The sequence below is a fragment of the Ambystoma mexicanum genome, chromosome 12 (genome assembly GCF_040938575.1).
Source record: "Ambystoma mexicanum isolate Mex_15411 chromosome 12, UKY_AmexF1_1, whole genome shotgun sequence".
Taxonomy (NCBI): Eukaryota; Metazoa; Chordata; class Amphibia; order Caudata; family Ambystomatidae; genus Ambystoma; species Ambystoma mexicanum.
Genome location: NC_090936.1, coordinates 916909572 through 917053750, shown reverse-complemented (window position 1 = coordinate 917053750; position 144179 = coordinate 916909572).

The following is a 144179-nucleotide window of genomic DNA, read 5'->3' as shown; positions in this document are numbered from 1 at the left end:
GTGAAAGGAAAGCATGCAGAAAAGGAAGAAGAATGATAAGCAGAAGTGAAGGAAAAATATATAGGGTGATGATGGCAGCAAAAAGGGGGACAGAGTTTTGTTTCTTGCAGGCTGCACTGGAGACTGAAAATCCCACACATGCGCTACTGTGGGGAAGAGACAGACTTTCACACAGATGCTGATCAGGAGACAGTGTGACTCTCGGCATATCATAGCCAGATCGTACTCCCGGGCAGATAATGGATCCTGGTATTGCCAGGGGGTGCGGGCAGGGTCTCACACCAGAGACGCATAGACAGGGTAGGGCCTGTGCAAGCAAGGCCCACCCAACATCTATAAAAGCCCACCCAGCAGCACTGTTTGGGCATTTACAGATGGTAATGTCACTGCGGTGGGCCCAACTACATTATCTTCAGGCCCCACTTGCTAGGGAATTCTTGACAACGGTGGGCTACGCTGAAAGGCTAGTGCTGTCCATCCCGCACTTGCGAGGCACATATAGAGAAAAGAAATTAAAGATTTTGCAGTAGCATCAGTACAAATAATCCATACACTTTTACGAGGAGCATTTAAGCCTCAGAAGAAGAGCACATAGCTCGAAACACGTGTCAGGCTGATACCAAAACAATGAATCCGCTATATAATAAATCAGCGGCGAATTACGCACTTTCAATTTTGAGTTTTGTTGCGCAGTGTGAATGTACCTCTGAGTTTGTATAGTATTCAACAGTGGTGTATAGTGCAGTATACCCACAATCACACTCACCTGCTGCATTTCCTCTTTGGATTAATTTTCATTGTTCATGAGCGCGTGGGTGTCAAGTCTTTCTGTGCTCTTCTAATTGATCTCCATTATTTTCAGGCCCCACTTGCTAGGGAATCCTGGCAATGCTCTGCTCACACACAGGAGAGGTGAAAGCATGGATGGTGTGAGAGAAGGCATGTGCCAGAGGTTGTTAAATCGCTCATTAACATTTGCCCTATCAGTGCTCTTCCATATAATAAAAATGACACCAATGCTCAACGGACTATAATTACAATGCTTTATTTTCACAGTTCCCTTATTCTGTTACATGTATTGACGGCACATAGCTGATCTCATCACATTCTGGCTACTCCTGATTTCCCCTCAAAATGCCCCTCCTTCCTGTCACTCCCCCACTTTTTTACATTCTGGGAATGCTGTCCCCTTTCAAAATCATTTAGGGAACTTTGCATAGTACAGTGGGTTCCCAAAAGGTCTATTTCAGTGACGAAAGAATGACAGATGGAGTGTGAACCTTTAATGAGACAGTAGACAGTTTTAAATGACCCATCCACTCCCTGTGGTGTGGGGGGCCCACCACCACATGCCGTGGGAGGGAGCCCCCTCAGACTTAAACAAATAAATAGCTTCTTTTTGAAGTCACTCTGCCTTCTTAAAGAAATGATTTCTGTTACAGAATAACGGAAATAATTTCTGTATTTCTTTATTTTTTTTATTGGACATTTGTATGGTGCCTATACACAAGTGTTTCCAGGCACCACAAGACAAGATGGGGGAGGGGAACATAGAAGAGAATAGAACAACAAAAACGGTTATATTGGCCTTGTGGAAATCCTACCTTGAAAGAGCAAGACAAGATGGTAAGTGCAGGGGTGGGGGTAGAGTGAGAAGTGCAGGAGTGGGGTGCCCAAGTGAGGGGGAGCAAGTGCTTGGGGGCCAAGAGGCAAGTGCCAGGGGAAAAAGGGAGTAGGATCGGAGGGTAAGTACAGTGGACAGGGTGGACCAGGTTATGGCTAGTTCAGGGAAAGGAGTCCGTAGGCAAGTGCTGGCAAGAGATGCGGAAGGCACTGGTATGGACATGGTCTGGCCCCTGTATGACTCTGAAGGGACCAGGCCCCCATCGCAGTGGCAGAGAGAAAGTTAGCAAAGGAGGGGGAGAAGGAAGGAAGAGGAGAAAAGGAAAGTCTTGAGAAGTTTCCAGAACTTAAGAAGATCTGGCTCAAGTCAGAATGTCGGCAGGGAGGCGTTTCCAGGGGGAGGAACCAGATGAGGAAAGGGATCTAGCTCCCATTCACTATTTGGAGAAACGTTTGACCCGCAGAGAGTTGGAGCCAAAGGACTCTGGTAGGGATTTATTTATGGAGAGAATGCTGGATGTAGAGAAGTCCCAGGCCCCAGACAGCCATGTGGATGATGCAAAGGGTCTTGAATTTGATCCTTGTGGTCACTGGGAGCCAGTGGAGAGATTTTAGGGCTGGAGGGATGTGGTCCCTGGGCTTGAGGCCAAGGATTAATTTTACACTCATATTCTAGATTAGTTGAAGGGGACGAAGGGAGGAAAGAGGCAGATTGAGGAAGAGGCTGTTGCAGTAGTCCAGCCTACAGAGAACCAGGGCTCTGGAGATGTTGAGCATCTGGGGGAAGGTGAGGAAATGTAGAATGCCCCCAAGGAGGTGGAGCCAAAAGTTGGACTTCTTAGCGAGGTTCCATGATGTGTGGAGGGAAAGAGAGAGAGGAGTCAAAGATGACCCCATGTTTTTTTGCCTCAAAAGTGGGTGAAGGGAGAGGACCCAAGGAGTCTGGCCATTAAAGCAGAATGACTACAAAAAGAAATTATTTATTTTTGAAGTCTGAGTGCTGCCTCCACCCCATGGCATGGAAGCATCTGGGCTAGAGGCCTCCATGCCATGGGGTTGGGGAGCGCTATGACTTAGTCACTCTGCCTTCATAAAGAAATTATTTCTGTTACATAAATTATTTCTTTATGAAGTCACAGTGACTTAAAAAATAAACCATTTTTTATATGTAATAGGGCTCCCCTCCACCCGATGACATGGTGGCCTCTAGATCGTCTGCAGATGACAGGAACAAGCATGCCTGTCTGCTGCAGGGAGCTAAAGGCCTCCTTCCCTGGACCAACAAATTAAATGTAAGAACATTTATTTTCTTTAAATGTGGGTGCATGCATGTAAGTGTGTGTGTATAGGTATATAATCTAATGTGCGTGATTGAGTGAGTGGATGATGTATGGGTGGCTGTCTGGGTGTGCCTGTGTGAGTGTATGGTGAAAGGGTACACACTCAATTGTATGGGTGGCTGGCTCTGCGTGTGTGTGTGTATGTTGAATGGTGTGTGTGTGCCTGTGTTCAGGGTACAGCAAAACCTACATTTCCGAGGGGCGGGGGTCGAACCCTTCAAATGTTGGTAGAGCTGCTAACTTCAGAGGTGGTGGGAGAGGGGCAAACGTATTTGTGTGGGAGCATCTAAATTCTAATGAGACTATTCTAGTACAGTTTCAATGTTACAAGGAGTCAACTCTCTTCTTTAAGTCTGAAAGCATCCACTTAAGGACTGCTGTGAGAATGAGCAGTCTCCTGTCCCCTCTCTACCCTTCCAATCACTCCCCTGGCATGAAAGTACTAAACCCACATCACGATTTCAATTCCCTACAAAATTATGCATTTGAATGCATGTACTAACTATGAAATGCTTTACGTTAGTAATTGCCAGGCCTTTGTTAACAGTGACATCCAGGCGCCTTTTAACATCTGTGTCCTGCTCTGTCCGGCAATGGCTCTGTAGGTCAGCCAGGTCGAGTCAACATAGCCCTACATTTTGGCAGAGGGGGGACTGAAGCCCAGTTAGCCCAATGGTGATAGGGTACTGCTTGCATTTAATGGCTTGATTACTTATTGGTAATCTTCATTACTCCTAGCCCCGTTCTTCCTAGTCCCAGTACTTGTGTATGAGACACATTTCATCATAGACAAGTACTGAGATGAGGTAGAGGGACATGGAGGTAATGCCTGGCTTAGCTACTTGTAAACTCTATTGCTCATAGTCCCACTCTTCCTCTTCCCAGTACTTACCTATGAGGCAAGGTGCCTTATAGGTAAGCACTGGGACAAGGACGAGGGAATTGGAGGTCATTCTTCGACAAGGAGCTGATTTTGGGGGTTGAGGCAGGGTGTGGGAGGGAGAGGGGATGCATGGAGTCGTGGGGCATGGCAAGGATTGTGTAATAAATCATAATGCTCATCCATGTCCAGACCAAGCAGGCATGATATGTGGTATTAGTGGCTAGAGAGGCATTTTGGTGGATCCAGTCTAGTCATTCATTAGTATGCCCTGACTTTTTTTGACTGGGCATCTCTGATAAAGCAGTCCTGGTAAGTGTAATAACCTGGCCAGACTGGCATTTGGGTGCTGCCAGTTAAGTCATTTCTTACTGTGACATTGTATATTTTTCTGGGCATCTGTGATAAAAATAAAAAAAAAACATGATAAGTATTTTTGCTATGACATTTTGGTGCAACCAATCTAGGTTTGTCTAAATGTGGCCTGGCATGTTTTACTGCAATATGTTATTATGTGCCTAGACTGGTCTCCATTGTGCATCCATTTGGACATGTTTTCATTGTGGCATGGCATTTTTAATAGCAAAGCATTGCATTAATTAAAGCATTAATGCTCCTGTGCACTGTTGGTGACTTGCATGTATTGGATTTTTGGATTGCTGTTACCCTATAAAACAATTGCAAACTGGCTTTTTAACCAATTTTTCTCAGAAAGTGTGCTGTATAAGGCATTAAAACACATATTTATGTCTTTCTCCTAGTGCAGTGTGCGGCGTACCTCGCAGAAGCATATTCATGCATATTGCACAAGCATGGTAATGTAGGCTGGCCCGGAGTGTGGCGGCCCTATGATTTGATGACAAGCTGGGTGGGGGTTGCCCCCTCAGCATGGCGCGCAGGGGGGGGCAAATATATGCTATGCCACTGCTCCATGAGTGTAGGGAGAAAGGGAAGCAGGGTGATGGAGTAGCATAGAGTGCTAGGAAACAGGTTCTTCAGAAAGGAGCAGTGCTTTGAGGTTGTATGTAAATAGTGGCAGAGTTGGAGAAGCATGGTGCAAGAGAGGAAGAGCATTAAAGAGTAGGGGAATGAGTGGGGAGAGAGCGAAAATGAGAGGGAGCACAGGAGGCTCAAGTAGTGGCAAGGAGGTGACCTGAGGATGATTGTAATGAGATAGGTGTACAGTAGGGAGTGATATGAGCAGGTAGGCAAGGTGGGGCAAGTGTACAGATAGTTTTGAAGATGATGGGAAGATGTTTTTACTTAGCTCTTTGTTTCATAGATAGCCACCCGACAGGCACAGGATGTAGAGGAAAAGCGAGAAAGGTTGAAAAGTGTGAGGACCGTGAAATTGAGGACACTGTCCAGAGGTGCAAAGGTATAGTTGGAAAGGCTGTAGAGGATTCTGGGCCAGAGGTCACATGTAGAAAGGACTTAGGAGGAGATTAGATGTTTAACAGTATTAAAAGGGAGAAGATGACAGATCTTTCTCATATTGAGGAGGTTGAGTCTGGCTACTGTGGCAGATTTCGAGTTGAAGAGCGAGAAGTTGTGAGATGGTTGAAGATGACACCAAGGTTACGAGCAGAAGCAGACTAAGGAAGGTCATCAGGATAGAAGAGAAGAAGAGGGGCAGGGGAAGAGATAGTCTCTTTGGCTGGGAAGTTGAGAAATTCAGTCTTAGTGGAGTTGAGTATGAGCGAGTGAGAAGTCATGCAATATTTGATGGTAGAGAGACAGTTTGACATTTTTGACAACAGCTCCACGGATAAGGCAGGAAAAGAGAAGAACATGTGAGTGCTGTCAACAAAGAGTTGAAAGGAGAAACCGCAAGAGGAGATCAGGATGCAAAGAGCTGAAGTATAGAGATTGAAGAGAAGTGGACCAAGGACATGCCCTTTGGGAATTCTAACAATAAGGGGGTGGGTGGGGAGGTAAGGCTGTTCCAAGACACTTGAAAGTGTCTAGGTGCAAGGTGTGAAGCAAACCAAGCAAGGGCCTTATCCTGATGCTAAGGAGAGATAATGTAGAGAAAACGTCAGAATGGTCGACATTATTGAAGGCAGCAGAGAGGTCGAGAATAATAAGAATAGATTAACGGTTTGCATGACGTGCAGAAGAAATTAAGTTGTTGACATTGAGGAGAGCTGTCTCTGTAGAATGCAGAGGTCTGGAGATGGATTGAAGAGGGTCACAGAGGTTGTAAGCATAAAGGAACGCAGTGAGTCGATTGAATACTTATCACTCTAGGATTTTGGAATAGTGTGGTAGAAGAGAGACAGGATGAAAGTTGGCAGGACCGTTAGGATCGAGACCAAGTTTCTTAAAGAGAGGGATGACCGTAGCTGGTTTATAGGATGAGGGAAAAGTAGCATTATCAAGAGAGGAGTTGAAGAGGGAAGTAATATGTAGTGCAGAACTGGGAGCTATGTGCTATGTGCTGCACAGTGGGTCAGTGGGGGCACAGGAAGGGCTATCCATGCAGAGTAAGGCAAGAATCTCATCAGGGATGATGGGTGCAAAGGAAGTCATAGTTGAGGGACAGTAGGGTAGAAGTGGTAGAGAAAAGTGAGCTTGAGGGGATAGAGCGTAAGTAGTGAGAGCACTGCACATTTTTAGAAGCAAAGTAGAGATCAAGATCATTTGTAGAAGGAGTGCAGGAGATGGAGAAGGGTTTAGGAGGTGAAAATAAGGAGTTGCGAGATTTTTAGAGGTAACTGAGTTGGGAAGTTGGATGTGAAATGAGAGAGAGATAGAGGTCACATTTGGCAGATTCAAGAGCAGAGGAGTTGTTTTGAAGAGCAGTAAGACAGAGTTGGAGATCTGAGGAGTGTCTTCCTGTTTTCAAGTGCAAAGTTTCTTCTGCATTGTTGTTTTCAGGATGCGGATGTCAGGTGAAATCCAAGGCTGCGGGAGAGAGGATTTAGGAGTAAATGTGGAAAGAGGGTAGTGAAAGGAGAAGGGAGCAGAGAGAGCAGTGTTGAAGTTAGTGAATGCTTCTTCAGTAAATTGGAAATGTGAGCTCAGCATAGAAGGGGAGATAGATTGGTGTAGGTCAGAGAGGTACTGAGGGAGTTTGGAGGAGTGAAACATGGGCTCCGTTACATGAGTATTAGATGAGTAGAGTGAGGACGAAATATGAGTGGAGATTGGGGCAAAGGTAATGGAGTGATCAGAGGGAGAAGGAGCTGTGGAGAAATTAGCGACAGAGAGTTGAAAGTAGACGAGAATAAGGTTGAGGCAGTTTCTGTTTCCATTTAAATGGGTGGGCCAAGAGTAGACAGAAGAGAGTGAGTTCATAAGGAGAAGAGAGTTAAAGTCAGTGGATAGAGCAGGAGAGAAAGATGGGAGATTAAAGTCACCAATGACAATGAGGGTGGTAATTGGAATCGAGAGAGTCAATAAGGTGGGAGAAGTGGTAGAAGAAATGACCTACAATACTGGGTGTCAGAGAGAGAGAGCTGCTATGAATCCCGCAGGGGCAATGATTGTGAAGATAGTGTATTTGAAAGAGGGAGAATTAGCATGAGATATTGAAGTACGAGAGTTGGGAAGTTTGGAAGATGGAAACAGTCCTATACCACCACCCTGCCAGTGAGGAGGGGAAGTGGGTGAAGGTGTAGGCAGGGTCATGAAGGACAGCAACGGTTGCTGAATCAGAGGGAGAGATCTATGTATCAAATCGGATTCTGCTCTGCAGATGTAAAAGGATGAATAGGGGTGAAATGGCCCACTCAGCCCTCACACTTCTACAAATCAAAACCCAATACAACCATAAAGGTAAACAGGGACAGTTAGGAGGTATACCTCCTTCGCCTTTTGTGGTAACGAGGGGTGAGGGAAGATTATGATCTTAAGAGGGGCGCAAATGTGATCCAGTAGTGACACAACACAGTAGCACAGTTGAAAATAAACAGAATGTCCAATCAAAACTCTATAAAAATATACATCATCTGCCAAAGAATGACATAGAAACACTGTACAAAAACACAGAGAGGAAGTAACAGACTGAAGAAAGTTGTCCTCTGATCATGAGTACAGGCGCGGTAGGAAAATACCAACTGTGAAAGGATATTTCTCAGGTGAAAGAAGGTGCAGAGGTGCACTAAACAGTCTCTTGAACCCAGTTGGACCAACTGCCAGCTCGCGTTCACCTGTACCTGTTTTCGGTTCTTTTTGGGTTGACTGACGTTGCAACCGCGGTCGAACGTTGATGTTAGCAGATCGGGTATGTTGGATCATGTGGGCCTGAGCAGCAAGAGGGCGTTGAGCAGTGGTGAATGCAGTCACTCTGTGTGGTCAAACAGGGTCCCAAGATCTCTTTGCAGTTCGGCCAGGCCGAGTCAGGCTTCTAGCCCCTGGAAGGGGTCGATGCATGATGCTCCAACGGTTCTAGTTGGTGGGTTGAAACCCCTGGTTAGAATCAGCGTGGTTGGGGTTCTGGAGTCGTGCTGTTGATTCGACCCAGCAAGTGACGGGTGTAGCTAAGACTCAATGCAGCGTTGAGCCGATTGAAGTGCAAGCAATAGATGAGATTGGTTGAAAAACACAAAAGCCAGCGCCAGCATCCTGCCTCTCGTTCAAGGTGTGGTGAACATGGATGTTTGGTGCAGCAGAAAAGGCAGCCTTGGCTGGTCTGGTCATGTGGCTGCTGTGAGGACCATTCCGAAGGACTCGAGGGCAGGATGGTTCTTTTCAGTTTCTGCTCTCCCAGTTTTAGGATATTCCAGTGCAGAGAGGTAGGCCCTGATCCACAGCAAAGTTTCACCCTCAATGTGCCCTGGAGTGGCAAGTAGGCAGATCTTTCTTCTGCCTTGGCCAGCTCCTTCTTCACCTCAAGCTGAGGCCTTTGGTACGTGCAACTTTCCCAAAGAAGGTCCAGTGAGTTCTTCTCAGGTGTTTCTAGAGTGAGTATTTTGGTTGTCTTGAGAGGATCTGAAGAAGGGGAGGGAGACCCCTTCTTTTAAATGTCCCAAGGCGATGGCCTAAAGCTAACCTTAGTGGTCCAACCCCTGTTTTTGAACAGACTGGACTTTGCCCTTCTGATGTCACACCCACCGTTCTTTGCTCTAGCGGAAGTGGAGAGAACAGGAAAGAGAAAGAGAGACATAGAGAAACAAAATGGTACAAGTCTCTTGCCTTTGACCAGATCACTTCTGCCTACTCTAATACTGCCGACTTCCCTTCCAACTAAGAACAAAGGCTCTTCAAGATACAGCACACTGGTGTGAGGCTACTTCTTTTCAACAGGTGTTCTCCTTTGATGCCCATAACAGCAGCCTTATGTGCGGCTGTCTCTGGAAGAGTGTGTTAAATGACCTCACAAAGAGACCGATCCTCCAGGTTTCTGTCCTGCCATTTGGCAGTCTCCACCCAGCTGACCAGAGTACACATCACCTTCCAGAGCAAAGCTGACTCACAGGAGCTGAAACAGGTACGATATCAATTGGGATGTGGCTGCCATGATCATAAGTAGTGCCATTCACTATTCCTAAACTCAGGCCTAGCTTTATATTAGAATTTACCCTGCCACCAGCATGGGATCTTATGATCACTGTAGTTTTGGGAAAGGGTTGCATATCCTAACAGATGCTATATATGTATTCAACATAAAACTGTGTTCCCTCCATTTTGCTTTCATAGTTCTTGGGTTGTCTCAAAGTGCTGGAGATGTAGAGGAGAGAAGGACAGGGATGCATGGAAACAGGGGAAGAAGGGAACATTTGATTTAAGATGGCATATTTGCTATGAAGGAAAAATGCTGTGCTTACTTCTTGCCATTATTTCCACAATGAGTGAATATAACCTTTTGGCTCTTAAAGTTTATTGAGGCATTTTTTAGATTCTGAAAACAAAATCGATTTATGGTGAATTGAAGCAGCACATGGATTTTTGCGCACACTCAGGGCTTCATATAATGTGTGATTACAGAATGTTCAAACCATTTGTGTGGAGAGCATAAGATTTTTTCCTTCAAGGCAAATGTACCATTATGGTATTTTCAATGAAACTAGAAAGCGTGCATCATGGTCTGTCTAAAAAATATAATTTGCCTCGAAAATGCAGCAAAATTGTCTTGAGTCAATTCATAAAAATATCCCACGTCAGAAATTGTAATCAGCCTGTGTGGTCTTACGCATTAAACGGCTATTTCCTTCTGATTAGCATCAGTTACTCTACTTAGCAATTTTCAATCAGAGCAGTGGGAGAAGGTGAAATAGTGGCTATTTATGTGAAGGATTGCATTGAGGCAACAGAGTTACAGAAAGTGCAGGGTGAAGCAGAGGTTCCATGGGTAAACTCAGCAATAGGTAACCCGAAGGCCATGCACATGGGTGGGGTGCGGATGCAGTAGATTTATAACACTTAGTGCCTGATTCACAGAAGCATTTTATATTGGCACGATCCCATAAGGAAACGCTCTGTGCATCAGTCCTTGGAGCGCATCTATCTCTGTATCGAGACTGACATGTTGCATATGTTTATTGAAATAGCTCTTTGTGTTAGCTGTGCTTTGCATGGCTACTGTTCTATAGAGGAGACTGGGTCAAATTACCGCAGACGCCTTTCCCATATCCTTGTAGTCATGACTGCGGTATATAGTAAAATGACTGGACCTTTATCGAGGGCAGACCGATGTGGGGAAACAGATGGGCATTATTGAATTTAATAAAAATAAATTTAAAAAACAGAGTGGGGGTTGCAGGCGGATATGCTCAGGATGGTGGTCAGTCATAATGTAGAATGCAATAATGTCGAAAGTCAAAATGTCGAACATTTATTTTTAGAAAACAATAATGTCGAAAACCAATAATGTCGAATTTTTTCTAAATTTTTTCGAATTTTCGAAATAAATAAATATATATATGATTAAAATGTGTTGAGTATGAGGGGTGAGAAGGTGGTGCGGGGGTGGGGGTGTGGCCGGGGGGTGTTGGGTGAGGGGGGTTGGGGGGGACCCCCCCTAGTAAATGATACTCTTTTTGTTTATGTATTTATTGATAGTGCTAATTGACATTTTTTTCTCAACATTTTTTTTTCTAAAAATTGACTCTTTTCATTATATGTATAGGTTTTCGACATTATTGTTTTCTACATTTTTTTTTCGACATTTTTGTAAGTCGACATTTTTTTTCTACATTATGACTATAAACCGCTCAGGATACCCAAGTACAATCAATAGATAATATTGCACATAGAAAAAGGCACAACTGAATTGATTTGTAATTCTTATATAGCGCTAGTCGCCTGTAGGCCTCAAAGTACACAAAAAACAGAGACAGAACATACGACAGGAAGCCAAGAGAAGAGACGGGTGATCCATCAGAAGCAGCAAAAGTGTAAGAGAGGTAGTTAGTCTGGGTCAAGATTAAACAAATGGGTCTTGAGTCTTTTCTTAAATTCCAGACAGGACTTAGAATGCCTAAGTTCCGAAGGAAGTTTGTTCCAGTTTGGTACCAGGGGTACCTGTACATCAAAGGAGAAGCCGCCAAAGGTTTTCAAGTTGTACCTTGGTTGACTAAGTATAAGTGGGTCATAAGATCTCAGATTATGACCCGCAGGAATGGTGGTGAGGCGCTTAAGAAGGCATTGGCGAGCTTTGTTGTAAACGCATTTGTAGGTCAGAGATAGTAGCTTGTGTATGACGCGTTGTTTAACAGGGAGCCAGTGCAGGGACGTCATTTGGGGGTCGCCAGAGGTCGCAAGTGCGACCTCTGAGGTCTTCCATGCGACCTCTGTGGTCTCCCTTGCGACCTCTAAAAAAAATGTTAAAAAGTTTTTGTTTTCTTTTGCAATGCAATGCAATGCAATGAAAGCTCCTGGGCTGTGGCCAGCACCATGTGGCTCTTTAATTCTGGAGTGGCTAGCTTTTTTGTTCAGGCCCCTTAAAAAAAGAAGAAAAATATTAACATGAAGGCCACAAGTCTAACACTTTCAGCACTGAACCTAAATAAGAAAGAATAGGAATGGCAAAAAATATGTCTTTCTGGAATTCTATACAGTAATTGCTAGACTCAATAAAGGTTTATTTCAGGCACACTTCAGTGGGTGAGTCACTGATTTAGTCTGTTCTCAAACGCCTCAACTCAGTCTTTCATACTTCTTAGGTCGATAAAGGGGTACCAAAACAGGTTGGGTGATATTGGGTGTATATTTCTTCTCTGTAAAGCGCTTAAGCGTAAGTGCTATATGATAACATATCATTATCATTTGGTCATGGACGTCTGCTTGCATTCACAGTAATTTGTTAATATGGGCCTATACACACTGATCTTAACGATACATATGGCAATCCATTCAGGTATGAAATGCACATCAAATTATAGTGATATTGTAACCATATTTTTCGTAGTGTACAATGCTATGTGATGCCACTTCCTTTATTGTCAACCGGTGAAAGGTTGTGTTCCATCGCTTCCCGCGATATCACTTCAGGGTGGGGTCAAATGACATCACTTCCTGTGATGTCATCAGGTGTCAAGGGTTGTGTGATGTCACTTCCGCTACCCCTGGCATTTTGGTGAAATGACGTCCCTGAGCCAGTGTAAACTGCACCTGGCTTCAGTGATGTGTTCTCTGCAGGATAACCCATACACGGCTCTAACAGCGCCATTACGGGCTACCTGCAGTGTCAGAAGATTCGTCTTGGATTTCCCTACCAGCAGGTTATTGCAGTAATCAAGGCTTGAGTTGATTAGAGCAGTGGCGATAAGGGACCTGCTTTTGAGTGAGATGTATGGGCGGATGTGATTCAATAACTTTGCGACATAACCACAAGAGGTCCGAATGTTGGCGACATGAGATTTCATTGACATTTCTGCGTCCAGGGTCACTCCTAATGTTTTTACTTTGCTGGATACCTGAATTTGATTTCTAGCTATTAAGAAGGATTTCTACTCCGGGGACAGTTTGTGTAGTCTTTGTCCCGATGCTACTATCAGGAGTTCTGTTTTTTCAGGGTTAAGAGCAAGGGATAATGACGGAGAGTGGATTCCCCACTAAAGCGAGGAAAAGGTATGGTACCAGAGCTTGGGTGTGTGTGAGGACATGGCTTACTAAAACAAGAGAAAAAAATTAAGTAGACATTTTAGGATGAGATGAACAGATTGTAGGAAGGGGAGAGGAAATGGTACCTGGCAAAGAGGTTTGAAAGAAATGCATTTTTTTTACACAAAGCCAACAGAAGTCTGTCAAGAACGGGGATGGTGCCTTTTAAGGTGTTTGATGACTTCTAATTTTGTAAGCAGGACGGTTACCGTGCAGTGTATTGGCATAATGAAGGGGAGAATCGAGAAAAAAGCCAACAACTGCAGAGTGATGTGCTCCAGGGTTTAAGGGAAGGAGATTACCCCCCTCCCTCCTTCCCCCCTGGCTTCTGGAAGGGTTGTTTCCCTGTAACGATGTTCTCAGTTTACATATGAAACCGTGATTAATTTATCAAACAAATATTAATAATATTAAAAAAGTGGGTGACCTGAGGCGGTCCCACGGCTCCCTGGAAAGATGCCTAATATGCCTAATCACTTGGAACTGATGAGGTAACCTTGAAGCTATTCCCACAATCTAATTAAAAATGAACATCTCTTCTTAATTAATGGCTAACGGAAATGGACAGAATACATTACCCTTAACTTTGGATATGTTTATCATGGAAAGGATGTTAGGTTATGTAAAAGAAGTTAATAAAGGGCAAGAATATGCGCTAAAATGGCACCATCATTCGCAGTTGCTTAGCACTGGCTTATAAGGGAGGTCCTATGTTTGGTGCAAAGAAGTAAAGCAGTTATTCAGAAAGCTAGATATTGTCAATCTCGCGGTGGCAGTGGCTGCAGTGGCAGTGGCTGCAGTGGTAAGTGGCAGTGGTACGTGGCAGTGGTAAGCAATTTCACAAGATTTAAGCTTTGGTGGAGAAGGGCATAGCTCCCCACCAGTGGTGTGTCCAGACTCCTTTGACTTGGGTGACTCAAGTGGGGCACTGACTTCGGCTGGGGTGGCATAGTTTAGGATAATGTGGTCGCACCTGGGGTGGCCAATCTGATTCCAGGGGTAGCATATGCCACCCCAGGCCAGTTCCTGGACACACTGCTGCTCTCCACCTCTTGAATTGAGAGCTGGGGAAAAATGTAAGCTGTTAGTTGATTGTGGGTTGCAGTTTCTTGGATCTACGTGATCCGACCGCGGATGATTTGCCCCCGGCAGGAAAGTTTGCATGAGAAAGGCGCGAACCACCAAAAGTTTGCACCTTTCTAATGTGAACACACATACATACCTATACCCCCAACACGCCCCCCACCAACACCCTCAACACACACCCACCCCCAACATAAACAAACCCCACTTACCTTTTTCTTCACGCTGAGTCCCTGCAGTGCCAATTCCCTTTCACTTCCGTGATCGGGAACCAGCGCCGCAGCATCCTTTTTTTTTTTCTTTTACAGGGGCTGCAGGGGTGTCCCCGCAACACCCCGCTCACCATACCACACAGTATAGTGAGCAGGGTGTTGCGGGGGACACACCCACAGCCCCTGTTTTCTTTTTTTTACAATGCTACCACCAAAGGTTCGAACATTTGGTGTTCGAACCTTTGGTGGTAGCATTTTTAGAACTTTTGGTTCATGCGAACCTTTGGATGCGGGAAAAACGTCCATTACCAGTTGCTTAGCCAGGAATTTGAAGCCTATGTTGTTGAATGCTTGGTAGGATAATCTGAGCCATGAAAGCACCTGGAGACCATGGAAATGGCAGTGGTGCGCAGTATTAATCAACTTAACATTACATAACCTCTAAAAAGACAAGGTACTCATAAGGAGATTGAGGTCACGAGGGAAGGAAGGCAACAATGTGAAGCAGGTCAGACAAGGCCAAAGAAACAATAGTTCTAATTAATGATATTTCAAGTTGAGGTCAGAGATTTTTAAGGCAATCAGAAGAACTGAAGGGCACTATTATTGAGTTCAACCATAGTTTGCATGACCACTTATTTTTGCGGTACGACAAGGTTTAGACGATAATACTCAATTGAATTCCTAGAACATTTGATACTGAAGATCCTGAAGCTAAAATCTCTGATTGCAGGCTATAGACCACCAGGGGGAGGTGCAACACAAAAAAGAGTGACCGAAAAAGAAGACACACAACTGTGGAACGTGCTTTTCCCTTCTGCAATATGAACTGAGCGTGGGAGTAAAGTTGAGTTGGGCAGATGGGAGATCGGATAGGAGGGAAATAGAGCATATGTAAGGGGCCATGGACCGTGAAAACATAGCGTGAAGGAAAGCAGATCGCTGCCTTACAGGGGGAGGCCTTCGGCTGGCAGCCCTCTGCAACATCATTGTTTTGCAGACAAGCTGCAGCACCAGCCCCAAAATGGCATCAGGTCTCAAGAACCCTTTGCCCATGTTAACAGGCATTATTCGCAGCAACATACATGTCACCCCTCCTCTGGATCAAAAACAGCTCAATCGCTTCTCGTTGACAAAAGCAATGGCCTTGGAAACGAAAGGTTCCCTGCTCAACACCTGGAGCACAGGATGCATCCGCTTTAGAGCCAGGTTATAGATGAACACTCACAGCAACATTAAATACTGTATTATATCTGAGAGTGTGTCATGCAGTGCGTTCAAGTGGAGGTACTCTGGGGGCAGGCTTATCCACACGCTGACATTCAAAACGAGAACAGGAGGATTTCCAGGACTTCTGAAGGTTTAGATCTTACTTGGGAGTGAGAGATGGGAGAGTGTGTGAATGGCAAGAACCAGGAGTTTCAGAAATAATTTTCTAAATCATTAAACAGTTTCAATCAATGTCTTGTCTCCAGGCATAAGAGGGGAAAAAGTATTCCAGTTTTCTACATTTCTAAGACTGTGTTGAATGTTCCTAGGATTGGCCTGTTTTGGATTAATTTATCAGGTGTAGCTTTGCACGTACATCATGATTTGATTTCCTCAGTTAGGAGATCCAAAGAGAACACATGGGGCTTCATGATGGAAACTTTGCACTGAAGCAACCGCAACATTGACCTGGTACAAAAATGCATTGAATAAATGTGTTTTTTGCCTAATAGTCTTTTGTGCCCTAATGCTAAAATGTTGCAAAATCCCACTTGTGACTGTGCAAGGTTTCTGTAATATGCCTGTGTAGGATTGTCATCTGGCAACCGTGTAGAAGACCTGGCTTTTTTATGTGTGTTTGGCAGAATTACATGCAGTACCCTTTGGGAACATTACACACAATTAAGACTACAAGTGTAAGCACAATCTCACCTTTGGTACACGCCTGTACTACACAGTTATGTGGTAGCAGTGGCTGAGCAGCCAGACTTATCTCAAGAGGGGATGTGAGCAGTACAAGTTGTTACACAAAGGACTTGCAATCACAGTAGTTCAAACAAACACTTACTCAAATATATTTTTTTTTACCAAGAAACCTTATTTACACAATTAGTTAGAAAACATTCCACTAGAAATAAGCAGCTCAATATCACACACCAATACACTAGGTACTAAACCAATAAGTTTCTGAATAAGTTAGGCTCCCCTGAAGTGGGAGCAAAATGGCACTTCAGTAACTTTCAAAAAGGGTAGAAATTCAAAGGTTATAAGAATCAAAGCACAGTTACTTTCATAGGCAGGGCAAATAGTTTCAGTTGGTTCATAGACATAATTTCGAATACAAAATATTCGAAAGTCAAAAAGTCGAAAAAAAAACGTCGAAAAAAAAATGTCGAATTTTTTTTTAATGACGTTTTTTGTCGAAATGGGGGGGTTCCCCCCATCCCCCTTTTTTTTATTTTTACCTATTTTTTTCACAGAAACTAGAGCCCAAAAAAAAATATCGAAAAAAAAAACAATTCGACATTTTTTTTTTTGACATTTTTGATTCGACTTTTTTGACTTTCGAAATTATGTTTTCGAAATTATGACTGGACACCTTTCAGTTCACTACAAGAGGCAATTTAATTCAATAGGCCTGGGCCAAAGTCAATGGTTCAGTGTCTTGGATAGGATAGCACAGTTCTGGTAGTAAACGGTAAAATCTTTGGCAATGTTCTTAAAAGTATTTTGCACAAAAAAGAGTTATAGGTCGGTTTAGAAGTGAATAAGACTCCAAAGTTGGGAAAGTTTCACAAACTTTCACCGCGGCAAAGACGATTTCTCTCCCGCATTTGAACAGTACTTTTAGTATGAAGAAAAGTTGTAGCTGAGGCAGTTGTTAATGGCAGTTCCTGCAGATCTCGCTGTTCCTGAGCCTCAGTCGTGGGGACAAGCGAAAGGACACCGGGAGGTTCCTTCACTGCACAGGGAAGAAGCCACAAGCTTGGCAAAATGTCGGTTTAAGGTGTGAGTGTCTTAAAGTCCACAATCTGGTATCCTTCTCACTGGCTATTTGGTTTTCAACAGCACTCTGAAGAAAATTCAACCAGTATGGAGATGGTTTCCAGGTGGCTTGCAAGTTGGTTGTTCCCACAAGCTCAAGGGAAGAAGTCATCCTTGAAGGGCTTCCGTGTCGAGGGAGTTTCAGGCAATTCAGACCTGCAGCAGGGCTTCACCGGGCAAACCAATGGTCCAGGAGTTGCAGCAGTCATCTTCCTTCAGCTCGTCATCGGTTCTTTCGTTCCAGTGGTCAACTCTGCCTTCCAAGTCCCAGAGACCTGCTTTTAAACAGTTTTTTCCCATTCATTCCAGCCTAGCTGTCACTCACCCAGCAGGGTGGCTGTCCTTGACAGACAGTCAGACAGGCAATCATGCCAGAGTGCATTCAGGTCTCCTATGAGACTAAGCACAGGGAGTTTCGGGCATCTCCCTCACATCATGTCCACCCCAGACACTTAGGCGCCAGAGGGGGGCTTCAGCAGAGAAGCCCGCCAAAGGCCAATGAACAAAGGGACCAAACCTGGTTTTGCCCACAAAGACACACACTAGAAGGACCTTTCCAAAATGAAATGCTGAAAAAAAGTCAATAGCAACCTGTTTTTACAGAGAGGGCTCAGACGCCATCTTGAAAAACATGGCTCCGGTGGATTTCAGCTACCCGAGCGTTTAAACGGGTCGTGGTCGGGGAAATCATGGTAATACCACTGCCACCAGCCATTCTGAGAGGAAAGGGTAGCTTTTGAGGGCTACATGAGTTTTCTAGGCATAGGGAACACTAAGTATTCCTTCCAGCACTTTGCTGTAAGTCAGGGTGTGCTGGGTCTAGCAATTTAAAAAGACTAGCAAAATCAATTTAACTTTACATTCACTGGGAGACAGTAGTCAGTCCCAGAGAGGGTATTTAAACCTTGGGAAATCTAATTTACGCGTGTAAAACTCCCTGCGCACCCCTCGGAATACGCGTACCCCGCTTGCGCTAGCTAGCGATATCGTGTGTGAAAGTCCATGCGCACCCCCGGAATACACGTAGGCCAGCGAAATCGCGTGTGAAAGTCCACCTGCACCCCTCGGAATATACGTACCCTGCTCGCGCTAGCAAAATCGCGTGTGAAAGACCACGCGCATCCCCGGAATAAACGTACACCAGCAAAATCGCATGTGAAAGTCCACGTGCACCCCTTGGAATACGCGTACCCTGCTCACGCTAGCAAAATTGCATGTGAAATTCCACGCGCACCCCCCAGACTATGCATACCCCGCTCGCGATAGCAAAATCACGTATGAAAGTCAACGTGCACCCCTGGAATACACGTACGCCAGCGAAATTGCATGTGAAAGTTCATGTGCACCCCTCAGAATATGCGTACCCCGCTCGCGCTAGCAAAATCACGTGTGAAAGTCCATGCTCATCCCTCGGAATAGGCATAACTCGCTCGTGGTAGCGAAATCACGTGTGAAAGTCAACGCGCACCCCCGGAATACACGTAGGCCAGTGAAATCATGTGTGAAATTCCATGCGCACCCTTCGGACTACGCGTACCCTGCTTGCGCTAACGAAAATGCATGTGAAGGTCCACGCGCACACCCGGAATACACGTACGCCAGCAAAATCGCGTGTGAAAGTCCACGCGCACACCTGGGAGCACACATACCCTGCTGTGTCAGGTAAAATGCATGCCAAATGTCCACCCTGTGGTGTGGTCTGCCTGCGGGGCATGCCCAGGGGTGATGGGCTGCATGCAGGGCATGCCCAGGGATGGTGATGGGCTGCCTGCAGGCCATGGACATTTTGGTGATGGGCTGCCTGCGTGGCATGCCCAGGGGTGATGGGCCGCCTGTGGCCCATGGACTGGGGTGATGGGCTGCCTGTGGCCCATGGACTGGGGTGATGGGCTGCCTTTGGGCCATGACAGGGGAGATGGGATCCCTGCGGGCCATGGTGAGAGTGGATGGGCTGCCTGCGTGTATTCCGAGGGGTGCGCGTGGACTTTCAAAAGTGATTTTGCTGGCCTACGTGTATTCCGGGGGTGCGCGTGGACTTTCACACGCAATTTCGCTAGCGCGAGCTGGCCTACGTGTAGTCCGTGGGTGTGCGTGGACTTTCACATGTGATTTCGCTGGCCTACTTGTATTCTGGGGGTGTGCATGGACTTTCACACATGATTTGGCAGTGTGTGCCCTCCTGGGTGTGCCCCCCTTCCCCATACCCCGCAGGCAGCCCATCACCCCAGACCATGTCCCACAGGCAGCCCATCACCCCAGACCATACCCCACAGGCAGGCCTCATGGCAACATGCACTCAGAAGCACCGACACATGTCCCCCACCCACCCCCATTGACAGGCACCTGCCAGCAAGCCCCGACTCATGTCCCCCCACACCCCCCACCCACCCCCATCGACGAGCACCTGCCAGCAGGCCCCGACTCATGTCCCTCCACACCCCCGACCCACCCCCATTGACAGGCACCTGCCAGCAGGCCCAGACTCATGTCCCCCCATGCCCTCCACCCACCCCAATTGACGGGCACCTGCCAGCAGGCCCCGACTCATGTCCCCCCACACCCATCACCCACCCCCATTGACGGGCACATGCCAGCAGGCCTGACACATGGCCCACCAAACAACATGTCCCAAAAAAACAGACCCATGGCCCTAATGCCAACCCAAATCCCCCTTGCCCCCAGTACAAGCATGCAACCATCCACTGCACCCACTCCCAAATTACCCATGCCATGACAGTCTTAAAAGAACCACCATGCCCATGCATAAATGCACAACAGAGCCAAACAGTGGCAACACATGACTGAGGCAATGGTCATTGAGACATGCACAAAAACAATGATAGTACACAACAGCAATAATAAAGTTAGAATAAATGTATTAAAAACATAATGAAATAACATAAAGAAAATCAAACTTGAAAATTAATAAACAATGACAGACATTACCAAAGAAAATAGAAAATCCAATGAAAACCAAAAATCCACGGCATGAAAAAAGAAAAGTGGTCCATCGCCAATGTCAACATGAAAAATAAATTATCCGAAAAAACAAAAAACATTGATCCATGGAAAATGTCAAAAAAGAAAGTATGTACAAGTCTTCAACTATATACAATCCAAGTCCAAAGGGTCCATGATCCCAAAAACAAATGAAACCTACCAAAAAGTCCTATGAATAAAAAACTATATAGATGAAGTGGAGCAAAGTCCATTAACTCCAAATAAAAGAAAACACAAAGGAAACCTAACACTAAAGAACTATGTACAAAGGCAGCGGGCAAGTCCAACGGCTCACTTGTTGATGTTCCAGACCAGGGCATCATCGAACTCCACGTCGATGTCCCAGAGGCGGGCCTCTTCCCTGGCCTTGAGATCTCACAGGGATGCAGTCATGGCATCCTCCAACTCCCTGCGAAATGCCTCGAGGCACTCAGCCCGCCTCAATGCCCTGCGCACAGAGTTCTCTGCACTAACCATAGTGAGCCGTGCCTCCTCTGCCCGCCGCTGCTCCGCATCTATTCGCTGGCCCAACCGCTGCTACACGGAAGACACTCCCAATCCAGGGTCTTCCTCCCCTCCGGCCGATTCCTGCCCCTGTGATGTTGAAGGCCCCAAGCCATCATCGCTCCCACCCTGAGCCTGCTGCTGCCGTGCTTGTGCCCTGCTTGTCGATGCCTGCACATCCTCCTCTTGCTGGGGTCCAGTTGTAGGGGTGGCCATCCCTGCTGGACCTCCGACTCCCGACTGTGGCAGGGATGTGTCCTCCACCAGCCTGGCCGCTGGGTCAGGGGCAGCTCCACAGGGTGCCCAGGTGATACTTGGGCAGGAAATTGGCACGGAGGATGACTGGCGCATAGGGGGTTCAGTTGAGGAGGGGTTCGCTAGAAGATCCAGCACATGGAGGAACCCAGTGCTGGTGACCTGTCCTAGTAGGGTGACGTGGTGAATGAGGTATTCAAAATGACATGCATTGTCCACAAGAGAACTCTGCAGGTCATTCCGAATACCCCGTTGAAGCATCGCCACACCAGCTAGGACAGGCTCAATCCGGTCACGGATTGCCACATCCGCAGGGAGAGGAATGCCAGTTGTTGTTCGTGCATCCCCTCCCTGAAAACAGGTCCGGACGAAGGCATCCCTGCTGGTGCGGGATGATGCAGTCACAGGATCAGGGACAGGGTTACACACAGGCACCTCTGTGGCGGCCTGTGCTGCCTCCTGTCTCTGCCCCTGGACTGCACCACAAGCACCAGTGGAATGCCCACCTCCAGGCCCTGTGCGTGGGCCTTCCATGGCCTCCCACTCAACCAAACTCCCACCAACCATGATGACTCCGTGCCATCTTCCTCCATAGGCCCCTGTGGGGGCTCAGCTGCCCCTAGTGCTGCCAAGGAGTCCACCTCCAACCTCCGCCTCTTGGACCCTCCCCCCCAAAGCTGCAGCCATGGATGTGGCACCAGACTCCTCACTACCGGAAGAGATGACAACGTGGGAGGAGAGCTGGGCCTTGCATCTCCGGCTGGCGGTGGGATCCCTGCCTCCGTGCTCTGTCTCCACCCTCTTCATCAGTCGACGCTGCAGACAGGGAGAGACAGAACACAGGCATCAGGGCACTGTACAATGGTCAGATACACACATGACAGTTGCACATGAGTGGCAGTGTCAAACTTCACAGATGGCATCACACCCCCCCAACACACATATCATTTGAACCCACACATATGCACAAATTGACAGAAATCATGCAGCAGGCAGCAGCATCCATACACACACCAGCATAAACACCTGAAGGTTGGCATGATGTCACAAGCAACATGGGGAGTTTCGAACACATGCACACACGCCAACAGACAAACATGCATCTATACATCTCCACTACCTGTCACAGTGCAATCATCAGCAACTATGTCACATCTGCCAATTGGGTTCCTACATGTCCATGTCACATGCATCCATGTTGTATCACTGTTGCACACGTGCTACCCACACACGCACATGTATGCCTTGCACATACATGAAGGTGGAACCAGCATCCATGTGTCACACCCCAACCATGCCATAGTACACACAGAAATACCAACATGTGTGCATCTCCACATGCAGTTGTGCATCATGCTTTGGAACACATACACCATCGATGTGCATCACTCATGACAGGACTCACATGCAGCACGGTCATGTCCCTGCACATACACATCCATACATGGACCTTTTCAGACATATGTCCAAGCTGCACACTCCTGGCACACCTCAACATGCACTGCGTCCAACAAGTACGCATGGACACTTACCGCTCGACTCCGGACCTGTCTCCCTCTCGAGGACCTGGCGGTGAAGCGCTGGGTCAATGCGTTCCAGGACCCTCATGTTGTTGGTGGTAAGGTGGACCTGGCGCCTCACTGCATCGCTGCTTCCAAGATGTACTCGGCCTTCCTTGAGGGCCCTGGACCTGAAGTCCTCCCAGCGCTTACGGACATGTTGTATGTTGTGGGTTGCCACCCCCACTGCGTTGATGGCAACTACGATGTCCAGCCAGATCCTCTCCCGTCCATCCTTGTTGGCGCGTCTTCTTCCATAGAGGGCATCATAATGCACCAGGACTTGCTCCACCAGGATGCCAAGCTCTCCTGCTGTGAAGCTGGCAGCCCTCTGCCTCTCTGGCTGGGGGTCGCCAGTGGTGTCTGATGCTGTTTCCCCCTACATGGCAACCCCCGAGGCAGGTGTGGGTGGGCATCTGGGTCCTGGTGCTGGTCTGTGGGAGCGATGGAACTTCAGTCGGGAGTCTTCTGTTCCAGCAGGGGTGGTCACAGCAACTGGACCCCTGCAGATGGCTGACGTGCAAGCACCAAATTGCAGGGCACGTGGCCAGCAGGCAGGCAGGCAGCAGCAGATGGCAGGTGGGAGTCTGTTCGGGGCTCTGGGGGACAGGAAAATGGCCTTCTAGACAGGAGCGTGGTCTTCCGTGTGTTGTCGCGTGGCCAGCATGATAGAGTGATTTGGCATGTGAAAAAATAGCACGTCAGCGTGTAATTCGAGGAAAGGCCATTAGTGCATAAGCGTGTCTGTGACGTAACACACGCAGGCATTTCCCTCAGCACGGTGCATCTGCACGTGCCAAAAAATCACATGCGCATGTGAATGCGTGTAATTGGAGGAAAGGGCCTTAGCGCGTAAGCGCATCTGTGACGTAACACGCGTGGGCATTTCCCTCAGCATGGGTACATCCGCACGTGCCAAAAAATCACGTGCGTGTGTGAATGCGTGTAATTGGAGGAAAGGGCTTTAGCGCGTAAGTCACATTACGCACGCAGGAGTTGCCTTCAGCACGGGTTAAATGTGAGCGTGGGCCAGCAGAGCACTGTACGTGCTGTTTATGGAGACCAACGCATGCATTTACTCTGCTGGAATCACACGCGATCACTTCACAGCGTCTGAAGTTCGTACCTCTTCTTTTTGAGGGGTGTTGCCTACGCGCACAAGCGCGTGTGTGTGTTTTTTTTCCACGCAGTGAGTCGCGTACGCTATTTTTACCACTGTGGTTCCCCCTGTGCATCGCGTACCGTTTTCGAGATCATAGTAGCTCGCATGTTCCACGCGTATGTGTTTTTTGTGTTCCTGGGTGCCACACCGTACTGCTGGAGGTAAAATCCACACACGTGGGCTACTGGGGTCGCGTGCACTTTTTTTTTTTACTTTCCTGTTCTTATATTTTGTACATTTATAAATTTATCTTTTTTCTTTTTTTCTTTTTCTTTTTGGGGGTGCCTGAGCGTTTCGTGACCCGTCATTTTTCCGCAGGGGTCACAGACAACCTTGCAGGGCCACTGGGGTACCTATTCCATCAAGTATCCTGCCCCCTTCTAGCCATTTGCCCAGGACAATTGTTGAGTGAACCTCCCATAGCCTATTTTCCATTGGTGCCATGGTTGGGAGGCCACCAAAGGCTAAGGGTGGCAAAGCTGGGCATCATCCCAGGGCTGGACGTGGTCGGGCACGTGGGCGCGGACACCAGGGAGGACGGGGAGTCCAGTTTGGCCAGGGTGGCTACAGGGGGGGGAAGAGGCAGGGGTGTCCCTCTGGGATGAGATGCCCAGCCACGTGCTAGTGCAGACATGCCACCACCCCTGTGGCTCATGGTGAGGCAGCTGTTGCATCACAACCTGGCGCCCATATCACCCAACAGCAATTTACATCTGCTGTCACGGGCCCATCGGTGGTGGTTGCTGCAGGTGCAGCTGTGGGCACCTCCACCCGGGCTCTGGGTTAGGCAGCGCATGTTGCGTTGTGTGACGAGGACTCCCATGATGATTTCCATCTTGTCCGGAGGTTGAGGTCATGTGTGTCCACTGTAGCTGTGACTGTTGCTCACGTATCTGCAGCAGTTATGACATCTGCTGCTCCAAGCAGCTGGGTGGTGGTAACTGCATGTGCAGATGCAGCCAACACCTCCCCGGCAGTGAGTCAGACCTAAGCCAGACCTTCTGTCCTCATACCAACACCCACTGCCTTGGTCCAGTCCACCAGCGCCACTGCCCCTACTTATCAGGGCCACATTGCCCACTCAGGGTCAGTACCACCGCCCAAAAGGAGGAAGCATGCCTCTGCAAAACATGTTGGGACCCCATACATGGCTCCCGCCTCCAGCAGGTCAAGGAAGAAGCTTTTCTGCAAGCAGGAACTGGACTTCCTTTTGGAATACGTGTCAGAACACCAACGCGATTTGCTTGTGGGCCCACAGTGCCATACAACCCATCACCAACATTGGGTCCAATGGCAGCATGTTGCAGATGGTGTGACATCCATGAGATTCCAGATGCACACAGCTCAGAACTGCTACAAGCACTGGAATTACCTTAGACGCAGTGCTAAGCAAAAGCGTGCCTCCAATTACTCCATGTATCTGGTGACTGGTGGTGAGCCTCCATCAGAGGAGGATGAACTAACTCAGCCTGAGGAGATCGCTTCAGAGTTCATCCCGGAAGAACAAATCCATGGAGTGGGAGAGAGGATGGATTATGATGCATCATCTGTTGAGTATTGATGCGTGTAACTCAATTACATGTGTGTTTTACATGTGTGACCCGCTAGCTACAATTTGGCTCTTTCCTACCTTTAATCTCCCTCATCACCGGTGTTGTTCACCAGGGGTCTGACCTCTCGGCCTCAATTTATGAAGAGCACCTGGAAGCTCTTGGCTACTGCATTATCAGTTTCTTGTACGACTTCCAGTGCTATGCTGATGACAACTAACTCATTTCCTGGCTGCCCTTAGCCACCTCTTATCCCTCCCTTATTTCTGATAGCCTCATTGCCATTTGCTTTTGGTGTACTACCAATGGTCTCTGTCTGAATGCCAGCAAGACTGACATCCTCCTCATCGATACACCCTCACCATCCTTTGCCCTCAATCTCTGACCGGCCCCACTTGGCCCTCCTCCTGCCTCCACCTGCAAGGCCAACAACCTCAGGGTCACTTTTGACTCAACACATTCCTTTTACACACACATTTGTGACGTATCTTGAGATGGATTAACTTCTTGTGTCACCTCCTCAAGGGTACTCTGCCTTTCTTATCATTCACTTACATGCTCACAGTCTCTGAAGCTCTAGTTTACTCAAGGTTGGAGTACTGTGACAGTCTATTTCAATATTCGAACTGCCTCCACACTCCGCCCTCCACCACTAATCCAGTACAGGACTGCAAGACTTGTCCTTGGTCTCAAGCCCTGGGATCATATCTTTCCTGCTCTGTAATCCCTGCATTGGCTACCAGTGGATGCAAGGATGATACTTCATACCCTCTGCATTGTGCACAAGGATTTTTTGGGACTGAGTAGAAAATACCTTCAACAATCCCTCTACCAATTCCTCCCCTCTTGAGTCCTTTGCTCCTCTACCTCACACTCCCTCAAGGTTGGTCATTAATTGAATAAATAAGGTAGGAGAAGATATGTGTTTATGGCTGGGAGCTCCCTTTGGAACAGCCAACTGGCCACGTTGAAACTTAAGGAAAAATATCTCTGCTCCTGGAAGCACCTCAACACATTCCTACTTGCTCTTGCATTAGCCCCTCTTCTCCCCAGCTAAAATGTTTCCTCTGTTGGCACTGTGCCCCTCCACACATTCTGTCCATCGGGCCAGGTACCTGCTCACCCTGCCTCCCTGCTGCACTGCCGAAAGGCCTCTCATATCAATGGGTCCAGTGCATGTACCCATACAGTCCAGCACTCTTCGTCTGCACTCATCAGATTAGCCCTGCCCAAATCATCTTGCACTTGCCACTTGCTGGCTGCACTACCACTTTTTGAATGGCTATTGTATCATTGGACTTCATTTTCCCTCTTGGGTCTCCTCTGTTTGGCACGTTCCCCTTCTCCCCTTCCTGGGTCTTCAACCCTTTATCCCTTTATCCCTTCTCCATGCACTTGCATGTTCTCAATGTCCCTGTGCCCAGTATGACAGTTGTTTTGAATTCCTTTTCGGCCTTGTCTCCCTTGTTCCCCTCCCTTTGTTTGCACTCTGAGCCACTTGTGTACAAGTGCAATCTTGATGAGATGTCATATCATGTCATACATATCCGTTGTCCTTGGTGCAGTGTGTCTCACTCTGACTGTGCTGATGGCAGTGGCTCCCCATGCACATATGTTCACAATCATGTTCCATGTGCATTCCATGTATGCCCCTAGTGTCATCTCATTTGGACAGCCATGTCATGCTCACTGTAGGTCTGTGTGTCATCACACACGACTTTAGGCTGTCCACATCTGTATCATGCACATGGCTCCCCCTGTTACAGGCCGACTGCCTCTTTTCAACTGGTGTTGTCTTCTACATGCATGGATGTACTATGGATGGTTCCTCACCTCTCCTCCATCATGTCCACTTCTCATCGGCTGTAGTGATGAAATGCAATAGACACACGCCTACACAGGCAATGCACAGTTTTGTGTGAAACATGTCATTGCCATGCAGTGCCTCCCTACTATTGCCCAGAGGATGGGTGTTTCACGGAAACCATGCTACCTTTTGCATGCCATTTGCACATGATGGTTGCAATTGCCATTACACTGTTAACATGTTTGAATATTGTCATCACTACGTACATGTTGATGTTGTGAGTTGAGGGGCTGTACATGCACTGCACCGCACACATCCACTCCTGTGCCAAGTTAAGCCCATCAACATGCAAACACAATGCTGCTGTGTGATGTTGACCTGACATCTATGTACCCATGTCCCTCCTTTCACTGTATGGAAAGGCACTAGCGTAGGTGCCTCCTGTGACACATGTACTGTGCATAGTTGATGGTAGTTGGTTGCTGAACATGAACATTCATGTTACATGTATCATGGTGTGTTTGTTTAGACTTCTAGCTGTATCTATTTGTGTGTTCACACATGCTTATGCTAGGTGCCATCTCTTTGTTCCATCTCTCATTTTAGCATTGGATATATGCCTGCTAGAGGTTGTGTGTGATGCAGGTGGTGTGCAACATGCAATACATGTGTTGCCTTCACATTTTGCACACATCTTTTTCTGCTCTTGGGATGGCCTTGCATTGCAATGCCACTGGATGCATGTTGGGGTTTGAGTTGCCTGTGACATGGCAGTTTCATTATTTGGCTGTCAATGTTGTGAACTGTATGTGTGTGGTATGTGGTACTGACATGCGTGTCCTTGTTTCGATTGTTTCTGTTGCAGGTGATGACGCACTGGCGGCAGAGGATGCAGATGTCATCCCAGGCACGGTGGTCAGTTCACATGACCAACCAGGCACCAGTGGTGGTTGTGGGGTGGCAGCCCATGAGAACCCACAGGTACTCCAGGCCATCGTGTCCAGAGCTGACTCTGAGTCAGGCTCTGATGTAACCTCTGACCACTATGTTGAGCCGGATCTGCATCATGACGTGTCGCCGCCGGTAAGTGATCCTGTGTTGGATGATCTTCTGTCCGCGACACCTGCAGTAGGGGGCATGGCAGGGTCGGAATGTCCGCCTTTGGTGGTTACGGGTGCACGGTCACACTCAACACCAGTTGGCCATGTTCCTGGAGCATCAGGTCAACGGAGGGATGCAGTCCTGCAGCCGCGGGCGGCACCAACCCAGCAAGGACCACAGCTCCTTGGGCCCAGGAGGTGTGGTGTCCGGCAACACGGTGGCCGTGTGCCACCGGGGTCAACTGAGTTGGAGCGTTCCATTATTGCCATAGCACAGCGACAGGGGGGAGCAGTTGAGTTGATTGCTCAAGGTATGGAAAGTGTGGCCCATTCCATCCTCCTCTCTGCAAGGCAAATGGTGCTCCAGCAGCAGGCTACGCAGTCCACGTGCCACTCACTCAGGCTGGGCATGGCGGCGTCTGACAGGGAGTGACGGGCTGAAATGGTGGCTCTGCATCAATCACTTAATGCTCAAGCAGAGGCACTCCGTGAGGCCATGAGGGTGGAACAGCAAGCCCTCGATCAACTCTGGCTGACCTCATGAAGGATGAGAGTAGGCAGACAGAAGACATGATGGTACAGCTTGAAAGAACCATCTCAGCTGAACTCCATGCAAACCGGGAGTCGCTCCGTTTGTCATGTACGGCCATGCAGGCAGAACTCCGTCTCACACGTCAGCCCTTGCAGGAGGAAACACGTGTGACACGTGAGGTAATGCATGCTGACCTCAGTCTCATTGCCAACCAGGCTCTGGCTTACCAGACCCACATGCTTGCTGCCATTGAGGGGCAAGCCGTGGCTAGGCGTGGTGAGTCAACTGCCCCATGTCCACCTTCTGATTTCCATCCAGAGGGTGACAATGACAACCTATCTCCCACATAGGTCGGGCCGTGCAGGCGCTGAGCCCAGTGTTTTTTTTTAAATCTCAATATCTACACATGTGGGTGTTGAGGTGCACCCTGTCCCCCCCCCTCCTGGGTGCCCCCCAATCCCTGGGTCATATATGGCCATTTTTGATTTTTTTTCCTGCATTTTTTTTATTTTTTTTCCAGCAGTTTTTTTATGCAAATATTTTTGATTTTTCATCCAAATTGTATGGTTTTGGGTATGTTTTTTTATTTTCATTTTTCAGTAGTTTTTTTATTTTTACTTTATTTTGTTGTCCAATGATTTATCTTTTTTTGTTTTTCATTAATTATTTTTAATTGTTTATATTTTTTTCAATTGTTTTTTATTTCAATTGATTATTTGATTTTTTTTGTATTTTCTGCAGATTTTTTTTTTCAATTTTCTTTTGTCTATTGTGCATACGTGTGACAATGTGGTGCTTTGTGGCATCGGAAGGCATCCACTGTGTGTTCCAGCTGGGCCCATTCAGGCTTGTCTTGTGTATGTGTTTTGCTTGGGGTCCTGACACATATGCTACTCCTGCTTACCCTTTCCATGGGCTAGCTAGGATGGCTCGGTGTAACAGCATATCTCACATGGGCATTGGGCTTCCGTCATTTCTGTGGCCAGCCTGCAGTTCTACTTGTGTGTACATCCCTAGTGGGTATTCGGATGTTTTCTCCAATGCATGTCTGCACTTCACTTTGGTGAGTGTTATGCTGACTCTGCATTTCATCATGGTGCTTGAGATGTTTGTTATGTATTGACTGTCCATGTTAATGCACTTCCTGCTGTAGGTGGTACCATGCACCCTTTGGCTGTGTACGACACATTGATGGTCGGAGGGGTCCATGTGCTGAAAATGTTGAATTGGACAGTTTCCCACCAGTGATTTTGATATGCCACATGAAAGCTGCACGCTGAGTTACCCATGTCACCACGCATTTCAACAACCACCCATTTCTTGCTAGCACAACTTTGGCCATTTTGCAGCCCTGGCTGGTGTTTTGATGTGCCATTTGAGGTATGACTGCATTCTTCATGATTTGATTGTCCTGTTTGTGTCCTGGACCTGCTCCCCCTCCTACGGGATGCACTTGGCCCTTGCGACAATCTGGCAAACCAGGATGCTTGAGCCTGCCACCACTACCAAAAGCCCACAAAGGAGGCCCTGTCTAGACCTGTCCACATGCCTTCTGAGTCACTTGATTGTCCCCCTGTCTCCCCTGTCCGTGTCCCTCTATCTCCCCCCCTTCATCATCAAATCCCCTACTCTTCTGCAAAGTCTGGTTTTCCTCTGCCCCCTGTGTGTGCTTTCTTTCGCCATCTTCCCCATTATGCATTTTGAGCTTGGCACCCTCCTCCCTTCTCTCCGCCCTCTCCCTCTCCGCCATCCTTTACCCTCCTCCTTGTACTCTGGCTGTCATTTTCCACCACTACCCCAATTGCCATCAGCCATGGTGATACGTAGGCGCTTGTTCTTTGCAGACATTCACCCTTCTGCCACTGTCCTTCCACAACCCACCTTCAACTTTTTTAGTATAATTGTGTAAGTTACTTTTATCATTAGTCCCTCCCACCACTGATTACAGGTTGGCTGTTCCCCATTCCCTTCTGTCTTTCTTCTACCCCTCCCCAGCACTATCTTGATTCTTTGTCGACCTACCACAGTTTGTCACTTGTTTTGTTACTCTCCTCACCTCTTCCCTCCTTTTCCCTCACTTAATTCCTTATGTGACTCCTGCACTGTGACTATTGCCGTCGGGGCAGAGGAATGTTGATGCTAGTTTGTCATCCAACATTCCCTCCCTAGACTGTCCCTTATTGTTCCAGGCACTTGTAATATGTACTTTGATTTTACAGTTCATTATCACATTGTGGACTGTTTGAAGGACACGTAGGAATGCACTGTTCTTCTCCCTTGTTCACTCCCTCATTGATGCGCTTTGATGAACTTTGTGTGTAGGTCGTATTATGAATTTCTATGATTCAGTAATGGGTCACTGTCTGCCATTGTCAATGTCGGGTACTCTGTACATGATATGTTCTACTGGTCAATGGCTGATGCAGTGTTGTGCTTTATTTTGAAGTGTCAGGGGATGGGTGTCATTTAACACACAGGGGGGCCCTTGTGTGCTATGTTAACATGTGCTGTGTACAGGACACTGGCACTCACTTAATTTCACATGCATGTATTCAATGCATGTCCCTACTGACAAATAAACTTAGGCAACTACCCACCCAACTACATTGACACAATGCACACGCGTGCACCCAGATTGCCTTCTCAAGCATGCTATGTCACGACAATCCATGTTCACTTCTGAGTCATTGATCGTGTACATGAATGACAGGGTACTATTTGGTTGAAAGACATTTTTTCAAATGATGCTGAAGGGTTTTCACCAATGCAATGCACACTCACTGTGCTGTCCAGTGAGCAGTGTTTGATATGCCAATGTGCAATTGTACAATGTGCATGGCAACAGGTATTCTGACTTTTGTTGGTTGCACCACTGGTGGCATGCATTTGTGCCACCGTTTTCATGGTGTGAGGTTTTGTCAGTCATTTCTTCAGATTCCATGTCAGGTATAATTGTCTGGTGCCTATTTATATTTCTCACGTGGCACTTCATGAATATTGTATCATGTGTTGTGCATATGGTTTGATGTTTTGCCATTGCATACCATGGTATGGTGTGCCAGATGGGGTTCAGGGGTGTTGGGGGGGGGGGGTTTGGGTGGCATACCAGTACTTTCATGCCCTGTTTAGCAAGGTGGGGAAGCACCTTGCATGTGTTCCCTTTGGTCACATGGGATTGGTTGTGTTTAATTAGCTAGGGATGCACACAATGTGGCACTTCCGTGTACACATTCTCAGGGTGGTAAGGTTGTGACAGTTAACTGTCCCTTTCTCATCATCGATTGTGACCTGGTATGTGCCAGGCAAGGCCAAGCACTCTGCAGGGGTTAGAGTTTAGGTGAAAAATGTGGCCACAAGCTGGGTACGGGCTGCCTTGCCACATGCCCTTTCCCCTCCCATGCGCAGTGGCCATGCGTGTGGTTGGGGATGTGGGGGCACCACCATGTCCACCCGTACGCCACGCCATGTTGCAATGTTGTGCAGGACACATGCTGCCACAATGATCCTGCACACTACTGGGGGTGCATATAGTGGCTGCCCGCCAGAGCGGTCAAGGGAGCGGAAGCGTGACTTGAACACTCTGAATGTGCGCTCCACTATGGCCCTGGTTGCAATATGGGCTGCGTTGTATGTTACCTGGGGTGATGTGGTGGGGTTCCGTATGGGTGCCACCATGTAGGTGCTCAGAGGGTAGGCACTGTCCCCTGGTAAGGTGATAATGGTTGTCATTAGTTGGGCTTGTGTATTTGTCTGTGTGTGACATGAATGCATGTGCACAGGCATTTGTACTCACCTAGGAGCCATGTGTCGCCATGCTTCCCAGCTTCCAGGGCCCGGCTCAGGACAGACATTCTGAATATAAAACTATCATGGGTGGACCCAGGATAGTTTGCATAGACAGAGGTGATGATTCCCTTGGCATCGCATACCACCTGCACATTGATGGAATGCCAGTGCTTGCGGTTGAGGTAGATGTGCTCAGTCGCCCTAGGTGGACGTAGGGCCACATGGGTGCAATCTATGGAACCGAGCACTTTGCGGAAGTGTGCCACCCTGTAGAAGTCCAGGACCACGGAATGCCTTTCTGCAAGTGTTCTCGGATGTATATGTGCCTGCGGACTGAGGGGCGCGCAGTGATGATTGCCAACACCTGGTGTAGGCAACGTGACTGTGTGGGCTGTGAGACACCCCCCACTACGGCAGTTGTCCGCTGAAATGACGCAGTGGCCAAAAAATGCAGTACATTGAGCACCTTCTCCAAGGGTCTCAATGCTTGGGAGCACAGGGTGGGTGATGTGAGTTCATCCTCCCACTCCCTGACCGGCTCTAGGATGATATGAGGTGGAAACCTATACCTGCCATAGACCTGGTCATCACACATCCCGAAAAGGCTGGTCCTGGGCAAAAAATGTGGGACCTGGCTATTCTCCTCCTCCTGCGGTGTCCCACGATCACTGCTGCGAGGAACGGGACAGCCATCGTAGCTGTATATGCTTTTTTGTTGTTTGCGCGCACTTTTATGCTGCACAGGGGCGCTTCCGCCTGCTTTCGTGTGATGGACGTAATTGTGCGTGTGCATGTGTTTTGACGTGTGCAGGTTTTCCCTATTCGATTCCATGAATACGTGTAGTTCGCGTGTGTGTGGGCGTTCCGTGTACTTCCCAGCAGTACTTTCCCAGTTACACCCTTATTTTCACACGTTGTTCCCCATTCCGCGTGTTCCGCCCCTTGATCTGCGCCCTTTTTGATGTGTGCGCTGATGTTGTGCGCTTTCACTGTGCGCGTCGCACATGGCGTTCGGGATGTGGATGTGACGCGTGCGCCGGTGTGCGCCACACGTGGATTTGGCACACATCCTGGGAAATATACGCGCAGGGCCTTACATGAATCGCACGCGTGCGATTCATACGCGTGCACTGGCTTTTTCACGCTTGCGCCAGCTTGTGCCAGTAATTTCGGCACACATTTATTCCATGAATTACCCCCTATAACTCCTTGCTCCAAGTCCAAATCAGCACCCGATATGAATGGCACAAACACCAGCACACATGCATTCACTTGCTCATTCAAACAGACAATTGCACGGCATTCAATCTCTCATTCCCATGTGCACCCCTACACAATAAACTTGCTTATTCACATGCTCTTCCAACCATACATCATACACTCGCTAGTTCACACAAGCACACATACACACATAACACCATACACGTTTATACATACAAAATACAATTCAATTTCTGCTCTTACCTTCATCCCCTGTTTGGATTCAGTTACTTACAGCAACACCCCCTCCGATGACAAGGTCCCACTGGCTTCCTTCTGGCTTTACCGAAAAAAATCAATCGAAAAAACGAATTGAAATGTATTTATTTTTAATTTTGTTAATCCGGGGGTCCCTCCCCAAGCCCCAATTTCGCTATGTTATTAACCCCACCAGACCCCCTCCCAACCACTTTTAACCCATTACCCAACCCCTATATACATTTCAATGAGTTTTTTTGATGGATTTTCTTTAGGTAAAAATTCCATCGAAATAACTGTGGGCAAAAGGACATCGTACTGATTTTTTCCTTTCAGTCACGTGCCTTTCCTCACTACCTAAAACGGTTCTTCTTTCATCGAGAGATGCTATCCACGTTGTTGCCTGACCTTGAGATACACTTTAATTGAGTTTCATCTAAATAAGTACTTTACCCTGAGAATTCATTTCTGTAGTGGAAAGGTAATTCATTTTACCGGTATTCTTAGATGTTGGCATGATGCCTTAAAACATGTAATTTAGTCAAAGCATGTCGTTCTGCCTTCCATTACAGACTTCACTGGCAGGTCGTGTAACATGAATCAAGCAAAACAGATTCATTGATGTTTCCAAGAAAATTAATTGAATACACAAACGCATTGCAGAATTCCATGACAACTTTATTTATAGAAACTAAAAACCCATTTTATAACTTCTAGAAGCTAATTACTGATGCAGGCACCCTCTTACTCTCGAGTAGGCCATGTTATCGTTGCTCCTTAAAGGGCTTGCTTTGCAAACAAAAGCCATTCATGTTAAATCGGATAAAAACAATGAGGTTAAAGCAAATACATTTTGGAATTCATGAGCATAGCACACGTCTGAAATGATCTGCGCAATTTTGGCAATTGTTATGAATAAAAGTTGAACGGCCACGCTGTTGCAGCTGGACTAATCACCCAGTTGCACTAACTATTCATAAGTAAAGGGTTTCCATTGTAAGTTTAATGTTTCTAACATGCTGGTTATTTTACAGTGATTGAATCGGCAAACTGATAGCGCGCTTACAAACCTAGCCAAAACCAATAGTTTGGGGTTTTGTATTGGTATTGTATAATTCATGCATCTATGTGCTGTTGATGTCTGTTGGTGCTTATGCAGTGTGTGGGAATAAGCACAGTGTGAGGGTGCGCATGCATTTTGTGGATGTATGTGCAGTTTAAGTGTGCATGGGCAAGTTTGTATGGTGTGTGTATATGTGCAGAATTAGTATTTGTATATTATGTATGTGTGAGTTAGTATGTGCAGTGTGCAGGTCTTTACATAGTGTGCTGGTATACACACAGTGTGTGGGTGTATTCATAGTATGTCTGGGTGTCTGGGGGTAATGTGGGGTGTACCAACATTTTAAGGGTCTCTGCATTGTATGAGTGTATGTTTAGTAGATGGGGATTTATACATTGTGTGGGTATTCCTTTCTCAAGCGTTACTAACGCATATTTGCTTTTATAAAGGTATAGGGCCGCATTACACGGTAGGCGGTGGACCAAGGTGCTAATAGCAAAATGGGAATTACCGCCCTATTCCAAGGTTGGCGGGGCGGTAATTCCCGCTTCCACCATTGCCCTTCCCCATTCCCATTTTTGCCCCATAGGGCGGTAAGAGTTAGCGGTCACCGGTACCATTACCGGTGACCGTTAACCCTTACCGCCTTCCGTGTAATGAGGCCCATAGTCTTATCACATTTTGCAATGACGTAAAAACAAGGTGTACTGTAACATTCAGCTTTTAAATGATATTTGAAAGATCCCTGTATAGTAGCCAAACAGCCACAATACATGGGTGACTCCTTCAGTCATGCCTACCCTTTTAGGAATCAGAACCTTTCATGCCCCAAAGTGTAGCCCCAAAATTAAAAGGGGAAAGCAAAGGTAAAACTTACAAAATGCAAATAGCTGCTGGCTGGATGATATTTGTATATATCACGGGGGATGACATATATATTGATGGCATCAGTGGTTTCATGGATGATGTCATTTGTGATATCATCTTTGATGTACTGAGCTGTTGCTCTGCAACCATAATGTCCCTTTAACAATGTTTTTTCAGTGAATTTCACACGTTTTTATTAAGGCAACCTAACAATAACATCCTTTTGACAAAGATTTTTCACTGAATTTCAACGGTATTTATAAATGAAGATTCATATTGTTTCAGCATTCGATGTTCGTCATTAATAATTCCACTTTTAACATATATGGAAGAACTATAACCAGTTTAACAAATCTTTTTTCAGTGCATACTGATGTGTGTCACTTTGAGCAGAATATGTTTGTAAAGAAAATTGTATTTTATCATTTTAAGCGCAGGACTAGCGTGAGAGCCGTAGAGTGCCATACAGTGTGTGGGTAACCAGCATTTGGGTTGGCATCTTTGAACAGAAGCGCAGTACTGTGAGGTCTGTGTGTCAGTATATGTGTCCATTGGAATTAGTCCTTGGTCTTTGGTCATGTGTTTTTGAAAGAGCTATGTTTTGAGAAATTTGCAACATTTGAGAATTGTGTGGGCATTCCGAGCCGACACCGGGATTTAGTTCCAGAGGGTGGGTGCATGACAAGAGAAGGATTATTTGCGGGTCCTCTCTTTGCAACTGAGGTACGCTTGTGTAATACTCGTGGCTACTTTTTAGATGATTCATGCTTGGAGTGGGAGCCAATGTAGTTTGTGTAGGTTGGGGTAATTCTGTCAAATTTCCATGCTCCCATAATAAGACATGCTGCAGCGTGGTGGGCTGCTTTTAGGGGAGCTAAGTGAGCAGCTGAGAGCTCTGTCAGTAGAGCCTTCCCCTCATTGGTGTGTGAGACCACAAGGGCCTGCACTACGGTAGGAGGTCCTGCAGCGGGAAGAAGGGTTTGCTTTATTGAAGGTTAGAGATTCTGGGGCAGGCTATTTGGGTCCTCTTGGCTATGTGTTTCTGGAATGACAGACTGCTGCCAATGGTGAAGCCTAAGGATTTTGCTGCTTCTGAGAGTTTTGGATCAAATCCTCCTAGGCGCATATCATTGAATCATTGTTGGACAAGTTGATTTTTAGAGGGTGGACCGCTGAGGACAAATTCAGTCTTGGATGGGTTTAGTTTGAGGTAGGCAGTCGACATCCAGGACATGGAGACAAATGATGCACTATTTACTCTCATGTACAACGGAGTATCGCCTGCGCATTGGTGAAAGGCTATATTGTCATGTTTGAGGAGAGTGCCCAGAGGCACCATATAAAGGTTAAAAAGGATTGGTGAGATGATGGAGCCTTGGGGGACTCTGCAGGAAACCTGGAGTTGGTCAGAATGCAACAAGTTCATCTGGACAGCATGGTGTCTGCCTGAGAGGTAGGAGGTCAACCAATTCAGTTCTATGCCAGAGAATCCCATCCTGTCAGCAAGGAGGGAGAGAAGGATGCAGTGGTTGACAGTGTTGAATGCAGCTGAGGGGTCAAGGAGGATGAGGAGGCATGAGCTGCCCTTATCCTTGATTTGGAGAGCAACATCCACCACCTGGATGGTGGCTGTCTCGATGCTACACTTTGGGCAGAACCCTGACTGATAATCATTTAGGAGGTGGAGTTGTTTGATTGTGGCAAGTAGTTGTTCTATTCTGGCGACTACTTTTTCCAAGATTTTGCCATTAAGCAGGGGGTTCGTAATGGGCCTGTAGTTGGCCAGGTCGTCTGGATGTAGGGTTGTTTTTTCAAATGAGGTTGTATGAGACCAGTCTTGAGGGTGTCTGGGAATGATTCTTCTGCAAGGCCAGCATTGATGATGCTGAGGAGCTTTTTGAGTGCCGGGCCTGTCAATTGTTTAATGATGGAGACCATAATTATATCATCAGAGAAAGAAGTAGGTTTGAGTGAGGCAATAATTTTAAGGAGATCTGTGGGAAACAGAGTAGAGAATTTGGTCCAGAGGGGCAGTGTGCAAGCCGGGGTACAGGGGATGCTAATGCTGTAAGGGGTTGATTCAATGGTCTCTTGGATTTTGTCTATTTTTTTAATGAAAAAAGTGTTGATTCAGTCAAAAAAATGTTGAGTTGCCAGTAGGTTTGGTACAATACTTTACTACTTCAAAGAGGACTTTGCTCCTGTTAGAGGCTACCACAATGGTTGTGGAATAGTAAGCAGAATCCTATGGTTTATGCACAGAGATTTGAGGTTGGTGATGTCTCCTGAGTTATGGATTTTGCACCACCGTTTCTCTACGGCTCTCTACGGCTCTGACTGAGCATTTGTTGGAGGCTAACTTGGGGGTGTACCATGGGGCAGAAGGTTTGGTCTTAGTCGAGCTGGATTTTATGGGGGGTATGAGTGTCCAACAGTTTCATATCAGTGTTGCTGAATAATTCTGGGAGGCCCGATGCATTCCCTCTGGTGGGGAAGTCTGCAAAGTTTGCTTCTAGCTCATTGACCGAGAAGGGTTTGAAGGAGCGGCATTGAATGAGAGGTTGTTTAGCCTGTCCTTTGTGAGCCATAGTTGAGTGTGTGACTGATAATGGGATGGCGGCATGGTCAGACCAGTCAAGTGGGATAGGGTCTGCACAGGATATGCAGGGGGATGATGCGAAGACTATGTCTAGGGTGTTGCCTTTGTTGTGAGTGGTGGAAAGCACAATTTGCTTAAGGTCCATGGAAGCGGTCAGTGTGAAAAGGGTGCTTCGAGTGTGGTCATCAGCCTGTGACTCTGGGACATTAAAATCCCAGAGAAAGACATTATTTGAATCTGATTATTTGGCAGAGGACAGTAAGCTGTGGATGTCTGCAATGAAGGAGTCACTTCTGTTAGGTGTAGAGTTGTTGTTTTCACACAAGAACTGCACCACAAGTGATTGGTTTGATTTCAAAATTAATGCTTTATGCTTCAAAAAAGGTTGTGTCGACATGTGTTTCGGCTTCACAAGAGCCTTTTTCAAATCAGGGCTTATATTTCATTCACATATGTCCAATTAATATTAATTCTGTCTCTATCTTATTAATTGGAGAAAGCATAATATGTGAATGAACTTCTTTAGGGTGTGTGCCAGCCTTATTTGGAGAATCAAGTGTGACTGCCCGCTCCTCATATATTCCCTCTCCTACATTAAATGATTTGTCACTGGGACTCTTTTTTCAGGTCCTTGCCTTTTATTTCATATATAAACGACTTCACAGATTTGACATCTTCAATAACATGTTATGTTATGTTATATATTCTTATAAAGCACACAGTCATCAAGGGCATCATGGTCCTGAGGAATTACCTGATTAGGGGCTGCCTAGAACAGATGGGTTTTCAAAAGGTGACGAAATGTAAATTGGTCATACGTAGCTCGAAGAGAAAAAGGGTGAGAGTTCCATAATTTGACTGCTACAAGAGAAAAGGAGCAGCCACATAGAGTATCGGGGAACCACAAGAAGGCGAGCATCAGACGAACGGTGGGGGTGGCTTAGAACATATTGCAGAAACTTCTCCTGTAGGTACTCCACTCCCAGCCCATAGTATGCCCAGTGAACTATACACAGATATTTGAAAGTAATCTGCTTTTGAACTGGCAGCCAGTGAAGTGACCAGAGAACTGGAGCGATATGCGAGCTGTAAGGAGTTGCAGTAGCGACTGGAGCCGCACAATTTTGCAATACCTGTAGGCGGTGCAAATGTAGAGGGGTTCACCCAAAAAGATGGAATTTCAATAGTCTAGGTGGCTCAGAATAGAAGAGACTACTTAGGCATGAAGATGAGCCGGAAGGAAATACAGAACCTTTCTCAGAGCCCTAAATTGATATAAGCCCGCTTTGCAGATGAAACTATCCTGGGCTGAGGTGGACAAAGAATTGGCGAACATGAATCAAAGATTCTTCACCTGAGCAACAGGAGAGGGGACGGCGCCCAGTTCTGCAGGCCAACAGGCAGATGACCAGAAGGAAGAGGGGGAAAGAGAGCCAGAAACGGGGCCGAGGGGCAGGACCCACCACCAACACCTATGTCTTGTCTACATTCAACTTAAGACAATTGCTTCCCATCCAGCTACCCACCACCGCCAAGCAACCCCTAAGCTGAGATGCTGTGTTCGGCTGTGCCAAGTCATGCCAGATGATGACTTGGGTGTTGTGAGCATAGGAGTAGCAATGGAAGCCGCGGGAGCATATGAGCAGCAAAAGAGGCTGGATGTTCATTTTGAATAGAGCAGGAGACAAGGCGAAGCCCTACCGGACACCACAAGCACTTGTATGAGGTTGTGACAGAAAAGAGGAGAGAGCAAGAATCTGTGTCCTATCTGTCACGAAGGAAGAGAACCAGGAGAGAACCTGCGGATGAGGCCAGCCCAGGAGAGGCGGTGGATCAGCATAGACTGATCAACTGTATCAAAAGCTGCAGCAAGTTCTAATAAAACCAGTCCACCTACTGCCCTCCGGTCAACCAATCATGTCAAATCATCAAACGCTCTCCGTGCCTCTGTGAAAACAGAATCAAAATATCGAGGCTGAGTACCCCAAAAGGAAATACACCGAACACGGGTTACAAAGGAACATACAAAGTACTTTACTTTATACTGAATGCAGTTCTAAGAACAGAGCAGAATCGGATAGCTATCGGCCCTCAGTGCAACACAACGAATTCCAGCGTGGTTCAGTGTGTTCAGTGAGAGACGCTGTACATTAGAATGCATTGGTTTTTATACTCTTTGTGAGCACGATGTCCAGCCCCACTTCGGGTTAATATTCCACTAATACAGCACCGATCAAGGGTACATGCGAAGTCTTGCACATCCGCATATAACTGTTTTGTTTTTAATACATATATCAACAAGTCTATACGGCAACTGTGTATTCTGGGATTTTCCATGCAGGTCTTCTCAAACATTAATACAATGTAGTTAAACAAGTGTTCTACGTTCAGTATTGGAATACATTGTCCTTAACGTATGCTTGTGGATTAGTTTCATTGCACGGGTAATCCTTTACACACAGGTCAACGAAGGACAAGGTCTCAGTTACGACCTCAACAAGTGGCCTGGAGGCAAGTTACATATTAGCTACGTACAGAGGTCAAGACCGCCATGTTGTATTTAGAAATGACATTGTCCACCATTTTAACTCACAGGGTCACTTTACAAAGTGAACCTAAAATGGCGGATTGACCTAAAATGGCGGCTTACATTGATTCTAAGGTCAGGACCTTGCAACACGGATTCCTTCGCAAGCGCCTTACAAGCAGCTTGGCGTAGGCCAATATACATATATTTATTGCTATAGGAGGCACAATATAATTTCTCATTTGACAAACCCTCCTTTTGGCCAATGCCAAGTGCTAAAACTACTTTGGATCTACTTGCAAATAACTTCATGCATCATCGTCCATGCACCCTGAATCGCTGTCAGAAATATCTATTGCCATTAGGTAATTCGCTAAAATTTCGTTCAACACGTATTCTTTGGAAGTTTTATCTGGGGCATACACTTTATGTCCTATCGAACCTAACGCTTGTGCGCAACATCCCCCCACCATCAAACATATACCAGGTAGACACTGAATACAGCAACAAAGAAACAACAGGATTCCCAAAATAATCAGCAAGACCGAAACGACTTTCCAACCCCAAGATCGCAAGAAGTCCCAGAACCAAGCGCTGAGATCCCAGTTTCCCTCGGGAACGTGCACTTCTGAACTAAGGACATGCAGATTCTGTATTGCCTTGAAGATAGTTGGGGAGGAATCTGTCACAAAAACACAGCAAGCAGACCCCACTAATTTACACACTCCACCATGTTCAGCCAGAATGACATCTAATGCTATCAGGTTTTGAAGTGCTACTAGTCTTATAGAGTATGTCCGTGGTCCGGTTGATGGTTCTCTCCAGTACGCTCGCTAGTCTTCTGATATCTTGGGAATTCGCTATCTGCCCCCAAAATGGCACAACTGATTTTGCTATATCCCCCAAGATTTGTGCTGGGGTGTAACCATTCTTGTCCTGCCGTGGATGAGCCTTTGAAACTTCTTTTGTACTAGCTATAAACACCCCAGGTAACAGGATCCCTAAATAACAGGTTCCCTGCCAATCCCTGGGCAACCATAGGAATGCTACATTACCGCAGACAAAGTAGACAGGTTCGCCTACATACAGAGGTCTGTTTTCCCCAGTCAAATTTGCAATGTTGGCACAGCCTAGAAAATCTCCCATTGACTGGGTTCCATTCCTCTTTATGCAAAAAGAAACTGAATCGGGGCTATGATTAACAGTGTAAGAAGGAGGCATGGCATCCTTATTGCCTATCGGACCCATTTTAAAGGAAATCAAAGATTGGAAAGGACGAGACAGTCTATCAGAAGGCCTAATATAAGCAACATTAGGTTTACTCCTGTTTGCGAAAAGCAAGCATCCCAGGGGAGTCAAAACACGTTTCTCAAAACTATTCAAATTGGTGACATCAAAGTTCCCTGAGATGCTATCGTTCCAACGGCCAAAGAACAGTGCTCTAAGAGAAGCATAACAAGCAGTTGTCAGAGTTAAAGGATGAATATACCAACCCAGCCCCTTATCCCTGTGTTGCGGTAAATGTGAGCAGACCCAACAGTTAGACTTATTAAAAATGGCATGCATAGCATTCATAATAAGTAGTAGAGTATTATTGTGGTACCTTTGTCTATGCTGAGAGTCCCTAGGGGACAGAGTATGAAAATGTACAAAGGGAGTAGGAACAGGAGGTATACTTTCAGTAGGTTACAAAAATTCCAAAGAATGAGTTTCCTCAAGGTACCACAACCCTAAGGCAGCGACTATTAAAAACCCAAATATCATTATAAAAACACAGCAATACGTTTTTGGGGCCCAGGCATTTTTTCCATTGTCCCAGTTGGTCACCCCCTCATTTACAAGTCCCATAAGAGCGGTAGCGGTGGCAGGCATTGTAGTCTTCAAATGGAAACCCCCAATGTTCGTTGCTGGCGACCTCCCGGCTGCGCGATTTCTTAGTCCTTCCACAACCCTAGCCAACAGAATCCCCTTTCTCAAATTTGGGCAAAAACAAGCCCTCGATGATCCTTTTCTTCTTTGAATGCACAGCCGAACCGTGCCGTAGGTCTATCAGATGCACAGCAAAACCGTGCGGTAAATCTATTTTCTTGGACGCAAATTGTACCTTACTTTTCCCGGCACTGATTGATCCGGAAACAATATGTTGTTACTTCCCGTTGGAAGCAACGTGTCAGAGACAAGTGAAGATGCCGAATTTGAAACAGCAGTTTCCGGATGCAAAACTTTTGGAGAGTGTGGAGACAAAATGGCGGCTTCCCCAAGCCTCACAGGCTCAGAGAGATTCTCTGACACACTCTCGGCGCTATTTACTGCTTTGGGATCATTGGTTGCAGCAATAGCGAGGGGTTCTGTTTCTTCTGTAACGTGTGGCACTGGGTGAGGAAGTTTCTTGACGTGGGACGAGTGGATCCAGTTCTTTCTTCCAGAGACCCGTACCGCTGTTTGTTTGACCAACAGGACATGGAACGGGCCACGCCAGCAAGGCGCAAGGCAGGAAGAGCGCTCAAATGCCTTGATGAGCACCCAACTTCCAGGCCATATAATGTGGCCCGGGCCCTCGTATCGCACAGGTAAAGCTTCTCGTACCTGGTGATAAATCAAATACAGGTTTTTAGTCAACTGGCTGCAATAATCTGAAAGTAATACATTTTCAACATTTCTCAATTAATTGCATTTAGGAAGGTTCCAGATATTGGCAGGTCTCCACATTACCACCTCAAATGGAGAGAGCCCAGTCTTAGTTTGAGAGGTTGTACGCATGGATAATAACACGATCGGTAAGGCGTCGGGCCATTTTAGTTTGGTGCCGGCACACGTCTTAGCAAACTTGTTCTTGATGATACTGTTGTGTCTTTCTACTAGTCCGGCACTCTAAGCATGTCTGGCCGAATGGAACCGTTTGTCAATTTGTAATGCCGCACATATATGCAGAATTACAGCAGCAACAAAATGTGGACCATTGTCCGACCAGATAACTCTTAGTAGCCCGAACCATGGGAAGTATTCCTTTAACATGGTTTTTGCAGTAGTCATGGCTGTAGCATCTTTAACAGGGAAAGCCTCAACCCATTTACTAAAAGCGCAGATGACCACCAGTACATATTTTTTATTGTCACATTGTTCCATTTCAATAAAGTCAAAGTGGATAACTTCAAAGGGGACAGAGGGTGGCCCAAAACTTCCCCTTGGAGTTACTGTCCCCTTTCCCACATTGTGTTGTAGGCAAATCATGCAATCCTGGACGTAGCGCTGGGCAATTTTCGAAATGTTGTCATTTGCCCAAACTTTCTCTAACATGTTTGTCATCTTCTGGGCGCATACATGCGTAGGACCATGGGCCATAATCACCATCATCATTATATACGCGTCAGGGAATAGCCATTTCCCTTCCGCTATGTCCACCCAACACCCGTCATCATCAAGTTTCCCCAAGCCTTCAGCCTACCTTTTGGATTCTTCTAATGTGGCATCAGCTTGGATATCCCGTACAGACCCAACACCCTCATCCATTGCATAAGCATTTACAGTCTCCCTTGAAACATACACCTCCGTAAGGGGATCGGTAGCAGTTTGCCTAGATATCTGACCAGCGAAAGCATTCCCTTTCCCTATGTCATCTGTAATCTTTCGATGTGCTGCACATTTCATAACTGCTAACTGAGTAGGGAGCGCAAGTGCTGAGAGTATTTGTACTATTAGGGAGCCATGTTGGATTTTAGTGCCATGTGAAGTTAGGACTGTCAGCATATATATTTACTGCAAGCCCTTCGGAAAGTTCACAAGCTCGGGTCAATGCTATAATCTCTGCGGCCTGTGCAGAATTATGCATGATTCTCTTAGTTTCCACAACCGTGCTTAATGTGGTGATTGCATAAGCAGCTGTGGATGTACCATCCGGAAGTTTGAAGCAAGAGCCATCACAGAACAGCTCTCCTTGCGGATTATCCAAAGGAGTGTCTTTCAAATCAATTCTACCCTTTGTCTCTTGTTTGGTAGTATACAGACAGTCATGTGACTCTTCATTGCCGCAAGTAGTATCTTGAGGGAAAGTTAGGAGTTCGGCCGGATTAAGAACACAACACCTCTTAATTTGAATGTGAGGACCAAACAAGATCAATTCATATCTTGTCAACCGTGCAGAAGTGAGGTGTTGCGTTTGGGTTCGGTTCAGTAGAACATCTACAGAGTGAGACACCATCAGGGTTAGATCATGTCCTAGGACCATTCCCTCACTCTGTTTTACAGACGCAGCAGCAGCAGCAACAGCTCGCAAACATCTTGGCAAAGCGCATGCTACAGGATCAAGGGCGGAAGAAAAGTAACCGCATGGTCTATTCTTCCCTCCATGTTCCTGTGTTAATACAGCCAAAGCACACCCATCACATTCATGCACAAACAACACAAAGGCCTTTTCATAGTTTGGTGTGCCCAAAACTGGTGCAGAGCATAATGCAGTCTTAAGCAAGTCAGGCGATTGCTGGTGTTCCGCGTTCCACGGCAATGGCGAAGAAATGCCCTTCTTTGTCAAAGCCAACATCGGTTTGATTACTAGTGAAAAAATTGGGATCCACAACCTACAGTAAGAAGCCATACCTATCAAGGCTCTAACTTCCTTCTGTGTATTTGGGACAGACATGCCAGAAATGTGTTTTATTCTTTCAGCTGTCAATCTTCTTCCCTCCTTTGACAGGAGATAGCCTAAATAGGCGACCTCCTGGCAACAATATTGAAATTTTTTAAGCAAAGCTTTGTGACCATGTTTAGCTAGATGGATAAGCAATAACACAGTGCCCTCCTTAGAGGCTCTCTCAGAGTCAGCAGCTAAAAGCAAGTCATCAACATATTGAAGCAATGTACAAGTAGAGGGCAATTCAAGGGTATCAAGCTGTTCTTTCAAAGCCCTACTATAGATGCTAGGACTCTGTGTTTACCCTTGAGGTGCACAAGTAAATGTGAACGAGCGTCCCCCTAAGGTGAACGCGAACAAGTATCTACTATCCTTGTGTATAGGAATACTATAGAAAGCATTCTTTAGATCCACCACACTAAAGTAAGTAGCTGTAGCTGGAATAATGGTTAACATTGTCGTCACATCAGGCACAATTGGAAATTGTGGAGCGACAACTTTATTAATGGCACGTAGATCAATTATGAAATGGAATGGAATTGAATTATCGCCTTTCTTGTAGACGGGTAAAATCGGACTATTACACAAACTTCCTGAAATGTCTTCAATCACCCCGCAATGCACAAAATCGGAAACAATGCATTTCAAAGCTTGCTCGCCCTCAACTGAAATCTTATACTGGGGAATGCGTGGCAGCTCAATTCCATGTTTCAAAACTATCTTAACAGGCTCAATCTGTAAAACACCAACATCATTGTCATCAACAGCCCATAAGCACTCTGGTACATCAATGAATTCTGGCGGCAAAGTTCTAGTCAAGAATTGCGAGACAGAAAATTGCTGTGGTGAAATCGTCAAGCGCACTCCATCAGAAGAACAATAAATCACTGCATTTAATTATTTTAACAGGTTCAACCCCAGTAGGTTCTCTCCACAATTCGAAGTCAACAGAAATGGGCAGTGGTCCATAAAGGGACCCAAAGAAATAGGTCCCAGCGAAGAAACCAGACAAACAACTGGTGTGCCAGAAAACCCTACAGAAACATGGGTTTGCCCTCAAAGTGGAATGTTTGGAACCCGTGAATGATCAATGGAACACTTCTGTGCTCCAGTATCTATCAAAAACTGATGTTTCCTATTTCCCACTACCATTCAACGTAGGGACCTTTCTGATTGACGGGAATAGGTGTAGGTTCCAAACCCTGCTTCGGACAATACTAACAAAACAGAATATCATCAAAAGGAAGCTCTTCAGATAAATATGCAGCAGAAGGATGATCAAATATGTTCCTGGTGTCCACACTCGAAATTTGATTATCCTGTGAAAAAGGTTGCTGAGGATCCTGTGTAAACTGACCTCTACCAGGGCCCCCTACACCCGGGCGACCTCTGGATCGTCTACCCATATTCCCGAATGTGTTATTCGACCTTTGTCGAAGGACGGGGCATTGTGCACGCCAATGACCCTCTTGACGACAATAGGCACACTGGTTAATGTTCACAGGACCCAAGGGCACATTCCCTTGCTGGACATACTGACCTCTAGTCTGAGAACTTCCCCCTCTGGGGCCTCTAACAATTTGCTGTAATAGCACTTTAGTCTTCAAATCACCTTTTCGTTTTTCAACTCTATCTTTTTCATTATTGACACGATTCTCGTAGTACTGAGCCATGTGCAGTACTTCTGATTGGGACTTCGCCTGCCAAGTGCTCTCAGAAGACATAATCTGTGACTGGATGTCAGGCAGCAATCCATGCACAAATTTGTCCACAAATAACCTTTTCCCAGACTCTGTGCCTAGGTCTTGTCCACTGAAATCCGAGAATACCTGTTTGAACCGACTAAAGAACTCAGTGGCACCCTCAGACTTCCCTTGGACAAAGGCCATAAGTTTGTCCCAAATAATTCTTTTCTCTGGAATTATGGTTTTCAATTTTGCAACTATTCTATCAGGCAAAGTTAATATCACCTGAGGCGGTCTTTCACCAGCTGGTCTTTCTCCATCGAGTCTAGTTATATTCACCCATGTATCTCCCAACCCTGGCATGTCGTCTATAGTTCTAACTTGTTTCCACAAATCTACGGGCAGGAGTACAGGGAATAACAAATCGATATCGCCTAAGGTGAACACTGAGGATTGCAAGACGGACTCTATTTCTTTATAGAATCCTGTCGGATTTTTCCTAATATCAGGAATAGATTGCCTAATAGTATTCACTTCCTGTCTTGAGAACGGGACGTGAACGAACTGCGATACATAATGGGCAGGAATGTTCACAGCAACTATACCCTGTGCAGCATCGGCTGCAACCTCAACCTTCGGGACCAATGTCGGAGGAACCTCTCTCATAGGCAACTGGGAAGTAGGTGACTCCGAACACTTACTAAGCAACAGAGCCAAGTCGAGCGCTAAAGCAGTCGAAGAAGTGTCAAGTGAAAAAGCTCTCTTATAAATATTCAATAACTCTGTGGGACAACTAATCTTTCTTTTTACACAATCATCCTGTAGGTACTCTATCATTACCTGTATCTCCTTCCTCTGCATTTCTGGCGTATACTGACTATATGTGTCATATACTTCAACTGGAGTTATCGACATATCCGAAATCCATCTAAGTGCGTCCTTCGTACAAATTCGTGCTTCCTCAGATGTCAATTTACGACAAGGAAGGAACTGTTTCTGTACATACATACTTTCCCCCTCGTCATCCTCATTCTGCAACTTTTCTAACTCCTTTCTATACCCAAATAACCTCTCGACATGCTCATTTACTTTCTCCACAGTGTCTCTAGAAAACGCTAAAGTATTTAGATCCCTTAACCCTTGCGGGAGATCTGTATTATTTAATTTTCCCCACATTACATATAATTGAATCCCTAAACCTTCAATAAAAACATTCTTCTCAGTAAAATTATCCATATTACAAAGTGTGGCAAAAACATTAGCTTGATCATCCTTCTCCATACATTGCTTAGCCCATGCAATCAAATCACGTTTCTTCTCTGGTGGTACAGTATTGCGAGTGACAACCTTTGACCCTGCACCTCGATCGACTACAAGCAGCTCAGGATCACTTGGAAGAGAGGGAGCAGGCAAATTCAATGGAGGTACTGTAACTGGTGCGAAAAGAAGAGGTGGAGGAGCCGGAGGAAGGGGAACATTAGGAGGAGCAGGAACAACGGGAACAACAGCAGGTAGAGCAGGAATAGCAAGAGGAAGAAGCAAAGCAGCAGGAAGAGGGACATACGGAGGTGGCGCAGAGGCACCAGGCCTTCGTTCATTTAACAATTTGTCTATGAATTCATCGAAAGCATGGAGGTCTTTGGAAGGATAGATTTTCTGAATTCCAAGTGAGAAAGCCCTATCCATATTCCTAGTCGATTCAGAATGTTTATCTTGGTCATACAATAATGCCTTTTCGGCGTTCGTCTTATGACGGCACGCATGTTTTTCTCTACTTTTTAGTTGCTGCAACGCTTCTTTTTTCCAATTCTGCAAAACATCTAATGCTGCAAGTCTAGCCTTTTTCTTTAATAGAATTGACTCTAAATACTCAATACGAGGGATTTCAAAACTACCATTGATTGGCCACTGAAGTTCGGAGGCATGTCTGGTTTGTCTGTGCCAAATGTCATTAAATACTATACTTCCAATGCCATGCTTACAGTACATAGTACATGCCACCAAACCCTCCTGTGGTGCGGGACGGCTAAATTCCAAAGATTGTCTATCGCTGCAGAACAACGCCCTGAAGCAGGTAGACAAATTCCCAGGCATATCAAATTATTGGTGTTACCTGGTCAATAATTGTGTCTGCAGATACAATGTGCCAAATTCAAATTATCAGGGTTGAATTAAGAGTCAGGTCACGACTCACCTGAACAAACCTAAGGAGATCCGATCGGATTTAAAAGAATCTTACCTAACTAATCTTACCTCGTGTACCGTGATTTCGGCAAATCTGCCCGCCTCGATAAGTGGACCCTCGTCAAGATGCCGTCTCGGACCACAAGCTAATCGTCCAGGGATCGGTTTGTGCAGCGCTGCAGAGGTGACGCGTCTCGTTCAGTGGGGCCCTCTTTTGTCACACCGTCCGATCCCGGTCCGAGAGCCTGCGTCAACCTTCAATAATCCGGCATCAATCTTGAGGGTCCCTATTCGGGCGCCAACTGTGAAAACAGAATCAAAATATCGAGGCTGAGTACCCCAAAAGGAAATACACCGAACACGGGTTACAAAGGAACATACAAAGTACTTTATTTTATACTGAATCTAGTTACTAAGAACAGAGCAGATTCGGATAGTTATCGGCCCTGAGTGCAACACAACGAACTCCAGCGTGGTTCAGTGTGTTCAGTGAGAGACGCTGTACATTAGAATGCATTGGTTTTTATACTCTTTGTGAGCATGATGTCCAGCCCCACTTCGGAATAATATTCCACTAATACATCACCGATCTAGGGTCCATGACAAGTCGTGCACATCCGCATATAACTGGTTTGCTTTTAATACATATATCAACAAGCCTATACGGCAACTGTGTATTCTGGGATTTTCCATGCAGGTTTTCTCAAACATTAATACAATGTAGTTAAACAAGTGTTCTACGTTCAGTATTTGAATACATTGTTCTTAACGTATGCTTGTTGATTAGTTTCATTGCATGAGTAATCCTTTACACACAGGTCAACAAAGGACAAGGTCTCAGTTCACGACCTCAAGAAGTGGCCTGGAGGCAAGTTACATATTAGCTACGTACAGAGGTCAAGACAGCCATGTTGTATTTTGGAATGACATCGTCCACCATTTTAACTCACAGGGTGACTTTACAAAGCGAACCTAAAATGGCGGATTGACCTAAAATGGCGGCTTACATTGATTCTAAGGTCAGGACCTTGCAACACGGATTCCTTTGCAAGCGACTTACAAGCAGCTTGGCGTAGGCCAATAAACATATATTTATTGCGATAGGAGGCACAATATAATTTCTCATTTGACACCTCGACCAGGCTGAAATCCTGATTGGAAAGAATCTAGAAACTTAGAGTTTTCAAAAAAGAGGTGAGTAAAACCATAAATTCCAAGAGCTTCAAGGGGAAGGGAAGGAGAGAGATAGGGAGAAAGTTAGTAGGCACACTCAGGTCAAGAAAGATTTTTTCTAGAAGAGGAATGATACCGGACTGCTTTAGCTCTGCAGGAATGAGGCCAGATGAGCAAGATAAATAAACTACCTGAGACACCCAAGACGCAATTTGAGGTATAATATCCTGGACAATCCTCAAGGGAATAACATCCAAACGGGAGACTGATTTAAGGTGCTTAGTAGCCCTTACAATATTATCCAGTGACAAGGATGGAAAAACAGACCAGGATTCCTTCTGCACCTTAGTCAAAGCCGATAAATCGAGGCTATAAGTATGAAACCTTGTAGAGACAATTAGGTTGTGAATGTCACTGACCTTCCTAATAAAAAAATCGGACGAAGAATCACATAATGCTTGCGTGGGTGCACTGCCAGCAGATGTGTCTGTTCTCGACGAAAGGGACTGCACCAAAGAGAAAAGCTCCTTAAGCTGGTTAAGCACACATTCCACCTTCTGTGTATAAAAAACAAATTTGCCAGAAGAATTTCCTGGTGGGTAACTATTTGAGCTACTCTTGAATGAAGCTGGTCTTAGCTCATCGTTAAACCAGGGTTCGAAGGGATGACAAGCGGTCACAAACTTCTATTAGAATTGCAGGAACAGAGAAGGTAGGACTGGGTATGTCAGAGTGCACACGACTGACTGCACCTAACTGGATACAAAGGAGTAATAATATACAGTACTTAAGACTGACATTTGGATCTGTCAATCTATTTCTAATCCGAAACAGTTGGTTCATTGACATATATCACGACTATGTTAGGCACCAAATTATCCTGTATGGTTTATACTCTGGGGGTGGGTCCTGCTGTCATGTTTGTGACAGTAAGGTGTAAGCTGTAAAACAAAATGGTTTGCTCCAGTTGGTGCAATTTAGCTTTTGATCTGCATAGGATAGCGGGATTGATATGGGGATCTGAAATCACCACTGGAAGCACTGTTTAGTGCATTACCACTGACGGAAGATTTAGCGTCATGTTTTATGTATCTTCTGTTGCTTTTCCAAAAAAGTGAGGAGGAAGGAACAGGACAGTTATGGGAATCCACTCTCACGTGTTTGTGACATCCCAATTCTGTTAATGGATGAGTGGAAAAACCTCTGCCATGTGGCCAAGTGTCCTGCAATAGTGTATTTGGAATTCCCCAACAAAAAAAGCTTTTAAATGTCACTCTGCGTCTCAGCCTTTTTCATCGGTTTGTGAACATGCCTTACATCACCATTCTGCAATACAAAGAACATTACAACTGGATTTAGGCCCAGTGACTTAGGAGGAGTTAGGACCCAACCAAGCACTATGCTCTCAGTAAAACCCCAGCTGTGGAATAGTTTGTGCTTTGGCCCTAATTATGATAACATCATGTGTGCTCTTGGTTTTAAACACAGTATGAGTGGCCCAAGTGGCCCCACACAATGCTCTACTAGAATAAAGCTGTGTCCATTATCCCTTCAAAGATTACTATGGGTATTTTGTCATACTTGGCAATGCCCCTTGCATGCACTTTCAACAAATATTTTGGTGTCAGGTTTCCCAAGAGTACCCACGGACCAAACATCCAGCCATCAGAGGATTGAGGCTAGCCTTAGGGGAGGACTGCCTGAACTGGTACGAGGGATAAGGATGCCATCAAGAGTGTCAGTACTGGGAAAAGAAATAAACAAATAAGAAGAGTGTCTAGTATCAAACCACTAACCCACACCAAATATCTATAAACCCTCTATATCTGGCACTAGTATGTATATTCCACAAATATGTTTTCAGTAGATCCTGGGCCTACAGTTGGCAGACGAGAGGGAGGAAAGGCGCACAATCAGTACAACAGGGGCTAATGGGATACAGGGGCAAAGCAGGCAGAAAACAGTCGCAAGAAGAACTGTAGAAAGAATAGGGCAGGTCTGGGACAAGTGTGGGGCTAAGTAGACCAGGATAACAAAAAAAACAATGGGAGAATCAGTACACCATCCGTATGATAGGTCATTGGGTTTGGTATGCTGAGAACAGATACCAGGACACCAGAGAAATTGGAAACACAGCCATTAAAAGGAATGCAGAGTATCAGTAACCAGGAGGATTTATGTCTGAGTAACATATCAAGGGACAGCACTGGAGCAATAGAAGGACATACCTGTTGTCAAGTGGTGTTAGGAAGAATTTTCAAGAATGTGCTAATTTCCCTTAACTTTTGAGACCCCAAGCAACTTTGCTGGATTTCTAGGATTTAAATTTTTACCTGGAAAGAGTGTGAGCCTTTTTTCCCACTCTTTCATGTATTTGGATGTGTGTTTTACTTTTGTGTTCTGTGGATATGGAGTTTTTAGGCAAAATCCATAGGCATCATCTTTTTCTTGTGTTTCGCACAGCACCTTCAGTGCAGTGGCACAGGAATGTCTTTCAGACTTCCCAAGGTTTAAATACCTTCTCTGAGACTGACTACCGTCTCCCAGTGCATGTAAAGTTAAATTGACTTTGCTCGTCTTTTTAAATTCATAGACCCAGCACAAACTATCTTCCTATAGAGTGCTGGAGGGGTTGACTAGCATCATCTATGTCTAAACACTCATGTAACAATCAAATGTTACCCTTTCCTCTTGAAATAGCTGGTGGCAGTGGTTTTAGAACAAACTACCATGATTTTTCCCGACCGCGAACACCGGTAGCTAAAAATTGGGTCAGCCATGTTTTTCAATATGGCGTCCCAAGACCCCTCTGTAAAAGGAAGCTCTTCAGATAAATATGCAGCAGAAGGATGATCAAATATGTTCCTGGTGTCCACACTCGGAATTTGATTATCCTGTGAAAAAGGTTGCTGAGGATCCTGTGTAAACTGACCTCTACCAGGGCCCCCTACACCCGGGCGACCTCTGGATCGTCTACCCATATTCCCGAATGGGTTATTCGACCTTTATCGAAGGACGGGGCATTGTGCACGCCAATGACCCTCTTGACGACAATAGGCACACTGGTTAATGTTCACAGGACCCAAGGGCACATTCCCTTGCTGGACATACTGACCTCTAGTCTGAGAACTTCCCCCTCTGGGGCCTCTAACAATTTGCTGTAATAGCACTTTAGTCTTCAAATCACCTTTTCGTTTTTCAACTCTATCTTTTTCATTATTGACACGATTCTCGTAGTACTGAGCCATGTGCAGTACTTCTGATTGGGACTTCGCCTGCCAAGTGCTCTCAGAAGACATAATCTGTGACTGGATGTCAGGCAGCAATCCATGCACAAATGTGTCCACAAATATCCTTTTTCCCAGACTCTGTGCCTAGGTCTTGTCCACTGAAATCCGAGAATACCTGTTTGAACCGACTAAAGAACTCGGTGGCACCCTCAGACTTCCCTTGGACACAGGCCATAAGTTTGTCCCAAATAATTCTTTTCTCTGGAATTATGGTTTTCAATTTTACAACTATTCTATCAGGCAAAGTTAATATCACCTGAGGCGGTCTTTCACCAGCTGGTCTTTCTCCATCGAGTCTAGTTATATTCACCCATGTATCTCCCAACCCTGGCATGTCGTCTATAGTTCTAACTTGTTTCCACAAATCTACGGGCAGAAGTACAGGGAATAACAAATCGATATCGCCTAAGGTGAACACTGAGGATTGCAAGACGGACTCTATTTCTTTATAGAATCCTGTCGGATTTTTCCTAATATCAGGAATAGATTGCCTAATAGTATTCACTTCCTGTCTTGAGAACGGGAGGTGAACGAACTGCGATACATAATGGGCAGGAATGTTCACAGCAACTATACCCTGTGCAGCATCGGCTGCAACCTCAACCTTCGGGACCAATGTCGGAGGAACCTCTCTCATAGGCAACTGGGAAGTAGGTGACTCCGAACACTTACTAAGCAACAGAGCCAAGTCGAGCGCTAAAGCAGTCGAAGAAGTGTAAAGTGAAAAAGCTCTCTTATAAATATTCAATAACTCTGTGGGACAACTAATCTTTCTTTTTACACAATCATCCTGTAGGTACTCTATCATTACCTGTATCTCCTTCCTCTGCATTTCTGGCGTATACTGACTATATGTGTCATATACTTCAACTGGAGTTATCGACATATCCGAAATCCATCTAAGTGCGTCCTTCGTACAAATTCGTGCTTCCTCAGATGTCAATTTACGACAAGGAAGGAACTGTTTCTGTACATACATACTTTCCCCCTCGTCATCCTCATTCTGCAACTTTTCTAACTCCTTTCTATACCCAAATAACCTCTCGACATGCTCATTTACTTTCTCCACAGTGTCTCTAGAAAACGCTAAAGTATTTAGATCCCTTAACCCTTGCGGGAGATCTGTATTATTTAATTTTCCCCACATTACATATAATTGAATCCCTAAACCTTCAATAAAAACATTCTTCTCAGTAAAATTATCCATATTACAAAGTGTGGCAAAAACATTAGCTTGATCATCCTTCTCCATACATTGCTTAGCCCATGCAATCAAATCACGTTTCTTCTCTGGTGGTACAGTATTGCGAGTGACAACCTTTGACCCTGCACCTCGATCGACTACAAGCAGCTCAGGATCACTTGGAAGAGAGGGAGCAGGCAAATTCAATGGAGGTACTGTAACTGGTGCGAAAAGAAGAGGTGGAGGAGCCGGAGGAAGGGGAACATTAGGAGGAGCAGGAACAACGGGAACAACAGCAGGTAGAGCAGGAATAGCAAGAGGAAGAAGCAAAGCAGCAGGAAGAGGGACATACGGAGGTGGCGCAGAGGCACCAGGCCTTCGTTCATTTAACAATTTGTCTATGAATTCATCGAAAGCATGGAGGTCTTTGGAAGGATAGATTTTCTGAATTCCAAGTGAGAAAGCCCTATCCATATTCCTAGTCGATTCAGAATGTTTATCTTGGTCATACAATAATGCCTTTTCGGCGTTCGTTTTATGACGGCACGCATGTTTTTCTCTACTTTTTAGTTGCTGCAATGCTTCTTTTTTCCAATTCTGCAAAACATCTAATGCTGCAAGTCTAGCCTTTTTCTTTAATAGAATTGACTCTAAATACTCAATACGAGGGATTTCAAAACTACCATTGATTGGCCACTGAAGTTCGGAGGCATGTCTGGTTTGTCTGTGCCAAATGTCATTAAATACTATACTTCCAATGCCATGCTTACAGTACATAGTACATGCCACCAAACCCTCCTGTGGTGCGGGACGGCTAAATTCCAAAGATTGTCTATCGCTGCAGAACAACGCCCTGAAGCAGGTAGACAAATTCCCAGGCATATCAAATTATTGGTGTTACCTGGTCAATAATTGTGTCTGCAGATACAATGCGCCAAATTCAAATTATCAGGGTTGAATTAAGAGTCAGGTCACGACTCACCTGAACAAACCTAAGGAGATCCGATCGGATTTAAAAGAATCTTACCTAACTAATCTTACCTCGTGTACCGTGATTTCGGCAAATCTGCCCGCCTCGATAAGTGGACCCTCGTCAAGATGCCGTCTCGGACCACAAGCTAATCATCCAGGGATCGGTTTGTGCAGCGCTGCAGAGGTGACGCGTCTCGTTCAGTGGGGCCCTCTTTTGTCACACCGTCCGATCCCGGTCCGAGAGCCTGCGTCAACCTTCAATAATCCGGCATCAATCTTGAGGGTCCCTATTCGGGCGCCAACTGTGAAAACAGAATCAAAATATCGAGGCTGAGTACCCCAAAAGGAAATACACCGAACACGGGTTACAAAGGAACATACAAAGTACTTTATTTTATACTGAATCTAGTTACTAAGAACAGAGCAGATTCGGATAGCTATCGGCCCTGAGTGCAACACAACGAACTCCAGCGTGGTTCAGTGTGTTCAGTGAGAGACGCTGTACATTAGAATGCATTGGTTTTTATACTCTTTGTGAGCATGATGTCCAGCCCCACTTCGGAATAATATTCCACTAATACATCACCGATCTAGGGTCCATGACAAGTCGTGCACATCCGCATATAACTGGTTTGCTTTCAATACATATATCAACAAGCCTATACGGCAACTGTGTATTCTGGGATTTTCCATGCAGGTTTTCTCAAACATTAATACAATGTAGTTAAACAAGTGTTCTACGTTCAGTATTTGAATACATTGTTCTTAACGTATGCTTGTTGATTAGTTTCATTGCATGAGTAATCCTTTACACACAGGTCAACAAAGGACAAGGTCTCAGTTCACGACCTCAAGAAGTGGCCTGGAGGCAAGTTACATATTAGCTACGTACAGAGGTCAAGACAGCCATGTTGTATTTTGGAATGACATCGTCCACCATTTTAACTCACAGGGTGACTTTACAAAGCGAACCTAAAATGGCGGATTGACCTAAAATGGCGGCTTACATTGATTCTAAGGTCAGGACCTTGCAACACGGATTCCTTTGCAAGCGACTTACAAGCAGCTTGGCGTAGGCCAATAAACATATATTTATTGCGATAGGAGGCACAATATAATTTCTCATTTGACACCTCGACCAGGCTGAAATCCTGATTGGAAAGAATCTAGAAACTTAGAGTTTTCAAAAAAGAGGTGAGTAAAACCATAAATTCCAAGAGCTTCAAGGGGAAGGGAAGGAGAGAGATAGGGAGAAAGTTAGTAGGCACACTCAGGTCAAGAAAGATTTTTTCTAGAAGAGGAATGATACCGGACTGCTTTAGCTCTGCAGGAATGAGGCCAGATGAGCAAGATAAATAAACTACCTGAGACACCCAAGACGCAATTTGAGGTATAATATCCTGGACAATCCTCAAGGGAATAACATCCAAACGGGAGACTGATTTAAGGTGCTTAGTAGCCCTTACAATATTATCCAGTGACAAGGATGGAAAAACAGACCAGGATTCCTTCTGCACCTTAGTCAAAGCCGATAAATCGAGGCTATAAGTATGAAACCTTGTAGAGACAATTAGGTTGTGAATGTCACTGACCTTCCTAATAAAAAAATCGGACGAAGAATCACATAATGCTTGCGTGGGTGCACTGCCAGCAGATGTGTCTGTTCTCGACGAAAGGGACTGCACCAAAGAGAAAAGCTCCTTAAGCTGGTTAAGCACACATTCCACCTTCTGTGTATAAAAAACAAATTTGCCAGAAGAATTTCCTGGTGGGTAACTATTTGAGCTACTCTTGAATGAAGCTGGTCTTAGCTCATCGTTAAACCAGGGTTCGAAGGGATGACAAGCGGTCACAAACTTCTATTAGAATTGCAGGAACAGAGAAGGTAGGACTGGGTATGTCAGAGTGCACACGACTGACTGCACCTAACTGGATACAAAGGAGTAATAATATACAGTACTTAAGACTGACATTTGGATCTGTCAATCTATTTCTAATCCGAAACAGTTGGTTCATTGACATATATCACGACTATGTTAGGCACCAAATTATCCTGTATGGTTTATACTCTGGGGGTGGGTCCTGCTGTCATGTTTGTGACAGTAAGGTGTAAGCTGTAAAACAAAATGGTTTGCTCCAGTTGGTGCAATTTAGCTTTTGATCTGCATAGGATAGCGGGATTGATATGGGGATCTGAAATCACCACTGGAAGCACTGTTTAGTGCATTACCACTGACAGAAGATTTAGCGTCATGTTTTATGTATCTTCTGTTGCTTTTCCAAAAAAGTGAGGAGGAAGGAACAGGACAGTTATGGGAATCCACTCTCACGTGTTTGTGACATCCCAATTCTGTTAATGGATGAGTGGAAAAACCTCTGCCATGTGGCCAATTGGCCTGCAATAGTGAATTTGGAATTCCCCAACAAAAAAAGCTTTTAAATGTCACTCTGCGTCTCAGCCTTTTTCATCGGTTTGTGAACATGCCTTACATCACCATTCTGCAATACAAAGAACATTACAACTGGATTTAGGCCCAGTGACTTAGGAGGAGTTAGGACCCAACCAAGCACTATGCTCTCAGTAAAACCCCAGCTGTGGAATAGTTTGTGCTTTGGCCCTAATTATGATAACATCATGTGTGCTCTTGGTTTTAAACACAGTATGAGTGGCCCAAGTGGCCCCACACAATGCTCTACTAGAATAAAGCTGTGTCCATTATCCCTTCAAAGATTACTATGGGTATTTTGTCATACTTGGCAATGCCCCTTGCATGCACTTTCAACAAATATTTTGGTGTCAGGTTTCCCAAGAGTACCCACGGACCAAACATCCAGCCATCAGAGGATTGAGGCTAGCCTTAGGGGAGGACTGCCTGAACTGGTACGAGGGATAAGGATGCCATCAAGAGTGTCAGTACTGGGAAAAGAAATAAACAAATAAGAAGAGTGTCTAGTATCAAACCACTAACCCACACCAAATATCTATAAACCCTCTATATCTGGCACTAGTATGTATATTCCACAAATATGTTTTCAGTAGATCCTGGGCCTACAGTTGGCAGACGAGAGGGAGGAAAGGCGCACAATCAGTACAACAGGGGCTAATGGGATACAGGGGCAAAGCAGGCAGAAAACAGTCGCAAGAAGAACTGTAGAAAGAATAGGGCAGGTCTGGGACAAGTGTGGGGCTAAGTAGACCAGGATAACAAAAAAAAACAATGGGAGAATCAGTACACCATCCGTATGATAGGTCATTGGGTTTGGTATGCTGAGAACAGATACCAGGACACCAGAGAAATTGGAAACACAGCCATTAAAAGGAATGCAGAGTATCAGTAACCAGGAGGATTTATGTCTGAGTAACATATCAAGGGACAGCACTGGAGCAATAGAAGGACATACCTGTTGTCAAGTGGTGTTAGGAAGAATTTTCAAGAATGTGCTAATTTCCCTTAACTTTTGAGACCCCAAGCAACTTTGCTGGATTTCTAGGATTTAAATTTTTACCTGGAAAGAGTGTGAGCCTTTTTTCCCACTCTTTCATGTATTTGGATGTGTGTTTTACTTTTGTGTTCTGTGGATATGGAGTTTTTAGGCAAAATCCATAGGCATCATCTTTTTCTTGTGTGTCGCACAGCACCTTCAGTGCAGTGGCACAGGAATGTCTTTCAGACTTCCCAAGGTTTAAATACCTTCTCTGAGACTGACTACCGTCTCCCAGTGCATGTAAAGTTAAATTGACTTTGCTCGTCTTTTTAAATTCATAGACCCAGCACAAACTATCTTCCTATAGAGTGCTGGAGGGGTTGACTAGCATCATCTATGTCTAAACACTCATGTAACAATCAAATGTTACCCTTTCCTCTTGAAATAGCTGGTGGCAGTGGTTTTAGAACAAACTACCATGATTTTTCCCGACCGCGAACACCGGTAGCTAAAAATTGGGTCAGCCATGTTTTTCAATATGGCGTCCCAAGACCCCTCTGTAAAAACAGACTACGGAAATCTTTTTTTGCCATTTCTTTTAGGAAAGGTCCTTCTTGTGTTTAACTCTGCACACCAAACCAGGTTTGGCCCCTTTGTTCGATGCCCTTTGGCGGGCTTCAGTGCTGAATCCCTCCTCTGGCGCCTGAGTGTCTGCGGTGGACAGGATGTGAGGGAGGTGCCCGAAACTCCCTGTGCTTAGTCTCCTAGGAGATCTGAATGCACTCTGGTGTGATTGGCTGGCTGGCTGTCTGGCAAGGACAGCCACCCTGCTGGCTGAGTGGCAGCTGGGCTGGAATGAATGAGAGCAAACTGTTTAAAAGCAGGTCTATGGGACTTGTAAGGCAGAGTCGAACACAGGAATGAAAAAAACGAAGACGAGTTGAAGAAAGACGACTGCTGCAACTCCTGGACTGTTGGTTTGCTCAGTAAAACCCTGCTGCAGGTTTGAATTGCCTGAAACTCCCTCAACAGAGAAGCCCCTTCAAGGACGACTTCTTCCCTTGATCTGGTGGGAACAACCGACTCGCAAGCCACCTGGACACCGTCTCCATACTGGTCGAATTTTCTTCAGATTGCTGTTGAAAACCAGATAGCCAGTGAGAAGGATAGCAGTTTGTGGACTTTAAGGCACTCACACCTTAAATCCGATATTTGGCCAAGCTTGTGGCTTCTTCCCTGGGCAGTGCAGGAACCTCCCGACGTCTTACTTCTTGTCACCACGAATGAAGCTCAGGAACAGCAAGATCTGCAGGAACTGCCAGGGACAACTGCCTCAGCTACAGCTCATCCATAAGGTACTGTGCAAATGCGGTGTGGAAATCCTTTCTGCCGTGGTGAAAGTTTGTGAAACTTTCCCAACTTTGGAGACTTGTTCGCTCCTAAACCGACATATACATCTTTTGCTGGCAAATTACTTCTGAGAACATTGGCAAAGACTTAACCATTTACTACAAGAACTGTGCTATCCTATCCAAGACATGGAACCATTGACTTTGGCCCAGGCCTATTGAATTGCCTCTTCTAGTGAACTGAAACTATTTGCCGTGCCTCTGAAAGTAAGTCTCAAGAGGGGTGAGGATGACTGAAAGACCTCAATGAGCACACAAAGCAAGGACACTTACAAATTACTCCAGACAGGGGTTATATTAAAAATATAGACACATTTATTACAAGGCCTTTGTAACCTCGACCATAGCAAAGAATCACAATAAAATGAAAGTAAACCAACACATCACAATCAATACAATATATATACAAGACCGAGGGGTCTAAGGAGTTATGAGCACGTAATATGTAGACCACCTAGATGGGGAGGAAAACGGGCAGTGCAAGTAATCATTAGACCCAGTTCGACAGCAGAAATACACCTAACTAGGAGGAAGTCCGAGCCCTACGAAGAGAGGAGCCTTATGCTCAAAAGTAGCTGCACGCGCTGGTGCCAATGGATAAAGTAGGGTCTCTTCAAGGGTCTCAGGCAGTTCAGGAAGGTGAATGAAGCGATGCAAAACAAGTCCCCACTACTCAAGCAAGGCCTCCACTTGTGGGCAGAGGCAGGGTGAGAGTGCGGAATAGAGTCGCTATTTCGCAACTGCGGTAGAAAAGAAACGGGCTCCTGCACGAGGGGCCACCGGTTGGGGTATGGACTACTCACCGGTCCCCGACGCAGGCAGACCCAGACTTCTCCAGTTCAGTTCACGTTGCTGGCAGGTTCAGCTGCGATTATCAGGACGTCTCGACACCGTGTAGATTCTGTGTAGCAGTATGCAGGGTCGAGGGTGTCCCAAATGCAGCGGACGTGCACAGGTTGTTGCCGCAGCAGGGCAACACGGCAACTGCGTTTACTCTGGTCCGGGCGCACTTGTCTCACTTCAGACCTGGGAATGCCAAGTGTACGAAATTCGGTGTGAGGGTGCCGTGGACGCAGATCAAGCAGTAGACCAAGTTTCGAGGGCTTCCCCAAATCAGCGGCGGTGACAGAGCAAAGCATTTTATGTAAGCTGGTCTGCCCACTGGTTGGCCCAGATACACTTCTGAAGAGGCTTACTTGCAGGGTTTGATGAAGATGCCGGGAATAGTTGATCCCATTATTCCAATGGGTCAAAGCGCCTTCGCAGACCTTCTAGGACGATCAGATGCAAAGGGGTCTCGCAGGACTACAGCGTTTCAGGGTGTCAAACCTTCAGCGGGTCACCAGCGGTTCCTCGACTCAGCTTCTTGTTGCAGGATACTTGGCTCCTTATCCCTTGTTCAGTGTGAACTCAGGAGATCGACATGGTAGTGGTGTTTTCAGCCTCCTCTTATCCAAAGTTCCCTTTGCACCAAAATGGAGAGGACCAATGGGAGATCTGCTCACAAACACTCACACCATACGTGGACCTATCACAGACCACAGTGGTCTCAGGCATTCAGGACACTCCAGACTCTCTGGCACCCAGGATGTGTATTGGGAACAGACATCCCAGCCCACATCATGGAGGCACGCACAAGGCATGCAGAAGCCTGCGTACGCGTTGGGTTTCGTGGGAAAGTGCATGACCAAATAAGGACGGACCCGGGTCGGCTCGACCTGGGAAGGTGATGGGGCAAGACAGTCAGAGGACAGGACAAAGAACCTCGTGGCATGGCATTTTGGAGCCAGGCCACTCATTTGTGCCAAACGAGGTAAGCGCGGATAACATGGCGAAAAAGGGTTCAAAACACAAGAGAAACGATAGCTGCCACCAGTCCTGTCCATGACACACTTGCTCAGTTCATAATAAGTCCAGCAAGAGTTTCTAGGGCCTTTCGAATGACTAGAGACCCAAGAGCGTGGTAAAGTAAGTTACAGTGCACTCTTGTTTCATGTTGCACAAAAGCTGCAACATGAGGAAAGGATTAAGGGAAACAAAGTCTCCCAGTACTGACTGTCTTAAGGGCATGTCAGTTTCCCCATAAGAATTGAGCGAAAGCCCAGAGGAGTGCAGCGGAAGGCTGCGCTTCTCTGGCAAAGTCTAGATCAGGGTGTAAAACAGCAGCAAAAAGTTTGGGGTTGCCACATGGAGGGAACATTACATATAATATAAAATCTTTCCTAACACTTGCCCCTCCCAGACTAAGGACAGGGGGAACTAATCCACCCCTGGATGAGTTTCTTGTTCAGGTCGGTTAAACATTCTGGACAACCCATCAGCATTGCTATGTTGGACACCTGGCCTATGCTCAATAGTGAAGTCAAAGCCTTGTAGACTTATGGACCACCTAAGCAACTTTGGATTCTCTCCCTTCATGTTCATCAGCCACTTTAAGGGCTTATGGTCAGTTTGCATAGTGAAGTGGGTCCCATAGAGGTAGGGCCTAAGCTTCCGTAGGGCCCACACAACAGAGAAACATTCTTTCTCTACTGAGGACCATCTGAGCTCTCTGTCCTTAAACTGGCGACTAATGAAACCAATAGGGTGTTCCTTACCCTTCTCATCTACTTGTGATAGTACAGCTCCTATCCCAGTGTCAGAGGCATCTGTCTGCACAATAAAAGGTCTTTGGTAATCAGGGGCCCTGAGACAGGGGCCTGGCACAAGGAGTCTTTTAAGCAATTGAAGGCCTTCTCACACTCTCCAGTCCAAGTTACCTTCTTGGGTTTCTTCGGAGTGGTGAGAGCTGTCAGAGGGGCAGCTATGGTGCCATAGTCTGCCATGACATTTCGGTAATACCCCGTGAGTCTAAAGAAGGCTCTCACTTGGGTCTGTGTAGTGGGGGTAGGCCAGTCTTGTACTGCTTGTACTTTACAGGGTAGTGGCTATATCCTCCCTCCACCTACTTCATGTCCAAGGTAGACCACCGAGCCTTGCCCAATCTGGCATTTACTGGCCTTTATGGTCAAGTGGGCTTTCTGAAGAGACTGTAACACAATCCCAAGGTGTTTCACGTGGTCTTCCCAGGTGGCATGAAAACTGCTATATCGTCCAGATATGCAAGGCAGAATTCATCCAACCAATTCAACACATGATTCACAAGCCTCTGGAAAGTGCTAGGTGCATTCTTCAACCCAAAAGGCATTACCCTGAAATGGTAAAGACCTTCTGGAGTTGAGAATGTCTCCTCGGCATGTTCTGCAAGGGCTATTTGCCAATAGCCTGCAGTGAGGGCAAACGTGCTGAGGTACTTGGAGGCACCCAAGGTATCCACCAGCTCATCTGTTCGAGGCAAGGGGTGTGCATCTGTCCTGGTGACAATATTCAGAGCCCTGTAATCCACGCAGAACCTCAATTCAGAAGTGCCTGCTTTTGGAACCAAAACCACAGGGCTGGACCAAGGACTACTGGAGGGTTCAATCACCCCAAGATCTAACATTTTGTTGACCTCTGTCTTAATGTAAGACCGTACTTTGTCAGACATCCTGTATCTCCTACATTTGGTAGGTACACTGTCTCCTGTGTCTATGTTGTGTTTGCACCAAGGTGTCAAACCAGGGGACTGTGAAAACAGGGGGGAAAACTGCCTAAGCAAACTTTTCACCTCCGCCTGTTGATCAGAAGTCAGGTGAAGGGCCACTCGGACACCCTCAAAGGAGCTATCTGAAGGATTGCTTTGAAACAGGTCAGGGAGAGGTTCAGACTCCTCTTCCTCAACATCTGAAGCCAATAGCAGTGCTCCGATTTCAACTCTTGAGATGAAAGCCTTCAGCCTATTTACATGGAACACTTTTGGAGCTTGTCCAGGCCTTCCAATGTCCACTAAATAGTTGACCTCACCCAGGGGCTCCACCACTGTGTAAGGGCCTGACTATTAATCCTGTAAAGCTCTAGGCCTTATGAGATTCATGATCAGGACTTGCTGACCAGGTGTGAAGTTGATGAGGGAAGCTTTCTGGTCATACCAATGTTTCACCAGGGCTTGTCCTGCCTTCAACTTACCACTAGCCAGACCCATCAGGAGTACCATCCTTTTTCTGAGCCCTAACACATAGTCTACTACGTTGGTAGTAATAGGCGGAGAGGGCATCTCCCAACCCTCCTTGACTATGGCTAAGGGTCCCCGCACAGGGTGACCAAACAGAAGTTCGAAGGGGCTGAAGCCAACACCCTCCTGTGGTACCTCTCTGTAGGCAAACAGTAAGCATGGTAAAAGAAGATCCCATTTTCTTCTTTGAGTTTCTTCCAGAGCCCCAATCATACTTTTTAAGGTCCAGTTAAACCGTTCCACCAGACCATTGGTCAGGGGGTGGTATGCACAAGAAAACTTGTAGGTGACCCCTCATTCTTTCCACATAGCCCGCATATACTTCGACATAAAGTTGCTGCCTCTGTCAGACACAACTTCTTTAGGGAAGCCAACCCTAGTAAAGATGCCGAGTAAAGCGCTTGCGACTGTATTGGCAGTCACCGTTTTCAATGGGATGGCCTTAGAATATCTGGTGGCATGGTCAACCAATACCAGGATAAACCTATTGCCTGAGGATGTTTGGGGGTCAAGGGGACCAACTATGTCGATAACTACCCTCTCGAATGGTATTCCCACAACTGGGAGTGGTACCAATGGAGCTTGGATTGTTGAACCACTCTTACCAACTAACTGGCAGGAGGCACAACTCCTGAGTGACTTTCTACTTGCACCCCCATCTTGGGCCAGTAGAAGTGCATGGATAACCTTTGCTTGGTCCTCTTAATACCAAGGTGACCAGCAAGGGGCACTTCATGTGCCAGCTGCAGGAGGAAGAGTCTTACAGCAAGGGGGACCACCAACCTTCTATGGTCTCCTTCTGTAGACTCTGTGGGCTCACTATACAAGACTACACCTTCCCAATAAATCTGATGCTTCCCAGGAGGTTCACCCTCAAGCTGGGAGCAGGCCTGTCAGCTTAGGCCTTCCAGATATGGGCACTCACGTTGGCCTTTACTGAATTCTTCACTGTCAGGACCACCTTCTACTAACAAATCGTTTAGTTCAGGATGGTCATTGGGGTCAAATACCTCAGGCATCACCACCTCCTCGTTAGTTCCGGGTGATTGACCAACTACCTCCACCGCAGTGGTAGGCGAGTTAGGGGGAATATTTTCTTTCCTTCTTTTTGGTTTTCTGACTCCTTTAGCCTTGGGTTTCCCCTTTGGCTGGGCTAGGACATTGGTCTTGGCCAGTGCTGCCCTCGTTTGAAACCTTGTGCAGGGTCTGTCAGTAGTATCTCCCAAAAGCCCTAAAGCTCTGAGATCATTGCCCAACAAGACCTTTCCTGGGACACTCCTCTGAATGCTCACTGGAATCCTGACTGCTGTACCATTGATAGTAAGATTTACAGGTATTACTGGGAACATGAGAGGTGGGCTGTCAGCCAACTTAGTGGGCATCAGAGTAGCTCTGGCAACTTCCTCTGGGTCTACCAAGGTAGAATCCACTACAGTTTGACTGCACCCTCTATCCCTAAGAGTTGGAGTATCTACTCCATCGATCAGCACACTGTCTTTAAAGTAGTGCTTGGTGTTATCTGGAATCCTAGCGTACACCTCTGCGACTTTAGGCTCCCAGGAACCCAGGGAAACTAAAACTACCTCAGCTTCTATCCCACTGGGGAAGGAGTCTGAGGAGAAGGATGCTCCGGTAATCTCTTCTTCCTCATAGGAGGAGAAGGCCAGATTAGCAGAGTGGACCCCCAAGGATTTGACCTTAAATCTGGGTTCCCCTTCACGTGGTCAGTTGCTCCACAAGCAAAACAAGATCCATTGGGTCTGTCAGTGCCTTAAGTGGCACTACAAATCGAGCCGGGGCCCATCGAGGGGGCGTGGCCTAACAACGGGGTCTTGATGGGCCGTTAGGCCACGCCCCCTTGACGAGCCCCGGCTCAATGGGCTACTGGCACCCCTGCCAGGCAGCCTTTTGTAGAGATTAGCACCCTCTCCCCTATGGGGAGAGGGTGCTGATCTCTGCATTTATTTTGTATAGGCTTGCCTGGCAGGGGACAGCGCCTCGCCTATTCAGCCTTAATGGTGGTGCTGCCCCTCGCCAGCTGGGGAGGGGCAGCGTCACCATTAAGGCTGAAAGGGTGAGGCCACTGGAAGCAGAGGCCTTTTTCCTAAAGACTGAAACTCCCGCGAATCCGCGGGAGCTTCATTATTTAGAAAGCAAGGCCTCTGCTTCCAGCGGCCTCACGTTTCTCCATAATGGTGGCGCCGGCCCACGTGCATCCCTTGATTAAAGGGATGCCTCGCAGGTGCGGCGCCACCATTATAGCTGAAAGGCATTTTTTTCTGAAGCCTGAAGCTCTCGCACACGAGCGAGAGCTTCAGGCTGTAGAAAAAAATGCCTTTTCGTGTAGTGGCCGGGGCTGCCCGGGGAGATTAGTGGGCCCCGGCAGGGCCCCGCCTCAAAACGAAATTTCGGAGCCTGCCGGGGCCCAGCCCCGGCAGGCCCCGGCCCACTTAAAGCCCTGGGGTCTGTTTACATAGGGAGGCTTATTATAACCAGAGTTCGGTTTCAGAGGCTGACCTCCACTATCCTGTGAGTTCTCTTGTGTCTTACCCTTATTTTTCTTTTTGTGGCCTTTTTGGAAGAAGATTTATCAGTTTCCCCACACTCCTTATCTTTGGACTTTTTCCCTTCCTCCTGCTTACCAGGATGAGTCTTGTCCTTATGGGACACTCGATGGGACACCCATAAATCTGCTGCAATGGCAAGCTTCTTAGGATCTATCTCCTTTGAATCTGCCAAATGCTGCTTAAGCTCAGGGGAAGAAGATGCAAAAATATGTTCCAGCATGACAAGACTTATCATACCTTCAAAGGTAGAAACCTTATAACCTTCGGCCCAGCCAGTCAAGTTTTTTAAGGATTCAGTTACATTAGATACCCAAGTACTGCCTTCTTTTTTCTTATACTCTCTGAATCTTTTTAAGTATTGGGCAGGGGTCTTTCCAAACTTTAAAAGGAGAGTCTGCTTCAACATTGCAAAATCTGCTCTCTCAGCTTTCGACATTTCCATAATGGCACTGCAGCCAGAATGGGGCAGTCTGCTAAGTAACCAGACAATTTTATCAGCATATTCAACTTGTTGAACTTCACATGCATACTCATATGTATTCAGCCAGTCCATAATGTCATTCTTTTCCACATATTCACTGAGCAGATCTTTTGGAAACCTTGGATGAGAGGAGGCCCCAGACCCATGTCCAGGACCCTTGGATCCATTGGCAACTTGAAGTTTGTCCAGTTCCAACTGGTGATCCCTGTCTTTCTGGTTTTCTGCCTGTTCGATTTTTAGTTTGGCCATATTGAAATCAAGCTCCTTCTACCTAAACAGCAGCTCTTGCTTCTTGAATTCAAGCATGGCCTCCCCATCAGCAGTATTGTGACTAGGTGCTGCTTTTCTGACTCTCCACCAAGCCATCAATAAGCCATCATTAAGACATGCTTATGCTTGCATTGAATGCCAGAAAGTGTAGTGTATTTTAAATAATCAAACAATGTGTTTTAAATGTAAGCAATTTGTAGACCATTTAAGTCATAACAATGTACATTAACACAATAAAAATATGGGGCCGCAGCAGAAAAGTTCAAAGGGTTTGTCTGTTTCTCTACACTGACAGTGCTCTAGCTTTGAAGCATGAACAAGCACACACCAACCAACATAACATCCATGATTCCATGTATGAATGGACTTTGATTCTTAATAAAGTGTCCACAATTCAACTGATAAGCAGATTCAGACAGGGGTTTTTCATTTACTAAAAATAAGTCAAAATCTAAACATACGGGCTTCTTAAGAGGGTGACTCAGTCCTAGTTAAGAAATGTATAATTACCTTTTTTTAGTTGAATACTTTTTCTTACTTGTATAACGTATACAAATGCACAGGGCTCCATTTGCTATTGCTAAATCCCCAGCCAACCTCACCTGATTCCTCAATTTCCCCTAACCTTTCTCTCTCTTCTATACGTTTTTTTATTTATTTTCCCCTGAATAAGCCCTAACATGTCTGAACTTCCCCAAAGTTCCTGTTGTGATTGATTTCCCTTTGTATGTCCTGTAGCTTGTTAGCATGTGGGATTGCAACGTGTGATGTCATGTGCGGCATGTCAGCAGAAGAATTGGAATGTTTGTGTGTGAATGGAGTTCCACCCAAGGCTGTTGAAAGATGTAGCCTAGGGGGTAGGAGCCAGTGGGTTCCTGTGTCTGTACTTCCTAATGTCCTAATGTACCTGATAAGACCTGATGAACTGAGCTACCTGAATAAAATAACCTGATGAATATGGCTGCTTGACAGAGTATCCTTTGAGCGTAATTCCTGAGATCCTGTCATACCATTTTGGCGACGAGGCCTGGTCTTGCTGAGGACCCTGGAGAAGGACCCTGGAGTGGACAGGTACCTGTGTTGAGACTCTGGGCAAGGAGAGAGGAGAGACTGCTGTGGAGGGTGCAGAGCAGGAGGAAGTTGAGAGACTGCGATGAAGGAGAGGGAACCCACTGCCCCCATGATGAGTCCCACCACCCAGAGAGGATTAAAGGAGGCTGCCATGGTATACATCCAGGGCGAAGTGAGGAGACTATCCTGATGGGCACCCAGAGAATTAAAGGAGATTTCCTGGGTGAAGTAAAGGGGATTTCCCTGGTGGACACCCAGGGCAGGGCATGTCAGCAGAGACTGATAAGGTGCCATGTGCATAGTTGGTAAAGGTGCCAAGGTGTGATTAAGATGCGTGGGACTGCTCCTGTTAGCACCCAGTGCCAGCAGAGACTCCAGATATAGGGCCTCATTACGAGCCAGGCAGTAAGGGGTTAACAGCGCCATAAAAGGTGGCGGCGCCGTTAACCCCTTACCTCCTAATTACGAGGTCCCTTTGCCGGTCCCGACCTTAACGGCTGGTTTTTACCAGTCGTTAAGTATTGGACCCGCAAAGGGACCTTGGAGGTATTTACGGTACCGCAATTTGCGGTACCGTAACTACCGCCTTCCCCATTTCCATTGAGCCCTAGGGAGGCAAAAATGGGAATGGGGAAGGGCCAATGGTGAATGCGGAATTACCGCCCCGCCAACCTTGGAATGGGGCGGTAATTCCACCATTCACCATGGCGCAATCGGTAAAATACCAGCGGCAATCATGGTGCTACTAGCGCCATGGTTACCGCCTGGGCCGTAATGACCCCCATAGTTTTGAATGAGTAGCTTGATAGGGTCTAACTTGCCATGAAGGTCCCAGCATGTGTTAGGCATCTAGAGTGACTGAGGTCATGAAGAGGTAGCCACAGCGAGTAAAGTGCGCAAAGACATTATAACGGTATACGGGCTGGTAAAGGATATGGATTGCCTAGAGCTCTGTCTGCTCCTCTGGATTCTGGTGTGGCCCAATGTTGTGGGTGACACGCGATTCGCAGTGCAGCTGAGGTAACGGTTGGGGCCGCAGAGCTCTGTGCGGCTCTGTCTCCTTTGCTGTAATGGTGAAGTCAGATGGACAGCTGGGGGATTCAGCGATAGTTTGGAACGCCGATGCTGACCACAGAGTGAGGTCACAGTTGCTAGAAGTGTTCGGGCAGTGCCGAGAGCAACGTGAAGATTCAAGTGAAGATTGGAAGAAAGCACCCACTAACGTCCTACGGTGTCATCAGGAAGTGAGCTTTGTTTTTCATTAAGCTTGACGGCAGGCCGTTAAGAGGTAACGGTTTCCAGATTAAGGTGGTTCGGGTGTCATGTTCAGATGGCACTATATTTGTAGAGCGTCACCATGAGGCGGCTCGGAGCGAGGACTGCCAGAGGGATGATCACAGGAAAAATAGGAGAGACAGTTGTGCTGGAGGTGCACAATGTGAGTGGCCTGAGGACTGTAGCAGTTTATCGTAGAGGTCAGCTAACTGTCTGGACTTTGCTATATGGAATGTCGTCCGAGTGTAAAGTGCATTATACAGGGCACAAAGGTGTTTTCGTATCCAGATGGTGTCCTGTCATTTTTTAAAGGTGGCGTGGATATTATTAAGGGTTTTCAAGTGTGACATTGTGTTTCATAATGAGGAAAGTGGCGGTTAGTATGCAGCGTCATTATTATGATTACACATTAAGGTAGAGTTTGGGCCAAGTGATGTTGGAAATGTTATAGATAACTATTTTGTAGATTTTTAAGAGCAGCTAGTGTGATGTTACTGGTGTGAGTGTACGTTTTTGTTGCTCCAAGGTGTGAAGATGACGGTTCCTGTTGTGAGCATGATAGCCACAGGGTGGGTGATGTGTAACATTAGGTTACATCATTAGTGAGCATGATTGCCACAGAGTGGGTGATGTGTAACATTAGGTTGCCTCATTATTAGAAATAACCTTTTGAGACCTTGCAGCCCTGTGGCTTACATGACTTTGGACATAGAATGGCATTGTGATGTGTATGTTTCAATTTTGAGGGGATTCTGGGTAAGAGTTAGTCTAACATCTTGGAGGATTTGCAGGAAGTTAAGTTGCACTCTGGAAATGTGCAACATGGGGGGTCATTACGAGTTTGGAGGTAGCCATGGCTCTATTAGCGCCATGGCTGCCTCCAAACCCGGGTCCGGGTCTGGTGTCACTGAATGGGGACTTACCGGGACATTCCAACCTAGGCGGACCCGCTAAGTCCCCATTCAGTAAGCCATTCCCCATTCCCATTTGAGCCCCCATAGGGCTCAATGGGAATGGGGAAGGCGCTAATAACAGGCCCGCAAATTACAGGCCCGTTATTAGCTCCAAGGTCCCTTATCGGGTCCCGCAAAGAACAGCTGGTCCAACCAACCGTTCCTGCTGGGACCCACTAAGGGACCTCAGAATATGGCAGTAGGGGCTTAACGGCACCGCCATCCTTAATGGTGCCGTTAAGCCCCTACCAACATACTCGTAATGACCCCCATGGACTCTTAGTTTTGATGTTTTCAACTAAGTAGTGTTGATCTTGTTTGAGGTTTGCAGCGAGTTTTAGGTGGGCCAATTCCTACATGGACTTTTAGAACAGTATATGTTAGTACTGTGTTTTACTGTTGTGTAATGGGGAGTTGAATTGTCCATACATTATGATGATGTATGATTTTACTGTCCAACTATGGATGTGGTGTGGGTAGGGCCTTGCCCACACCTCACAGTTCAATACGACTATGTGTTATGTTGTTGCACTGTGTGAGTGAAAGTATCCAGTTTAAGCGACTGCAGAGCTTGGTTGGATGGTGAGAGACTCTGGTGCAGGGTCTGTGGGTATGCATGATGTGTGTGCCACCACGGGAGTTGATGTGTGTAGAGACCAGTGGTGGGCTGGTCAAGTGACTCTGTCTCAGAGTGCGTGGTGCATGGAGTGTATGCAGCCACGGGAGTTTAGTGTGTAGTGACCGTTGGTGACAGGTCAAGAGACTCTGCTGCAGAGTGTGGTGATGCATGGTGAGCATGCAGCCTTAGGAGTTTTATGTGTTTAGTGACCGGTAGTGGCTGGTCAAGAATGCTCTGGTTCAGGTTCCAGCATCCAGTGGTGCAGTTGGCTATTGGATGAGGGTTTCCTCAGCAGTGGTGTTTCTGTAGGTGGAGTTTGTGTGGAGTTGTCAGGATGTGTGTCACGCATGCAGTGAGTGTGTGCCAGTACTCCACTTATGAGTTGTCAGGATCTGTTTGTCATGCATACAGTTGGTATGTGCCAGTACTCCACCTAGTATTTGCTTTGTTGTCAATTTTCGATTTTAGAGTTCTTCTGGAATCTTCCTGGATTCATTTTTAGGGTGGTTCTGGAAGTCTGGACAATCCCAACATCTGGGTGGTGGGGCCCAGCCGGTCTGGTTTAGTTCTTGGTTTTGAGAGCTCAGGGTGTCAGGCCAACACTTTGGGGCTGGTGTTTGCGAGTTGGTTGACCGGTGTGTTGCCGCCAAGTTGGTTGCTGTGTGAGAATGGGTCAGGTGTGAATGTGCATTGTAGGTGTGGTGTAAATGTGCATTTTAGGTGTTGAGGGAAATATTTGCCTGATCCTTTTAGCCGTGGTCTCATGGTCTGTCTCAGTAGGTTAGAGATGTTCTCTTGCAATGTTGTAGCGGCCCGCGTGCCAGCCCATATAGGAAGCAGTTTGTGCTCAGGTGTGGCAGGCTGGTGATCTGCCAGTGGCAGTGGTGGGCGGAAGGTGTCTGAGTGGTTATTGAGATGGCAGTTTTTGTTTGCAATGCTGGTGTGGTGCCATTACATGGATGTTAGCTAAAACCGGTTGGTCCGCCATTCCCATTCCCATGGTCAGGGGTTCCACAGCTGAGGTGTTGAGTGTGGTGTTGTCTTATTGTGATGCGTGTTGGTTTCGTGGTAACGGAAGGAGGTATTGTAGTATTCTTTGATTGAGAGTGCTGAGATGTTCCTTGATTGTGTGGTGTGCTTTTTGTACTAACGGAAGGAGGTGTTGTGATTGATTTCCCTTCTTGTGTCCTGTATCTTGTTTGCATGAGGTATGCAAGGTGTTTGTTTGTTTTGTTTGTTTGTTTGTCTTATTATTTAGAATGCACATCAGACCCGGGGGTAACAGGGCGCAGCAGTTACAAGTATATGCAAGGCTTAGTCACAACAGAAAAGTTATACAATTTACATACAAGTCATTAAATACAAGATGGTATATACAGATGGTACATATTTACAGGCGTAGGATACAAGAGGGTATATACAAATGATACAGACATCTTGCCGAAGCAATATATACATGGGGCCTCATTATGAGTCCAGCGGTAACCGAGGCGGTAAAACCACCTGGTTACCGCTGGACTCGTATTACCATTCCTCCTCCGTGATTCCCGGAATTACTGGGGCATTACAACCCCGGTTTTCCGGGAATCACGGAGGCGGAATGGTGTTAATCCCCATTCCCATTAAGTCTTATGGGACTCAATGGGAATGGGGATCATGGAAACACCGGCAGCATCTCGTAATGCTGCCGGTGTTTCCTCGTCCGCCTGCAGGTGGGCGCTGTTAAACCCGCCAGGTCAAACCTGGTGGGAACATCACCTCCCGCCTGCAGGAGTCGGGATCAGGCAGTCCGGAAACAATGGTGGCGGCGGGTTTACCGCCACCGTTATTTCCGGACCCCCTGATTTGTAATGAGGCCCATGGTGTTTATAGCTATAGGTTGGGCGGAGATAAGTACAGGTATACAGGCAGTGAGTAGGGCAGTTGTAGTTACTACAAGGGTAACAGGTCGAGAGAAGCAGGGAAGGATACACTCCATAAAGGCATAAAGTACCGTAGCATTGAGTCTTAGCTGCTTGCTGAGCAGGGGTTATCATTTCTGGTCATTAGATTTCAGCCACCAAATGATATTGGATCTGAAGTTTTGGTAAGATTGGTTTAGTCTCAGTGTGGGAGGCAGGTGGTTCCACAATTTGGCTGCTTTCACGGGAAAGCTGTTACCTCCGATTGTGGAGCATTTGAAACTAGGTATGGAGAGGCAATCTCTGTAAGATGATCTAGGAGGTCTCAGGGAGGTCTGTTTTTGGAATCTCTCAGCCAGGTAGATGGGGGCAGCATTGTTGAGAGATTTGTGGGTGAGCAACAGTGTTTTTAGGAGGCTTTTGTCATTGGTTGGGAGCCAGTTGTTCTGTCGGCTGCTCTCGGAGATGTGGTCTCTTCTGGAAATGCCTAATGCCGCTCTAAGGGCATTGTTTTGTAGTGTTTGGATTCTTCTTATAGTTGCTTTAGTTGATCTTAAATAGAGGGAATTGCAATAGTCCAGGTGAGACAGGATGAGGACTCTGGCCAGGATGGTGCAGCTACTGTCAGAGAGAAATGGCTTGCCGGTTCGAATAAGTTTGCACGTGTAAGCCGTAGAGGACGCTAAAGAGTTGACCTGTTTGGCAAATGTGAGGTTTGATTCAAGATAAAAGCCTAGTGTTTTTACCTCATGTTCTACTTTAATGCTATTGCCATCAATTATGAATGAGGAGTAGGCAGATCCTAGTTTTTGTCAGGTTAGAGGGGGTGCCCAGGATGATGAGTTCGGTTTTATCATCATTCAGGCATAGACTAGGCGTGGCCATCCTTGCCTGGATGATGATGTACACTCTATTCACCAAGGCCAAATCCTTTTCATAATCCCCTGAAAGCGGGAGGAGGATCTGGGTATCATCTGCATAGTTAGTGTAGGTGATACCGAGATGAGCACAATCATCGAAAAGGGGCTTAGTAAAAATGTTGTAGAGTGTGGGCGAGACGCACGATCCCTGAGGCACACCACAGGTGATAGGTATGGGGTCAGCAGATGCTAGAGGTGAGAAGACCCTCATAGTTCTATCATATAAGAAGGATCTAATCCAGGTAACAGCATTGTCAGAGAAGTGTGCTGCTTTGTCAAGGTGTTTGCACAGAATAGTGTGGTCGACCAGGTCGAACGCAGCCGTGAGGTCTAGGAGGAGGAGTAGGGCTGATTTGCCATTATCTCTAAGCTCATCAACTTGTTTCTTAAGCTCGATGAGGGCTATCTCCGTTCCATGTTGGGGACGGAAGCCTGATTGTCTGGCTCCTAGTAGGTGGTGTAATTCCAGGTGCTTCCTTGTAAGCTACCTTTTTAGAAGGAAGGGCACTGCAGTAATTGGCCTATAATTGGTAGGTGTAGATGGGTCAAGAGTGTTTTCTTTTTAGGAGTGGGAGTACCCAGGATTGTTTAAGGTTAGTGGGGATGATACCAGTAGAGAAGGACGCGTTGATACGTTTTGTTATGAAAGGTGATAGGTCTCAGACTGCATCCTTGATGAGCTGCGCAGGGCAGAGATCGCCCTGACAGTTGGAGGGTTTAAGGGACAGAATAATTATTTCCACTTCAGGGATAGAAACTTTGGTGAAGTTGAATCGGGTTGATTCATCTGCATTGGTATTCCCAATTATTTTGGATGGAGGAGGGTCATTTAGAGAAGCTCTTTTACATGACATTTTGTTTTGTAAGGTGGATATTTTGCTGGCTAAAGCGTGTTGGATATCTGAACACCATTTTTTATCTCTGGTACCTGTGTCAGGTAATGCTATAGGTGTCTCTATTTCTTTAAGAATGGTGAATAGTTCCTTCATATTAGACTTGGCTTGGGATATGCGCGTGTCAAAGGATATATGTTTTGCTAGACATATTTCTTTTTTATAAGGAGAAGACAGTTTGGTGAGTTTAAGTTTGTTGGCTTCTGATGGAAGTTTTTTCCAGGCAGCCTCACAGTTTCTTTTTTGTTGCCTTAGGTTTTTTAGGAAGGGTGTAAACCATTTATTCAAGTGAGTTTTCGGCTTGCTTGGTCTAAGTTTGAGGAGGGCGATCTGGTCCAAAGGGGAGGTCATAATTTTGTTGTATTCCTCGACCAGGCTCTCGGGATCAGTGTTTTCTGGGAGCAGGTTGAGGGTGGGAAGTAAGGTCGGGATAAGCCTGTGCACAGTAATATTCTTTTTGTTTCTAGTTAGTGTGGGTGGATCCCTAAGGGCGGGTGGAGGTGGGGGTCTGTTAGTAGAAAGCATTAATGACACACAAAGTGGCGGTCAGTCCAGGCTAGTGGTGAGATGGAGAGGATATTGGCCTGATAGTTATGGTCTGCCACCCAGTCAAGTTTTCTAGCTTTGTTGTGGGTGAAGGTTTTGCTTCTTTGGGAGAATCCAAGTTCTGAGAGGATGTTTGCTGTCATAAGGGCAGGCTGGTCTTATGGGTCATTAAAGCCCATATTAAAATCTCCAAGTAAAAGTACTTGCGTTGAGCTTTTGAGGTTACTCGACAGGATAGTGTTATTATCATCCTCGAAAGTCCCGGTAGGGCCTGGGGGGGCCATATATCAGGTGGATATTAAGAGTTTGGGAATTGGTAAGTGGAACTTTAACTGATAATATTTCACATGAGTGGACGTCAATCGAGGTGGCTAATTTCATAGAGAGGCTACATTTGTAAATAATAGCTATGCCTCCTCCTCTAGATTTTAGTCTGTCTTGTCTCAAAATAGAGTAGCCATCAGGGACTGCTAGCATAAGCATAGGGCCTGCAGCGGGGTGTAGCCATGTCTCGGTGATGGCGAGGAAATCTAGGTCATCTCTTTGGATTAGGTCAGCAATTTCCATTGCATGTGCAACCAGGGATCTGGAGTTTATTAGATCTCCTTTGATCTGCGGGCTCATAGCGATTGTTGTTGTTGGTTGGGGGGCTTGTGAAGGTTTGGGTTTGCCGTACTTGGCTGTGCTGTTTGTTGACCTAGGGCCAAAGTTGTGAGCTAGGTTTGTGCTTGTAGTCGTTTGGCTAGGTAGAGTTTTAGGAGTCCTTATTCCCATAATGGTAGGGAGAGAGCTGACAGGAGGCTCATATATTTTGGCTAACCTAGCTCTAAGGCGTATGTTCCTATCCGTAGTTGGGAAAGGATTGCTTGGTATGAGATCTTCAGAATCTTTCATATCTATGAAGACTTTAGTAGTAGTATTAATCGAAATAGTGGGGGATGCCAAGGTGGGTGGGGTCCCATAGGTTGGTGTGTGGAATAACATGATGTAAAGCGTAATGCTTTGTATAAGGACTGTGATGTAGACAGTTTGGCGGGTCACTGTGGGGAGCATATTAGTATATGGTGGAGATAAACTTTCTATGGAATATGTAACTGTTGGAGGCAGCGGATCACTCTTAAAAGGTTAGGTCAATATTTCGGCCTCGTGCCAAGCTTGGTATGATGGCGACAATCAAATGGGGAGGCCCCTAGGGCTAAATGCAGCAATCAGATGGTAAGCAGCATATGGGCTAAGTGCAACAATCGCATGAGGATCCACCTGGGGATAAATGCAGCAAACAAATGGGGAGCCACCTAGGGCTAAATGCAGACATCAAATGGGGAGCCACCTTGGGCTAATTGCAACAATCAAATGGGGCACATACGTGCAACAGTCACATGAGGAGCCACCTGAGGCTAAATGCAGCAATCAAATGGGGAGCCACCTAAGGCTGAATGCAACAATCAAATGGGGAGCCACCTAGGGCTAAATGCAACAATCAAATGGGGAGCCACCTAGGGCTAAATGCAACAATCAAATGGTGAGCAACATATGGGTTAAATGCAGCAATCAAATGGGGAGCCACCTAGGGCTGAATGCAACAATCAAATGGTGAGCAACATATGGGCAAAAATCAGCAATCAAATGGGGCACATATGAGCTAGGCGCATCAATCACATGAGGAGCCACCTAGGGCTAAATGCAGCAAGCAAAGAGAGGCGTAGGTACAATGGGCTGCAATTACTAGGTTCGAGTAGCTTGGGCGCAGTGGGCTTCAATGACTGAATTGCATAGGTGCAATAGTCTATAATGATTACATCGCAGATAGCATAGGCATAGTTCAGGCAACAAAGGCAAAAGCAAGGGCAGAAGCATGAGCAGAAGAGATATATCCACAGGACCATAAGAGGTCCAACATATGAGATAACTAGTACTGTTAGTGAATTTAACAATGCATACGTGTGATTTAGGATGTACAAGGTGAAACGTGCGGCTAGTTGGTGGGCATGGTGGGTGTGGTAGTTTGGTTGCAAGGTTTGTAGGCAGTGGGAAACTGGAAACACAACAATTATATAATCATAGAAACTGGCCAGATCACTTTCTGGGCACGAGGGGTAACACGTTATGGCTCCCTATTGAGCTGTAGTAGTAGGCAGTCCTGAGCAGCCTTGTGGGGGCTGGTTTCAGCACAGGTCAGGCGCACCTAAGTGAGGTAGAGCGGCCATTATGGAATGGAGAACCTCGTGCTATAGGACTGTCTAAGCTGCGGGATAGTGGGCATAGTTAAATCTGCACCACTCGCCGAAGCGCAAAAAGGGTTACAGAAAGGCCATTTAGCATTAATGTGGCAGTGGATGAAAAAACTCGATTTTAGCAGATTTTTTACTTTCCTGCTGAAGGTACAAAATAAAGCCCTAGGGCTTACCGTGGGGGTTGGGGTCCATTATAGCAGAGGACACGGCTCCTTACGAGACATCTACGAGGAACAAGGCAACGGGCCGCGCGTCCCATGCGCAGAACAGGCGGCGAACAGGGCCTTTGTGTGATGTCATGTTTGGAATGTCAGCAGAAGGATTGGAGTGTTTGTGTGTGAAAGGAGTTCCATCCAAGGCAGTTGAAAGATGTAGCCTTGGTGGTGGGACCCAGTGGGTTCCTGTAACTGTACTTTCTAATAATGTACCTGATAAAACCTGATGAACTGAGCTACCTGAATAAAGTAACCTGATGAATATGGCAGCTTGACAGAGTATCCTTTGAGCATAATTCCTGAGATCCTGTCATAACACTTCCCTGACAATGTATGGATATGAACCCTGAATCTACCTGAATCTTATGGGACCTTGGGAACCACTTCTTTTTATCATTATCCCTTGTTATTAGTTCTACAATTAAAACTCAAAACAATCCTGTATGAATTCATTACAATTAGTTCATGACAAGAATCTTGGTAACATTGACAACAATCTCTCCCAGCATATCACTACTTTCCACCATCCCCCCCTCTCCATGTTGATGATCCATCACTGCCTAGTTCAATTCATTGAATAAAATAAAAATAAAATTGACCGGATTTCATTCACTCATTCCATACCCCAGTTCATTAGACTCAAGCCAACCTAAACAGCCAAAGGTGCTCTGCCAGAACTGTTGTTCATTTGATTGAGTCCTTCAAAAGGAACAATGTCCTTCCATATCAGACCATGTCCTTTGCTCTGTGCAAAGCCTCTGCTTCCTGGATCAGATATTGTGAGAGATATCCCCATAACATTGTCCCAACAGTGCATTTCTTCCTTCTATGTTACCCATAAGAAGAAAAAAGAAAACCAAATAGAACTACAAAGAACAGTAGATTGAACAACAAGAACAACTTTAAGCTTGGCACAGTACGACGGTCTTGCAACGATATCTGATTATAATCCCCCATCATTTTTGTTGTATTTTCATTTTTTTATTATTATTGAATGTTTTCCATTTTGTTTTTTTGTATGGACGTTGCTGGGGTAAGTGTTGCTGCCTAAGGCCGTGGGCTCATACTTATTGAATTCTGCAATCTTTGTAGCATTGCAGCGCTTGTGAGGGCTCTAGGCTCTACTAAACTAACTTAACTAATTTAATTAACTAAAATCATTTGGCAATGCTCCTTGGTGCCGCCTCGCCTGTGTTTCCCTCTCCCCCTCCCCTTGTTGCTTCCTGTCCTTTCCCCCTCCTCCCTTTCTCCCGCCCAAAGCCTCCCATTGGTGTACAGGCCCCAATAAGGCAGCTTTCCAGGATGCCCCTTGGCAAAGGACCCGAGGTCAAGGACAGAAACAGTATTATCATCAGCCCCAGTGGTGTCTGCCGATGTCCACTGTCGTAGTGTACAGCCTGAGCCATCTCCCTGTTACTACCTTCAGGTAAGCGGCTGGTGTAGTACTCACTGCACTCGCCTAACCTTCTACACACCCGGCTCACTCCTGTCGTATACATAACCACATTAAGCATCCAGTCACCTGTTGATCAGCCCTACCTCAGTTATTCCCAGGAAAGTGCCTTCCTTACATTGCTGCTGTGTTTAAAAGTTGACAGCATTTAGCCATTTTGCTAAAGTTGAATCTGGGTGTTTTGCATTGAAAAAGTTGACCATATTTATCCCTTCTGCTAAAGTTCAATTTAGGTCCCATACCCCTCCTGCACTCTTGGCTGTGTGTCACACTTTCTCTGATCCACCTCCTCCCCTACTGTCCTCCCCGCAACCCATATGGTGCTTTCCCTCTCTCCCATCTTCTCTAACTGCTACTCTATCTCTTACCCTATCCCTCTCACTAAGTCTGGAAGGAAGACGTTCAAGAGGGACATCCTGGTCTCCAACCCAAGCCTCCTTATCGCTGATACCTGCACCAGTGCTTCCTCTTGTCAGACTCTTACCAACATCCTCTTTGTCGTTCCCTCTCCAGATCTATGGACCCCTCATATGCTCTCTGTTCTCTCTCCTTTGTCCTCCTCTCCATTTAATGGTGGCACTCATGGAAGGTCCTCCTGGCCCACCTTCCACTCCTCCAGAACCATCATTAATGTCTATCTGAATGGCACAATCTTGGTCCAGGGCCCTCAGCCCAATCTCCTCCTTTTTGATAGACACTTCATGCATCTTATCAACTTCCTTCCTTATCCTGCTACTCCTACCTACATTTCTCCGGCTCCTCCGCCACCCTTTTCTGCCACCACTGGCACCCTCCTCAGCTTTTCTAGTTGCTCTGCCTCCTCCTTCATTCGTCACCTCTCTGGAACCCTCGTCTTCTGCTCTGACTACTCTGCCTTCTCCTTCTTCCTCCTCTGTCCACTTTCAGACCTTTCTAACACCTCTGCAGGGCATACCACATGCCTGTACCCCTCCACGTAATTCTTTCAAATGTGGTCATTGACAAAATTGACTTTGTACCTAAATTAATGTTTGGTTCTTTTGAGATGCCATAGCAGTAATTGCTATTGCTTACATGGGGAGGGTTTATTACATTTCATTTTCTTTTTGTTGTTTCTCTTCCTTCTACTTTTTATTGTAAATGCATTGAATACACATTGAGTTAAAGCTGAAAGTTTTCAATAGAAAACCGTTTGCTAAATACAAAAATAAAAAAACGTGGTCATCTGCTCCACATCACTACTCTTAACTCTTGCTCTGCTGTCAAACACGCCTCTGAAATCTTCTGACTCCTCCAAGACCTTGATCTGGTCCCTGATATGTTGTTGACGATCTTTTGATGTAATATGTACACCAACAGTAAAATACAATGGGTATACTAGATTGCATACTCAAAGACAACACAACTACTCCACCATTATGTGCCTTCATGCTCTTATCAGAATACAAGACATCATGGGGGCTTCTCTTTCCTGCCACAATGCATGCAGCAGTATCCTGATGTTATCTCTCTCTGTTTTGCCTGGGACAAAACCCACTTGTGTCCAATGAATTAATTTCGGTAAGACCTTCTTCAGCGTTGGAGCCAACACCTTAGCAAAGATCTTGATATCTGCGTTGATCAGTGTTATTGGTTGATAATTACTGCAAACAAGATGGTCCCTGTCTGGTTTAGGGTGCACTGTTATTAACGCCTCATTGAACTCTGCCTAGAACTCCCCATGCGTTACTGCCTTGTTAACTACCTGTGGCAGCCTAGTAGCAAACTTGATCTCCCCACCACGTAAAACTCTACAGGCAGACCATCCCCTCCTGGCGACCTCCCACTGTTCATGCTTACAAGGCTTTCACACACTTCCTCTGCTTTTATTGGACCCCCCAGCATCTCCTTACTGTGCTATTGGCAATGGGTCCAGAAACTGGCATTCTGATGTTAGGTCCCCTGCCGGTTCCGCTGTGTAATGTGCCTAATAGAAGGCCCGGAATTCCTGCAAGATCTCCCCTATCTTCATCTCCCGCCTCCATGTGTCCCCACACTGGATCACTGTAATTCCCCCCTGCTCCTCTAGCTTCTTGAGTTGCGCTGTCAGCAATTGCCCTGCTTTTCCCCCTGCTCATAATAAGAAGGAAAAGAGAATATTTTGCCTTCTTAGTGAAGTGCGTGTTGACCTCATACTTTGCTTTCCTCAGTGCCAGAAGTGTCCCATCCGTGGGCTCTCTTTCGTACTTGCGTGTTTGCTCTTTCACCTCCTTTTCCAGCCTCATCAGCTTCTGTTCATCCCCCTTCTTCCTCCTAGCCCCCCTCTGAACCAGCAACCCCTGCAAGTATGCTTTCCCTGCTGCACATAGCGTGTCCGCGCTCTTCACTGAACCCTCATTAAATGTATAAAATTCATCAATCATGTCCCCTACCTCCTTTTTATTTGTCGGCTTCAGTTGTCTTACATTCAGCCTCCATCTTTTTGAGCCTTGTTGTTCCACTGCGGTATCTAGCATTAGCATGGTCCGAAATCCCCCCGGGAAGTATCTCCTCTCCGTGCTAATTGAGGCACCGCTCCCTGTGACACAAAATCTATTCTTGATTGTTTGCCATGCACACAGGACGTGAACCTGTTTTAGGATTTCTCTTTCCCTCCTTAGACCTTCCACATGTTTGTCTGACTTGTCCAAGAATGGGTCCAGGGTTAAGTTCCAGTCCCCTCCCAATATTATGCTAAGATTGTGCATCTCATGTAGTGACCTGGTGAGGTATGGCAAAAAGTGTTGTTTGTCAGTCGTGGTCACATACACTGACTCCAGCACTAACTTGTCCCCCATGCACTTTAATCGCTACCAGTCTGCCCGCCACATCTGTCCATACCTTACTAACCTTTGTAGGCAAGGACTTCCTGATGAGAATGGCTGCCCCAGTTTTTTCCCCCACTCCCAGCAGCTGTCATACACTTTCCTCGCCCATCCCCTACGCAGTTTCTTAGCCTCTGCTTTCACCAGGTGAGTCTCATGTAACATTACCACATCTGCACGCTTTTCATTTAGTACCTTCTTGAGCTTTGACACATTGAGGCCATTCACATTCAGCGAAAGGATATTGAAAGGTCTATCCACCATCCCCTCCCGCTCTTACTTGAACCCCTGACATCCTCATCTTCCACTACGCATTCTGCTTGTTTGCTGAGATATATCATTGAAATCTGCTTGAATTGCTATTGCCCCCCAATCGCTAGCCTCCACCTGGGTCCCAAAGGATGGTTCACACCATACTTATATGTAACGACACTTGTGAGTAACTATATACATTAACCTCCAGACTCATGGGTCTCATGGCTGCCCCCTCTGCCTCTCCTACACATTTTCTTGTTTCCATAACTTCTCCTTCATACCACATTGTGTAACCCTCTCCTCTCATTATACATTTCCTCAGAGGTGCCTTTTGCCTGCCCCTCCCACCCTTCCTTCCCCTCCCCTAGACATCCTGCCAATTTCTGCTTCCTCCCCTTAATTGTCATACTAGCCACAAATTCTGGGATTGCCCAATCAGTTTCTCTGACGCTGCCCCCGTTGCCCTCCTCCCTTCGCCTCTCTGCTTCTCTGGTCCTTCATGGAGAATACTTTATTGAGGACCTGGACCTCTTTCTCTGCCTCTCCCCTCCAGGCACTCTTTGTACTGTGGGCCTTTCAGCCATTAACTTTTTCCTGCACGCTGGTATTCTCTATGAAGTCCCTCATTTTCTCCCATCTTGTCCTTCTCCAGTAGCAGCCGTGTTGTGCCATGTCTCTGTACTACGCTCCAGGTGAGATGTGCCCATAGAACTTTTTCCTGCACGCTGGTATTCTCTATGAAGTCCCTCATTTTCTCCCATCTTGTCCTTCTCCAGTCGCAGCCTTGTTGTGCCATGTCTCTCTACTACGCTCCAGTTGAGATGTGCCCATAGATATTGGTGATTGCTCCTGCAGGAATTTCCATGGTGCTTAAGGCTCTCTGAACACCAGCGTATTCTGCCCTTTCGTTATCAGCATCGTGGTTGGATCCAGCAGTCCGTATCTTACGCCTAGCTTTCTCAGTTGTTGTCTGAGTGCTAAAAATGTCTTTCTGGTTTCCATGGTCTCTTTGGAGTAGTTTACTGATGTATGTGTATGTATATATATGTATTCAATGAAAAAACTTTGTTAAAAGGGACGTTATGGTTAAGTTGCGCTACTAAAAACCTATCAAATTCAGTAAAAAAACTTTGTTAAAGGGACGTTATGGTTCAAAGTAAAACCAAAAACCCCTGAAATTCGGCAGTTATGGTAAAATAAGCAACCATAACTCGCGCCACCGTGCACTGCTAACACTAACACCCAGGACATCAATTCGATGTCCGCAGACTACCGCCATGTCCGCAGACATATCGCAAATCTGAGCGTGGTGAATGTAAATTTAAATAGTGTGCCCCATTTCCCCTTTGAGGTTGGCTCTGAAAAGAGCAGTTTTTTTGGGGGGTTTTTGCAGATGCTTGACAGACACCTGTTATTTTGTATTTTTTTTTTTATTTTTCTTACTTTACTCCTAAAATCTTCACATAACCTTCTCCAAAGCAACCCTTACATTCCAAAACAGAATGGCATTTCCCATAAAAGATAAGGAAATGCCATCTTCTTTAAAATAAACAGCATTACTGGAATCAATATTCTCATTTTTCCAGAAGAACATACCAGCTGTATGCATGAAGGCACACATGCCTCGGTTGATTACACACCTAGCATTGTTTTGCTGAGGAAAAAAAACTGAACTATTGTCCCATATTGCCCTCGGTACTAATCCAGAAAAAATTACTTTGGCATTTGGAAGGATGTTCATTACTGCTTGAACCAAGTATTTCAAATCTGCCAACAAAATAGAGGCACTGACATAGCCCAAATGGAAAGGACCATTGTGCAAAACTACCACATGGGGACTGTTCATCCTGCCCATATCTTCACAAACTTGTACAATTTCCCTGTACATTGCAATCAGGCACAGTGCTCCACACCACCTCCATTCCTTTAACATCAAAATTATTTGCAACATGCCTGCATTGAGCATACTGTTGTAAACCATGCACAAACATATCTCCAAGCACCAACACCCTGACTTTCTCCACTTCTGCCATCTTCACTACACACAGTCTCTTTGAACACAAATCCAGAACCTCAACATCTGATTGGCTGATCCCTACAGTCTTCTTTCCATGCTGGATTTGCTGGAAAACGCCGGATGTAGCACGTCCTGTCTGCGGACCACGTAACTCTTAGACAGCCCTTCTACCATTTCCACTTCATTCTCTGTGCCATTCCCTCATTGGATACAGCTAAGCAGGCACACAATACGGAGAACGTCCTCAGAACACCCCCATTTTGTTTATTTTCGAACATTTCAGGACACCGCGAGTGTTCTTAGAACACATTCAACTTGCCAGCGAACAATACGGACAACGTCCTCAGAACACCCCCATTTTCTTTATGTACGAACATTTCAGGACACCGCGAGTGTTCTTAGAACACTTTCAGCTTGACAACGAACAATACAGACAACGTCTTCAGGACACCCCCTGCGAACATTCCAGGACCCCACGAGTCTTCTTGGAACACTTTCAACTTGACACCGAATCTATTCTGTTTATTTACGAACATTTCAGAACAGCCGTGTTGTCCGCAGAAAAATCGAACACAACAAAAGCATCTAGCCCATAAAAAAAACAGAACATTGAACCTATCTCATACTCCCCCACCCTCCCCAAACACTCTTACACACCAACACACTCCACTAAATACAATTTTTAAACCAAGTTTCACCGCGCTGTCCACGGTCGTCCGCGAATGCAAGATGTCGGGCGCCACCAAAAATCTGACACGCTCCACACCCCATGCCGTCCAATCAGCGAACACGTTGGATGTCCGCGGACATCGCGCAAGCCGCTCAGCCAATCAGGGCACTGTCCGCGGAGCGAACCAGGAAGTCCGTGCGCGGAGCGAACGGAGATATTACTAATTTTTCTGCTTTAAATTTTGGTCATTTTAAAATAAACTACTGGACGGATTTACACCAAATTTGCAAAAGCACGCTTTTGGGAACAAGCCCCCGCTCCTGCCGCAAATTTGGTGTAAATCCATCCAGTGGTTTGGTCTATAGGCATGCGCAAATTTTTTTCCCATTATGTCTATGGGAAACAACAAATGTTTTGGGACCCCCCCTATAACTTTGCCCCCCCTGGACCAAACCTCTCCAAACTTTGCAAAAAGATTCAGAGTGGGCCATATACTTTCTTTTGCAAAGTTTGGTGAGGATTCGTCCAGAGGGAGCGAAGTTATAAGCCACCCAAAAAATGCTCTTCCTATGGAAACACCAACTTAACCATAACTACATGGACGCTACCGTATATATATATATATTCTTATGCCCTTCCCAGATCGTGGGGTTTCCTTTCTTAGCCAGCACCAGGATCTGACAGACATGTTGATATCGCAGCACACATGCAATGAGTGGCCGGGCAGCTTTCACATTGCTGCCATTCTTTCTTCTGATCCTGTGTGCTCTCTGTATTTCCAGGGGCCTGCTCAGCTGCAACCTTTAAGGCCGTCAGTATCCATTTCTCTAAAAACGCCATTGGGTCTCCCTCCTCAACCTTCTCCGAGAACCCAAAGAAGCGCACATCGCATCTCCTACTCCTATCTACTAGTTTGTTGGAGGCTGTCTTCACCGCCTCAGGTTGCGTCTGCAATGTGCATACCTTGTCGGCCACTTTCTCCCCTGGCCCACTCTCTCATCCACCTACGTCAATCGGTTCTCCAGCCTACTCATCTCCATCTTTACTGCCAACACTTGGTATGTGTGTCTCTCACTCTAGCGTCCATCCCCTCGATGGCTGCATTAAGCTGCATTAAGCTGCAGAATTAGGTCCAATTTTGGTGACTCCATCTTCTCCTGCTTAGATGTGACACTGGTTCACCTCCTCAACACAGCCCTCTTTCGCCACTTCTCTTCTCTCTCGATGCCCTTAACCTGTCATAGCTCTTACCCTCGCTGACTCTACCCCTCTTGGGGTTGCTGTCAGTTTGCAGTCAGTTCCCGCCTGATGAAGTTATCGTCAGAGCTGTGGTAGTGCCTGCCTGGCCCCCACCTCAAGATGAGCTGCTGCAGTATCTGGCATTCACTCTATTACCTCACCTGACCTTCTTTGAACGTTAGTAGTGAAGGCAGCTAAATTAAGAGGCCAGGGAGTGCTGACCTGCAGTCTAGTTCGGTTCTCCTGTGCGCGCCTGGCCCCTTCCCATGGTTGCAGTTCTAAGGAGTCATGTGCTTTCTGTTCCTGATGTGTGCTGTAGGGATCCTTCTTGTCCTTCTACTCATCCAGGTACTGCCTCTCCTGGTATCATATATACCATGCATGTGACCCACCATCCTTGTTGTGCATCTTTACAGCCTTCCTGCAGTTAGCCAGCACTTTTAGTCAACCTTCATGGCTGCAATTCGTGTGCTTTGAATTTTTTCTGGACATAATGCAGTGCCTTCTATGCTGTTCACCTAGGCTAGCCCCTCATTCATTGCAGTGACCAGCCTCCACCCACACAATCTTAATATAATATGTTCCGTTTAAGACCGCTGTGGCTTGGCTTCCTTACCTGCTGCAGCGCCTCCGGTGTCCGGGCCACCTCCAGCAGCCCCTCACCCGCGAGGAAGCTGGTCGGTGATCACTGGCGCTTTTGTTAGTCTTCTCCATGGGGGCGCTCTCGCATCTTCTCCGCACCAGCAGTCCAACCTCCTGCAAAGCTGCTCATTTACCGAGCCGTCTCCTGCACCTCTACACAAAGGATTTTCACATCTTGCCTCCGCCTGTATCCCACGTGGTGGCCGCCTTGCCTGTAGCGTGTTCCTTTGCCTTCGGTGCGCTCACAACTCTGCTCCTTCCTCTCAGACGCCTCTTTGCTGCCTCTGATGAGTGACGGATGCCATTTTTGGCACCCAAGTCTTCAACGCTCCTTTTGCTTGCCTTCTAGGGCCCCACGGAGGCGGACAACATTAACAGCGTGATCCCCAGTGTCTAGATATTTTGCAAAGCCACTTTCTTCATGTGCAGTGCCATTCCAGTCAGGCTATTCATCTGGGGAAGTTCTCTGGGGATCCAATCTCCACGGCTATGCAGTCATTTCGTGGGCAGCAGGACATGCCCCCTTGTGGATCACATTTGAGAAAATTAGCCCAGGCTTAATCTGTAAAGATAACAGCATTACTTCACCGCCACATTTCAGGAAGGAGCGGGCAACTGTGTGCTTCTGGGGCTGCGACACAGTGTTTTTCATGATCACAAGCAAAAGGAGTAGCTTCTCTACGCTGTTTTTCCTGTTTTAGAAGCACTCTCCTCCTCATGGCCTAATCTCGCTGCAGTCTCTTCAGAAGCAGGTTGTACAGCCCGGAAATTCAGTGTAGATACAGCAGTTGAGCCAACACTGGGGCCTTGGAAAAACATGAACAACCTATGGCCATCTTGGGCGCACCCAGAACCTGCTCTCAAACAACCTGGCCCTTGGATCATCACAGATTGTATGTTTATAAACCAATTATCCTGTCATTTTAGTATCCGTAGCTAAAGTGGTTAGCATGGTCAGAATGTCCGATTCTCCTCCAGAGTAGCTATGTGTAGAAGATGTTTACTATTTGAACCAGCCTGGGTCATTGCCATGCAATAGACAATTAAACATTGCAGTTTTCTCAACCTGCTTTCATACGTTTAGTACTTTGGGGAAGTGAGACTGCAAGCCATGTCTTGAGCCCCGCCATGTGATGTATTTCTTAGATTTTCTAGCCTCAGTAGAAAGGATAGCAATAGCCATCCTTTTATTTTTGGGATTTTCGCTGTTTATTTAAATATTCATACAAGTGTCCGGGTGTGCATGAAGGTCGTGTGCACTTTCAGGTGTTTGGAATCATGTGTACTATAACCTCTGTAATGTCCACTATACTTGGCGTGCATTACCTTTGCTACATGTTGATCAGTCATCAAGGTCGAGTTTACATATCCCATCAATATTTGCCTCTTTTGCTGTTTTTAAATTAATATCTAGTAAATCCATACAGGGGTCTTAGTTAGAGCCATAGACCTGACTTCATGGTCCTCCTAGCTCTGTGTCTGAGGTCTACTGTGCTTTTCATACACCGCAGTCGCTTGGCTGTTGTCAATTATGATGTCATAATGGCTGATGGGGCATGCTGTCCCTGGCAGTTAGCATACAGTTTATATAGAGATCAGCAGCACCATTATATGCAGATACATTCCACTGCCACGCCCATTGTTGTTGTTAGTTCCCATGGTTTAAATACTAGATTAGTAAGTTATCTTGATAATGAATTAGTCATTATTGCCAAATTAGGGGGGATACACATCTATCAGACAGTGATTAAATGGAGTGTCCACTCTCTTTCCTTGATATCACATTTGACTCCTCCAAAATACTCAAACTCACTGTTTGGACTTTCTGCATCCAGCTGTAGAGGTTTTCGAATTACTGCTTTATGTTGGCAGGATAGCACAGCAAGCTCTGTGCTCGGCACAGACACAGCTACTGAGCCTGCCGGTCACATGCTGCAATGCTACAATGTCGACAGTGCTGACAAGGCCCTTCGTCCTTCCAAGGTTGATGAACTGAGTACCATGAAATTGGACAATAAAACACTCATTAATGCAATGCTTGAAGCGTGCAGTTGAAATATTTATGGAAAAGAACATTACCCCTGTATGGGATAGTTCATAAGGTTTCCTTGTTGGACTTCCCGCAATTTTGTATAATGTGATTAGGCTCTGACGACCTAGAAGCAGCAGATGTTGGGGCTTTGGATCAAAGGTAAATCATCGAAAATGTAGGTTTTGAGGACTCAATGGTGAGTGAGTTGCTCTTTTACTGGCCACACTACAAAATATTGTGCATAAATAAGGGGTGACAGTTTAACTTGATATGGATGCCTTTTCTGACGTGTTTTGGTTCAATTTACTGGGCACGTTTATCCTCCTAATACCGAGGAGGACTCTCCAACACAGCATGCTCCCAGTTGTGGGCATCTTTTACCCCCTTTCTTTTGTTTCCGTGATATAGGCTTTCAGTGCACCTTTGCGGACCCTTTTCAGGCAATGAGTCAAGAGGGGTGCACACTTTGCAGGTGAAAGCTCGTGCACCTCTGTAAAGGAATGAGTACCCCTCCCACTAAAATTGAATGTAGTGGAGATAGACCCCCTCTACCTCAAACCGAATGATGATAAACTATTGGGATGATCAGTGATTCTAAATGGTGTAGAAATTAGAATTATAGTGCTTTGCAGGAAAGCGCTTCAAAGGACGATCCATGTTTATGAGGTCAGAATATCTTGAATGATAAAAGGCATTGCTAAGTAGTACATGTTAAGTATATTTTACCAAAAACAGGATTCAAATCAGAGCAGGTACCAAGTTATGGGTAAAAATTGGGTTGGTCAGGCATTTCATAAGTGATCCGCCATTTTGGGATTCCGGACAAAGTCAGGCACCCTAAATGGATGCTGGGCATACAAATAAGTGCATTTATGTGAAACCATGCTGAAAGGATACAATCATTACGTCATTATAGTTCACTGAGAGTTCTATAGCCAAGGACATGGTGTCTGGGATTCCTATCTCTAATCTTGAAAGTGACAAGCCGTGGGAGCGAGGTAGCACTTAAGGGAAGATAGCGGGTGTTGGATTCAGCTGGTTCAATTAGCAGAGAGGATACAGCTGATGCACATATTTGGGCCTCTGGGACAGGAAACCATGATGCTGTTCCTAAAACTGTATCCTGACAAACATCAGTAGTTTCCCATTTTCAAGGTCAAGTACAGCACACACAATTTTAATCAGTTACCGATGTAAGTATGACATGGGAGCTTTTGTGAATTGGCAGCTCAGTCAGCCAGCCCTAGAGGAGGAAGAGGCTTGTCTTGGAGTGACTGAACCAAACAAGAGTGTTCTGCATCATAGGCAGCGAGCAGAGCCAACCAAGAAGGGTATATAAGGAGGGAAATTGTATAACTTTTAGCAGAAACCAGACCCGAAACCAGAAACCAGTTTGAGTGTCCTGCTTTGCTCCAGAGTGTATTCCTGACCCCAGGAGATGCCAAAGCCAAGAGAGTGGGGGTGGTTGGGTCTCCTGAACACCTCTCTTGCACAATTCTTGGTTTCTTTACGGAACAGCTGCAAATTAGCAGCATTCAACAGCCTTTTTATGGGCGTGGGATATAATGAGGGCTGGCAGTGCATGCTACATACCCAGTTCACAACCAATACCTAGTGTAATCCTCTACTTTCCAGTCACCACTCATCAGTTCCAATGCAGGGAAGTGGTGGGATTTGAAGAGAGCAGGAAGCAAGTTTTTATTTTTTTCACATGGATGTGTTATGTGCATCAAGGAAACTAAACATAAGCTGGTTCGCCTTGACCTTTACATGTGAAAGCTTATGTTTTCAATCTAGTTTGTATATTTTTTTAAAGTTTGAAATGCATAACAGTGTTGCCAAATGAGAACCTATCTGCAGTTTCCTGTGGAGCAATCCCTCCACAAATCAATGTGAACTCACATATTTCAGTGAGGAGTGATCCGCGAATGGAACTCCACAAACTAAACTAACAGTAACTTTGGATGTGTTCACAAACCATGCTGGCACACAGTGCATCCACCAACTCATGCCACAGTTTCTCTTCCCTTTAAACTCTGTGTCATCGGCCACAGGTCTCACCAGAATGATGGGATTTCTGTGTGTCCGTGGGGACAGATTTCTCGATATTTAATGGTGCGGATTTCCAACCCTGTTGCGCTGAGGTCCCTTTCATTTCTGCGAGGTGGGAGACCCCTCACACACATTGGTTGCTAATCTTACTAGCCCGTACTGTACCTACATTCAGTGATTCTAGTGTATTGCTTTCACTGGCATGTAAATAGCATATGTTCTCCTCTTTGTGGACATGCTAATGGGGACATTCATGATATATGTCTCCTCCATCTCATGTGGCCTCATGTCCCACCACTTTTGGCAGGCTATTTGCCAAGGAACTGATTCAAAGTGGGTACTCGCAAACCTTCATTCTGGAACCCCACCCCCTTTACACCAAATTATTCCAGGCTACAAAGTAACTGTGCAGTGACTAAATGACAGGGTGATTGGCAAGGACTTCACCAGAGTATTTAATGTGTTATTTTATATGTCCTCGATTACCCTTCATTCGTTGTACTTTACTCTTAGCTTTCTACCTACAGATGCTTTCCCAACAGTTGTATACATTTAAGTGCAACTTTACTTTGCTTCTCCTACCACATCACTAACTTTCCTAGTTTTGCTGTTATACAATTCATCAGGGAATTCTGGAGAGGTAAAGGATTAATTCTGTAGACATTGTGCCCTTCAAGCAAGTATTTTTTTGCATTTAAAAGTCACCCCATTCTGTACTTTTCCTATTGTTTTGTCACTTCTCATTTGTTATGGATTGCAATCTGGCGTCACACACTGGACCAGGACACTTGGTCTTAGCCTGGGATTTGGTGCTCAATGGGAATGCTTTTTCTTTAATTTCAACGAATTCAAATTGAGCCGTTACCCGACCTGTCTCACACCGCGTTTTACAAATACCCTGGGTCACAATGGACCATGAACCAGGCCGGTTGGTGAAAATACAATATGATATTTATTTATTTTTAAAGTTCACAAAAATCATACAAATTTAAATATTGGGCAGCAATCACAAATGGGGTGATAATGACAATGGAAATGAAAGCAATGCGCCTGGTTAACCTTCTAGTAGAACATATCCAAAGCACTTTTTGAATTAGGATAGATAGCACCCAACTTAAGGTTTCCCCCTGCATTGTTCCCTCAACCTACGAATAATCGAATTCTGAGTGGATAGAAATAAGCAGCAGGTAGTCACGGATAAGACGCATCAAATAGAGCCAAAGTCCGACCTTCCCTCACAAAACAAGAGGCAAAAACCCTTTGCAAAGGCCTAAAATGACACTCGGATTTTGACAAATAATTAATTATATGTATGTTTAAATAATGATATACATGTATTTTATCACAGTATCAGGGATGTTAGATAAATATCAACAATAAGGTATGTTATCACAAAAGCATACATTTCACAAAGCAAGTTAAAATTGAAAGCCCAGAGCAGCCGAATTCACAAATGGAAAAGTTGCATTTTTTTTTAGTTTGCAGTTTTAAATGCCAAAACATTTTTTTTTTTAAATGGGTGAAAAACACTGAATCGGGATGCGGTTTTTTAGCATGGTGAGAGATGCACAGCACAGGGACAATACAGAAGTGAAAGGCTATAGCTGGTGAATTGAGAGAGATTTGGAAGGTAGAAGGAGGTTTGTTTTTAGGAAAATAAAGCAGTTCAAAAGATAAAATCGGTTTTCAAATGAAAGGCAAATGTTACTTAAACTAAATTATTTAGACTATATTGTTAAAGAAAGCCATGGTATGTTCAAAGATTGATTTGCAACGCCAACCTTTTCACGCTGGGTTCTGATCCATGTGGGAACTAATTTAAATTACTCCAAATATTACTAATGAGCTACAAGATAAGATGAATGAAAGAATTGCGCTAACACTAGGAAAAATAAAACCAACGTGCACAGAGAATTGAAACAGTCTATACAAGTTGTCAGGGTATGGATAGGTATGCTAAGAGAGTGGAACAAAGACAAAAGTCAAGATGGGGTAGACTATGTGTTATGGGATGGGGAGTACTCACAGTCCGCTTTTAAATTTGGGATTAGGAACAGTCAACTCCAGGGCTCTGGTCACCAGGTAGCGGCAGACTCTCCTAGCAGAACAACAGTCTGGTCACCGGATAATCAGAACAGCTGGATAGCAGGGTTGCAGCGGGCCTGCAGTTTGTGGGCAAAAAGCCAGGCTGGTTTTAGGATGTTTCCCAAAATAATACTACACCTTTTCCCTTTGGTTATGGGGATTCTTTAGTGGGATTTCTGGATTGAGGCCTTGTTGGGATGGTCAGATATGCTTTGACTTTGCAGTGAGATCTGGAATCAGCTATGGTTTGGCTTTGCAGTGGAATTTGGAATCTGGCAAGATGAATGTAGAAGATCAGGAACGCAGGCGCAGGAAATTCAGGAAAGAGTGGCTGTCCAGAGTTCTGTCAGCCACCCTTTTTATAAAGCATGGTGACATGATAGAATTATAGGGTAGGGCAGGCTTAGCTAAGCACGCCTCTAAACAACTGGATTGGTCATGGGTGATAGTTACCGCCTCCCTCTCAGCTGGTTGGGTTTCAAGACCAATCTCCAGAACCTCCCACAGTTATTTTAGCTAAAATCCAGTTTTGCCATAAATGGCACATTTGTACAGTTGGGGCATCTTAACAAATTACATAAATAGGTTACATATTTTTTCTGCAGAGCATGCCAGTCCAACTCTACAGTTCGTAAGACATTGTTTTGCCCTTCTAATAATTTTTAGTCATTTTAAGTGTAAAATATTCGGCCTAAGATTCTATTTGTATTTGTATTTACTTTATTTATAAAGCGCACCATCCGGCCCAGGGGCATCAGGGCGCAACTTGAAGCAAAGTATACATACATTTACATATCTTAAATACAAACATAGTTATATACAAAGTGTAGTGAAGCAACCATAGGAATATACAAGATTACAGGGAAGCAATTAGCAGATGTGATGCATACGACCTAAAGTAATATGAGCAGAGAGGAGTGCCTCAGTTCTGAGCGAAAAGCCAAGATTTAGTTTTTGACTTGAAGGTGTTAAATGAGTCTTCTGATCTGATGGTGTCAGAGAGAGAGTTCCACAGCTTAGAGGCAGGGACAGGGAAGCTTGTGCCCCCCGCTTTTTGGAGTTTGAACCTAGGGGTCGTAAGGCTGTGGAAGTGTGCCGTTCTTTGCGGTCGGGTGGAGGAGTGGAAGGAGAGTCTGTTGCAAAGGTAGTGAAGGGCCTTGTTAGCCAGGCATTTGTGTTTGAGGGCAAGAGTTTTCAGTGCGATTCTCTGCTTAACCGGAAGCCAATGCAAGTTGATTCTGGAGTTGGAAATGTGGTGGTTTCTAGGGATGTTTAGAGCTGCTCTAATAGCATTGTTCTGGATGATTTGTAGTTTATTCAGATTCTCTTGGCTGGTCCCTAAGTAAAGGGCACTGCAATAGTCAATTTTAGACATAATGAGTGTTCTGGATAAGGTGATGCTGTTCATGGTGGTTGGAAACAGTCTGCAGGCTACAATAAGTTTACACGTATAAGCAGAGGCTGATCTGACTGCATTAGTTTGTCTTGACAAAGATAGAGTGGCATCAAGGTAAAAACCTGAGGTTTTTGTGTCTTTGGAGACATTGATGTATTGCCATCTATGATAAATGACTGGTAGGAAGGCTCTAGTTTGCTCAGATGCTGTGATGAACCCAAAATAAGGAGTTAAATCTTGTCGTCGTTAAGGCAAAGTTCGTGTTTGGCCATCCATGCCTGGATAACCAGGCAAACGTCGTTCAAAGCCTTGGGGTCAACTAAATAGTTACCAGAGATAGGGATGAGGATCTGGGTGTCGTCAGGATAGTTGGTATACGAGACACACAGATAATCAAGAACGTCAAAGAGCGGTTTAGTGAAAACATTTTAGAGAGTAGTTGACACGCAAGAACCTTGGGGGACGCTGCAGTGAATTGGGGCGGGGTCAGCGGCTGCAGAGGGTGAGAAGACCCTCATGGACCTGTTGCTCAGAAAGGATTTGATCCATGCTGTGGCTGATTCAGAGAAGTGGGCAGCGGAGTGAAGGTGTCGGCATAAGATTTGGTGGTTGACCAAATGGAACACCGCAGGGAGGTCTAGGAGAAGTAGCATTGCCAGTTTCCCGTTGTCTTTAATAATTTCAATTTAGGTTTTTAGGTCTATCAGGGCTGTTTCGGTCCCGTGTCTAGGGCGGAATCCAGATTGTCGTAGACCAAGGAGATTATTAGATTCCAAGTAGTCTTGGATCTGAAGGTATGCCGCACGGTCTAGGATCTTGAGCAAGAACGGGACAGTGGTTATGGGTCTGAAATTAGTGAGAATGCTTGGGTCCAGGGAAGGTTTTTTAAGCAAAGGTATCACCCACGCGTCCTTGAGGTTGTCATGAACAGTGCCTGTTTTAAAAGAGGAGTTAATAAAGGCTGTGATGAAGGGGGCAAAGTCATGGGCAGATTCCTTAATGTTAGGAGCGGGGCACGGGTCGCCATGGCAGTTTGACGGTTTGATTTTCTTGATAATGTCTTCTACCTCCCTTATAGAAAGCGGGGAGAAGGGAAAAGGTTTAATATTGGGGGAATCTGGAGGGGTGTCCCTTACAGTGGTGGGTTGACGGTTGTTCAGCTGCAGGCTATCTTGTTTGTCTTTGATTTTAGATTGTAGAGTCGCGATTTTATTCAGTAGAGCCGCTTGGATGTTAGCAGACCATTTACTGTCTTTAATGCAGGTGTCAGAAGGGGTGGCTAGGGATTCGAGTTCTTTTAAGATCTTAAAGAGTTGTTTAGTGTTGGAGTCTGCCTGCAGGATACGGTTATTCAGTGACTCCTTTTTGGCAGTGATAAGGGCCTCTTTGTAGGAGATGGATGCAAGGATAAAACCATTTTTGTGCTCATCAGAAGGGTGGCTTTTCCAGCGGTTTTCGGTGCAGCGTTTAGCTTTGCGAAGCACTCTTAACTGAGGTGTGAACCATGAGTTAAGGTGTGAACAAGGCTTAGCCTTCCTGAGTTTGATAGGGGTGATGGAGTTTATAGCCATAAGCATGCTATGATTGTATGTGTCTGCTAGAGAAGTAGGATCAGTGCAGGTGAATGCCGCTGCATTGAGAGCTCAGAGAAGTAGAGGGAGAAGTTTCTCTTGGTTACATCTCTTTTATTTCTGGTGGGGAGAGCTGGAGCTATCACGGTCGGGGCACGTGGGACTGCTTCCATGTTGAAGGTGATAATGTGGTGGTCAGACCATAGGCAGGGGGTTTTAGAGAGGACCTTGATATTACAGTTGGAGCCGGCTAACCAGTCTAGGGTCCTGCCCTTAGTATGGGTAGGATCATGAATGGTCATGGTGAAGCCGAGGTCGGTTAGAACGTTCTCTAGGTCAGAAGCAGTGGAGTCTTTAGGGTCACCATATCCCAGATTGAGGTCACCTAGGATGATAATTTGCGAGTTGGTTTTAGTTTTGTCAAAGAGAAGGGTGGAGACTTCACCAACAAAGGAGTGTGTAGGACCTGGGGGTCTGTAGATTAGGTGAAGTGTGGCGGTTTGGTTGGGCGTTAGCTGTAATTTAACTGTGAATAGTTCAGCTGACTCAAGTTTTTAGTTGGACGACACTCTTAGGCCGTGGGATGAATGAAGGCCACTCCACCACCTCTAGATTGGGCAGTGGTGCGATCACATCGCGTGATGGCAGAGTCTGGTGGTAAGGCTAGGGCTAGTGATGGTCCGGATGTGGCATGTAGCCAAGTTTCGGAAATGGCCAAAAAGTCGAGTTCTTGGGTAGTGATGATGTCTGCTATGTCTAGTGCGTGAGCTAGAAGAGATCTGTCGTTAATGAGGGCACCCTTGATCTGTGGAGGTTTGGCTACTGTAGTAGAGGATTTCAGCGGGGAAGTGGGTGAGGGTGAGTGAGGTGGAGTATGTTTAGTGTGCTTGGGGAAAAAGCTACGGGTGTGTGAGCTGCGGAATCTTGAGCCTCGTCTCTTGTTTCTGAGTGGAAGGGAGCAAGGTTGGTTAGGGGTGGGTTTCCTTGCAAAGTGATCCAACCAAAGGGCGGGGTCATTGAGGTATTGGTTGGTATAGTTACTACTAAAGTTGTGTTCAGTAGTAGTGGTCACCGGGCAGCCCAATGTGGGTCCAGAACTGGACAGTAATTGGAGGTGGGAGCTGGGATAGGGAGCACTAACTGATAGCTGAAGGGGTTGTGGGCAGGGTATGGGGTGTGCACACGGGAGAAGTGTGGGTATTATCACCGGAAGTAGCTGAGCTAGGGTGGCTACCTGTAAAGTTATGCAAAAGTAGAGGATACGGAAAGTGCATGATGGTGGTGTAGGACACCTAGAAGTCCAGAATAGGGCACACTGACCTAATGCAGGAAAGCAAGTTCCTGAGGGTAGATTCTAGGTGGACTCAGAAGCTCTATAAAGCAACAATGAACACAGGTAATAAGCATTACAAGCTGAAAATGACAGAAAATGTGCCAATGGACGCAGGCTAAAAGTCACTATACATGCGACAATGAGCACAGGTAATGGGCCACCTACATTCGAAATAGGCATTAAAAGCTGAGAATCACTGAAAATGCGTCAATGAACACAGGCTAAAGTCCCTATACATGCGACAGTGAACACAGGAGGTATTGGGCCACCTTAATTCGAAATAAGCATTACAAGCTGAAATCACTATAAATGCGACAGTTAGGCAGATGATGGATCACCTAAAAACGCAGGCAGAAAGCAAGGTCGTTGGGCATAGTGCACAGTCAGAAGGGTACCAAGGTGCGAGCAAGTGAGGTACCAGGTTAGAGAACGGAGTTACAGTTGCACTGTAGACATCGGTATCTAGTGAAAACAGTCATGTGTACGTGAAATCAGGTAGCAGGTAAATTACGTTTTAGAATGCATGAGCTCTGCTAGAATACTTGTATTGCATTAACAAATGTACACGAGAGGCAGGATGGCTCTTACCAGGCAGTGAACGCCGTGTATGGTAGAATCCAGTGTCCAGAAGTCTTGAAACATATTGGGAGAGAGGTTCATCTCTTCCATCTCGGACAGGCTCAGACAGAGTTAGCCTTTGTCCTCTGCCCTTCGTCAGACGGCCGGCTCCGCCTGCCGGCTGATTCTATTGGCTTATGTTGGACACAAAGCCAGTCAGCTGTGCGACGCCAGCGTAGCCAGGTCGCTCCTATGTCGGGATGGCAGCGGCCATCTTAGGAAGGGAAAACACATGTGGAAGGGATGCCCCAGTTTACAGTAGATCTGTAAGGCGTCCTTTCCTTCTTGTCGGCATACCGTGTTGAAAAGCAGGATCGGGAGGCAAATTGAAAAGGTGATGCCTGCCTTAGTAGGGGAATCCTCGGATGGCAAGTGATGATGCTTCCGAGTGGGACCAGGATACGGCTGGGGTTCCCTGGGTTGTAGCGGATGATGGGGGAAGCCCTGCTCTGGCAGGGGGTGCGAGCTCCAGCTCGAGCACCATCAGGAGATGTAGTGTGGGACAGAGGCTCAGACAGGGTTAGCCTCTATAACTTTATACATATGTATGGATTATCGTTAGGCATATCAGTGTTGATTTTCACATTGGCATCAGGTGCACTTTCTGTGGAATACCCAAATCTCTGCCATTTCTGTTCCCAAGGTGGCAGTGAAGGCTACAACGTTTTAAATTAAAACCCACAAAATTACATTAAAATTTTAACTTTTTACATTCCTGTGAATTTCTGTGGCAAACATAACCGTCTTCAAAGTTTCTTAATAAAATAGTCTTTTGAAACAAAATGGGTATCCTTTGTCCTTCACTGGGACCATTTTCTTCTCTTCAGCTACCACCAACTTTCAATTCAGCCCAGTGTGGTGAGGGGGTTTCTCAGTTTGATTGAATGTTTATGCCCCCCTCCACTTCACAGGTTGGTGTCCCAGAGGTTCCATTGTAAGAGGCCTCAGCCCAGACAAAGGTCTGCCAAGGTAGCAATTATCACTTGTGTGTTCTAGCATTTACTGTGAGGGGACTTCTGTTGCTGGCAACCCCCAAGCAGAAACCGGCTTGGGGCTGATTTCCCCCATGGAGCCAATGCAATTAAATTCCTTGTTTTATTTATTTTTGTTATACATCAGAATAAAGCCTGTTGAATAAGATCTACCATATATGTTTCACAGCACAAAATCCCTTCACATTGCTGGATAAGGGCAGGGCCTTATCCAATATACACTTTTAAACCAGCATTTTTCTTTATTTGCAAAAGTACATTTAAACATGTGGTGACTGCTAACATTTCTGCCTCATCATCCTGAATGTTGGTGTGAGGCATGGAAGGTGGTGAGTGAGAGGGTTCCAGGTTGGACGGTTAGGGTTCCATGAGGTCGAGCAGGAGCTCCCTCAACCACCAGCTGCAGGAGCAGCCCCATGCTGCCTCGAGCCCTGCCTGATGTTAGGTAAGCCAGGAGGCTACATCTTTTTATTTTTAGGCATCTCTGCCTCATCATCCTGAAAATCGCCTGAAATGTTATTTTTAATTTAAGGCCCCCCCTTCTGTGCAGCTTTGCCAAGCATAGCAGACCTGCTTCATGGGCATGGAAAACGAAGCCCACACCTTCTAGAATTGTTAATGCAAAAACACAAGGTTTTTGCAATTTAAAGATGGCCACCGCCGCGTCCTTCTACCCATTCTGCTTCTCTGCCAAGCCTCAGAAGCACGCTGCCCTGTGATTGGTCACCTGCTGCCTCTTATCCAATCGGGGTGCACCGGCAGGCGAAGCCGGCCCCCAACGAAGGCAACAGACAAAGGCTCCTCCTGACTGAGCCTGGTTGTCTCTCCTGGGTTCCATGAAGTCGAGCAGGAGCTCCCTCAACCACCAGCTGCAGGTGAAGCCCCATGCTGCCACGAGCCCTGCCTGATGTTAGGTAAGCTAGGAGGCTACACCTTTTTGCTTTTAGGCATCTCTGCCTCACCATCCTGAAAATCGCCTGAAATGTTATTTTTAATTTAAGGCCCCCCTTCTGTGCAGCTTTGCCAAGCACAGCAGACCTGCTTCATGGGCACTGAAAACAAAGCCCACACCTTCTAGAATTGTTAATGCAAAAACACAAGGTTTTTGCAATTTAAAGATGGCCGCCCCCACTTAATTCTACCCATTCTGCTTCTCTGCCAAGCATCAGAAGCCTGCTGCCCTGTGATTGGTCGCCTGCTGCATCTTATCTAAACAGGGTGCACCGGCAGGCAAAGCCGGCCCCCGACGAAGGCAACAGGCAAAGGCTCCTCCTGACTGAGCCTGGCCGAGCACTGGCTGTGCTGGCTGTGCTACGGTGCTCGCATTAACCAGGTGAGATGCTCGCCAACTCATACGCCCACCTGTTAACCTCCCGCCTCCTTACAGCAAGTCAACACATTGTGTGCGCCGCTTGTGGCCTGCTCCCCACCCCTCCCAGCTACAGCACAGCCACGCTCCCTTAAGTGACTTTCTCCACTGACAAATAGTATGCAAGCCAAGTACATGGCTGCGGGCGCATCTCCCCGATAAAAAACTCCTCTCTCATCAACCCCATGCATTCATGCAAAGCGAAACTGTATCCCATGCTCCACCAATGCCCGGTATTTCAAAGGTATCCTATGCTATTGTGCATGGATCTAAATGACATTTCACACTTTGGTCATGCTAACTTGCCCATCATATGCTGCGCATTGTACGTATAACTCTTCATTCTGTGCCTTGCCTCCTTGTCGATGTTGAAGTGTTTTACCTGTTCCATTGTGTCAGTTTACCCTAAAAATTGAATATAGGCATTGTGTCAGATTACGTTGTACTCCAAATCTAGGCATCGTGTCAGCTTACTCTAAAAATTGAATCTAGGCATTGTGTCAGCTTACTCTGTACTCCAAATCTAGGCATTGCGTCAGCTTACTCTGTATTCCAAATTTAGGCATTGTGTCAGCTTACTCTGTACTCCAAATCTAGGCATTGTGTCAGCTTACTCTGTATTCCAAATCTAGGTATTGTGTCAGTTTACGCTGTATTCCAAATCTAGGCATTGTATCAGCTTACTCTAAAAATTGAATCTAGGCATTGTGTCAGCATACTCTGTACTCCAAATCTAGGCATTGTGTCAGCTTACTTTGTACTCCAAATCTAGGCATTGTATCAGCTTACTCTGTACTCCAAATCTAGGCATTGTGTCAGTTTACCCTACAAATTTGAATCTAGGCATTGTGTCAGCTTACTTTGTATTCCAAACCTAGGCATCGTGTCAGCTCTCTTTAAAACGCCTTCCGTGCACATCCCAGCCACATATGAAGCATCCTCTGATTGCCAACCACCAACCAGGCCACCCACCACCAACAAAATGTTCCTACCAGGAATCTTCACAATGCTGCTGAGAACTATTCTCCACCTCATTAATTCCTCTTGTCCGCCTAGTTCCACCCTGAGCTTGGCCACCGTCAGCACCATTCCGCCACCTTCCGTAGAGCCCCACCCCACAACCATGCCATTCCAATTCTCCCTACCATGCAGCCTCCCAGAAATAAATACCAGATTACGGTCCAGATTAGCTAAACTGTACGAGCCTCGAGCCAGGGACTCTATCCAGTCCAAACTGAATAACCGTTCCATTACCATTAGCATCTGCGCCAACCTCACATTGGAAAGATCTAAAACCAGCCCACCTAATACTACACCCAAACACAAAACCTACAACACAGCCGCCATCCCCACCCCCACCAAAACCACTGCCGCACTCATAAAAGGCGCCCTCATCAACGCACATTCAATAATAGCCCATGCTACAGATATAGCGGACCTCATTCTAGCAGAAGATCTGGATTTCTTAGTCGTAACCGAGTCCTGGCTCCACGCAGCCGCAGGACCAGCCCTCTCACTAGCCATCCCCGACGACTACATCATCCTCTGAGCAGATAGAACAGAATCTAGAGGCGGTGGCCTGGCCGTAATTGCCAAAACACACCTCAACATTAGACTTGACTCCTCTACCCACCTCCCATCTTGTGAAACTCTCACTGCTAAGCTGCCTACTATTAACTCCCAAACGATATCCATTCACTTACTCTACAGACCTCCCGGATCCTTAGGATCCTTTGACGAAGACCTTAGCACCATCCTCACCAATAACCTGAAAAACACCTCCCAGAGACTCCTCCTAGGGGATTTCAACCTAGGCTTTATAGACCCCAAAGATCACCAGGCTACCCTCATCAATAATACTCTTTCTGAATTAGGCTTTACCCAAAAAGTATCTGGCCCCATCCACAACAAAGGGAGAACCCTCGACTAGGTAGCAGACTACAACTGTGCAGCCTCCATCACCGATAACTCCCCTCAATCATGGTCCGACCACCATCTCCTCTCCTTTACCCTGGAAGCCTCGAGCCCCATCACCAACAATGTGCTAGCCTCAGCCATCCCCACGAGAAGAAAAAAAAATATCACAGTGGAAAAACTGATACCTCTCATCCTCCCTACTCTTAACCAACTCCCTGCTTCTTCCAACCCTCACGACCTTGTAGAAGGCTATAACAAAACTATGCGCACTGCCCTAGACTCCATTGCACCATTAAAACTAAGAAAATGTAAACCGAAAAAGCATCTCAACCACTGGTTCTCCAATCACCTCAAAACCCTTAGATTAGAAAAACGCAAAATGGAACAAGCTTGGAGACATTCTCCCACAAACCACAACAAAATATTGCTCAATAAAATAACGTCCAACTACAAAAAGAAATCATAGCTGCCAAAGAAAAGTCATACATCCTGAGAATCGCCCAATCCAACTCCAGCACCAAAGAGTTGTTTACGATCATTAAATAACTGGAAACACCTGTGCTAACCCCAGACACCTGTGTGAAGGACAAACAATGGTGCACCAGTGTCCAAAATGCACTCAACAACAAAGTCACAAGCCTTCAAACTAAAATCAAAAATAAGAAAGACTCCTTAGCCAAACCAACCAACCCGACTAACACGACCTCGCACCCCATGCCCCAACACCCTCTGCCCAAGCCCTCCCGCTTTAGCTTCTCCAAAGTCTCCACTCTTGAAGTGGAAAAAATCATTCTCAGCCTAAAACCATCTAACTGTCAGGGCGACCTTTGCCCCCCACAAATTATTAAAGATGCAGCAAGAGACCTCTCACCATTCATCACAAGATTCATCAACGCCTCCTTCTCCTCAGGCACCATCCCCAGCAACCTGAAAGAGTCCTCGGTCCTACCCCTTCTCAGAAAGCCTTCTCTGGACCCCTCCATTCCCACCAACTACAGGCCTATTTCCACCGTCCCCTTCCTGCTCAAGATATTAGACAAGACAGCCTACCAACAAATCCAAAAATACCTTGAACTAAACCATCTCCTTGGTATCCGACAATCAGGCTTCAGACCCCAACACGGGACAGAATCAGCCCTTATCGACCTGAAGGCTCAAATTGACACTCTTAGAGACAACGGGAAAATGGCTTTACTGCTTCTCCTTGACCTCTCCGCGGCATTTGATCTAGTTGATCACAAAATCTTATGCAATCACCTGGATTCAGCTGCCCCCTTTTCCCAAGAAGCCATCGGCTGGATCGAGTCATTCCTCAGCAACAGATCCATGCGTGTCTTCTCCACCACAGCTGCCGCTGACCCCATCCCCATCACATGCAGAGTCCCCCAGGGCTCATGCATCTCCCCTACACTGTACAACGTGTTCACGAAGCCCCTGTTTGATGATCTAGATGGTCTGGGTATCACCTACACTAATTATGCCGATGATACCCAGATCCTCATCCCGCTGACGGGAGATTACAACCATGATTTGGCCTTGGTGAACAGGGTGTACCTCATCATCCAGGCATGGATGGCATCTCACAGTCTATGCCTGAATGATGACAAGACTGAACTCATTATACTTGGTTCCACTGCAAACCTAACCAAATTGGACCACAACTACACCAGTCTTCATTATAGACGGGAACACGATCAAAGTAGCTAAGGAAGTGAAAACCTTAGAAATATACATTGACTCCTCCCTCTGCTTCCATAAACAGGTTAGCTCTATGGCATCCTCCACGGCCTACACATGTAAGCTTATAAGAGCAGCCAAACCCTTCTTATCTGCCCAGAGCTGCATTACTCTAGCCAGAGCCCTTGTATTATCAAAACTGGAGTATTGCAATGCCCTCTACGTAGGAGCTAGCAAACAAGTTACTAACAAAATACAGACGCTACAAAACAATGCTCTCAGAGCAGCGCTTAGCATCCCCAAGAGAGAACACATCTCCAACATTAGGAGAGCCCATAACTGGCTCAACACAACAGATAAAATCCTGCTCAAAGTAGCCTCACTAACACACAAATGCCTCAACAACGCTGCCCCCCGCTACTTAGTCGATAGAATAAGTAAACACACCTCCAACAGACCTACTAGAACCTCCAACTCTAATCTTCTCACAGTTCCTAGATTCAAACGCACCAAAATGGGTGGCAACAGCTTCCAGGTGAAAGCAGCACAACACTGGAACTCCCTACCACCTTCTCTAAGAACACCCCAAACCTACACACACTTCAGACGTAACTACATACACTGGATAAAGAATAATGACCGCTAATTCCTTTCATCCCACCTCACCGCTACCTACCTGCAAATATGTATATTTGTAAATCCTGTTAATGACTCCAATCAAGCATTCCCACTAAGTCAGTGCCTTGTCTGGGATTGCTCAGGGGAAGCCCTTATTTATATATTTTTATGACAAGTTATAATCTGGATGATGAACCCTTGTATAACGCCCCTCTCTTTGAATCCCCATGACCTCACTGAGCCAAGAAGTAGGTTTGTTTTGCAATTTAAAAGATTTATTGGAAAAATTAAACAATATATATATATTACACTTTTATAATAAATTAATATTTGATATCACACTTAAGAATATGACAGTGATCAACACTGGGTGATGTTACACTAGCACACTGATTTAATTACTTAAGAGTTAGTATAGGGAGGAAAAGGTAACTGAGAATGCTTTTATGGTTTCAAGGAAAAACAATGATGGAAATAATGCAGTACAGAAATAACTGGTAGGGTTTCACAAGAGATAATATGTTCACCTTTCCCCTGGTGGCAATTCACTCCCCCCTATTCATTAGAAGATGGAAGAGAGAGCACACAGTTCTCAGGAATACAATCAAATGTAGTTCAGTTCCCCCCTAGCAAGCTTAGATCACAGGGATGATTTTAAAACACAGGCAAAATCCTTTAAAATGTGGTGGCAATGAAGTAAAATATGCTAAAAATGGTTTTTAATTCCCTATAAGAGATTCAGGGTGGGTGATAGCTATTTTGAATTAGTTCAGGATCACTTTAGCAATGCTCTATGAATGATTGTCAGGTTGCAAACGAATTTCAGCAAAGGAAAGCAAGAAGCTGCTATTTTGACAAGTGAAGAAATTTGAGCCAAATCGCAAATTGCGGCACTTTTTCCGAGTGCGTCGAGCGTGATTACGGAAAAAGTATAATGAATAGAAAGTCGATTCTGGGTTTGTTAGAAAGCCTAGCATCTTAGCTTTAAAATGAAATCTCGCTTCTAGCACAACTGGTTCAAGAGATACGGACGATTTCGTGATGGTAGATTTTCAGAAATGAAATAATGATTCAAAATGGCAAAATTACACTTTTACAGGTTTAAAATCGGAGAAGGGACACACGATTCCTATGATGCAGTTCTGGACAGGTTCAAATGTTTTGAATCGGATTATTTTAAGCTAAGAGATTGGTTTTGCACAGTTCTGGCTGAGTACTCACACTATGAATTTGAGATAGGCCGTCAGGGTCTGATCAGGTTGGGACTGGACTCCAGGCGGTTGGTTCTGAAGTCACAGCTATCTGGGTCAGCTCTGCTCTGCTGGTCTGGTCTGGATCTCTGGTTCTGCTTACAGCGATCTGGGTCTGGTCTCTTTGGATACAGCACTGCTTTCTGGGTCTGCTACCGGTTCTGGCAAAAGTTCTTGGCAAGAATCCAACAGCTCTCCCGGCTGTAGAATAGTTGGTTGGATTGCTGGATTCTGAAGGCCTGCTGAAAAAGGATTTAGCTGGTGGTCCAGGCCTCTCGGCTTTAATTTCTGGAGTGAAGTTCTAGATTCTGGAGTTCTCCGTCAGAGTGCTGCGCAGGAATTCAGTTGAAGGTTGGAAAATGAATGTCCCTGTCTGGCTTCCAGTGGCTCTCTTTATGTCTTTTGAAAATGGGTGTGGATGCTAACTTTCTGTGCCCACCCCACTCATGATTTGAGAAGGGAGCAGTGAGTCATAAGGTGGCATCTTTATGGCATACAGAAAGACCACTCCCCTTTGCTTTTACCTTAGAAAATCATTTTCATAACTAAACACATTTCCCAGATGCACAAGTGGTTGACATTACATATACACATAATATATCACATAAGGTACTTTCTGTTCCAACTCTGATGTTTCTAAGAGCTTGGATTAAGAAATGACAACATTTTGCGCTTTTTGGTTGGTTTACCAATATTAGATTTTTACCAAAAATGACACAGATGTACCCCGCCTCTCTACACATATTCCAGTAAATTTTCATTTTTCGAGCGTGAACCCTGTGTCTGCAATCTCCATAATTCATGGGGTTTTGCCTCAGAACATGGTACAGAGTTCTAGCACCTCTTAAAATGTGCACAGAAAAATCACAAGAATAATGATATTAATTATATAATTTTGACAAGTCCGTACTATGAATTATCCATCTTTTTAAAATTATGCCCTGGCCCAGAGGGGTGTGGTTTCCCAAAGCACATGGTGGAATTTCTGGTGTGTCCACTTCCTCCAGCTCAGGTTGCTAACAAAGGCACTGCTCCTCCCAGTTTCTCTCAAGAGGAAGCCATTTACAACCCTCCCTAATTTAACATTTGCGTGAGCCAAGGAAGGCTCATTGTTCAGTTTTCTGCAGTCCCCAGCTGCTCCTCCCCTAATCCAATCAGAGAGGTGGCATCTCCCTTTGGTGAGGGCAGGAGAATGCAGGCCAGGCCTGGGAAGAGTGGCTGAGCAAGTTTCAACTCCTGTCGGGGGTAGTTGCCAAGCAGAATTCACTCTCTTCAAGCCAGGCTTCAGCCAAATGTCACTTTTGTTCCCAGTTTTTCTTCATTCAAAACAAACTTACAATTTTTACACATGCAGCTAAAATGCTGATTCTAAGTTCAAAACTATGTCATTTAACAGTTGCAAATTATGTGACACTCAACAGTAGTCACTCATTTATTTTAAACATTTCGATTTTAGTGGCTTTAAGTCCAATTTCACTTCAGCTGCTGACATCCACAGCTCAGCCAGTTTCATTATGAACATTATTTTAGGCTCTTTCTTTTCCCAGATTTTGTATGCACACAGGTCTACCTTCTGCCAAATGTTTGCTGGTGTTCATTGAGATTTTTGAATATCTTGCAATGTTTAAAATAGGCATTTTTAGCTTGCATTTCAAAGAAACAAAGGTGATTGCAAAGTGCTTTTTGAGCCAACCGGCACTGCTGTTTTTCCTTGAGCACCACCTTTTACCCATGGCACTCCCGGTCCCTCACGCTTGCACTGGTGGGTGGTAGGTTAGGCGACCATTTTGGTGTGCGCAAAACTGCACGGTTTTCCTGGATTCTCGCGCAAATGTGGGCTTTTTCGTCCATCTTGGATTTTCTCAGCCCACAGCCCCAAATGTTTCAGCATAATAACTCGAACATGGGTCAAAACCCCTGACAATCCGTAAACTTTTGCCTTTTCATGACTGCTTCAATCATCTATTATCCATTGTATTACTGCATTGCATCCATAAAACCATTGTAATTACTGTACTGCATTGTAACATGTAACCAAGCTGCGAATAACCTTGTTGCTCCTGTGCCCTCATACCCTCGGGTCTGGTGCGCAATACAAATGAATAAACTAAACTAAACTAAACTAAACTAGAGACTTGCAGGGAGAGAGCCAAGGGCATTTAAATGCAATTTTGTATGCATGAGAGTTGGGTGGAGCATGGGTTGTACGCAAATAAGTGGAAAGTGTATTTTTGGAGCATTTGCACAGTTTAAATAGGACTGCACATGATTACATGTTTAACAAATAATGAAAAGTTTTCCTTTTAGGAGTATAATTTTGAAGCTAAATTATAAGGATTTAGATGTCCACAGAGTTCTATTGTAGGCATTATGAATTTACAAAGAGATGTTGTACAATTGGAGAGAAGTGATATGAAGAGTTATTTTGAAAGAAATCACTTTGGATGCATTATCGTGATTCATGTGCGCCCCAGCATGGTGACTGATCACCACCATGGCTGGTTGTGCAATACAGACCTATATTTGTAGGAAATGTACACATTAATGTGCATTTGTGTGTGTGTATGTATATTGTGGACAATATAGTAGGAGTTGTGTCTGTGAGCGCACGGAGTTTGCGTATGTGGGCACGTGTGTAATGTGTAGTTGTGGGTGTGTGACCTGGGGGGGGCACAAAGGATATTATGGGAGTCTAGTAAGTGTGTCAGTGTAGCAAAATCAGTAGTTGTAGTGTACATGTCATGTAAGCGCGTTTATAGAGGAGTTTCATGCATAAATTGGGTTTTGGTTTCTACGCTTTGGCCAGGTGTGGTTACCATTTGTAGTTTGAAAACCTTCGGAGGAACCCATTTATTGAGGACGAAGGACACTTTGTAGTGAGTTCTCCAAGGAGTTTAAACCTTTTGGTGTAGGGTAGTGGTGTGAGATGCCAGGGCAGGGGGGCCCATACAGTATTTGGAAGTTTTTCTGCGTAAGTTGTTGGGTATAGATTTTAGGGGATAGGGCCCATGTTGTTGATAATTGTGCTTTATGGGTTATCGTACTTTTTGTTCCTCAGAGATGAGGTTGATGTTTTGGGGGTGGAGTTTACACTCCTAGGCAGGTTTTCTGTGGTGCCAGGCGATTTTTTTTAAGAGAGTAGTTGCTCGCCAGTTGACTGTCTTAGGTTGGCACACAGGTTTTGGGGCCACTGTTTTGTGTGTGGTGTTTTGGGAGATAGCTATTGCAGAGTGAGTTTTAACCACACAGACAGTTGTTTTGAAGATTTATTCTAAATTTGTGGTGAGTTTGGCACTGCACATAATTATTCCCATCTTCATGTGCGTCCATATTATTTTGTTTGCAAATTAATGGTTTTGCAATGCAGCACATTTTTCCATCTTGTGGGTATTTTTGGTGTTTTTAGGGAATATTCTACAAGTGCTTATTTTCATCTTTTCAGCATTTGTGCTATGAATTTCCTGTGTTTGCACGGTTGTGTCTGTGTACCTTTTTAGCACACCACATCTTTTGTGGTTGTGTTGTGTTTTATTTGTGATCTCTGTATTGTTAGTGGTTGTCCTATTTTTGTCTTGCTTATTTTATGTGGAGAGAGGTGGTGATGTTTTTTGGTTGGTATTTAGAGTTATTTACTAGGTTAGAGATTGTCAGACCTTTTAGTTATTTTGCAGATGTTGCATTGATTTTGAATGTAGGTAGGTGTTCCCGCTGTGCAGTTGATGGTAGTGTCCTGCCATAGGGTGAGGTTGTGCCTGGACGTGGCAGGTTCAGGGTTTGGGTGTGGTAGGCCCTTACGGAAGGAGGTAGGTTTTGTTTTGAGGGTTTTAGTTTGTTAGTGGGATTTACTCAGAGTGAGCAGATTGTGCTTGGGGTGGCAGCCCCAAGGTCCTGGGGGGCAGACCAGGACAAAAGGAGGTCAGTTTCTTGAGGGTTATTTTCTTTGCACTTTGGAACATTTCTTTTGTTTTGTAACGAGGTGGATGGTGTTGTATCCTAGAATATGTATGGTTTATATCTCGTATGAGAGCTATGGGTCTGTGAGTGGAGCTTGGAATGTTGGTGTGAGGTATGGAAGATGGTGAGTGAGAGGGTTCCAGGTTTGAAGGTTAGGGACTTGCAAGGAGAGAGCCAAGGACAGGGGCAGCATACTATTGATCTCCTATTCTCACCCACCTACTGAAGCTGTATCTAATAAAGAAACACTTACATTTTATAACCATGGCTCCCTGGTGGTTCCTGTGTGTCTTGCTTGAAGGTGATACTACCAGAAGATACATACATTTTCCTTGCAAATTCGGTTTTTCTCTTCCCTCTGAATTCCCACATTGTTTTGTAACCAGAGTTAGTTTCTTGTATGCAGCAATTTGTTTAAACACAGACGCACTGAAATTGCCATAGTCCCAGAGAGCCAGGGCCTCTTTGACGCATTGATCTTTGATATTTTGGCCCCAAAAGTAAAGCGTTTCCTCGGTAGCTGAAGTAAAGCTTCTTTTGATATCTTCAGAGCTGAACCACAGCCTGCCATTCCTGGATACTGTTCTTGTCTGCTGGAGCACAATGTGAATGTGAATCGGCATGGCAGGGTCTCATTAATAAACATTTTGTGATGAGGAACAGAGGAAAAAGAGCATCAGAGCAGCATCATTTTAAAATGTAAATATTTCCCTTTTTCAATGGGAACTTTGGCTTGCAGCGAAGCAGCGCTGCTGTTTCACTCCCCTTCTTTTGTACATGTAAGAACACACTGGCAGGCTTTCTCAGTGTGCCCCCTTGTTCCATCCTGCCCAATATGTGCTTGAAAAGATGGTGCAGCCATATTTTTGTAGTTGCAAAATGCAGGTTTGCTGTCAGACAGTGGTGCTCAAAGGAGCTAGCACAGCCCTCTTGCTGTTTCTGCTGGAGTGCAGCTTTGTTATGGATGGGAGTACTGCTGAGTGGGTCAATATATCCCATACATTAAAATAGTAGAGTGATCCTCATTACCCTGACAATTTACTTTTAGCACACTGGTGCAGTGTGCATCCTGAAGTAGTTTTGGCATTGCCGCTGTTAGAACTGATAAAATATTGTTTTGTCCTCATTGTATATGTTGGCCTATGCCCAGTCGCTTTGCGAGGAAATCCGTATTACAAGGTTGCAACCTCAAGTGAATCAAGCCTCCATTTAAGTTAGAGCCGCCATTTTAGTTTATTGTACAAAGTCATCCTGTAGTCTAAAATGTCCGTCTCGTGTGCTCTTGTTCTTGCCTTAAACCTCTTCAACCTCTGTGGGAGAGTTAATGTCCAACCTGCCTTCAAGCTACATGTTAGTGTCATGTAGACCTTGTCCTTTGTTGACCTCGGGATCAGGGGATTACTTGAATCAGCATTGTTAACCTACAAGTATACAAGAACAATAACGCTATCCAAATATGACATGCGAAACATTTGTTTGATCTGTATTAAAGCAATGTGTAAAGAGTGTAACCAACTAGAGAATAATAATGTTTGTTAGTGAATGTATTAAAAAGTAAACCGCATGCACGAGATATGTAAATTAGGAACGAAACTGGCGCGACCCTAGCCCAGTACATGATTAACTTACAGGAGGCTGGACATCATTATAATAAACTGTATAAATACGCTGATGTCCAGCTAGCAAATCTTGCTCACTGCTCACATTGAACCCTGCTGGTGGTCTCTGTGATGTATTGACAGCCAAATAGCTATTTGTGTACTTTGTTTTATAACTGTTCAGTTTTGTAATAAAGATTCTGGGAATCTTTACAAGCCTGTGTCGGTGTATTTTCCTCTTGCATGGTGTAAAAGCCTTAATATTGTATTTTCTGATTCCACACCGCCACCAAAAGTAATTGCATGAGTGTGGATGCTAAGAAGATGCAGAGAAACATTGGGTCTCATTACGAGGTTGACGGTAACCCGCCGGTGTTACCTGCGTGTTGCCCCAGACCCCAAAACACTGAATCTGCTGCATGACTTCCTGGTGATATCGGGACATTACAAGTCCCAGCGGCATGGAAAGTCAGGCAGCAGATTTGGTAAGTCACAGTAATGGGGACTCGGATTCACCGTTATTGTGGCTAATGGTGCTGGTGCCTCCTTGACAACTCTGCCTATCGGGGCTGTTGTGCCAAGCAGGGTCAGACATCCTGGGCGCGATGGCCACTATAGGCAGACTTGTTGGGTGGTGGCCCGGAAATAGAGGTGACAGTAAGTTTACCAGGACTCTTATTTCTGGGGTGCCACACTCGTGATGAGGACCATTCTATTTGTAAAAACTGGAGACTGGTTGAAGCAATAGAATTATAAGTCAACTGTACCTGTGATCGACTTTAAACTGTGTGGGGAGGTGTGAAACAGCCCTTCCTTCTTTGTTTTAGTTACAAGGTGCCACCCTAGTACCACCTGTAAGCCAAAACGAATGCATTGGAGTACAGCTAGGGAGCGATGGCATATGACGAGGACTAGTATGCTTGTAGGTGCTGTTTGGTTATTTACCCACCCATTCACTGCCCATGGCCAAGCTAATCCCTATTACTATTCCCACCCACTTCCTGCCCCTCCCCACCCAAAATACACCCTCCTGGGATATCCTTGGGCTACATTATCAAGCCTTAAAATCAAACATTGTACTCAAAGTGCCTGCTATGGTTTTTTCAAAGCAGTCTTCTGAGAGTTTATGGTTATTTGGTGCCGTACATGTGCTAGCAGTGTAGTAAAATGTCTTAACAAGGTATGCCTTCAGCCATTTGATTTATCAGCAGTATGCCTGTCCTTCACTGAAGCATTGGCAAAGCCAACAGTTCTGATTTTGTTTAGGTATTAGTTAGGCATTTGCCAGGCACTGCTATCATATGACCAGGTACGCACACCATTTTCCAGTTGCTATCATTAATGGGCAGTTAGTACCTTTATGGCAATACATGGTAAACACCTTCCCCTGCTCTACCAAAAGCCAAAATTGTTGGCATTGCCAATGTTTTTTTACAAATTGGGTTTGAATCTGGCATTTCGATGTTTCTCTACAATGCCCTGGATGTTTTTTTCATACTCAAGGTGTCCCGGTGTACCACAAGTCAAGAAAAAGCATGTTTCCAGTAAGTTCATACTGGGACTAGTTCCTTTATCTGTGTCTGGAATAGACACATTAGCTCAAAACTGTCTTCAACAGTTCAATTTATCTGTCGCTCAGATGCCCGAGGGTTCGTAGCGCTATATAAATGCTAAATTATTATTACGCATCTTTACAATACAAACATTCGCAACTCATTCATAGTAGGTAGACTAGTTCCAGCCTCAGGATTAAGCAATTATTATACTTTGCTTTCTTCAGGACCTGGCAGCTTGGTGGGCAAGTGTGTGGTATATTTGCAAAGCATTGATTCCTTTCTTGGCTGGGCAAGCTCCTTGAATCTTCTTTTTGCCGTGTTTCACTTTAATAGTCATGTGTTTAGATATATAGACATATGTTCCTTATTACTATTCAAACTGTAGTCATCACTAGGTTTTTGTTTGAATAGCCATGAACGTACAATTATTGGCTACTAATGTCTTTATTGTGTTGAGGCTGTAAATTTTCCCAACATGTCCATCTTTAAAATAAACATACATGATGACACTGGCTGGGACATGCTAGCTGAGAGATAGGTTAGATACATGTTCTGAAGAGGGAAGGCCTACATACACATGAGAGAGAAGAAACCATCATACTGGAGGGAGGCGAGCAGTCCTGTTAGTGTCTAGGCGTTTGGACTTTTTGAAGGAGCATTATGATACACCAGAGCGGCCAATCCATGAAACCTCCTCCGCATGTGTACTCTCCTCCTGAAGGATTTTGCTTGCTTCCCATTCAGAGTGGTACTAAGGCCCCAAAATCTCGCACACTCGCAGGTTCTCTTCCAACAAAATTCTGGCACGAGTGTTGAGCAGCCAACTGCAACCAGTGGAACTAAGTGTGCTGGTGAGACTATGTCACTCCCATACATTCTGGGGAGCAGGGATTTCACGGAATGGACATCCCCATTCCTTCAGTGTATGAGCTTTACAGGACTAAGCTGTGCTCCTTGACTGGAGCAGCAGGCAAGAGAACGCTGCTTCCTCACCAGTGCAGAAGATCACTCAGGAGGGATTTGCCAGATAGCTTTAAGCGTTTCAAAGATGGATTCTGTACCACCTGGGACGTCATTTACTTGCTAGCTTCCTATTTTTGTTTTCAATAAAATTCCTGAAAATTGTAGGTATTTTGCATCGTTTAATAACACTGGGGGAGGAGGGGGGATGCATTGTATCTGCGCCTTTATGATGTCTAATGTGCAAGATTTGGGTAGCACTTCATTATCCCCTGTCTTTGTCGGGAGCTGCGCTTTTATTTTGACACGTTCCTTTGTTCTTAATGCGTTAATAGAGGCAAAGCAGCAACAGAATTTGGCAACTAGGTTTCAGAGATGTTTTCATGGTATGAATGTGCTGCCACTGTTAGGATGAGCTGCCCATTCGGCATCACACACTGTGCATTGTCGTTGCTTCTGCTTTAATCGGTTGCCGGGTGTGCCTGTAGATTCTCGTTCAGTAGATGTTTCTTTCTTTTTTATAATGAAAAGATGTTCTCTGCTGAATATGTAGTTGGGGCTTCTCTTTTGTTGGAAACAGCGGGAAATTGACACGTGCTGCACTTTATACAGCTTTGGAACATACACTGAAACTTAAAACACATACCAAATAACAAATAACAAACATGTGTTGTAAGTTTCAGTGTATGCTCCACAGCTGCATGAAGTGCACCGCTTGTCAATTTCAGACGCCATACCTTTGCCATATCTTTAGGTGGATAATACTCACCCTGTTCACCAGCCACGGCTGCTGTGTATTTAGCGGAACGGTAACATCCCTTCTCTGTGGGGCTGCTGGACGTGTAATGGCACGGTACCCGCAGTTCTTAGCTAGGTTGCCAATCACGTTTTAAAGGTGCATTATCAGCATTTTGCTTAAGGGTTGCTATGGTTAAATGAGACAGTGCAAGAAAGTGCTACACGCGCTAACACACTTTTTAAGGATAACTTAAATACCATAATTATTCAGACACGCCGCTCTGCCTTTATGACACAGTAATAGCCTACGTTGGCAGTTTGAGGAGAGCCATGGGGCGGAATGGGCACATCGCCTGAACTCGCTGCTTACCTTTCCGAGTGGGGGTAGCGCAACCTCTCAGTCTGTGTGGGGGGAGGCACTGCTGTGAGGCTCTGCAGGTTCCCACGGCGTTCACCTGTCCGTCTTCCCAGGCCTCATAAGAGACTGACACCGCCCAGGCGTTATTGCCCGCAGGCCTCATTCGCTTGACCGACAGCCCCAGCATTACATTACTTGGCGGATAGTAAATGCAGGTCATCCAGTTTTTACCGGCGTTTAACTGACTGTTTCATTTCCAATCCTTGTCAGGTAGCTTGGCAGGTTAATGTCTCGAATCCATGCAGAGATATGCGTTTAACATGCACGTCATAGGTCAACATGCCAGTTGGACAGCCTTAGCCTTCATGTGCTCAAGATGACTGACACTTCAGAGGAGAGTTGGTATCATTTTAATGTCACGGAAGCAGCACGTTTTAGCACTTCACTTCACATCAAGGCACTTTTAAATGACACTTCCATGCATAATTGTTTTAAACACTGAGGTAAGCACCATGCGGCCAATTCAATTTAAAAATAAATTATGCCTGGCAGTGCCCCTTTAGTGGGACTGACCCTTATCAGTCAGACAGCTAAAAGTTTGATTGGGCAGTCCACCACTTCTTAGCTGGATTGCTATGCGTTTAAAGCAGTTATACAGCAATTCCCTGCTGGGCGGATACTTTTAATGCCACCGTACTGGCACTTCTGAACAGGGCTGTCATACTTTCAACAAAGCCGTTGAATGGAAGGCAAGAAACGTGGGAACCCATTGGCTGTAGCTCAGCCCCCAACTTACAATGAATGCATGCACTACAGTAGGGATAGCAGATGTTAAGCACCTATTAATTATAAGGCACCTAGCACCACACACTGCAACATCAGAAGTCCAGCTCTGGACAGCTCTGCACCAAGTCTCTGATAGCCTTTTAGGTGCCCCAAACAGCTTGCCGAGGAAAGTGGTGAGTAGCCAGGAAGGCCCGCTCAGCTATTGCAGGTAAAGCATTGAGGTTTAGTTAGCGCAGGGCAAATGCAACCATGTGAAAGAGACACTTAAGGGTCTGAAGTCGAGTTCCAGCAAAATGATGAGGAGCAGTTACCACCCCTGGGGTTTTCAAGGAAGATGCTAGAAGAACTTGCCCAGACACCACCATCCTGGGACAGTCCCGGATGGGGCTAAGGTAAGCAGGACGTTATGCTCAGATTAAAGGGTAGGTGGTTAGTTGAAGAGATAGAAGGAATCTCAGGGCCCCGAGCCACTTAAAAGTTAGAAACAGCCCCAGGCAACAGTACATCACTGGGGAAAACCAGGTTCACCTGCCATCTTTTGGCTCCACAGGAGACAGCAGATTGCAGGTGGGACTGCTAGTTTCAATTCCATGATAAAGGAGAGACCATCATGGAAAGATGCACTTCTTGCCTTAACCGCTGATGGAGTCGGCACTTCGGATTTCCTGCATGCTCATTGCCTGATGGTAGACCAGTTAAGCAGATTTCCTAGAGTTCCAGAAGTGCTTTGAGGATGCCCTCAAAGAATTCAGCTGTTGGGGCACTTAGAAGTCTATGCGTCAATCAACAGCTGGTTCTGGTCCTTGCAGAGGAAGTGCAAAGGTTCATGCTCTTAAGACTGAACACTGGCAATGTTTCTCCGGCAGGACAGGTGACTCGTTGGTCTCACCAGTAGTGGTGAAGAAGGCACCTTGCAGAGATCGACCATGTCGTCATAAAAGTTGGCGTTTGCTATGAGGTGTTATTGGCAAGGCCAATGCTGGTTACTGCATCAGTCCTCCGGCATCCCTGTCATCTTCTTCTTCAGAGCTCTTCAGAGCTCTTCAGATCTCTTCAGCTTCAGAGGTCGACTGGGTTCCTGGGTCTAGCTCATCTTCTCCTACCTGGAAAATGGGCTTGGAGTACACCAGCCCCCCAATAAGGACACTTTGAAACATTCAAACCTGGTGGTGGAGGTCAAATAGTGGACAGCAAGCCTACCAGCATCTTCCCAGCAGCATCAAAGCCCCTGGAAGAATGCGAATTGGGGAAAGGCAGCCCTCTTCTCACTTCCTGCCAGCACAGTGACAAAGGAAATCCTTTGCAGGCTTTTGCAGGAAACCTGCCAAGTGTAAACACCTAAATACAGGCACGTTATGTATGACATATCACATCATATCATGCCAAGTTGCATGAAGAAAGGGACCCCCCGCCCCCCTGAAAAGGTAGAAGGATGGCCAGCAAAGGGCAGGCCATCTTGAACAGGATTAAAAACAAACATTAACAAGGGGCATTTTCTGCATATGGTCCACAAAAACAGTCCAGGACAATGCATCCAAAAAATAGGTTAGAAAGTAATGACCGCCATTAGCCTGTTCAGAGGAATATAGCAAAGGGAGCAGAATAAGATCTATTTCCAAGGCTATATTCTCTTTACCAAGAATTAGCACCAAACATTCAGCATAAAAGGTTAGCGTTTTGATCAATCATTTTTATGTTTAGACTGTCAAATCTGAAATATAGATGGGTGTTACCCTTTGCTTAATCTTCACTTTGCAGCTCATTGAGTCAGAGTATCGAAAGAAGCAGCGCATATTTTGGGCCAGAGTTCCCCATTGTTGAACCCTGGGATCCGTACACATGTAGATGGATAAAAGCTGATTGTCATAGAGGAAAGGCTGTGCAGAACTTAAGTGGTGCTGGCAGGGTCAGACTGGGGCACCAATGAAAAAGTGGCCACAGTTGGAAATGGCAATTCATTCCTTTTGTGGCAGACTGAATAGTACCCAAGGGGGCGTTTTTTGATAAAATGTGATGCGAATTGTGCATTTTAAAGATATTTATTCAGCAACACTGGCCAAAATTACTAACCGCATAGTGAAGAAACTCATCAAACTCCACATTGGCCAAAAAAGCCTACACCAGCATTTTTAGTTTTTGGTTCAGGCATTGCCCTATTGGCCTATAAGCCAGTCCGAGCCTCGGTGCTGACTGATTTCTTCTGCTGTGAAAATGAGGCTCTTGAAGCTCCCTTAGCCGTTGAGAGATTGGAAGGTAGTCGTGTATTGACTTTTGAGAATACGTTATTGAAGGAGATATTTTGAGAGTACTAATATTGAGACTGTTGAGGCTTCTGAGGTTGACAATATACATTTGAGATGTTTCATCGTTTCTTTCATGCATGCCTGGACAAACATTCCTGCGCTTGATGTTGATAAGATTGGGTACATGTATTAGGGGGCTGTGGGTGAGGGATGCGCTCCCGTTGGGTTATTCTGCTAGACACCCTTCTGTGTTAGTTGTATGAAGGGCTCTCATTGGCCAATATGTCGGCCCTGTTCAGGCCTTTCAGGTATGTGAGAAGAGTGTGAGAGAGTAACGCTAGCCATAACATGCGGCCCTAAGGAGGGACGCAATCTATCCCTGAAAACCTCTATCCTTAGGCTCCAACCCATAGTGGCCGGGTCTGTAATAATGATGGGAGTCCTTCTAGCAATGGAGGGAGCCCTGGATAGATCTGGTAGGGATAGGTGGAGGAATGTGCAAAGTTCAAGAAACATTATTGTGGATTTGAGAGATATGGGTTTGAGAGCCTTTTGCAGAGAACAGCATCCCGCAATCAAAGATTGTTCCTATTTCTCAAAGGTGAGCATGAGTTATCCTCACATTGCTTGTATGTTAGATGAGTCCATGAAACTTGAGGCAAAAACAAGAACCTCATGATTTCAGGCCATGCACAGGTATCCTGCAGCTTTAAGGGAGGAAGGAGCATTGAACGCAGGCCAAACATGTGGAGGTTATCATTGGAACCTTTCCATGACCCATTCATGCCAAAGGAATTGGGGGCCTCAATCCGAGATTTTTCTTTTTAAAATAGTCAGCTCAACCCATCTGAGCAGGTACATGGGGCGCTTCTAAAGATTTTGCAAGTGGGTGGCCGATTGGAAGGGCAAATAGGAAAAAGAAAATTAGAATTCGAGAAGTCATTATTGAAATGCAGGCATTACAACTAAATAAATACTCAGAGTCTGATTAAAAGGACTATTATTACTAGGACGTGTATTGAGTTTGTAACTAGCTCTGGGAAGCAATGGAGCTCTTTGCAATTCATGGGGGAAGTACAAAGTGAAGTACACTGTGATGTATCAGATGGTATCATATCACAGGGATCAATACAGGGGAGTGGGGAGCTAGCGGTGGGGAAGGGTGAGGGTGGTCAATTTGACAGCAAGCCGTCTCCAGTCAACCAGGGGAGGACAAGTCTGGAGCTCCTCCCTGATAATAGTGCTGATGGCTAACCCCCTCTTTTAGTAGACCCAGTCCATTTAATTGCACCAAAACCCAAGGACCGATTGCTACTTTGATGGGAAAAGCCACAATGAGTGCATTCCTTAAAGACGGAAGTACTCCATGAAGGTGCATGGCATATAGGCCCATAGCCCCAATCAACATTGACGTCAAGGTGTATGCTAGAATACTGGTGAATAGGCTAGAGCTGTGGATGCCATCCTTAGTGGTGGAGGACCAATGTGGCTTTATTCCTCAGCAGACAATATTGGGAAGGTTGTGAATCGGATCGCCCAAAATCAAAAGATCCTCGTAGCACTATTATCACCTGGTTCTGAAAAAGCATTTGATAGGTTGGAGTGGAACTTTCTCATGGGGTATTGTTGAGAGTAGGAATTGGCGAGGGTATTTGTAGAGCTATAATGACTATATATGCAAATCCAAAAGCCCAGGTACGGGCAATGATTTTGCACCATTATCGAAGGATACTCATGAGAGTTCCCCCTGTCGTAGTGCTGGAATTTGCTGTGCAGGCCATGAGGAAGTATCTTTGCCATAAATTAGGTAGGGGGACCCTACCAAGTGTTTTTGTTTAAGGGCAATGTCCTCGCATCACTCACATCCCAGCATTAATGTAGTTACCCTGGGAGTTCAGATGAACTGTGGGGTTTACAATTAATGTAGGTAAGTAAGCAGTTAGTGGGGAACTGTGGGGAGTAACGTGTTGGGATGCGCTAGCCTTACTTGTTTAACAAATGCTCAAGTGCAGCAGCAGCAGCATACAAGGTCCCCCTGGGCCTCCTAATATGAGCATAAGAAAAAAGGGTGTATGTTGCTAAACAGTGCAGTGACCCTTAAAATTATAATCATATAGTCGAAAATGATAATGCATAAGAGATCCAATTCAGTACAGAGTCCAAATATGTTCCAAGCAAAAGATTTAGTTTATTGGTATGATCCAACAAATCAACAGCCGACACGTGTTTCGACCATTCGGTCTTCCTTAAGGCGATTTGGTCAATAACAGAGTTCCTAATGTTGCATGGGCTAATCACGTCACCAAGAGATAATATGAAGGCACCAAGATTGTTGCAATTCCAGAATTGGTCCCGTAGTGCGCTACGGAAACAGAACACAAGACCTAGCCCATTTCAATCGGATTTTCTGGTATTGATACCTGCTATTATTGACAGTGAAGCAGCCATTACAATTGATATGTGATATGATATGATAGTTTATTTATATAGCGCCTATACACAATGTGTTTCAAAGTGCTTCAAGACAAGGGAGGGAAAAAGGGAAAATGCAATGACATTCTTACAGGCCATGAACAGTAAGGATGTGAAATGTAAGAAGATTCAATTCAACACTACAGCTAAGTCAGTGCCTAGTCTGGGATACTGAATGGAAACCCTTATTGATATATCTTTATGTCCAGTTCATGAGTCCTGGATGACTACCCCTATATAACACCCCTCTCTTAGAATCCCACTGAGCCAAGAAGTAGTTCTGTTTTGCAAGTTTAAAAGGTTTATTTGAAAAAAAATTAACAGTATATATATATATATATCACACTTTTATAATGAATTAATAATTAATATCACACTTAAAACATGAGCAGTGATCAACAGTGAATAATGTCCTACTAGTAAACTGATTTGGTTACCCAGGAGTAGTATAAGGATGAGGTAGCACACTTGTGAATAGGAACAGAAGAATAAGGTGGTGGAGAATGCTTTATATGAGTTCAGATGGATGCAATGTTGAATGAAAATGCAGTACAGAAAATACTCAATATGATTTCAACAAAACAATGTAATCACTTTTCTCTGGCAATCCACTCCCCCCCTTATGCAATGTAAGGAAATGAAGAGTAGCACACAGTTCTCAGACATGCAATCAAATGTAATTCAGTTCACCCCAGCAAGCTTAGACTACGGATGGAAGTTGAAACACAGGCCCAAAATGCTTTTATATGTGCTGGCAATGAAGTGAGGAATATGCTGAAAATGGTTTTAATTCTCTTTAGGAGGTTCAGGGTGAGTGAAAGATACTTGGGATGAACTCAGGCTCCCTTTAACAATGCTCTAGGAGTAACTAGCAGGTTAAACGAATTTTTGGCAAAGGAAAGCAAGGAAGCTGCTGTTTTCACACGTGGCTGGATTTTTAACCAAATCGCGAATCACGGCAAAATTCGCGAATGCGTGAATCATGATTACGGCAAACGTATAAGGAGTAGCAAATCGTTTCTAGGTTCGTTGAAAAGCTAAGATTCTAAGCTTTCAGAGGAAAGTTAAACCAAGTTTCTAGCCCAAACGGTCCCAAAGATATGAACGAATTTGTAAAGGTCGTTTTTCAAATTTAAAGTAACTCAAATTGACAGGTGACAGCTTTTAAAAATGACAGGTGACAGCTATGCGGCTGCAGAATTGACAAGTGACAGTTAGGAGGCAGTTCTACTTAGATTAAATAGATTGAATTATATCACTGGAAACTAAGAGATTTGGTTTCACACCGTCCTAGCTGTACTCACAATGTATTTGGAAGGTCTAGGTCTCACGGATCGGGTCAAGATGGCTTCGGTTCTGGTTTCGCCCCGGATGGTCTCTGCGGACAGCGTCTGGTCTCTGCTCTGCTGGTCTGGTCTGACACTGCTCCTGGCCCGGCTCCTGGATCTCTGGGTACAGCGTCTGTGCACAGCTCCTGGATCTTTCTGCACAGCTTTCTCTGGATACAGCGCTGATCTGCACGGCTCCTGGATGCTGCTACCGCTGTTAGGTTTGCTGGATGCTGAGGCCTGCTGAGAAGAGTTCTCAGTTTGTGGGTTTAGGCCCTTGCTTTGAGTTCTGAATCAAGTTCTTTGGAGTTTTAAAGTCTAAGTGTTGGATCTGGTATCTTCTGGATGTTGTGTGGTCCGGCAGAGCGCGTTGCAGCAACTGGATTTGAATGTCTCTACCTGTCCCAGCAGTCTCTTTTTATGTGTTTTGAAAATGGGTGTGTGCCTGGGCCTAGCTAAGCCTGCCCCTCTCTACTTGTCATTGGCCCAATTCTCCCCTCTCCCATGATTGGGGGAAGAAAATGTGAGTCAGAGTGATGCTGTAGGTTTTATGGGTCAGAGGATCCTCCCCTGGTCAGTTTGCCCACAAATCTATATTTGATTCAAATACATATTGCACAGATGCACAGTTGTTTAAAATTACATGCACCCAAAGGTATACTATGTTCAAACTCTGCTCTTCCTGGGGGCTTGCATTCAGAAATGGCAACATTTTGCACTTTTTAACTGGTTTTGCAATATCGGACATTTACCCAAATTTATACACATGTGCGCAAGGAGTGGGGACATTAATTGATGAAGTGTCAGATTTTTAACATGCAGACATTTGGAGTGAAACCCTATTTTCCGCTAGCAACCCCCCAGATCATACCACCAGGTCCTAAAACCTCTTAAAATGTGGGCAGAAAAATCACAAGAATTATGGTATCATTTAGATAATTTCGACAAGTCTGCACCATGAGTTATAGATCTTTCTTAAAATCATATTCTGGCCAACAGGGGTGTGTCTTCCCAGGTCACATGGTGGAGAAACCAGTCTATCCACTTTCTTTAAGCTCAGCCTGTCCTCAGAGGGGCTGCCCCTCCCCGTTTCTGCCAAGAGGAAGCCACTTTTACGACGCCCCCAATAAACCATCTGCCTGGGCCCAGGACAGGCCTTTGTTCAACTCCCTGTAGCTGCTCCACCCCTAATCTAATCAGAGAGGTGACAACTCCTTTTGGCAAGGGGAAGAGTGGCTGAGCAGGTTTTAACTCCTGTGGGGGTAGATGTCAGGCAGAATTCAGTTTCATTAAGCCAGGTTTCAGCTAAATGTCACTTTTTGTCCCCCAGTTTAAGTCTATTACGATTTTTACATACACATTAAATAATTACTTCCTTCAAGTCATTTCAGAGTATAGTTTTATATTGTATCCACCTCTTAGCAAGTCTTTCCTTGGTCTGGTTTTGTTTCATTTGTTCAGTTTTACACAAAAGTCTGGTGGTTTTAAAACGCCGGCTTTCTGATAGTGGTGAGTACTGGTAATGCAACCATTTTTGGGATTTAAGAAAATGAATTCCCCACAGTTCTAGGTTGCTTTTGGCAATCAGCATTGCCATTCCCAATGGTTTCAGGCTACTTTGTGGGTAGCCCAATGGTGGTTTTAGGCAGTGCCCTCCTGTGCTCACAACCTAGGCAAAAATGGGTGGCAGCCTATTCTTCATGCATTTCCCTGTGCATTTTCTGGGAAGTTCTGGCCATCATGATGTTTTCCATGCCAGTACTGCACAGTTTTCCTATTCTGGCGTACATGTGGGCTTTTTGGCCATCTTGGATTTTCTAAGCCCACAGCACCAAATGTTGCAGCATGATAGCTCAAACGTGGGACAGGACACCCAACAAAGCCCCCCCACGCGACTGCACTTTGAATTTGAGTCGATGGGGAGTCGGGTGCACAGAATGGTTTGACCCACGCACTGGTATGTCTGCATAATCTTCTTCCAATTCTGCAAATGGCACAGTTCAGCATCTTTTCCTCCATCCGGTACTGATCGATCGGTTCTCCTCGCCGGTCCTGATGGGAATATTGAGCGGTACCCCGGGCCCCTTGGGTCTCTGCTCCCGGTCTCCGGATCGTCCTCCTTGGCCAGTCTCCAGGTTTTCTTTCTCCTAGGACGACAAAGGAAAAGCGGCAATACCTATTCATGGACATTTCTCCCCCACCATTGATATAGTGGGGTGGCATATCTATTTTAGAACTCAACAGATATGAACATGCACATTTTTTTAAATTGAGTGACAGGAACACATAAACTTGAGAAACACAGAATTTGATAGGTTATATGTAGGATATTTTAGGGTTGGAATTGAATTACTCTGGAGCGGTACCCTCTGGGATTACAGAGGACTCCTCCAGTTGCTGCAAAGTGTGCCTGGGATGGCAACACTTCAACTGGTTTATGTGGACCCACTTGTCTTCCCCCTCTGCCAAACCGCCTTTGGGGATGCGGATCTTGTAGGCCACAGGGGAGATCTTGTCTATAATCTCAAAGGGTCCCTTCCATGTAGGCAAGATTTTTCGCTGTTTGCCTGGTTTCTTTGGAAGTTGTATAAATAGACCCGATCCCCCACCTGATATTCCTTCCCGGAAGTTTTCAGGTCATAGTGGGTCTTCATACTCTCGGCTGATCTTTCTAGATTCCGCTGAGCATAGGCAAAAGCATGTTGAAGGTGTTTCCTTAAATTCTCCACATACTCATGAGTTGTGGAGGCATTTATCAACGTTTGCTCTTGGGTTCTGTAGAGCAAATGCTGGGGAAGCACCATCTTGCGTCCAGTCATCACCTCAAATGGTGACATTTTGGTTGCAGATGAAGGGGTAGATCTGATGGCCATTAGGACCAGAGGTAATCGGATATCCCAACTTGGCCCAGAATCTGCCACAAACTTCTTTCATATGCTCACAATGGTTCGGTTGTATCTCTCCACTGCTCCAGAAGAAGCTGGCCTGTAAGCAATGTGTAGCTTCCTTTTAACCCCCAGTATCTCCCACATCTTTGTCATTACTTCACTGGTGAAGTGGCTACCCCTGTCTGACTCAATCCTTTGAGGTAGACCAAAACGGGAAAAGATGTGGTTAATCATCAGGGCAGCTGCTGTTTCTGCCTTGCAGTTTGGGGGCTGGGAGACATTCCACCCACTTGGTAAACAAGCATGTAACAGTCAACATGTACTTGTTTCCCCTAGCAGAGCGAATCACGGGGCCTACAAAGTCGATTTGCAAATCTGACCATGGCAGTGTCATCCCCCTCTTTTGGAGGGGTGCACGGTGCGTGAGGGATGATGGCTGAAATTGTGCACACACAAGACACCCCTTCAAGTATTGGTCAAGGTCCTGCCCCATGTGTGGCCAGTATGCAACCTCTCTTAAGATTTCCAGTGTTGTGTGAAACCCCCTATGACCGGCGGTGGCCGCATCATGGCCGTGACTTAACATCAGGCTTCGGAATGAGGTAGGAACCACCCACTGATCGTGGCCAGCTTTGGATTTCCTTACCAGCAAACCGTCTTGGATTCAGAACATTTTTGGACATTTCATCAACACTCTTAGGTCCTCTTTCCCAATGTAATCGGTATCCGTCAGGGGAAAGTTCTCAGGGTCCTCAAGGTGTTGGTAAAACTTACCAATAATTGGATCCCCCTTCTGAGCTGTAATCAAATCAGCATCAGGGGTCTCCTTGCTCCATTGGGCAGTTGAAAGATCATTGTGAGCATTTGTCTGGGACCTAGTGATAGCAGTGACCTGGATTTCCCCCAACAGGGACTCTATTTCGATTAGATCCCCTTGGATGGCCCCGGTTTTGGCCAGCTGATCAGCTAAGTCATTTCCAGTTTTGTCAGGTCCCTCTACTTTGGAATGACCCTTGATCTTTTTCCAGTACATGGTCATCCCATTCGATGTGACCAGATCATCAATGTTTTGGATTAACTTCCCATGTTTCAAGGGTTTGTTATTGGCACATAACATGCCTCTGGTTTTCCAATTAACCAGGTGCTCCACGAACCCGTTCCGTACATAATCCGAATCTGTGATTATGACCAGTTCGTGGAGTTGATGCTGGACAGCAGTGAGGATGGCCTGATGCACAGCCATCAATTCTGCCACCTGACTTCTTCGGGGACCAATTTTGTATCCAGCGGAGGGTTCTGGGAACTCCTTCACCCATGCATTCCCTACGCCAGCCACCAGTTCTTTCTCCCCGTCGTTGTCAACATGGTAAGAGCATCCATCCACATAGACAGTGGGCATTCCCTCACACTTGTCCTCTTCAAAGACTTTGTGTGGGGAATTAAGGTATGCCTCCGTGTTGTCCTTGATTTTTAGACTTTCGTCCTCGAGACAGTTTTCTCTGGCACAATCATGCAAGTCAGCCAGACCTTGCGCGAGGGGACTCTTCTTGCTTTGGCCATATCTGACCTCCACAGGAAAGCCTTGCATTGACAGAATCCAGGAAGTAATTCGGGAATTACTCACATTTCTGGCCCGGATTCTGTCACTTTGGAGATATTGCAGAGGCTGGTGTGGAGTCTCCACTATGATGTGTTCCCCATGGATAAACGGGTGGTAATTCTTCAATGCCCACACCGTTGCCAGGAGTGCCTTCTCACAATCGTTGAATTTTTCCTCCACAGAGGATAAAGTTTTGCTCGCATAGGAGATTACTTTATTGACCTTGTCATGCTTTTGGTATAATACTGCCGTCAAGCACGTATTAGAGAACCCCGTCTCCAGGAAGAACTCCTTGTTTCTGACAGGGTAAGCTAGGCAAGGCGCTTGTGAGAGGCTTCTTTTGAGTTGTCTTACTGCCTCGGCTTGTTCTGGACCCCATTCCCACTTGACCCCCCCCTTCAGGAGATGAATCAGGGGTCTGGTGATCTCTGCGTAGCCCTCAATGAACTTTCTGCTGTAATTAGTCAGTCCAAGGAGGCTCCTTAGTTCCTGCAGAGTTGTGGGGTCTTTCAGTTTCTGAAGTGCTTCCACTTTCTTTTCCTGGGGATAGAGACCCTGAGGAGTAATCTCATGCCCCAAGAAATTAACACGGGTTCTACACCACTGTGCTTTCTGAAAGGAAAGTTTTGCTCCGGCGGCCCTCAACTGGGTCAGAACATAACGGATCTCCGCTATGTGTTCCTCCACAGATGAACTTTTGATGAGGACATCATCTACATAAGCCAGGTTACCCCTTGCACCCAGGTCGGGCATGGCCTTATGTAGGAAACTGTTGAATTAATTGCCAGAGTTGAGGTATCCGAAGGGAGTCCGGGTCCATGTGTACTGCTGGCCCCCAAAGGTAAAAGCCAGTTTGTATTGGTCCTCCCTACTGACAGGCACGGTCCAGTATCCATTGGTCAGGTCTATTGCTGTGAATACCTGTGACCCCTGAATCTGGGCCAGCCCTTGGTCAATGTAGGGCAGAGGCCATCGGGAAGTATGGACCCGTTTGTTGAGCTCCCTAAGGTCGGCGCAGAGTCTCCACTGGCCGTTTGGCTTCAATATTCCCAGCACCGGATTATTGAAAGTGCTGTGGACTGGACGGATTATTCCCCGGGACTCAAGGTTCTTAATTATTTCAGTAAGGGACTCCATGGATGCAAGAGGCAAGCGATATTGCTTCACAAACACTGGAGTCATTCCAGGGTCCGTGGGAATTGTTGTGTGGATGTCGGTGCGACCACAGTCATATGAGTCTACCGCAAAGAGATCTTGGAAATCCAAGAAAACTTGTTTCAACTTTTGCTTCTGTTCCAGAGTCAAACAGGCATCAGCTAGGTTGACTCTCTCTTCCACCATCTGCCTGAAACCTGGAAAGACTTCTGGTTTGGCTATCTCAGCGGCCTCCTCCAGCTGGGTGGAGAAGTCCCTGGTCAGAGTGCTGATTTGGACTGGAGGCTTCAGGTGGGAAAGGCAGCCCTTATGGACCTGGAAAATCACCTCATCCCTCCTGAAGTCACAAGTCACATCTTCCTTACCATAAGGGCAAGAAGTGTACACCAGGAAGTTCCCCCCATGCCGGGTGAAAATCCTGTTTGGTGTTGTATTGTCATCACTGTCACTGTCAAAGCAGTCCTTGGGGATCGGTCCTAACAGTTCATTTCCTAAATCGATGGAAAAATGTTGGTCATCAACCGCCATTCCAATAATGGTGCCTGTGGCTAGAGTAATACTCTTTAAGTCGCTGTTATCCACCTCTATTGGAATGGTGTCATGTTCTATGTTGACTAATGGTGTTGGGTTTACCCCTAACCCTTGCTGTTGGAGAGAAGCATTTAGATGAATATAAGCATCAGGGTTTTGCAATTTTTGTCCTCTTTTAACTTTCACTTCCAGGGAGAATTGTCGGGTCCTTTCTGGGATGGTGACTTCCTCTTTGATCTGAATTTCAACTGCATAAGGTAGCAATTGAGCTGACCTAAATGCTTTTTCTGGATCATCAAAGCCCATGGGATTATCTGCTAATCGGGACCAAGCTTTGAAGTTTATTAGGTCCAAACTAATGGCAAAGCGATTGAGAATGTCACTGCCTAAGTAAAAGGCGGCAGTGACGTCTCGCACGACCCAACAATTATGGACTATGCTCTTGTTGCCAATGGAGATTTTGAGCATACACCTGCTTGGCAGGAGATGTTTGGAATTAGGTGCTTCCAGGTCCATTTCCCATTTGTCTATCAGTTTGAATGTGGGAATGGCTGGATCTTTTGGGAGTTGGCGGAACATGGCTTCGCTGATGAAGCTCTTACCGTTGTTCACACACACTCGAGCGAGAACAGAGTCCTTCCCATCATTTAACTGAACAGGGATGAACAACTGCTCTCCAATTTGCTGAATATCAGCCAGGCTCTGAGCTGATTTCACATCTTTCTGGACTATAGGAGTGGGAGTTTCTGATTGTGGATTGGTGAAGAATTTCAGAGTGTTTCCTTCCAGTGTGGAATACCACCTTAAACTGGAAGGAAGGTTGATTTTCAGAAATAGAGAGGACCCCCCATCACCAGTCTGTTGTCCTACTGCTATTACTGTCACGTCTGGAGTTTTGTTGTTCTGGAAGTGAAATTCTACTTGGTCAGATTTTTGTTCAACCATGTGGCAGGTGCCGTATAAACTAACATGGTTAACACTCTGTTTTAATTTTATTGGTCGGCTAGTCTGGGTCCAGAGGACCTTGTTTACACAATCTATTAGGGGTGACAACCTTCTCAGGAGGTCATTCCCTAGTAAACAAGGGGTGCCCTCTGGAGTCACTACTATGACCGGGTGTTTCACCTTGTGTCGCCCAATTTTGATGTCCAAATCTGCAGTCCCCTCAACAGGAATTTCCTTCCCGTCAAAGTTCTGCAGTTGTCCAGGAAGAGAGGTGAGAGGAATACGGTAATTCTCCCCCCTTCCTGCATTTAGTTCCTCAAAGGCCCTTTTGGACAGAAGGGTAGCTTGGGATCCAGTGTCCACCAGTGCCAAAATTGTACCCTGCCCCTGTACTTGTACCGGGGCATAGTATCTTCCCTCCTTCTCCTCAAGGGGGCACAGATAATGCACATTTTTGGACAACTGGTGGGCTAATTTTCTGGTTTTGGACATTGCTAGCGAAGAGATTTGGGCAGAATTCCGTGGAGAGCCTTGGGAATCTGAAAGGAAAAGTTGGCAACTGGAGATCAGAGCCATTGTGGGTTCCCCTGGTTCCGGTTCTGGGCCGCCCCACCCTTTTTGGAGGCAGTCACCAGGATGAGTTTGAACCAGGGGATTTTGGTATTGTGGGTTCTGGGATGAGATGATGGGCGGCATTAGCTCAGTCTCCATATCTCCCCAGTCTGGATTGGAATCCCTTGGGACCCATTTTTCTTTGGGGGGAGTTCCCCCATCTCTGAAGGAGAAGATCCTTTTCCCAGGATCTTCTGAGGATCCCTCTCCCTCAAATTGGAAGACCTGTACCTCCTCCACAAAGTGGGTCTGTTTGGGTCCTTTGTTTCTCCTACCCCCCCTCTGCTCCTTGGGAGGCAGGCTTTCAGGGGTAGGAGATTTTGTTTCCGGGTCTTGCTTTTCCAGGGGCTGTTTACAAGTTGGGAAGGAAGCTTCCTCCAAGGCTTTACACCCCCCTTCCCCTTGTGCCTCCTCCCTGGGAACCGGTGGGTTATCGGGGTGCTGCCCCCGTCATTGTTCTGGAGCACCAGGTCCCGAGTTTGGGGCATTCTGCGGTGGCATGCTCATCTGAGGGTTCTGTTGAGCCCTCAGTATGTGACCCAGATCTCGTGCCATATTTTGGACCTGGCGCACAAGTTGTGAAACCCGCTTAGGCTGATACGGGGCTCTATTTTCTCCCCTGGGCTGATCCCGGGAAGGGTAGCTATCCCTTCTCTGGTAGTACCCCTGGTTGGGAAGATTTTGGTACCCCTCCACCCTTGGCCTTTCCTCTCCCGGATTAGGTTGTCTGGGCTCAGGGAATTGGGAAAAGAAGGATGGATGATTTTGGGGCTGGAAATTGGGTGGATACCTGGGGAAAAATGTCTGCCCAGGATTTGGAGAATTTCTGCCCTCCTGGGGGAAGTTAGGAGGGAAGTTCCCCGGGTCAGGTGCTTGGCTGGATCCCCCCCCTTGGGCTGGAGGAGTCCACACATAACCCAGGATTGGTCGGTTTCCCTTGTAGCGGGGACTTACAAAGTAAGGGGAGCGGGGGACCCCATTTGTGGGACTACCTCCTGGACTCCCTGTCTGTGACTGGCCCGAGGGCCTTCTGGGCTGTGAATTATTTGGTGCAGACAGGTTTTTAGGCTCCCCCCATCTCCAAATCTAAAACAGGGGCAACCTTTACCTCTGCCACCTTGGCAGCAGCAGGGGTGCTGTTGGTTTTTGGGGTTTTTCGGCGCGTTATTTTTATTTTCGATAGGCTTCTGCACCTCATAGATCCGGGTAGCCTGTTCAATGACCCAGTCTAAAGATCTTTTCTCATGAAAATCTCTCACGAGCTGGGTCATTATATATTTAGGGAGAACATGGAAAAATGTATTGACAAACTCTTTGCTGTCTGTGCGCACCCTTCTGGTGGTCTGCGCAAAAGCACGCTTTAATGACAAACTCTTTGCTGTCTGTGCGCACCCTTCTGGTGGTCTGCGCAAAAGCACGCTTTAATTCTTGCACAAACTCTTGTGGGGCCTGATCCTACCCACATTGCAAATTGTAGGCTGCCTTACGAGCCTCTTGAGGATTTCTGTGAGCAGAAAAATGTTTCAAGATAGCCGCCTTATAGGTGGACCATCTTAAATGATTTTGGTCCTCCAGCCCCGCAAAGAAACTGGAGTATTCTGGGGAGAATGTCCATTTAACGTACTGGATGCAGCTACTGCTGTCCTTCAAATGGAAAGTCTCCATGATTTGCTCATAGAGCTCCAAGTGTTCCCAAACGGAATACTTGGCGTTCTTATGATAAGGCGTGATGACACTCCTTATTGCCTTTATTTGCTTCAATGGGTCCTTGAGCAAGGCCCTTTTTGCCTTATTGGCCTTTTTGGTTCGGGTAACCCTGGTCCATTCATCCTCTGACTCAGAGGCACTGCTCCCAGAGGTTCCTGTCTGATCTTCCAGGTTTTCCCGGATTCTGCAAGCCTGGGAATGGCTGGCAGAATGTGGGCACCTGGTCTCCTGTGTCCTGAGCCGTTCAGAGGAGTCTTCAGATTCCTCCTTGCTGCCAGGATTTGATGGGTACCCCCCCCACTGACCTAACTGGGCAGAAGTTTTCAGGATGCCCTTAATGGGCCTACTCTCCTGGGGTTCCCCACTAAATTGCACTGTGCTTGGGTGCCCATACCCGGATGCCCGCCCCTCCATTCCTGGGAGGTACTGGCCTATGAGCCCCATACTTCTGGTTGGATAGTAATCTGCCATCCCTGTGGCCCGGTGCTCATGTGCGCGAGGGGACATGGGGGTGGCAGAGTCCAGGGACTGAGAGATATGAAGGCCTCTGGTACTAGGGCTCCTGAGGTTATGCTCAGGAGTCTCCCTCTCTCAGCGAACCTGGTCTCTATCCGCCCCTGCTCCCTGTTGCAATGCAAGAGCCTGCGCTTTCAGTTCCTCAGTTAAGGCCTTACTAGACTTTATCAGTCTCTCCTGCATCGCTACCTGTTGTTGGAGCCTATCATTGTGCTGACAGAGAGCCTCATTTTCTCTCTGTGCCTCCTGATTGGTCCTGGAGTACTGGGCCAGTCTCTGCTGCAGGAGGGTTACCTCCTGAGCTGTGTCCCTATTGGCCTACTCCTTTCTTGCCAGAGCATCCTCCACCATCCTGGTGTGCTCTAACAAGTTCTGGTGTTCTTTTTGGAGGTCACCCAGTCCCTGGAGGGCCAGGTGATTTTCTTCCATTTTCCTTTTTAAGTGGCAGACTTCCTGGCCTAAGGTCTCCCTTTCCTGACTAAGAGCCTGCATCTGTGCCGCCAGGTCGTCCGTTTGCCTTTGGAAGGCACCAGCTTTCTGGTGCTCCTGATCAAACTCTGCCTGGGTATCCAGGTCTTTCAGAATCAATTTATTGCTTTCCTCTTTCTCTCTGTCTAATCGAATTTGCAGGGTGGCTACCTGTACTGTGCATGCCCTGTTGAAGTCCAGTTGTTGCTCCAGCTTTTTCTGGCTCTGCAGAAGGGAGTCCAACCCTTCTTGGTACTCCTTCTGCAAGGCCAGAAATCTGGTATCCTGATCAGCCTTCTCCTGTTGCAGTCTATCCATGTCCTCTTTTATTTTAATGATATACTGCCTACTATCATTTTCTGACTCCTGGCTCCCCTGCAGCCTCTGCTCAGAAGAGACCAGGTCAGATTGGACCTTCTCTAACGCCATCTGTCGCTTATTCGCCAGATCTTGGCTTTCAGTACATTTATCCTGCATGTCTCCCATATATAGGTACAGGTATGCCGCTATCCTGGCAATCTTATTGTGTTCATCTTTGGCTTTAGGAGACATATATAGTTCACTCAGGGCCACATGTAATGGACCCTGATCTCTCCATGTGTCTGACCCTGTTTCAGTGACCTGTTGCGCGATGGCCTGCAACCAGACCGTTTGGTCCTGGTGAGTCCACTCACCTCTCACAAATAGCTTATGTAAGAGGTGCTCCCTCGCTATTTTCATGTCTACCAAGGTCGTCATTCTAGAGATTGATCTCTGTCCTGACTTACAGAAATTAGTATTTTATTTTTGCAAAACAGACCTTTTCCTTAGAGTGTCCCTTTGAAGAGTGCTTTACAGCGTAAAACAGCGTGGTGATCCGACCGGATGTATGTATCCCGTCAGTTAGCACACTGTATTAAGCTGCACAAGTGATAGGTCTAACCCAGACGTCCGACTCGAGCCCCCACTTTGTAAGAAGATTCAATTCAACACTATAGCTAAATCAATGCCTAGTCTGGGATACTGAATGGAAACCCTTATTGATATATCTTTATGTCCATTTCATGAGTTCTGGATGACTACCCCTATATAACACCCCTCTCTTAGAATCCCCCTGACCCCACTGAGCCAAGAAGTAGTTCTGTTTTGCAAGTTTAAAAGGTTTATTTGAAAAAAAATTAACAGTATATATATATCACACTTTTATAATGAATTAATAATTAATATCACACTTAAAACATGAGCAGTGATCAACAGTGAATAATGTCCCACTAGTAAACTGATTTGGTTACCCAGGAGTAGTATAAGGATGAGGTTGCACACTTGTGAATAGGAACAGAAGAATAAGGTGGTAGAGAATGCTTTATATAAGTTCAGATGGATGCAATGTTGAATGAAAATGCAGTACAGAAAATATCCAATATGATTTCAACAAAACAATGTAATCACTTTTCTCTGGCAATCCACTCCCCCCCTTATGCAATGTAAGGAAATGAAGAGTAGCACACAGTTCTCAGACATGCAATCAAATGTAATTCCGTTCACCCCAGCAAGCTTAGACTACGGATGGAAGTTGAAACACAGGCCCAAAATGCTTTTATATGTGCTGGCAATGAAGTGAGGAATATGCTGAAAATGGTTTTAATTCCCTTTAGGAGGTTCAGGGTGAGTGAAAGATACTTGGGATGAGCTCAGGCTCCCTTTAACAATGCTCTAGGAGTAACTAGCAGGTTAAACAAATTTTTGGCAAAGGAAAGCAAGGAAGCTGCTGTTTTCACACGTGGCAGGATTTTTAACCAAATTGCGAATCGCGGCAAAATTTGCGAATGTGTGAATCACGATTACGGCAAAGGTATAAGGAGTAGCAAGTCGGTTCTAGGTTCGTTTCGTTGAAAAGCTAAGATTCTAAGCTTTCAGAGGAAAGTTAAACCAAGTTTCTAGCCCAAACGGTTCCAAAGATAAGAACGATTTTGTAAAGGTAGTTTTTCGAATTTAAAGTAACTCAAATTGACAGGTGACAGCTTTTAAAAATGACAGGTGACAGCTATGCGGCTGCAGAATTGACAAGTGACAGTTAGGAGGCAGTTCTACTTAGATTAAATAGATTGAATTATATCACTGGAAACTAAGAGATTTGGTTTCACACCGTCCTAGCTGTACTCACAATGTATTTGGAAGGTCTAGGTCTCACGGATCGGGTCAAGATGGCTTTGGTTCTGGTTTCGCCCCGGACGGTCTCTGCGCACAGCGTCTGGTCTCTGCTCTGCTGGTCTGGTCTGACACTGCTCCTGGCCCGGCTCCTGGATCTCTGGGTACAGCGTCTGTGCACAGCTCCTGGATCTTTCTGCACAGCTTTCTCTGGACACAGCGCTGATCTGCACGGCTCCTGGATGCTGCTACCGCTGTTAGGTTTGCTGGATGCTGAGGCCTGCTGAGAAGAGTTCTCAGTTTGTGGGTTTAGGCCCTTGCTTTGAGTTCTGAATCAAGTTCTTTGGAGTTTTAAAGTCTAAGTGTTGGATCTGGTATCTTCTGGATGTTGTGTGGTCCGGCAGAGCGCGTTGCAGCAACTGGATTTGAATGTCTCTACCTGTCCCAGCAGTCTCTTTTTATGTGTTTTGAAAATGGGTGTGTGCCTGGGCCTAGCTAAGCCTGCCCCTCTCTACTTGTCATTGGCCCAATTCTCCCCTCTCCCATGATTGGGGGAAGGAAATGTGAGTGAGAGTGATGCTGTAGGTTTTATGGGTCAGAGGATCCTCCCTTGGTCAGTTTGCCCACAAATCTATATTTGATTCAAATACATATTGCACAGATACACAGTTGTTTAAAATTACATGCACCCATCACATATCACATGAGGTATACTTTGTTCAAACTCTGCTCTACCTGGGGGCTTGCATTCAGAAATGGCAACATTTTGCACTTTTTAACTGGTTTTGCAATATCGGACATTTACCCAAATTTACACACATGTGCGCAAGGAGTGGGGACATTAATTGATGAAGTGTAAGATTGTTAACATGCAGACATTTGGAGTGAAACCCTATTTTCCGCTAGCAACCCCCCAGATCATACCACCAGGTCCTAAAACCTCTTAAAATGTGGGCAGAAAAATCACAAGAATTATGGTATCATTTAGATAATTTTGACAAGTCTGCACCATGAGTTATACATCTTTCTTAAAATCATATTCTGGCCAACAGGGGTGTGTCTTCCCAGGTCACATGGTGGAGAAACCAGTCTATCCACTTTCTTTAAGCTCAGCCTGTCCTCAGAGGAGCTGCCCCTCCCCGTTTCTGCCAAGAGGAAGCCACTTTTACAACGCCCCCAATAAACCATCTGCCTGGGCCCAGGACAGGCCTTTGTTCAACTCCCTGTAGCTGCTCCACCCCTAATCTAATCAGAGAGGTGACAACTCCTTTTGGCAAGGGGAAGAGTGGCTGAGCAGGTTTTAACTCCTGTGGGGGTAGATGTCAGGCAGAATTCAGTTTCATTAAGCCAGGTTTCAGCTAAATGTCACTTTTTGTCCCCCAGTTTAAGTCTATTACGATTTTTACATACACATTAAATAATTACTTCCTTCAAGTCATTTCAGAGTATAGTTTTACATTGTATCCACCTCTTAGCAAGTCTTTCCTTGGTCTGGTTTTGTTTCATTTGTTCAGTTTTACACAAAAGTCTGGTGGTTTTAAAACGCCGGCTTTCTGATAGTGGTGAGTACTGGTAATGCAACCATTTTTGGGATTTAAGAAAATGAATTCCCCACAGTTCTAGGTTGCTTTTGGCAATCAGCATTGCCATTCCCAATGGTTTCAGGCTACTGTGTGGGTAGCCCAATAGTGGTTTTAGGCAGTGCCCTCCTGTGCTCACAACCTAGGCAAAAATGGGTGGCAGCCTATTCTTCATGCATTTCCCTTTGCATTTTCTGGGAAGTTCTGGCCATCATGATGTTTTCCATGCCAGTACTGCACAGTTTTCCTATTCTGGCGTACATGTGGGCTTTTTGGCCATCTTGGATTTTCTAAGCCCACAGCACCAAATGTTGCATCATGATAGCTCAAACGTGGGTCAGGACACCCAACAGAAATTAACTATCATACTCGGCCCGATGAAATTTCAGATAGGGCAAGAGCTAAGACAGATAAGGAAGGGAGGGGGAGAGTGGGAAGGAAATGGAAACAGACAGGTGTCTACCGTACTTGGCCTGACGACATTTCTGGTAGAGCCAGAGAAAAACAAGAGGTGAGGGAGAGGGGTGCAGAAAGGCAGGGGAGGAACAAAACAAGCGACTATCATACTAGGACTGATGACATTTCAGATAGTGCTGGAAGGGGAATGGGGAGGAAAAAACCAGTAAGGGGATGGGGAGGAGACAGATGAGGTTGCTATCATACTAGGTCCAGGGACAATTCTGATAGAGTAAGTGCATAGAAGAAAGTAAGGGGAGGAGATAGGAAAAGGGAGAAGGGAAAGGAGTAGAGAACAGAGAGTTAGCAGTCAAAAGAGTGGAGAAGCAAGAGCGGAGAGTGAATACAATTGCAGAAGTCAGTAGTAACACATAATGTTGCAAGCCAGGATACAAGATGAAGATGGGAACAGCATGATTCAGGGCCACCATGAGTACAAGATGCAAAGGAAGTTCAGAATGAGAGTTGAGAAAGGGTGACGCACCGTGAATGAAAGAAGTCCATAAAAGTCGAATCCAGCATTGGCCACAAGACGCTGATGGCGAAACCAGAATGTATCAGGACAGACTCAGGCAGAAGTATGCTTGAGGGGGATGAGGGGGGAGCAGGGTAGAAGAATCAAGCAAAACAGGCAACACCTGTGTGCGAGAATGGTGGGGGCACAAGGGAACATCACAGGGGGATCAGAGGGGGTGGGGATGGCCTGTGGGGACAGAGGGAGTAACACATGTTGGTGCATGCTTACCTTCTATCTGAGCAGGGGGTCGGGCCCAGGATCCTTCTGGTCCAAACAGGAATTGCCCTTTTCTTCGTCTGCCCTTTGCTTAGGACGCCCAGGCGAGAGACACCCTTGATCTAATAGTTAAGAGCAGGAAGGAAGAGGCAGGGCTAAGAAGGTGGGTGGTGCTTAGGCCAGGTGACCTAGATCCACTTGCACCTGCTCCCCATCTGCAAAGGAAAAGAGGCCGGAGGACTCCTTACGTAGGGAAAAAGTGCAGCAAGCAGGAAGGCACCAGGTGGGCGGGGTTTGCTAAGTAGTGAAAAAGAGCGGCAAGCAGGAAGGCACCAGGTGGGCGGGGCTTGCTAAGTGGTGAAAAAGAGCAGCAGGCAGGAAGGCACCAGGTGGGCGGGGCTTAGGCCAGGTGACCTAGATCCACTTGCACCTGCTCCCCATCTGCCATAATCCTTGAGCACAAGAATCTTCACACACATTTTATGTGAAAGCATGAAGAAAAGTGGCTTTTTAGGATTTTGTTTGGAACAAGAAGAATTTTGTTAGTATTTAGTGACTTCTTGAAGGACTATTGGATTTGAACCTTTTGATCCAGTACTGAGATTGGAATTACAACAATCTTGGAGCCAATAAATCAAATCTTGTGCTTGGAACATATTTGGACTCCATACTGAATTGGATCTCTTATGCATTATTATTTTCGACTAGATGATTATAATTTTAAGGGTCACTGCGCTGTTTAGCAACATACACTCTTTTTTCTTAGGTAAGTAAGCATTTCTTAGATTGGCCTTGCACCTTTCTCAGATTGATAATGTACAAAGGCTCTGTCCATTCAATGTAGCATTCTCCTCTCTGAAATAGTTAGGCATACATTTGACTAGTAAAGTCTCAGCTCTTTTTACTGCAGATGCCCCTGTTTGGCCACCAACATAAAGGAAAATTGGGTATTATGGAAATTCTTGGCCACTTCGAACTTCAGCCGGATGATGTCAATTAAAACTAATGCTGTAGCAACAATTGTACACGCTTTCCAGACAGTATCCATCACAGATGCTGATAATCAATGGCAATGTATTGAAGAGAATGTAGATCAGAGACCCGCATGACATGCTTTGGATTCCAGGGGAAGGCAGGCCATTAACAATGCATCAATTACATACGATTAGCACGACCTCAGGGTGTCGGATACGTTAGCAGTCAAAAGGGGTCTTACGTTGTGTTCAGGCCCATGTTCCTCTATTCAGGGTAACACAGTCTGTAAGCTGCCATGCAATGGGAGGGATTTTGATTGTTGGCACCTGGGAAGGTGTGATATCGTGAAGCATATTCTAGCAGGATATCAGATCACATCATGAATGCACAAAAAGGGAGACCCCCATATTTCCAACAGCAATATTGGTTAATCCATGGGGGCTGCTTTACACTTTAAACAGTGTTACGATGCAAACAGCGCCCGCACACATCTTTTTTTTTATTTTTATTTTTTTATTTGTCTTGGTTGAAATGAATCAACCTTTCAAAAAGAACAAAAACAAAAATTAATTACATATTAATAACATTTCATCAGATTAAAAAAAAAATTATTCGGAGCTTGCCACCAATAGCTAGGATTTGAGCTTCACGCTGATGCGAGGCACAACATAGGGATCAGGGCTCATTCTTCACCCGTTTGGACCCAACTAAAGGAACACTATTTTAAGATGCTATTTAGGTGCTGCCCAGTCGCAGACACTTCGAGGTATTTCGCTGGAGGAGAGGGAGGACTGTGCTTCAGAGCCTGCGGAGGAGAAGGGACATCTCTCACATGGTGGAAATGCCTTTCATTAGTAAGGTTCTGGGAACAGGTGGGTGTAGAGCTTAATCTGATCAGCGGGCATAACTGGGGTGAAAGGGGTTGTTGGAGACATGTCTGCACATAGCTGGAGCTTAGAAAACTATGCGTGTCCCTGCGATTCCTAACTGGTATTTTAAAATGGATCCTATTATTGTATTTGAAAGGGACACTTATTCATGCCTTGCCATCAAATGTTGTGCTCAAAGTGTCTGCCAGTGTCAAAGCAGCCTTTTGAAAGTTGTTGACTTAATTAGAGCTCTAAACGTACTACTCGTGTAATAAAAATGTCTTAAGCAGGTCTGCTTTTAGCCACTTGATTTATAAGCACTATGCACGCCCTTCACTGACGTCCTGTTGAAAACAAGCATTGGCAAAGCAAACTGTTTTGGCTTGTGTATAAGTACTAGGCATTTGACAGGCCTACACAAAAGCCCAGACTGTTGGCATTGCCAATGCTTGCCTTGATCTTTGTAAAACTGACTACTCGAGAGTTAACTTTCACGATTAGGCTACAGGCTCTCTGACTCTATGATAAATAAGAATGTGTATTCATCATAACAGGATCGGGAATATCTGGCATGTTTGCTGCATTTCTTGTGGTGTTTCTTATGGGTGCAGGCACCCACAACCCCTCCCCTGCCCCACACACCTCTCCCATGATCCCCCAGCACCCCCCCAGCTCCACTACCCCAATAATACGTTTTTTAATGTACCTTAACCCGTCCTCCCCTAAAAAAGCTGTTAAAAATATACCTCAAAGGCAGTTTTACCCAAAGCAGTGAAATACCCACGATGGGATTGGCTGGCACCTCGTGAGTAAGTACCGGGGCGGAAAAGAAGGGCGTAGAGATAATGGAGTGGCCCCACTTCGGTTGGACAGCATCAGCCCCCTCTTTCTCTGACACCCTGACATGAAGTTGACTGTCACAGCACCCCACCTCACCTCCCTGGCACTATTGAATGTATGTAAAGCTGTGCCCATATCAAGGAATCCACCATCCATGCAGACTTGCTGCCAGTATCTGCTGAAGAAGTGATCAATACATAAGTGCAGAGAGAAGTGGGTTTATGGAGAAGAGGGTGGGGGATGGGGGGTGCGTGTGGTGTAGCTCTGTACAGGCAAATGTTAGAGAGTAGAACTTGATGCCGGGAGGAAGGTCATACAGCAGTGATGTGGTAGGTGGGGAATTCATGCCAATGTGTATGGGTACATATATCCTTCCGCTGTTAATATGGGTGCATTGGTGAGTTACGTAATAGGAAGGTAGGTGAGACTGCGCAGCACATGTTAAGTTGAATACGAAGCGCCACATCATTTCTGCCCAACCTAGTATTACCCGACTATTCATGGTTTTCATGAAAATTCACAAATGTTTTTAAAGTATGGGGTTCTTCCCTGATTTTTTTTGTGTTTGTTTTCGGGACACGGACATTTGTTTTAAAATGCAAAAAAAAAGATACAATATGCTGTAAGACACCTTCCCCTACAGGCGCTAAAATGTTTCTAGCCCCTCCCCCTAAGCTCCCTCCAAGATCCTTAGCTCTGTCCTCGCAGCACGTCTTAGCAATTCGATGATGACAGACTGTGGCACCCCCAGATTCGTCATGGTCCTGCTACCCAATACCTTTGTCAAGAGTAAAGGTACGCTCTCCGCCTCCCCCAGACCCCATTGCTAACACTGTTGATGAGGGTTCTTTCCCAGACACCAGTAGTTACTCAACTGTCACGTGTTTTGCATTTTGCCAAACATCAGGAACAAATCCCCACTGTACTGTGATTGTTACATTACACTGCTTTACCTGCAAATATTTGCAAGGAACCACTGATTTCAAACCCAGACCGGCACATATTTGTAAGTCCCTTTAAATAAATACACCCAGCTAAATTCTTGAAGTTTAGTTTAGTTTAGTTTATTATTTGATAATGCGCACAAAACCCTGGGGTAGCCGTGCGCAGCAGGTACAAGGTTACTTAAGCTTAGGTTACATGCATATGGATGATAGGGAACATGTCCAAAACAATACATATATGTCAGTACAAACAGTAGAGATGATAGCTAACAAGTTACAATGTTAAGAGTACATGTATGCAGAGAGGTAGGAAGGTAAGGGCAGAGTGGTCATGGAACCGGATTTCAGGAATATCACGACCGTTAGGTGCAACAAGGTTAGTTGTCGTTGGACCAGAGACAGTTTTTTACCTTACTTCTGAAGCTGGAGTAGGATAGGTTTGCTCTTAATGCAGAAGGCAATGCATTCCAAGCCTGGGCAGCTCTAACAGGGAAGCTTGCTCCGCCTGCTTTGGATCGTCTAAATCTAGGGGTTTCTAGCAAGAAGAGGTTACTAGCTCTGGTGTAGTGGCTGGACGATTTTCTAGTTAGTCTGGCCGAGATGTAGGGAGGTGCTGTGTTGTTAAGCCCTTTGTGTGTGAGAGAAAGTGTCTTGAGGAGGTCTCTGTCGCTGATTTTTAGCCAGTGGTGGTCTTTCCTGATGTTGGAAATATGTGCTCTACGGGGTATGTCAAGGGCTGCTCTAAGAGCGTTATTTTGAAGGATTTGCATTTTATTTATGATGGTTTTATTAGCTCCTGCATAGAGGGCATTACAATAGTCCAGCTTCGACATTACTAGTGCGTTAGCTAGCGTGATGCAGTTAGCTTTAGAGAGGTAAGGTCTGCAAGTCCTGATTAATTTACAGGTATACGCTGTAGAGGATGCCAGGGTATTGATTTGTTTTTTGAGAGATAGAGTGGAGTCGAGGTAAAAGCCTAATGTTTTTACCTCGGTTGCCACCTTGATTGTATTACCATCTATGTTGAAATTGCGATAATTGGCGCTGAGTTTTTTTAGGGAGGAGTCGGAGCCCAGGATCAGTATCTCAGTTTTGTCGTCATTTAGGCAGAGGCTGTGGGAGGCCATCCATGCCTAAATGAGGAGGTAGATTTTGTTTACTAGAGCTGTGTCTTCGACAAAATTGCCTGATAAAGGTATGAGAATCTGCGTGTCATCCGCATAATTGGTATAGGTTACCCCTAATCTGTCAAGTTTGTCGAAGAATGGCTTGGTAAAGATATTATACATAGTTGGGGAGACACATGAGCTTTGTGGGACACCACAAGTGATATGGATTGGGTCCGCTGCAGCTACAGGGGAGAACACTCTCATTGTACGGTTAGCTAGGAAGGATTGTACCCATGCTATAGCTTTACTTGAGAAGTGGGCGGCAGACGCTAAGTGGTTGCATAATACTGCATGATCCACCAGGTCAAAGGCCACTGATAGGTCAAGGAGGAGGAGCATAGCTGTTCTACCTTTATCCTTCAACTCGTCGATTTGGGTCTTGAGGTCGATTAGGGCCGTTTCAGTACCGTGAAGTGGTCTGAAGCCAGATTGCCGTGAGCCTAATAGCTGGTGTGACTCCAGATATTTTTGGATCTGGAGCTATGCTACTCTATCGATGATTTTAAGGAGAAATGGGACCGTAGTAATGGGCCTGTAGTTAGTGGGGATTGCTGGGTCAAGTGTCTGTTTTTTGAGTAGGGGCAGTACCCAGGATTCTTTGAGGTTAGTAGGTACAGTACTCGTATTGAAGGAGGCGTTCATTAATTTCGAGATGAAGGGTGCGAAATCTCTGGCTGCATCCTTGATGATTTGCGAAGGGCAGCTGTTGCCTTGGCAGTTTGATGGTTTAAGGGATAGAATAACCTTTTCAGTTTCCAGTATAGAGATGTTAGTAAACCTGAAGGGATTACTATTGCTTTGGGTGGATATACTGGGTGTCACTTTCAGTGGGGTAGTATGAGTTCCACTAGGGCTCAAGGAGGCTTTTTTCTTTGCAATTTTAGATTGAAGGGTTGTCATTTTATTTGCTAGGGCATTTTGGATGCTAGTGCACCAAAGTTTGTCCTTGGGGACACTGTCTGTGGGGGCAATTGGGTTTTCCAAATCCCGGAGAATAGGGAAGAGTTCTTTAGAGTTCGAGTTGGCTTTACTGATTCTTTCATTAAATGAGTCTTTTTTAGTTTGAATTATTTCCTTCTTGTAACTTTTTG